This window comes from Corythoichthys intestinalis, chromosome 12 (genome assembly GCF_030265065.1).
Source record: "Corythoichthys intestinalis isolate RoL2023-P3 chromosome 12, ASM3026506v1, whole genome shotgun sequence".
NCBI lineage: Eukaryota > Metazoa > Chordata > Actinopteri > Syngnathiformes > Syngnathidae > Corythoichthys > Corythoichthys intestinalis.
Window position 1 is genome coordinate 22,734,024 of NC_080406.1, and position 122,758 is coordinate 22,856,781.

Consider the following 122,758-nt stretch of genomic DNA (forward strand, 5'->3'; position numbering starts at 1 on the left):
GGCAAAAAGTGTACATGCAGGTTGTCCTGTTATATCGTCCCTACCAATGTAAAGACCAAACCTACGCCCTTGCATTTGACCATAAACAACTTGAAGCCTCTTTTTGAATTGTTCATTCTCTGCTTAACAGCTACTTGTTGTCAAGTGAGTTGAGTTCACTAGCCTAACCCTTTGCTCACAAGTTAATGAAAAAAAGATGCTTTCTTAAGACTAATATATTTCTTCTAAATGATGTAAAATATTGTGTATAGTGTTTTTATTCTTCAATAAGTAAAAATAAACATCTTTGATGGGAAAGATGTGATAGAATGTATAATGTAAAAACGTGTAGAACATAAAAAGTAATGTCAGTTACTTTGCTGAGTAACTAAGTACTCTTATAGTGAGGTAACTGAATTACTAATTCAATTACTTTTTGGGAGAGGTCATTTGTAACTAACTACCGTATTTTCTGCACTATAAGGCGTATTGGAGTATAAGGGGCGCCTTCAATGAATAGCCTATTTTAAAACTGCATTCATATATAGGGCTCAGTAGTAGTAGTAGTAATAGCAGTAGTAGTAGTAGTAGTAGTAGTCGTGGTTGGGGTTGCGTCATGCATCCACTATATGGTGCTGCGCGAAAGGGAATGTCCTTCCATGATTAACCAATATTGATCCAAATAAATCACATCAGATTATAAGGCGCACTGTGCGCTTTTGAGAAAATTGAAGGCTTTTAGGTGCGCCTTATAGTGCGTAAAATACAGTAATTACTTTTTTAAAGTAAGATTGCCAACACTGCTATTAAGTACTAGTTTCCATCTTAGACCTACAGTGTATCACAAAAGTGAGTACACCACTCGCATTTCTGCAGATATTAACTATATTTTTTCATGGGGCAACACTAACAAAATTATACTTTGACACAATGAAAAGTAGTCTGTGTGCAGCTTATTTAATAGAGTTATTTTATTTTCCCCTCAAAATAACTTAAAATATAGCCATTAATATCCAAACCTCTGGCAACAAAAATGAGTACACCCCTTAGTAAATGCGTACATCCCTAAATGTCCAAATTAAGTACTGCTTGTCATTTTCCCTCCAAAATGTCATGTGACTCGTTACAGGAGTGCTGTCAACATTGCTGCAGAGATTGAAGAGGTGGGGGGTCAGCCTATTAGTGCTCAGACCATACGCTACACTCTAAATCAAATTGTTGTGCATGGCTGTCACCCCAGGAGGAAGCCTCTTCTGAAGACGGTACATAGGAAAGCCCGCCCATCTCATCAGACCATCGGACATTGTTGCCGTAATCCATGTGCTTTGTTGACATGTCTTCAGTAAACTGTTTGCGGGCTTTCTTATGTACCGTCTTCAGAAGAGGCTTCCTCCTGGGGTGACAGCCATGCACAACAATTTGATTTAGAGTGTAGCGTATGGTCTGAGCACCAATAGGCTGACCCCCCACCTCTTCAATCTCTGCAGCAATGCTGACAGCACTCCTGTAACGAGTCACAGGAATGTTCGTATTTACTAAGGGGTGTACTCACTTTTGTTGCCAGGGGTTTAGATATTAATGGCTATATTTTGAGTTATTTTAAGGGAAAAATAAATTGACTCTATTATATTAGCTGCACACAGACTACTTTTCATTGTGTCAAAGTGTCATTTTGTCAATTTTGTCCCATGAAAAGATATTGTTAAATATCTGCAGAAATGCAAGGGGTGTACTCACTTTTATGATACACTGTACTGAATTGATAAATTGCATTTATATTTACACAATCCTAAATGTATTTTGAATGGAGCAGGTTTGTGACAAATCAAAGAAAGCAGGAGTCAATGGGTTAAACTCAAATCACATGTTTATTTGCATTTAAGTGTTTTTTTCCCCTACAAAAAAGCTCATTACTGTACATTTTTAAGGCTCTGTGTTTACATCCATTTCTATTCTTCAGTTCCTTGATTTAATTTTCTTTTTATGCTTTCATTTACTGTTTATAGAATAGCCACATTTTGCATACTTCTCCTTTATATAATTGCTCGCTTCAATGCCTCTGTTGTTTGCTAGGAAGATGTCACTGTACGTATTCTACTGTTTTATGCTGCTTTTTTCCCCCTAAAACCTATACAATTATAAAACAAAATATTGAATACAAAGTGTGACCTGTTCCTTTGAATACAATTCTTCACATAAATTATGCACATGTATTTAATTATGTGGCGGCTGAATGTGTGCCTTTAGTTTGAGCCCATATTGGGTATTAACAATAATAAATTAAAAAACAACAACTACAAAAAGATGAAATGTAGTTAGGCTGTAATAGCCTTCTCAAGTTTTTGTTCGGCTCAGTTCTTACCGGATCCGCATTAAATATGAGCATTCATCACTCTCTGTCTCAAACAGTTATTTCACAAGCCGCACAGTCTAGCTCTAATTGAGCCACTTTACATTCTAATAAGGCATCAACATGCACGGGATCAGGCCAGACTCGCTTCCCTTATGTATTAGGAAAATAGGGCTGCGGATTTGAAAAAAAGTGTGTGTGTGTGGGGGGGGGGGGGGGGATACCGAGACTCCACAGAGACTTGAACGCTCATGATTGATTATCAAAACTAGATATTGCAAAGCAGCATCCATTATTTGATGAGTGGATATGTTGTTCATATCATTAACAATGTGGTGTGTTCCCATTACAAGCAATTCAAAGGCCTCTTCGAAAAATATATCAAGGTTTCAAGACAGGCAGTTTATAGAGCAAGAACTGTCTGGGCAATTATCGGAGACATAATAAATCTGCCTGGCTCACAGTGTAAGAGCCCTTGCGCACCTCGTGCACTGTCTAAGTGTTTATGATTAAGAGAACGCTGAACATTTACACATTTAAAACAGAATCTAACCCAGATATTTCATAATGGGGGAAAAAAATCCTCTGAATAATAGTTCTTCCCCCGTATGCTTTTCTTGATGAGTTAAGTTGAAAAAGACCCATAATGTAGTTGTAAAAATATACACAATGCAATCATCCCTCAGCCTTCATTCATGAATTAATGACACTGTAGGACACTGTTTTAATAGCAAGGAGAAGACAGTTGGTGTGTGCATGACCTTATAGTGACCACAGCGATAATCTCTTTAAACACACATGATTGTTTAGCCAATATCTATAAAAACCCAATGGCCATAATTGGCAAATAAAAAGCACTTTAACCGTACAATATCGGCACTAGTAGTAATAATCCCATCTATTTTCCTTGCAGTCGGAAGCTCAGGAGAATATGGTGTGCTACTGTAGTCCTTGCATTTTGCAAAGAGTCATGGCATTTGGTGAAGTCCATCTTAGGTCTAAACAGAGGTCATTACTTGGAATCTGTGGATCGTTTTACTAGTCTGAAGCATTTTTGATTAGTCTAGTCTCTCAGTGCTTTGTGAATAAAATGGCAAACTTTAAAAACTATTTTAAAATGAAGGTTTTCCTTTAAAACTAAATATCAGTCGACAAAAAAAAGAAAGGCTAAATGCATGACTTACAAACCTTGTTTGCTTGTAATGTCATTTACTCAAAAATCAATTAGATTTTCCGCCTTTTCTCCCGGTTTAAACGCCATCTGAAGCACTGACCTACATTTACAAATCGAAATTCTAATACAAAGGTGTCCAAACTACAGCCCGCGGCCCACAGCATATTGTTAAAAATATCCTTTGTATAGCCTCCACTCTGTTTGCCTGGCACGGCCAGACTGTTCTCCCTGTATTTTTCAAACACTGAGAGAAAAGTCTGGGAACCAGCCCATTAACGGCCTCTCGAGCAGGTACAAAATCAATCAACAAATCAGATTCGTTTATTTGCGTGACGTGTTCTTAACGAGCAACGTCACTCTTGCGTGTCGAAAGTTGTCTCCACAACAACACAGATGGTGAACAGGAGAGCCGAGAATATGTTCCAATCCACGGTAAGTTTTAAATTACCAAAAACACATCGACACGAGTCATTGACAACAGTCTGTCTCGCGCTCGCCATGTTGAATAAACTCCGCTCTCCTCGTATGTTTACTTCTGCGCGCAAGTCCCTCGTCCTGCCCTCGTCGTTTTACTAACGTCACGTCTGCCCGTCGCTGATTGGTCCACTCCGCTGTCTGTTTGCTGTGGCTTGCTCCGCCCTGGAAATTGTATCTGCTGAATGGTGGCCAGATTCAATAGCTGGAACAGCGGTGAGTCTGGTGTACCAGGCAACCATTCTGTAGCACCTCCCAGTTTCAATACTACATAGAGCTAGTCACCTAAACAATGTCTCTTTATTTACAATGTTGGGAATAACGGCGTAATAAATAACGCCGTTACATAACGGCATAACATACATTAACGGGGTAATCTAACTAATTATTTTTTTCCGCCGTTACAATGCCGTTACCGTTACTGACGGTCAAAAGTGGTGCGTTACTTACTCTGAATAAATTAAAGAAACTACCAACCGTGGCGAGTCTACTCTGCTCTGTTTATTTGTCATCCAAGACTTAGGGTGCGTTCAGGTTTGAGAATAGCGCACGTGTTTTGTTTTGTGCTTTTTCATAGTAAAGATATACCTCACAGGACGTGCTGGCACTTTGTTTCTTTAATAGCACATATAAACTCAACATTAACACAAACGTATGGCTCTCGGCAGGCCGTGTCTCTAACTCACACCCGCATCATGTGAGCAAAACAATATTGGCGCCGTGTGCACTTTAGAGTGCCTCAGATAATTCTGTATCAGAATATTACAGCACGTACTTCTTATAACTCCAGGCTGTTTGTCCCTGCTCATTCAATTAGACAATGCTTTCCAAAGCTTGCTAACGTTTCTGTGTTTGCTACACCTGAATGCTAGCCTCGTTCCCATCCCCCACTGTCAGCCAGCAAGAATGCTGCTTCCATCTTGAGGACGGCAGACGCTTTGAGGGTGACAAGGCTACCTGAATGCACCCCTTGGATAGATGCGATGCAAGTGATTATGATTGGCTGAGGGTTTGAGTCACGTGTCATGGTAAGCCAATCAGAGCCGGTGTTTTCACACACAAACCGGAACACCGCATGCGGCAAACACACGCACGCAAAACAGATGCAGAGTTATATGATGGCAGAGCATTCAGAGGAAAATTAGTCCTTTACGAGGTGGAGATATAAACACTATTTCAAGTCAAAATACTTGAAGTACAGTAGGCTTTGTCTTCTTGACAAGTTGTCTCAGGTTGTAAGAGTTAGATTCAATTGATTAAACTCACTTTATATTGTTTACTGCTGATTGTTATTTCATTATATTGTTTACTTTTATTTTTGTTGCACTTCAAGTGTAAGATAAATCTATTGCTGGTGAAGCGTGATAAATATTACAAGGTTCTATAATACAACTACCTGTCTGTTCTTCTCTATTCAACTGACTCGAATACTGCTCAGAAAATTTCAAATTCTTTGACATACAACAACTTCTTTTTAAAGTACGGAAATAGTTACTTTCCTTGGTAACTAGTTACTTTTACCATAGAGTAATTCAGTTACTAACTCAGTTACTTTTTAGAAGTAGTGAGTAACTATAACTAATGACTTTTTTAAAGTAGCGTGCCCAACACTGTTTATTTAGCTGCTAGGACAAAGCTTCGACGGCAAAAAAGCGACAAAGAGATTTCTTATGCTCTTCATTTTGTCTCTCTGACAGTAGAGCCGAGGTGAGGCTTCTACAAGTGTTGTTTTCGTCAACAATGACGATAACGAAAATATTTCGTTGACGAACAACTTTTTCTTGATGATTACGTTATGATGACGATCTAAAAACGTGCCTTGGGAGACTAGAACACAACGAGACAAGTGACAGTTTTCGTTTAAGAGACGACTATGAGACGAAAATGCGACACGTATTTTCTTTCATGTGTTCACAATGCATATTTTCATATTGTACGTGAAGTACGTCAGCTTGCATCGTAGCAGTGTTTGATTCGTGTCACTCATGTGAGATGTGCTGAATCTCCATAAGCGGAGATTAAGGGGGGGGCTGGGGGTAAGCATAGCCCTCCCTGGTGGCATAAAATGTCATTGCATATAATGGACTTTCCAATATATGAATTTAAAATTGAGACTTTGCCGGTCAAATTTTGTCTATAAAAGTTGCAAATCAATAAAACAAACAACAAAATTAATGAAATGAACAAAACAAAATTACTTTTATAATGGGTCCAAAAAAAAATTTCAAACAGATCATGTGACTAGCACCTTAGAGACAGTCATTTGCTTTGCCTAGCCCCCCCAAAACAACACCTGAGGACAGAAGAGGCAAGATGGATATACGTAATCTTTTCAAACTTAAGCTTTCAAAAGCAACAACAACTACTGAGAGAGATCCAAGGATTGAAGATGTGGACCATGAAACGCCGGAGAGCACTGCCAAAATGGTCAGCGGAGTTTCAGTTTGCTCCACCAAAGACGTTAACCCTAAAAAAATGATGGGATACAAAAAAACTAGGGCTGTCAAATGATTAAAATTTTTAATCGAGTTAATTACAGCTTAAAAATTAATTAATCGTAATTAATCGCAATTCAAACCATCTATAAAATATGCCATATTTTCCTGTAAATTATTGTTGGAATGGAAAGATAAGACACAAGATGGATATATACATTCAACATACGGCACATAAGGACTGTATTTGTTTATTATAACAATAAATCAACAAGATGGCATTAACATTATTAACATTCTGTTAAAGCGATCCATGGATAGAAAGACTTGTAGTTCTTAAAAGAAAAATGTTAGTACAAGTTATAGAAGTTTTATATTAAAACCCCTCTTAATGTTTTCGTTTTTAATAAAATTTGTAAAATTTTCAATCAAAAAATAAACTAGTTGCCCGCCATTGTTGATGTCAATAATTACTTACACAATGCTCATGGGTGCTGAAGCCTATAAAATCAGTCGCACCCAAGCGCCAGCAGAGGGCGGCAAAACTCCATAAAACACAACAAGTGAGCGTTTCACTGTACTGTCATTTAAACCTGTCTGAGCGGGGCATCTGCGTTAATTGCGTCAAATATTATAACGTGATTAATTTAAAAAATTCATTAACGCCCGTTAACGCGATAATTTTGACAGCCCTAAAAAAACGCTCATGTTCAACGTATTTTAATACAGCAAATGTTCCTGGCTGGAATATTCAGTCAAAACGGATTCGATGTCTTCTTCTCCACTAGGTAAGACATAAAAACGCGCGCCTTCACACACGCACACACACACATAGAGCTGAGATGCCTGTATGTACGAGCATGGGCTGAGCTACCATCCGAGCGTACATCTTGTAAGTTAATTTTATTGCAGACACTGCGTGTTGGAGTCATCAACATTTTTGCCCCCCCTGCCACAAAAGTCAAACTCCGCCTATGCGCGCCTCTCCCTCAAACTCCTCACCGGACTTTAGAATGAGTCTAGCGCTAGGCTGCGCTCCAGCTTGTTTGTTTGGAAACACGGTAAAATGTGTTTTCTTATCTTGGCAAGAGAGAATATGCAATGTTTTTATCGTCTTTAAAGGTCTGTGCTAAGTGAACATCAGAGGCTAAATGTAACTTCTAGTGTTAGCGTAGCATTCGCATTAGCATTAGCTTCAGATTGGTGAGCGTCCTCTTAAAACACTGGTCAGTCTAAAACAGAGCCACTTGGCTTTTCTGGTCAGTAAGTGTTGAGGAGAGCCATTGGCGAAATAGTATTTAGCTAATAGCCCACTTCAGCTGTTTTGTTTAGTAAATGAGCGATTACTGGGAAATGCTGATTGCTTGCAACTTCTGACTAGACTCAAAAAAATAGCTCAAAGACGTTTAGTCTAAAAATAAGACAATATTTCTTGCTCATACTTTACTTTTTAAGTACTTTTTAAGAGTGATTAGATGTTGTTTACTAGAATATAGACAAATATTCTTGCTAAGAGTTTGAGTTTTTGCAACTGTGGCTTCTCTCAAGAGAAGTCAAGGTGTGAGCAGGCGGCCGTGAGAGAATTTCAAGTTGGTCCTTGCATCCTTCGAGTTTTCCGAAAGCAACCATCGGAAGAAAATTTTTGGACACCCCTGTTGAAATGTATTCTTAAACACTTAATTTCATTGTTTCTCTGTACTGCTTCCAGTACGGTATGTGTAGGTGGGTACTACAGGCAGCCTTGTATGAGGTGCCTAAAAGAGATGCTTGAGTAAAAGGATAAGCAACCTAACTGAAAAAGAACTTAAAATCATCGAAAGTCACATGACTATATGGTCTGAAACGTCTTCTTTTTATTTTATTTTGAAGTAACAAGTGACTGAGATGGTCAGGGGAATTAATGCATTGGAGTAATAATATACTGGTCCCTCTAAAAAAATTAGCATATTGTGATGAAGTTATTTTCTGTAATGTACTGATAAACATTAGACCTTTATATATTTTAAATTCATTACACACAATTGAAGTAGTTCAAGCCTTTTATTGTTTTAATATTGAAGATTTTGGCAAAAAAAAGTCAAGAAAAACTAAAAATCCCTATCTAAAAAGATTAGCATATCAAGAAAAGGTACTCTAAAGAAGCAACTAACCTAGTCATCTGAATCAACGAATTCACTCAAAACCCCTGCGAAAGATTTCTGAGGCCTGGTTCATTACTCAAAACCGCAATCATGGGCAAGACTGCCGACCTGACTGCTGTCCAGAAGGCCATCATTGACACCCTTAAGCAAGAGGCTAATACACAGAAAGACTTTCTGAGCGAATAGGCTGTTTCCAGAGTGCTCTATCAAGGCACCTCAGTGGGAAGTCGGTGGGAAGGAAAAAGTGTGGCAGGAAACGCTGCACAACCAGAAGAGGCGACCGCACCCTGAGAAAGATTATGGAGAAGGGCCGATTCCAGACCTTGGGGGACCTGCAGAAACAGTGGACTGAGTCTGGAGTAGAAACATCCAGAGCCACCGTGCACAGGCGTGTGCTGGAAATGGGCATTCCGCATCCGCATTCCCCAGGTCAAGCCACTTTTGAACCCAAAACAGCAGCAGACCTGGGCTACAGAGAAACAGTACTGGACTGTTGCTCAGTGGGCCAAAGTACTTTTTTTCAGATGAAAGCAAATTTTGCATATCATTCCGAAATCAAGGTGCCAGAGTTTGGAGGAAGACTGGGGAGAAGGAAATGCCAAAATGCCTGAAGTCCAGTGTCAAGAACCCACAGTCAATGATTGTCTGGGGTGCCATGTCAGCTGCTGGTGTTGGTCTACTGTGTTTTATCAAGGGCAGGGTCAATGCAGCTAGCTATCAGGAGATTTTGGAGCACTTCATGCTTCCATCTGCTGAAAAGCTTTATGGAGACGACCAGTACGACCTGGCACCTGCTCACAGTGCCAAAACCACTGGCAAATGGTTTACAGACCATGGCATTACTCTGCTCAATTGGCATGACATGAACCCCATAGAGAATCTGTGTGATATTGTGAAGAGGAAGTTGAGAGACACCAGACCCAACACTGTGGATGAGTTTAAGGCCGCTATCAAAACATCCTGGGCCCCCATAACACCTCAGCAGTGCAACAGGGCTGATTGCCTCCAAGCCACGCCACATTGAAGCAGTCATTTCTGCAAAAGGATTCCCGACCAAGTATTGAGTGCCTAGCTGATATAATTAATTGAATGTTGACTTTTTTTGTATTAAAAAACACTTTTTTGTATTGGTCGGCTGAAATATGCTAATTTTTTGAGATAGGGATTTTTGTTTGTCTTGACTTTTTTGCCAAAATGTACATTATATTCAGAAACAAAAGCAGCAGTGAAAGTTGATATAAATTAGAACAGGAGTGACTTGTGATTCTGATGAGCCCACTTCCAGGTTGAATTAGGGTGGCCATACAGTGTGTCCTGCATTATCTATGACAATCCTGAATTTTTAAATGCCCCACCCCTTATCCTGCGAAGCCTTAAGTAGAAGACATATTTTAGTTGTTGGTGCGAGACTCTTTTATCTTATGGAAAAAAATGTAAATACTGAGTAATATTTTTCTGCTCAATAAAATAAATATATAAATAAAACAAAATAAACTAAAGTATTGGGTCCCAACAGAGTTATTTTGTGTTTTAAACCTTTTCTGTTTTTCATATGCAACGGTTACATGCTGTTTATCTTATATGCCAGGATAACTGTTTACACAAAAGTTCTATTAAGAACAGGGATTTTTGTTATTGTATTTATTTAAGTTTATACAAAGTCAGCTTGCGGGCAGCACAGTAGAAGAGTGGTTAGCACTTCACACACCTCTGAGACAGGGCCGGCCCAGGCCATTTGGGGGCCCTAAGCAAAATAATGCAAAGGGGCCCATATTTTTGGCCCAGCATTTCGTCACAGTGTACTGTGAAACCCATACATGCAATCCAACCCATATGTCCATATTTTGTATATTAATCAGATTTTGTTGCACTGCATACTTCAAACTTCTCACCCCAAATGATTGTCAGTACTTACAGTAAATAGTGCCAAACCTTTTTCTAAAAGAGGAAAGAAAGAAGTTAAGGAAGAACTTTTATTTTTTTAAGCTTGTAATCAAGTATCAAAGTCACAAAAGTCAAATAAAGCAAGCTGTAGTAAACAAAATAGAATATGAATTAAAATGTGCCAGATTGGGGGCCTCTTAGTGGTCAGGGGCCCTAAGCAGCTGCATAGTCTGCGTATTGGCTGGGCCGGCCCTGCTCGGAGATCAAGGGCTCAATCCCAGGTTCTGGGCCTGTTGTGTGGAGTTTGCATCTTCTCCCCGTGCCTGTGTGGGTTGTCTCCAGGTACTCCGGTTTCCTCCCACATCCCAAAAGCACGCATGGTAGGCTGACACCCTAAATCGGTCCTAGGTATTAGTGTGTGTTGACTGTGAATGTTTTTTTGTCTCCTTGTACGCCGCGATTAGCTGGGAGCCGATTCAGGGTGTACCCCACCTACTGCTTGGGTTGCCAACTACCTGGAAAAAAAAAAATAATAATAATAAGGGACACCTCATTGGTAGTCCTGGCCGGCTAATTTTGTATGTGAAAAGTGTTTTTGTTTTTAAATAAATAATTATAACATTATAATAATTTTACTCTAACCTGAATTAATTAGCTACACACTTAGTTGATATAAACACACGGAAAAACAAAAATTATCAACAATGTATTTTTAATACAAAACACTCGAATAAAAACATCTGTCCTGCTAATTTCAAAACTGCATAATTTAACCCTGAAGGTCCTGAGCCTTTTTTTATGCGTGTCTGTTGTTGTTGTTTTTTTTTGGGGGGGGGGGGGGGCTGTTTTTTTTTTTTTTTTTTTAACATACTTTTTTTTTTTTTTTTTTTAAGTGAAAACAAACTCTAGAGGTACAGGTTGCTTTTTGTTTGTTTGTTTTAAACAGCTTAGGTGCGTTCGAAGTCCCCTCAGCAATAACATTTTCGCAAATTATCACTCTAAATATAGTGTGGAAATACAAATGAAATTGACAGAACACAAAAATATAATACAATTAATGAAAATAAAGTACACAGAGAAGAACAACAAAACAAATGATTATCATTTTGAACATGCTTTGTACTCAAGCTTCACCAAACCTCATATCTCCCATACGCTCATGTTGTCTTCCTGTATCATCATGACAATCACAGTACCTTGACCAATGAGATGAGCAGGATTGTTATTGTTCTGTCAACTCATTGGTCAAATAGCAGGAGAGGCGGGGGAATGCATTTCCCTCCATATTCTTGTAAAGCACCATACCAGTATTCGTTCGTTCTACAAATAGGACACTATTTTCGAGATTCATCATAATACAGGAAAAAGCACATCCCGCGAAAGCTAAATACAGGACGTATAATTTTGTTTCTGAATACAGGACGATTCTGTTTTTCAAGGGACAGTTGGCAGTCTTACCTATTGCACATAGTTAGCATGGATATGCTCCAGCTCCCCCGCAACCCTAGGATAATGAATAAGCCTCACAGCAAATGAATAAATTAATTAACAAATTAAGTTTGCATATTTAAAGCCATATATGGTCTGCATTTTAGCACCTGGCAAGAGGGATGAATTGGCAAATAAAAAATACTGTTAACAAATACAACCCACCTTCTCCAAACAATGTTTTCCTATGCTGTTACACATAGACCTCAATCGTGATACGGTATATCATAGATAAATTGTCTTGTGATGAACAACTTCTTTTAGAATCACTGTATTGTCATCACGTATGTGACTGGCGACGATTTCTGAGTGTAGGCAGTCTTTTGCCTGATGTCTGCAGGGATAGGCTCCAGCACCATATGACCCTTGTGAAGATAAGTTAAAAAAAAATGAATGAATTGCATTCTTCTGAAGAGTACATCTGAATTCGAAGTTGTGGTTTTTCTTTCCTCGCTAAATGCCACAAAGAATCGTCCTTTTTGGTGTCTATCTTAGGGTGACCATACTTTGATTTCCAAAAAAGAGGACACTCGGCCAGGCCTCGATATGCTTGAGTTCAAGATTCACTGCCTATATCAATTTAATATATTTAAAGTGTTCTTCCTCCGTCTGGATAGAAAAATTCAGATTTATAATATATATATGGCAGAAAACACTCAGATGACTTAAAGTTCCGCTCTGAGACCCCAATTTGGCCAAATTTCAAAATTGTCCTATATGCATGTGTGATACATCATTGGAAAGCTTAAAATCTCAATTTTCTGAGGGAAGAATAATTTTGGACAGGAGGGCCTTTAAAAAAAAAATTTAAACAGCAAAATCTTATCTGGAGGTGAGAGCACGAGAGAGCAGAATTATAGACGCCATGACTTTAACGAGATATTATTGCGCACTTACCTTGTTTCGATCCAAAAACTCCACGTTGCATGTATCACTGAGTGTCAAGACACAGCTGTGAGTGGCCATTAGCCATTGGAGTTGATTTAAACAAATTCCATACAGTTTGTCAGTTATTTGTTAGTTTTAGGGCTCCGGAATGGCAAAGCTAGGGCAAGTCAATGGTGGTTGAAATCAACTCCATCGACTAATTAAACCCCCGCTAACTCAAAGATTAAGCCTTATGTAAAAAACTCAATTACACGTGATGACATTTTTCTGTTATTTTTATGTTGAGGCAGCAAAAGGAGAAAAATTGGTAAAAAGTAACTGATAAGTTAAAGTAACTTAGTTACTTTGATAATAAAGTAATCAGTAAAGTAACTAGATTACTTTTTTGAGGTGTAATCAGTAATTAAATTACTTTTTTAAGTAATCCGTGACAACACTGCCTATCTCGCACCAAACATGTGGTTCACTGTTAAACTAAACACAACGAGAGAGAACTACACATTGTTTTTGTAAAACAACCACCTACTAGTTTCACCTTAACTGCTAGCGCCATGCTAGTAAACAATGCAAAACAGCACAGACGGGCTATCTGATGGTATCAGTGTTCTGATATCTGTACTGTAGCCTTTCCTGCTACTGTATGTTGTTGTTTAGTGCCCCGCTAATTATTTTCATTGAAAAACTGGTGGTTAAATTGACACTTTTGTTAGAGTGCATGTGGAATACAAGCCGCAGAGTGGTGTGAAGTGCAAAGAGTGCTGTTGGTTGTCCGTGAGGGGCAAGAAAGAGCAGAAAGAGAAAGGGATTGAGAAAGAAGGCTGTCCTAGCTGGAAGAAATGCGGTGTCCACAGGCCGTCGGTGCTGGATGAATTCATTAAAGGAAGCGCATTCTCTCCCAGCTGCCATTTCTCCCCCTGCAGCCAGGCGCCGATCAATGGCAGGAATACATCCAAAACAACATTTAGCACAAGACCTAAGTAGCAGGGGTACATTTAAGACTTGTGTGTTTGTGCACGTCTCCCCTGGATGTGAGCACTCCCTTTCAAAAAAAGAAGAAAACCTGCTTTTGAAGTGGAGCAGGAGAGGCGTCGGGGCAGTGCATTTATATCACAACAAAGAAGCTTGTTTAACACGGATGGTTCCAGACGAGACATTTTGCCCGTTTGCTGTTTGCGCAGGGAATCATTTGCAGGGTTTACTCGGAGTAAAATCATACATAAGTGAAAGCATGACTCATTGCTTGCACTTGTAATAATTGTACGCATCCTGAGAGAAAGGGAATATACAAAAGGCCTTTTAAGGCTCGATAAAGTCAATATGACCTAATCTAACTAGGGCTAATACAGAGTCAGAAAATTTCAAACAAATGTCTTTTTTTAATGCTATCATATGTCATTTCTGAGAAGTATTTATTCTGCTCTCTGGTGATAACTTAAAAGTGTGGCTTATTTTATCAGGAATTTAGTATGATAATGTGCACTGCCGACATTATTTCATCTTTTGTGAAATTAACTTCAATTTCAATTGATTGTTTGACTTCTTACATCAAAACTGGAACAGAGCCAACAAAATGAATTTACTACCATCTACTGGTCATGAGATGACCTGCACCCTCGATGCCGCTGCACACATTAATGTACAGTACAACAGTATAAAGTGCTTACAGAATATATTAAATCACATTTGGCAATACTGGGTTAATGTGTAGCGTTCATATGCAATATAGAGCAACTAAATTTAACTACAAGGGCAAGACGTTAAATAATAAACCATTTTCACTGTGAATAAGTGAACAAATAAGCAAGCGTGTCAGGTGAAGGTAAAGATATACTAGGAGGAAGCTCATTATTTTCGAGAAAGTAAATATGCAACTCAGTTCCACAGGAGAGCCTGAAATTACTTTCAAATAAAATCAGGTTGTATATGATCTATTGGAGGTTTTTTCTTGTTCTTTTTTTACACTTTAAAGAACATGAGAATCCATCGAGAACATACTGAGATGGCCAATTCCTACACAATTTCAGTATTAAAAATAATGAATGTTAACTAATGTTCCAATTTCTTGAAATGCTACATTTTTTGGTACTCTTAAGGTTGAGCTATCAAAATATTATTATTGTTGTTTTATTTAATTTCAAGCTGACCATTAAATATCAATAGATAATGCAAGGTTACCTTTTTGAATGGGACAAATATGAATTCAGATTTCACAACATTGTAGTTTATTAATTTCCCCCTATATATTTATTTGTGTATTTTATTTACATGCATTCATATTGAATACATATTTGCTATTGGTATTTTGAACCACAATTGTTCACATTTACAGCCAATATATTGCTCTATAATAATAATAATAATAATATCGCACTGTGTATTTCTAACTACACTATTTGTGGGGTTTTTTCTGCCTCTGAGTGAGGTATTTTGTCCAATAAGCAAATGTGCTTCCTCGCCCATTTGCTGGCCACAATAGAGCTGGAAGATGACAATTCATACCTTGCGCCACTGACAACATATTAAAGAAAAAATATTAGAAAATGTTTTAGCAGGCAATGACATTTACTTTTTAATTATTCATTATTAGACAAAAAATGAGTGAAGGACAACAATGGATCGTTTAAAATATTTTATGTATATATTTGTCTTTTTATAAAGTTGTATTAATCCATAGACTTAGAACATATAAAACAAAGAGGATTTTTAAAAAATCCCAAACATTGCAAAGTGAATACCTGAATAATTCAAAAATATTAAAAATAATTTGGTGTGATACAGTGAGAGCTCCTGACGCACCTTGCAAGCGATAGCATCATTTTGCTTCCGTGCACAAAATCACTGTAGGTGAACGCTCAGAAAAGTGGCCTTTGAGAGGAGGTGCCTGCGAGGGTTTGACGGCGCTGATCCCGGTTGTCACAGGGTGATCCCGGTACAGTGTTGTTTGAGTTTGCAGGGCAGCACTCCACGATTCAGCTGGTAAAAGTCCACCAGTTGAATCAAATCTGAGAAGCGTGTGTGACCGTCATCGAGGGTGTAGGACAATTCCCCTGCGTCGTCCACCTGCCGGCGGGGGGGGCCAAGGAGGATGGATGAGGAATTACTGACAATGCGTCTTGCATTTAGAAAATAATTGAGATGAAAACTTCATGATTATAAGAACTACTTATGATTCTGTGAGTCTGTGTACATACAGAGGGGCAAATACTGTAAGTATTTAGTCAACCACTAATTGTGCAAGTTCTCCCACTTGAAAATATTAGAGAGGTCTGTAATTGTTAACATGGGTAAACCTCAACCATGAGAGACAGAATGTGGGGAGAAAACAGAAAATCATTTTGTTTGATTTTTAAAGAATTTATTTGCAAATCATGGTGGGAAATAAGTATTAGGCTCGAGCGTTTACGTCACAGCAACAAGCGATCATGCGAGATTTGCGACAACGCAGCTATATTGGAAGCACTTCTGCATCACGGGACATTTAAACTTAAAACGGCAAATACAATTCAACTACGAGTGCCAAAGATGGAAAAAAGTAAGGAAAACTTGCCAGGTCGATATAGAGACAAACTTGTTACCACTGCGAAGGACAGATATGTGAGCAAACTTAAGGATGTGAACAATGTTGACCCTTACGAGCAAGCCGAACACAAATGGAATAAAGATGTCGACAAGCTTCCACCACTACGCGAAATGGACATCGTGCTGTATTTAGTGTTTGGTGTAAGTTACTACACTCATCAGCAATTCCGAAACTACAAATCGCTACAAAGCTACGAACAGTTTTGCTGCGGATGCGTGCAGGACCTGCGCATTATGACCGTAGCAAACGGCAACACCATCGTTCTTGCAAAGGTAGGCAATGTGTGTTTACATTTTCATTGTCATGAACATCTGAATTTGTGCTGTGCTAAGCTGTGTGATAGTTAAGTGACAAATCAATGCTGTGTTTTAGAAAACAGATTTACCTTGCTCAGTGTTCCCATACCATTCTTCAATGTTTGGTAACTTCAGATATGACCTTTCCCTTGCCTTTTCTCCATGTAGGGATCCGGAAGAAACTCAATGGGGTTCCGTCGAGCTGTACATTCTCCTTTCTATTCGATCGGTTGTTGCAATTCTTTACCGAACAATAATTTCCAACCATTTTTAAAGAGCGACCTGTGTCGAAATGCCTCACTGTTTATGTTTCCCCGAGTTCTGACACCGGACTTTCTGCTTCCAACATGGCGGTAGGGGCGGAAACATCGCGAGTGCCACGTCGTACGCTCAAGCCTAATTTGGGCAACACCAAAAATTCATCTCAATACTTTGTTATGTACCCTTTGTTGGCAATAACGGAGGCCAAACGTTTTATGTAACTCTTCACAAGCTTTTCAAACACTGCTGTTGGTATTTTGGCCCATTCCTCCATGCAGATCTCCTCTAGAGCAGTGATGTTTTGGGGCTGTTTGGGCAACACGGACTTTCAACTCCCTCCACATATTTTCTATGGGGTTGAGATCTGGAGACTGGCTAGGCCACTCCAGGACCTTGAAATGCTTCTCACGAAGCCACTCCTTTGTTGCCCTGGCTGTGTGTTTGGGATCATTGTCCTGCTGAAAGACCCAGACACGTCTCATCTTCAGTGCCCTTGCTGATGGAAGGAGCTTTTCACTCAAAATCTCTCGATATATGGCCCCATTCATTCTTTCCTTTACATAGATCAGTCGTCCTGGTCCCTTTGCTGAAAAACAGCCCCAAAGCATGATGTTTCCACCCCCATGCTTCACAGTGGGTATGGTGCCATTGAGTATTCTTTCTCCTCCAAACACAAGAACCTGTGTTTCTACCAAAAAGTTCTATTTTGGTTTCATCTGACCATAACACATTCTCCCAGTCCTCTTCTGGATCATCCAAATGCTCTCTAGCAAACCGCAGACAGGCCTGGACATGTACTGGCTTCAGCAGGGGGACACGTCTGGCAGTGCAGGATTTGAGTCCCTGGCGGCGCATTGTGTTACTGATAGTAGCCTTTGTTACTGTGGTTCCAGCTCTCTGTAGGTCATTCACTTGCTCCTCCTGTGTGGTTCTGGGATTTTTGCTCACCGTTCTTGTTATCATTTTGACGCCACAGGGTGAGATCTTGCATGGATTCCCAGATCGAGGGAGATTATCAGTGGTCTTGTATGTCTTCCATTTTCTAATAATTGCGCCCACAGTTGATTTCTTAACACCAAGCATTTTACCTATTGCAGATTCAGTCTTCCCAGCCTGGTGCAGGTCTACAATTTTGTCTCTGGTGTCCTTCAACAGCTCTTTGGTCTTGGCCATAGTGAGGTTTGGAGTGTGACTGACTGAGGTTGTGGACAGGTGTCTTTTATACCGATAATGAGTTAAAACAGGTGCCATTAATACAGGTAACGACTGGAGCCTCGTTAGACCTCGTTAGAAGAAATTAGACCTCTTTGACAGCCAGAAATCTTGCTTGTTTGTAAGTGACCAAATACTTATTTTCCACCCTAATTTGGAAATAAATTCTTTAAAAATCAAACAATGTGATTTTCTGTTTTTTCCCACATTCTGTTTCTCATGGTTGAGGTTTACATATGTTGACAATTACAGGCCTCTCTAATCTTTTCAAGTATCAGAACTTGCACAATTGGTGGTTGACTAAATACTTATTTGGCCCAATGTAATTGTAACTTAAAAAGTCACCCTCAATGACTCATCAAAGGAGAATTAATATTACTCACAGGTAAGATCTGGAAGTGTTTGACTTTTTGCATGTGGCACAGTGACAGCACAAATGTCTTGGGGTTGCTCTGACTGTCCCTCAAAAGGAATAACCTGAAAGCAAAATTATTATTATTGTTTTTTTTTTTTAACCAAGTTCTTGTGTTGGACATCAATAGGTTGTGCAGGTGTTGTGGGCAGTGATGTTCGTGCCAAACAGAGCTTGTTACCCATCAATAGGACCCTGCTGAATGATCAGACGCTGAGCTTCATCCCGTGATAGCTTGCCATGGAACCAGGGCTGGGCTGAATGGAGAGCTGAAATACATTCTTCAGGTTACTTTAGGTCCTTTTGTATGTAGTGTTTGTGTCGATTTTTAACCAAGACTTAAAATAAACCCAACCTATATTGAGTGAACTTTGGGATGCAGATGGGCTTCCATGTGCACTCAGACGGTGACAGCTTTTCCTCTGAAGGACAAAAAAAAAAAAAAAACAGAAAAAGATTCCGTGAGCAAAATTCAGACTGAATAGCTCCTATTGTCTCTGTTCACATTTGAATAGTTTTGAACAACAGTTCTTGTTCTGCTGTAACTCACCCTCCATGCCAGGCCTTCTTGCACGGCCACAGAGAGAACCTCCGAAGGGTTTTCAATCACCCGACTCTTCTGGCCAGAGAAGTCCATTGCCACTAAGGAGTTCTCAGAAATGCTCCGCTGAAATTATGGTTATTATTTGATTTAAATGTACTTGTTATATAAAAGTAAACTGAATGTTGCAACAGGTGCTGTCTCTTTTTAAGGTTTGCACTACATGTATTTACACATGGCGTGTAATGGGGTTACAACTGTACAACCATTTTATATCATTGGTTTCTCTTAATATAACTTGAAAAACTGTTATACTGATAAGTGAACTGCGTTTGAAATGGCTCTTTACAAGCCGGAGTTCCACAAAAGGATTTTACTTCTCTTCTTTCAAGTAAAATGATGACATATAGTTGCTGTGTGGGTCTGTTGTACGTACATGCACATACATTATATACAGTCATGTGAAAAAATTAGGACACCCCATTAATCTTTATTAAGAAATGTTCACATATCAATGTCCGATCTTGTTTTTCTTTTTATTTCTGGAAAAGAAAGTGACTTAATAGCAGGTAAACAACAAAAATTAGCATTGTTTTACTCATTAAACCAAATTTATCAGCAAAAATGCAAATTCTAACTGAGGACACCCGACCATCTAAAAGCTAGTTTTACCCCCTGCGGCTGAAATAAATTCAGTGTTTGATATCGGTCTGGAGAAAGTTTGCGCCACTCGTTAACGCAGAATACCTTCAATAGTGACTGACTGTTGAAGTGAATGAAAACACCATGGTGAGATTAAAGGAGCTGTCTGAGGCTTTCTGCCTTCAGAAAGAAGATTGTGGACGCTTATGAGTCTGGTAAGGGATTTCAAAAGATCTCAAAAGAATATAAATTCAGCCATTCCACTGTCCGGAAAATAGTCTACAAGTTGAGGGCATTCAAAACAACTGCCAAAATGCTCAGGTCTGGCCGTCCAAGCAAGTTCACCCCAAGAGTAGAGCATAAGCTGCTAAAAGAAGTCTCCAAAAATCCTAAAATGTCATCAAAAGACCTACAGCAGGCTCTTGTTACTGTTGATGTGAATGTGCATGCCTCTTCAATCAGAAAGAGACTTCACAAGTTTAACCTTCATGGGAGGTGTGCAAGGAGGAAACCTTTGCTCTCTAAGAAGAACATGAAGGGCAGACTGAAGTTTGTCAGAGTGAATGAAGACAAAGACCAGGACTTCTGGAATAATTTTGTTTGGACAGATGAATCTAAAATTAAATTATTCGGACACCAGAGCAGAGGACATGTTTGGCGTAAACCCAATACAGCATTCCAGGAAAAGAACCTCATACCAACTGTGAGGCATGGAGGAGGAAGTGTGATGGTTTGGGGATGCTTTGCTACAGCAGGACTTGGCCAGCTAACCATCATAAAATCCACCATGAATTCTAGAATGTATCAGAGGATGCTTGAGGAACATGTGAGATCATCTGTGAAAAAAATTAAAGCTGAAGCAAAACTGGACCCTGCAACATGACAATGACCCAAAACATACCGGTAAATCCACCAAGGACTGGCTGTAAAGGAAGAAATGAGTCCTGGAATGGCCGAGTCAAACCCCAGATTTTAATCCCACTGAGATGCCATGGGGTGACTTGAAACGGGCTGTACATGCAAGAAACCCCTCAAACCTCTCACAGCCAAAAGTATTCTGGGTTAAAGAGTGGGGCCAAATTTCTTCAGACCGATGTCAAAGACTGGTAGATGGCTAAAAAAAAGCATCTCAGTTACTGTATCTTAGTTATCTCAGTTGTTTCAGCCAAAGGGGGTAAAACTAGCTATTTGGTGGTAGGGTGTCCTAACTTTTTCCTCAGTTAGAATATTCATTTTTCTTGATAAATTTGGTTTAATGAGTAAAACAATGTTAATTTTTGTTGCTTACCTGCTATTAAATCACGTTCTTTTCCAGAGATAAAGAAAAACAAGATCCGATATTGATATGTGAACATTTGTTAATAAAGAACTGAATATTTAACGGGGTCTCCTAATGTTTTCATATGACTGTAATTATAATTACACTTTCCTGAAAATACACAAGAAATAGAATTCCAATGAGTGCCTTTCAACAGAGTAAACTATTGTTACTCTTTGGTTGGATCCTCTTGCTTTGGGTAAGACTGTTGGTCACATAATGCAAGCATCCCAGTTGAAAGGAGAAGTGATGAGCTGTCTAATCTGAGAGCATCTGATAGTGTTATTTTTAGAAGACAAAGAGTTCATGAACATGTCTATATGCCATAAATAGGTTGAGTTCACCCCCGCCTGCTGGGTTTCGGGCTACTCTGGGACACCATTAACCGAAGGTGCCTCATTTGTCCGAACTATTTATACAACAACTACTACACTGCTTTTCTTATTTGTGCATCCAAGCAAACTCACATGATTTTTTTCAAATGAAACAAGTGAAACTATATTGTTTCTTGCTCAACCAGCTTACCATTGGAGAAGCTTTTTGTTTCTGGTGTGGCTGCATGAAGTTTTGGTACAGTTGCATCCCAAACTGAAACAGAAAAGTACCACGAAAATGTATTTGTTCGGTATCCTGAAGCCATTCCTACACTCCACGTATTATATGTGGTTCATTTAATTGCATTATGAAGAGCTTTAAGAAACAATTGGGTAATAGTTAATGTGTTATATTGGCCTCACTTAATGATCATGACACAAATCTTTCTAGAACATGCTATATGGTATGGATTTGTCATGACGGTCATCTTAAAATACAACTACAGTGGTACCTCTACATACGAAGTTAATTCGTTCTAGTACCTTGTTTGTAAGTCAAAAGGGTCGTTATGTTAAGCATGATTTTCCCATAACAATACACTATAATTAGGGCTGTCAAACGATTAAAATTTTTAATCGAGTTAATCACTATTTAAAAATTAATTAATCGTAATTAATCGCAATTAATCGCAATTCAAACCATCTCTAAAATATGCCATATTTTTCTGTAAATTATTGTTGGAATGGAAAGATAAGACACAAGATCGATATATAAATTCAACATACGGTACATAACGACTGTATTTGTTTATTATAACAAAAAATCAACAACATGGCATTAACATTATTAACATTCTGTTAAAGCGATCCATGGATAGAAAGACTTGTAGTTCTTAAAAGATAAATGTTAGTACAAGTTATAGGAATTTTATATTAAAACCCCTCTTAATGTTTTCGTTTTAATAAAATTTGTAAAATTTTCAATCAAAAAATAAACTAGTAGCCCGCCATTGTTGATGTCAGTAATTACTTACACAATGCTCATGGGTGCTGAAGCCTATAAAATCAGTCGCACCCAAGCGCCAGCAGATGGCAGCAAAACTCCACAAAACACAACTAACATGTGGGCGTTTCACTGAACTGTCATTTAAATCTGTCTGAGCGGGGCATGTGTGTTAATTGCGTAAAATATTTTAACGTGATTAATTTTAAAAATTAATTACCGCCCGTTAACGCGATAATTTTGACAGCCCTAATTATAATTCCATTAATTCGTTCCAAAGCTCGAAAACCTACAATAAATCCTTAATAAATACTGCTGGTACTATTGCAAATAGCGATTACACAGAGCAAAACAAATAAATTGTAAATAAAAATCGGAATGATAATAATAGTAATGTAATAATAATATCTGTAATAATGTAACGAATCAGGTTCGAATGTGGCGGATGTGTTTTGCGTGGTATACCTGAACGTACCCCGTGGCTGACATGACAGTAAGATAGGTACGGTAGAGATTTGAGTTTCTCTTTTAATGTTCTGTTGTTATTAGTGTCAACTGCGGCAGACAGAAGGCGTGTTGTGTTGCTTAAGTTCTGAAATAAATGATTAAAAAACTGACAAAGCTGGCGATTTTTTGGGCGATGTTACAATAGTAATAATTGTACCCTTAACTTTCTGTCTGTGTTTGAGACTTTTCTTCTGTCAGTTTGACGCACATTTGGTATTTGTGGAAGTGTGGTGCATAATTTACGACCCATGAGTAACTCAGCAGGGGGCGCTCCACACTCCAGTGGTGCTGATCTGTAACTCAATAAAGTAAGGTGAGGATCACGATTATCCATGTTTTTCAGCTCCAGCATCTTTATAAAAAGGGGACGTTTACATGGTGACTCTCCGAGAATATGAAAAATTTCAAATTTGCATTCATATGGGCCTCTCTCCATTCAAACAATGTCGCAATTCCGCATGAAAACGATGTAGTATTCATGCCAGGGCCGAGGGGGCAGTGCAGATTTACAAGGCAACAGTAAATGATGCACTTTGACCCCACCAAAGTTCCTCAGCCCGGAAAAAAATATGCCCGCCCACTGGAAGCAATGGCATTTTTTTTTTGCTCAAAAAGGCACAAAAATTGAAACATTCAACATATTTAATTTAAAAATATAATTAAAACAGGAAATTAAAGCCGACATTCCGCAAAATGTGCTTTTTATAATGTGTAGTAGCACCGTTGCGCACGCCCAATGTGACGTGTACGAGTGGTGACGTTATCAGCGCGGTCTCGCGCCGCGGGAGCCTTTGATATGCATGCAGAGCCAGCCCCCCTCAATCCCCCGCAATTGAATTCTTCCACTTTGGAGGCAGGATTCAGAATTTTTCGTCTTCGCCGACACCATATGCACGCGAGGCCACTCCGCAACACATTCATTGCGTGTTCGTGTCACAGAGTTGCCATGTAAACTGCCCCTAACTCTCTGTAGCCTTATGAGCTTTTAACAGGCTCCTCCGATTTCTCCTCAATCTGTGGCCATCCTCTGTCTCAACAATGAAAGATCTTGGACTGATTTCACGGAGCACAGTAGCTTTTCTGTCCCAAGAATCCGTTCCTTCGATCCTAACATTGTCATTCACGAAGAGAGGGTCCAAGCGTCTGGTTCAGGGTTCACTAAATCCGGACCTCGGTGCCACTTTTCCTGTCGTGTTTTCCACGTCTCTCTCCCCTAACACACCTGAATCAAATGATTTTGTAATCAGCAACCTCTCCAGAAGCCTGATAACAATCCTGATTATTTTGATTCAGGTGTGTTGGAGGAGGGAGACATGAAAAACACGACAGGAAAAGTGGCACCAAGGTCCGGATTTAGTGAACCCTTGTTAGTTGTTTTATCATATGCCGTTTCTTATAAAGACTGGCGAAAGGAAGTCATAGGAGGATTGTCGTGATCATAGACATTCTACGGCCGTATCGTCAAGCCAGTTCACGGACGCGCACAGCACGCTCATATTTTCTATCATTTCCATTTTCATTTCAGTGGTAAGCGTCACCTTTCTCCTTTTTTCATCGCCTGCACCAACATTCTTGGGACCCATGTTGATTTCTCTCACAAGAAAATCCCCCGTGAGTCCATTTTTCTGGAAAACAAAAAACCTGGGGCAGTGGCATAAATCGTCGTATTTCGAGCATGTCGTCGGATGTAGAAACAAATGTCAAGCCAATTTTCACATGTGATGTCGAAAAGATCGTGTGTCGAAGCGATCGTATGTCGAGGTACCACCGTACATGTTTTCACTTACATGTTCCATTACCAGGCATTTCAAATATGGCGTGCCTCTCTCTGAATGTTAGAGGGCACAATGTAAAAAGAAAATACTGTAATACATACAAGCGCAAGGAAAAAACTGAACTATTTTCCAGTGTGCACATTGTCATCCAATTACCAATATTATTTTAAGTCTCCACAGATTTCCCAGCTTTATTTATTAGCATATTGACAACTTAAATCTAGTGCAAGCACAACATTTAGAAAAAAATAACTATAATTTCAGAGTACATAAGAGCACCCATACAGTACATCTTAAAACCTTCTCTTAATTGCTGCTTGCTATGCAGGATAAGATTTTATAAGACAATGTATCTCTTGGATGGTTAGTTTGGGCAAGTCCTGCAAACAATGTATTAGGAGTAACATTTCTTTTTAGACTGTAAAAGAATGAGCAATAATGAGTATGTGCAAATCGTTGTTCATTATTCATATGTTACATGTTAGGCTGGTAAAGTGTCATAATTGTGTTAGATCAGATTAGTTTGATTTTTTATTTCAATATTTGCGTCCGAGTGTGGACCAATACTTGTATCGACACATCCCTAGTAACATTGAACTGTAGACTTCATAATGATATTGATGGGTCAGATTCGACCTTCAGTGCGCCACGCCTTCAAATAGGAGGCCATCCCACAATCCGCTTCAGTTATCCGCAGTCGGTCGCAGCGACACATGCAGCGATCCAACACGGGATTTATGTAGAAAAAGTACGAAAGCTGTACCGCATTCAAACAGGAAGGATTGTCTCAGGATTGAATTGTTCGAGGATTCAAGGTAATTATTATATTTTTCGTACCATCCATGCATTTTAAAACGTTGTGAAAAAAATCAGTGGGAGAAATTAGTACCTACAGCATTGACATTATACTATATTGACATTAAATAAATGCTACCTGCACTTTTTTTTTTTTTTTTGGATGTTGTTGTTTTTTTTTGCTTTTAACCAAGAATCGAGACTCTTTTACGTCCATATCTATAAAGAATTCAGGGATTTAAGCATTTATTCACAAGAATTTTCACCGGAAAAGCTCTGTTTACATATGGCGGCCATTACATAGACTGACAGACTAGCATCGTACTTCGACATATTTACGTAAAATAAATGCTAACTGCACTTTTTTTTTTTTTTTTTTGCTTTTAACCAAGAATCGAGACTGTTTTACGTCCATATCTGGAATGAATTCAGGGATTTAAGCATTTATTCACAAGAATTTTCAACGAAAAAAGCTCTTTGTCTGTGATTCCACTCCGTCAGCTTTGACGCCCACCCCAACAATGCAGGCCCCCTATTAATCGGCCCTGCGCCCCGTGTCGTGTCAATATGATTATGAAGTCTATGCATTGAACCTTAAAATAAATCATTTTGGATTTATTAACAAAAAAAAAATGGAACGAAAGCAATTGTTAACAATCAGTTTTATGTTTGATAAAAATTCAAGTCAACCTTGAATAATCGCACAGCTGCAATCCAACACATCCTCGTCTGCTCGTCATCAGCACACAGCAGCTTCATATCCCGGGATGAAGTGCAATTTAAGGACTGCAAACAATTAAACATTGAAAAATATGATTCAAAGGGGGAAAAAAATCATTTCAGTTGCGCTAAAACAGCGAGTAAAAACAATACCTTGACACAGAAGGCAAAGTCGGTGGGAGCCCCGTGTGTTTTTTTGGCTGACAGCAATGTGTAGACATTTGAGTCCGTGAAGTCAGTGATAAATTGAAGATGCCAAGGGTCCTGTAATTAGCATTATAAGGAGAAACACTATCATCTTAAATTTAAGCCACAATTAATAATTACTATAGTAAATAATCTGCCAGTACAGTTTAAACGATTAGTATTATCATTTGGAGTGGTTGTCTATAACACATGAGTACAGTACTTCCCCTTTCAAATGGTTTCACCTAAAACCAACTTTGCCTCTAATATGGAGTATGTCCCCTTTCGAGAATATCCCGAAATAACAGTTATAAAGCAGTTGTTTGTTTATATTCAAAATATAGTTGCGTGTAAGAAATTGTGAGATTTTCTTTTCTTCCTCTTCTAACCACAAATTCATACACCTTGAAACCACCTACATGTCAATGTCAGAATAGCTGGCCAGCTGTTAGGACAGCTTGGACTATATATATTAGGACTGTCAAAATTATCGCTTTAAAAGGCAGTAATTATTTTTTTTTATTAATCACGTTTAAATATTTGATGCAATTAACGCACATGCCCCGCTCAAACAGATTAAAATGACAGCACAGTGTCATGTCAACTTGTTACTTGTGTTTTTGGTTGTTTTGTCGCCCTCTGCTGGCGCTTGGGTGCGACTGATTTTTATGGGTTTCAGCACAATAAGCATTGTGTAATTATTGACATCAACAATGGCGAGCTACTAGTTTATTTTCTGATTGAAAATTTTACAAATTTTGTTAAAATGAAAACATTAACATTTTAATATAAAATATCTATAACTTGTACAAACATTTATCTTTTAAGAACTACAAGTCTTTCTATCCATGGCTCACTTTAACAGAATGTTAATGTTAATGCCATCTTGTTGATTTATTGTTATAATAAACAAATACAATACTTATATACAGTATGTTGAATATATATATCCGTCTTGTGTCTTATCTTTCCATTCCAAAAATTTACAGAAAAATATGGCATATTTAATAGATGGTTTGAATCGCGAATAATTATGATTAGAGCTGAAACGAATACTCGAGTAACTCGAGTTTAAAAACTGATCTGAGTAATTTTATTCACCTTGAGGAATCGTTTAATTTTGCCAGCTGTAAGCATCCTGTTTTGCCCAAAATACTTTTAATGCGGGACATCGCGCTGACGTCACGTGCGTAGAGGAAGAAGCAATTAAAAAAAAAAAAAAAAAAAAACTTATTGCAGCTGACAGCCGCTACAAACAACGCCGACGTTGCTAAAAACTACGCCCGCATGATGGTACGGTGATATCAGTTAGCGTCTGATGCGTCTCATAGATATCACATGTATGTAGAACTAGATGCGATATGACAGGCTCGTTAGTCTGACAGACGCGTTAGTAAACAGCCGCCATCTTACAGCAGTAGACTTTCAGCGCTAATAAATAAGATTAACGACTGTCACTCGATCACGTAACGTTAGCCCTGTGGGGGGCTAGGTTTCTATTAATTATGACCCCTGTCGATGTGTGGCTAACGTGTCTTACATACAGGCTTTATTTAATCTGTGAAAACATAGCGCTGATAGAGATGGTATAAAATAAAAATGTAATAACGCTAACTGTCAATTTTAGCTCAGTAGTCATTGCTGGATAAAACAAGTAGCACTGGTCCCTAATGTGCTCCAATAAAGCAGGTATCATACATATATTTTGAACACTGCAAAAACTCAGAATCCTATCAGGACTTACAGTTTAGACTAATGTAAAACTTAACTAGAACTTAAAAATAGCTTGACACGAATGGAAATTCAATTGAAACGTGGGAAAAACACCTAACTTTTAAGTGATGCGTGTTATCAAGCGTAATGACATTATTAGGTAAGAAATATATATATACCGTATGTATATATATTTTATCAGATCTAGAAGTTGTTGTTTTTTAATGAAATCAGTGAATTAGCCTTTTTTTTAACTTCTAGTCACATTTGAGATGCAATTGTTGGCTGTTTTCAACAATGTACATTGAACATAAAGACATTGATTGACTGAAAATGGTTCAATATTGGATGAAATGTCTTGTTTTCTCATGTATATTTATAATTCACCTAAAAAAATATTTTTTATCCGATTACTCGATTAATCGATAGAATTTTCAGTCGATTACTCGATTACTAAATATTCGATAGCTGCAGCCCTAATTACGATTAATTAATTTTTAAGCTGTGATAAACTCGATTAAAAATTTTAATCGTTTGACAGCCCTGATATGTATATGTTTTCTTAATTCTTGGATTCAGCTGAATCCAAGAATATCTGTTATACAGTAATTAATATGTAGTGAATACTTCGCTGCAGCACTAAATCTAAAAAGACTCAACAACGGCCAACAGTTCCAAAGATAAATCTCTCCAGAAAAAAAGCTCACTCACAAAGACTACCATTGTTCAGCTTTCATGTGACACATTCATGTGTCTCGCTCCCTCCCTTTTCAAGTAATAGCGCAGCATTTTAGTGTTTGCGCTCACACAAGAGCGATAACGCGCCACTGACAACAGCAATTGACAACAAAGGTGCACTGTAGCAGGTTAAAAGATTTGTAGGCATTTTTTTAATGACCTCATCATGACCTACTGCAAAATTCTTAATGCTAGTTCCTTTTATGAACACTCCAAGGTCACATGATTACACATAAGCAGTTCTATAACATTAGGTTCACACATGTGCATAGAAATAAGAGCGAATACAAGACTTGCATCAACAATTCTGCCTTTACAATGCTAAGATTCAAACGTCAGAGAGGAATGTAATATATTAATATATATTTATTATGTATAGTCACATATCAGTTATATCATTTTTGAATAATTCTATGTGTGAAAATGTTTGGTTATTTTACCACCAATCACAGTCTTGATTTAAGATTCCCTAGATCTTGCTTTAGGACTACTTTTCGTGTTTCAGGAGCATAAAATAAGCCTGCCGAGAAGTCCTCATCAGCAGCCCATTCTTAATGCCTTTAGGCTGCTGCGAGGCAAATCAAGTTCAGCCCGTTCCACTACTCCCTTGAAACATGACCGAGATAGAACACCAGATGAACCGCTGACCTTTTGTGTCGACAAACTAGAACAACTAGAACAAATCTACCCAGATAAAATGAAGATGTTTTTGTTTCTATTCCTGTCTCAATGTTTGGTCTATGAGCATCTGCTGAAGTGCAAACTCTTCTATACAAGTGCTTGAATGATAATTATGCCTGGTTGTGAGAGGCTCTCAATTGAAAAATGTATTTTGGCATCCTTGTGTTGAAATATGAATGAACCAAAATATTAACAGATTTCAGGATGATGCTACAACCACAACTACTGTAATCAACATATTACATAGTCAGCGTTATCTCTTGCATACTCTCGAGCCATTTCACGTTGGCTCACTGACCTTAGAAGTTCCCTTACTGGAGACATAAAGCCCTGACCTCCGCAAGATAAAGTACAACTTCTTCCAGGACTTCCTGCTTGGCTCTTTGGTATGAAGATGTCCGTGAATTTCTGGGCAGGTGCTGGAGCTGAGAAAGATCTGTTGGTTTGTTTTGACATTTGAATCAATAGTTAGAAGAGAGGTGCACAGTATATCTCGAATTAGATTTTAATGGCAAAAATACATGCAATCCCCAAATTCACTACGCTAAGGTTTTTTTTTTTGTTATTCTTTCCCTTTTGCCAGTGGTGAGGTACTCACTTATTTGATTTATTTAAAACTAAAGATGTCCCGATCGATCGGGTCCGATCATTTTCAAAGTAGCGGAATCGGCAAAAAAATATCGGACATGCCTTTTTTTAATATATATATTTTTTAATTAAATCGTTTTCTAATTGTATTTAACGTAACAGACAAAATGTCTTACACTCATCCAGAGTATTTAGTTTTGGCTTAAAGTAAGGCTATCAAATTTATCGCGTTAACGGCAGTAATTATTTTTTTTTAATTAATCACGTTTAACACAATTAACGCATGCGCTGCACGAGCCACTCACGCATAACGTGTTCAATCTATAAAGGCACCGTTTTACCCGTATATAGAGCTAAAAGGCAGCGTAAAATGAATAGAATGAATTTTGGTAGCCTTTGGAGCCTTGTTTTAATTGGCTAAAGCCTTACAATCCCTCTCTCAACAATTAGAAATATCGTGAGAAGCAATGTGGGGAAGAAAGGTAGTAATTGATCTTTTTCATAACACCCAATGTTATTTCCCAACGCAGAGAAGATATATCAATTAGTGCCACTACGCACAGTCATGGTTGCACTTCCCATCATGCATTTGGACAGAACAGTTAAATGGCTACAGTATCATTTACTGAAAGCTCAACAAATACACTAGATGGCAATATTTAGTCACAATATACAAAGTCACATTTATCCTTTAAGAATTACAAGTCTTTCTATGCGTGGATCCCTCTCACAGAAAGAATGTTAATAATGTAAATGCCATCTTGAGGATTTATTGTCATAATAAACAAATACAGTACTTATGTACTGTAAGTTGAATGTATATATTCGTCCGAGTTTTATTCATTTTTTTCTTAATGCATTGCCAAAATGTATATGATTGGGAAAAATTATCAGGAATGATTGGAATTGAATCCGGAGCAAAAAACAAAAAACAAACAAACAAACAAAAAAAAAGCAATCGAATCGGGAAATATCGGGATCGGCAGATACTCAAACTAAAACAATCGGGATTGCATCAGGAGCAAAAAAACATGATCGGAACAACCCTAATTAAAACCACAGATACAGGGTAATGAAAAGTACTTAAGTACAAGTATCGTAATTTCTGGACTATTAGGTGCACCTGATTATAAGCCACCACCCACCAAATTTCACAGGAAAACGGCATTTATTCATAGATAAGCCGCACGCACTGGACTATAAGCCGCAGCGGTCCTCACTGTTTTGTGGGATATTTACACTAAAAGATGTTAACCGGGAACACTTTATTCGACAGCGGCATCATAACACTGTCATAAGACCAACTGAACCACCATCATTGCTTCAAGAAGCTTCATTTAGCCATCACTGCTTCCTTGGGGGAGACAGTCAACCTCTGCTGCCACATGCTGTCAACACTGTTGTCGTCCAACATGCCTCCTAGCATGCATTGCAGCGCTACAGATGTAAATACCAATCAAAATTAATGTTCTTAGCTAATTATTGCTTCAGTTACTGTTCTAGTTGTTTCATTAATTGCTAGTTATGGTATTTTGGGAACATATTTGACAGTGGCCCCATAAGACTGTCATTAGACCATCATAATTACAACATGACATTGCCATGAGCATTAATGAATGCTTATGACAGATGTCATTTTGTTTCATTCGGTAAATTATCTCACTTTTGAATGGATGTAAAAGATCCGAGCTGGACTTAAATGGAGTTAGTGACCTAATTTGCTGGATGAGACTTAATGACATCTGCCATATGCATTCATTAATGTCCATAATAGTGGTAGAAAGAAATAAGTGAAAAAGTAAATAAGTTGTAGCCTTATGATAGTCTTATGATGCTGCTGTCAAATATAGTGTTACCTATTAACACACAAAAAAAATCAACAAATAAGCCGTACTGGACTATAAGCCGCAGGATTCAAAATGATGGAAAAAAGTAGCGGCTTATAGTCCGAAAATTACTGTATCTAAGAAAAAAAATAGTCAAGCAAAAGTACAAAAGTGCTTGCTTTAAAATTTACCTTACAAGTAAAAAGTAAAAGTATTTTCTCCCGATGTAAACGTGTTATACTGGATAAAGTATATATAAACAAAGATCTGAGTCAATATAAGAAAGAACCTGAAAATTCATTGACTGCTCAATTTCATTTAAAACTGTGCAGAATGAAAAAAAAACAAGCAATAAAATTGACTTCACTGTAAACAGAAGATTAACAAACTCAAAAACTCCAAAACTAGACAGAATAATATCTCAAGGGAAAATGATTAACAGACCGGACCTTTCTTCAGATGATTACCAGTATTTATGATTCTTCGTTTTCTTTAGCTCAATGGCGGATTGCAAGCAGCTTTCACGTGCACACCCCCACCAACCGTACAAGCGTGTGCAACACCCATCTGAAGGCACACTGCTCTCACTGTTGGTTTTTATTGGTCAATATCTTGTTCACCTGCCTAATCTCGCATGTTCTCGTGTTGCTCCCTCTAGTGCTGAATTATGGTGTAGTTGCACTGGGCTTATTAATTGCACCTGAGGCATTGAAACTATCAATTCACATTGAGGAAAAAAAAACAAAAAAAACAAAAGTAACGTGTAACGCTGGCAACAATTTGAAAAGTAGTGGAATAAAAAGTACATATACCTGCTTTAAAATGTATTGAAGGAAAAATACCACTTATACCAAAGTACTTTTACTTTGTTACATTCCACCACTGCCTTTTGCAAGGCTTGCCACTTGACATAGGAGCGGTGGTGCAAAACTGACACCTAGCAGAAAGCTTTTCTATCCCCAGGTTGGGCCCAAGTTAGCATGATTTAACGCATAGTACAATATATGGGGGGAGACAACACCTCTAATCATGTGCATCCAAGTAAAGAAAAATAAATAAAAGCAAGCATTTCAAGGAAGTGACCCTTGTAAGCTAGTATCGGTTATCAATGACACTACTATTTTAGCCATGCAAATGTGAGTATTCCAGATTACCCTCATGGCAATTCACAATTTGCATACTTGAATACTTTGAGGGAATCATCTTTCACATGAAAGTCGTTTTTACAAGGGCTTGTCTGTCTCTTTAAGGAACGGCATGTTTTTCGAACAGCATCGTTCTTTATTTAAAAAAAAAAAAAAAAAAAAAAAAAAAAAAAAAAAAAAAAAGGGGGAAACGTTGCTTTCACTACCACTGACTTAGAGAAACAAACAAACAAAAAAAACACCAAAATTATATTGCCACAGGAAACTAAGCATCAACAAAAGCTTAAGCCACAGATGCTTCGAATACAGATAAAACTGTCAATTGCTGACGGCATACATCAATTCTAACCTTTAGAGAGGGAGTGTACTGTAACTTTTGCGACACTCTGCCCTTTTATTCGAATCAGTAAGATTGGCCCTAAACAGATTATGTACACATGGAATATAAACAGTACACAACGAATAAGTAAAGAGTTGACACCTGTACAAGTTGAGAGTGATCAACCACCCCATTGGATTCACTGGATATGGACACCATGTGGTCAGGGAAGAAGTCCTAGAAGAATTTCAAAGAAATTTCAAATTATCACATTGCAGCATGTTAATGCAACTGCGTTGAAATGTCATGATTTCAATATTTTTTTTCCTATCACAAACTCACCGAGGGTTTCCTGAAAAACTCATATTTGGCATAATTCTTTCTAAGATTAAGCCTGTTGTCAGCATCCATTCCCCAACTGGATATCACCTCCATAATAGACTCATGGTCTTCAATAGTTCTCTCTAGATAAGGACAAGAGAGATTAACTTTCACCATCGTTTTTGTTTTCCTTATTTGTGTTGAGACATTAGAACTTGAAATCATTACACTTTCATTTGTTAAAGGGTCGGAATCGGAAAAGAAAAAAGGAAAAAAATAAAAATAAAGACGGTATTTGTTTATTATAACAATAAATCAATAAGATGGCATTAACATTATTAACATTCTGTTAAAGTGATCCATGGATAGAAAGACTTGTAGTTCTTAAAAGATAAATGTTAGTACAAGTCATAGAAATTTTATATTAAAACCCCTCTTAATGTTTTCGCTTTAATAAAATTTGTAAAATTTTCAATCAAAAAATAAACTAGTAGCCCGCCATTGTTGATGTCAATAATTACTTACACAATGCTCATGGGTGCTGAAGCCTATAAAATCAGTCGCACCCAAGCGCCAGCAGAGGGCGGCAAAACTCCATAAAACAATTAACAAGTGGGCATTTCACTCTACCGTCATTTAAATCTGTCTGAGCGGGACATGTGCGTTAATTGCGTCAAATATTTTAACGTGATTAATTTAAAAAATTAATTACCGCCCGTTAACGCGATAATTTTGACAGCCCTAATATATATATATATATATCTTTCCAATGCTAAATCTGAATAAATACCGTATTGGCAAGAATGTAAAACGGCCCTGATTATAAGACGACCCCCTCTTTTTCAAGACTCATGTTTAGAAAAAGACTTTTTGAACCCCAAATTAATTTTTATACAGAAAATAATTACAGTACATCTGAAACAAATGATTATAACAATATATTTGAGAAAAAAAGCATATTATTTTGCCTCATTCAAATCTTAATATATGAAAATTTGAATATTGTGGCGTCATGCGGGGGCAAGTAGTTGAGGGCCGTTACATTCTTCAGCCAGAGATGAAGAATCCAGCCAAAATGGCCGCCAGCCGAAAGACTACACCTCCCAACATGCCGCACAACTCCTCCAGGTGTAGCTGCTTAGGCCACTTAATCGCAGCTGGCCTGGAGGACTATATAAGAGACGACCAGATGAAGCGAAGTGGGAGACTGAAGGAGATTGACAGAAAGACTTGGAAGAAAGTATTTTGATGAAAACAGACCTAAGTTGCCATGTTTAGACATTTCTGTATTTTGAGGAGAACAGACCTAAGTTGCCATTTATGAGACATTTTACTTGATGGTTTGCTTTGCTACTTCTTGTGCCACATTTCAGCCTTTTTCTTTTGGGGAAACCCGCTGTTTTTTCTGAATAAAGAACTGTTTGGTTAGACACCTTGGCGTCTCATGCTCCTTCCTGGCCTGGCCTACCTCGTGTGCGGTCACAATATGTAAACTAAAGTGCAATCACATTCGTAAATGGAATGGCTTCTGGTTTTTGAAATGTAAATAAACCAATCTATTGTGATAAAACAACAAAATGGCAATAATTGCATTAACCATCAAAGTGAGGTCTAACTGTAACTGTAGTCTTGAAACAAATCTGAATAAGGAAAAACATTGCAATAAAATAATGCAAACTGGTTAAACATGAGAGTAGCTGAGATCTATCATGACAGAACATTACTCCTCAAGTTCAGCATCCGCTTCAATAATATCTGGCGCCGTGAATGGGTATAACGTCTAGACCCCGAATATAAGACGACTCCCACTTTTTCAGTCTTACTTCAATGCAAAAAACACCGCCTGATATCCGGGCCAATACGGTAATAAATAAATTACACAAATTTAGGGGGCGGGGGCGTTACTTCGTGGTTTTTCCATTTATAACAGCGGGTTCTGGTCCTCTGGTCCCCATTAACCGCAAAAAAAAAAAAACAGGGATCACTGTATACTGTTTATTTATGTAAACCAAAATAGTGAAATTCTACAGTTTCCTATGTTGATTCCTGTATGACTGGGTTTGAACTACTGAGCAAATGGAAATGCACTGTTCAGGTGACTAGCTCCATCTAGGGTTAAAACCGAGAAGAAGAAAAAGAGAGATTAGGCTGAACACAATCTTCTTGTGCGGCCCATTGTCAGTGAAACTTTCATAACTTGCTCTGGGCCAATGAAAAACTGGGGCCGGTCTGTAGTTTGGACACCACTGCGTTAAAATTAACAATTTCAGATATCATTCAAATCAAATAACTAAATTGTGATCTTTGCTAAGATTTTTAAAAAATTATGATTAACCTTGGCATAGACGCCACAAAAGCTTCACCGTCAATCAAGAAACTCTGCAAGGCGTATTTTATCATTCAGCTATTCCAAAAATTTGATTGCTATGTTATTTCTTTCGTTTTTGTGGTCACACGTCCATGCTTCATGTTGTTTTCAAGTAATTATGATGTCTCACATAACATTGACATTGAAGATCTGCCGCCTGTTCAAATATATTATGAATAGATTTATTCTGTTTTTATATAAAAGTTTTATTTAGGGGTATTTATCCGAAATGCAATTGCATAATACACAACTACAGCGGATGAATTGTCGAAAATCAGCATACCTGTATAAAATAGAAAAACAATTTTATAAAAATATGTCTGATTGGTTGTTGACCAAGATTTACATGCAGTCGCTGTTCTGCATGAGTGAGGGCCAGCCCTAGTGAGCATTGTGTGTACAATTAGTTGCCATTAAGCCAAGTGTTACCTATTCCCAGATGGGAGAGGTGCTCGTAAAGAGTCAAGCTGTGTTCGTCGATGCAGTGGCTCTTCAAGGCAAACAGCTGACATATGTCCCGGGCAACGATGTCACTAGGGACCTCCACCGCTCTGCTGGTGTTATCTTCATTATAAATCTTAATTACCTACAAGCACAAGCAGTGGATGCAAATCAAAACATTTATTTATTTTACTGCAAATGAACTTTTTGATACAGTTCTTGTATTGGATTAGATATACAGTGCGGCAAATAAGTATTTAGTCAACCACCAATTGTGCAAGTTCTCCTACTTGAAAAGATTAGAGAGGCCTGTAATTGTCAACATGGGTAAACCTCAACCATGAGAGACAGAATGTGGAAAAAAAAACCTGAAAATCACATTGTTTGATTTTTAAAGAATTTATTTCCAAATTAGGGTGGAAAATAAGTATTTGGTCACTTACAAACAAGCAAGATTTCTGGCTGTCAAAGAGGTCTAATTTCTTCTAACGAGGTCTAACGAGGCTCCAGTCGTTACCTGTATTAATGGCACCTGTTTTAACTCATTATCGGTATAAAAGACACCTGTCCACAACCTCAGTCAGTCACACTCCAAACCTTACTATGGCCAAGACCAAAGAGCTGTCAAAGGACACCAGAGACAAAATTGTAGACCTGCCCCAGGCTGGGAAGACTGAATCTGCAATAGGTAAAATGCTTGGTGTAAAGAAATCAACTGTGGGAGCAATTATTAGAAAATAGAAGACATACAAGACCACTGATAATCTCCCTCGATCTGGGGCTCCTTGCAAGATCTCACCCCGTGGCGTCAAAATGATAACAAGAACAGTGAGCAAAAATCCCAGAACCACATGGGGGGACCTAGTGAATGACCTACAGAGAGCTGTGACCACAGTGACATAGGCTACTATCAGTAACACAATGTGCCCCCAGGGACACAAATCCTGCACTGCCAGATGTGTCCCCCAGCTGAGAATTACATGTCCAGGCCCGTCTGCGGTTCGCTAGAGAGTATTTGGATGATCCATAAGAGGACTGGAAGCATGTGTTATGGTCAGATGAAACCAAAATAGAACTTTTTGGTAGACACACAGGCTCTCGTGTTTGGAGGAGAAAGAATACTGAATTGCATCTGAAGAACATCATACCCACTGTAAAGCATGGGGGTGGAAACATCATGCTTTAGGCCTGTTTTTCTGCAAAGGGACCAGGACGACTGATCTGTGTAAAGGAAAGAATGAATGGGGCCATGTATCGAGAGATTTTGAGTGAAAATCTCCTTCCATCAGCAAGGGCATTGAAGATGAGACGTGGCTGGGTCTTTCAGCATGATAATGATCCCAAACACACAGCCAGGGCAACAAAGGAGTGGCTTCGTAAGAAGCATTTTAAGGTCCTGGAGTGGCCTAGCCAGCCTCCAGATCTCAAACCCATAGAAAATCTGCGGAGGGAGTTGAAAGTCCGTGTTGCCCAACGACAGCCCCTAAACATCACTGCTCCAGATGAGATCTGCATGCAGGAATGGGCCAAAATACCAGCAACAGTGTGTGAAAAGCTTGTGAAGAGTTACAGAAAATGTTTGGCCTCCGTTATTGCCAACAAAGGGTACATAACAAAGTATTGAGATGAACTTTTGGTATTGACCAAATACTTATTTTCCACCATGATTTGCAAATAAATTCTTTAAAAATCAAACAATGTGATTTTGTTTTTTGTTTTTTTTCACATTCTCTCTCTCATGGTTGAGGTTTAGCCATGTTGACAATTACAGGCCTCTCTAATTTTTTCAAGTAGGAGAACTTGCACAATTGGTGGTTGACTATATACTTATTTGCCCCACTGTACAAGTTTAACATCTATAATATAATCTAATTTTTAAATTTCTGTGTGACTCATGAGGCTCTCAGGCTTCAGGACAGCTGCAGAGTAAAGGACAGTGGAGGTGATTAGTACTGTGTACTATGTTGGGAAAAAAAAAAAGACAGGAACAAGGACAAGTAGCATCACCCAATACACATGTCATAAATGAGATGCACAAATATACAGTATAGCAAAACATTTGGATGGGAAGACACTTGAGGCGAGGCAAAAAGTGGTGAAATAAAATTAACAATTTCCCGCGGCGGCCTTTGCTTGAATAGACAGTTAATTATTTGTTTATGCGGGTCATCTACTTGAAATGAACGCTACTCCTCCAATACTCAGCGTAAAGTTTTTTCCCCCACTGCCAGGAGGTATGGCATCTGTAAAGCAGTCATTGTATTGAGAGGAGTTCAAAAATAAAGTGAACATTTCCAGAACAAAAGTTGCCTCACTTGAGTTTTACAAGTGGGGTTACGTCACATAGCATGAACATAACTTCGTAGCGTCCGGAAAAATTATATGAACGAACACTACGAAAACTGTTGGGCTGTGGTACTTCTAATTTGAAAAAATTAATCTCTTTTGGAATTTTGTATGCACGTTTTTATTCAATAATGCCATGAAATACAGTACAAGCATACATTCAGTACCCCAAAGAGAAGATTGTTGTTAGCAATGCTGATGCTACCCATTCGTTCATCATTATACAAACAGTGTTAATCCAAATTTGGCATGGAGAGTTGTTAAAATTCCAACTGCGTGGCGCAATACAGTCAGTACGGCGTAAATCTACACATTGCTAGCGTGCACGGCAGAATGGTCTTGTTGACCTTATTTCAAGGATGGGACAGCGTGAGCCACTTGGCCAATTAGACTCGTCTGCTTTAACCTTGAACCGCACCCCCACAGCTGCAGCTCTATCTGAGTGATGGTGAGGAGGTGGCCTCCAGCTTTGTCTAGCTGCACAAGCGGCTCGGAGCGAGTCGCCGCAAAGACGCAGGGAAAGCAAATAACCTTTTGCTTAACTGCCCCTTTTCACTTTAATGTCTCCTTTTTTATTGTCGCCATCAGTCAACTGCAGCTAAGTTGCACACCTGACATTCAAGTGAATTACATGGAAATCCGCATACGGTGGTGCCTTGAGAAATGAGTTTCACTTGTAACTAACCACAATTGTATTTCCAAACATCTTTACTCATTGAAATGAATGAAAATTGCTTTAATTGCTTGATTTTTTTTGTTTGTTTAAACTTTCAGTTAAGCTGCAGTGTATCCAAAGTTGGCTCACAGAGCAAATTTTAGCTTGAAGCATGAATCCAAAATATGAATACATTGACCATGACACAGCTTGTAACTTAAAAAACACATAAATTACGGATGTCATGAATCAAGGTGGCACTGTTATTGGATGAAAAGTTTTTTTTTTTCAAAGGAGCTTCCAGTTTTGAAATGTCCCAGCATTTTGCAAACTAATTTATTATCTTACTTATAGTTACATATTTCATTTCTTAATTGACAATTCGACACAAAGTTTTATTTTTCAAAATATGCAAGTCAGGGGGTATGTCAGGATGACTAAGAATGCTTGAATTTATCAATATATAGTTTAATCTAAAAAAAAAAAATAATAATAATAGAGAACACATGTGTTCAGTTCCTACCCGCTTCTGCAGACAAAGAGGTGTGATGGCAGGCAAGGTTACTCTTCTTGCACGGAAGTTCATGCTGCAATCTTCAACAAATAGTCAAAACGTCCATACATAGTCACCCTTTAGCCAAATACGTACACACAGGAAGTACAATACTGTTACAGATTAACATAAGTGTCTCAACATTTACTGTAAGTGGGAGTGAAATCTGTTGCTCTATAAGTGTGAGAAACGAGTAATGTTTCCACCCCAGAACACAAACTCCTCCTTTGTCCTTGGTAAAGCAAAAGCTTCCCGTTCTTCCCCATTTTTTCTTTCTGGAAAGCCTGCAGCAAACATGTTTTTATTTTCATTTTTATTTAAACATACAAGGTCATGTGGGGCAAGGGAAATTCAAGTATTTCTATATACCTGCTCGTGATTATACATGTACACTATTTACTCAGCAGTTCGCATTGTAGTTGCACAACGGCTGCTTCGTTTTTGTTGTCAAACAAGCTCTTGTCAAAACTGTCTGATCATATACTCACTGGCCATATCATTTAGTACCCAATGTCATAAAATCTTACACAAGCGATGTAAAATAAAATTCACAAAGCTAACCTTGACAATGAAGGGATCATATCACAGCAAACCGAGCTTACCTGTGATAAGAAGTGTAAAGATATAGTGAACAAAACCTTAATCAACCTTTTCAAGCAAATCTATATCACACCATTAATTTTATAAATATAATAGGGCATAATATAGGATTCACCAACAGAATATAATTAGTTTTAACTAAAGGGCTTTTTCAAAAATGTACAAAAAATAAGAAATAAAACTTAAAACCCTTCATTGGCTGCTAATGACGGAGATCGACCCCCCCGGGTCAAAATGAATTCAGCCCCATCAATGGCATTTTCACAGCTAATCGTCAAATTTTAAATTAATTGGACATCTATTGTTATGACATGCAATGGGTTAAATACAATGGGGAAAAAAAAAATAAAATAAATGTTAGAGTGATATTTGGGTCTATAACCAGATTTTATTTATGTTTTTATTCTTTTAATTTGATCAATTTTCTTTTTATCAACAATTCACAAGTATATAATGTTATGTATTCTCATAGAGTCCACTATCAGTTGACAAGACAGCTCTTACTGACACGCCTTCCCGTAGGGGCACGATCCAGGCGGACATTGAGTTGGCTTTCACTGTGATAAACTCTAACACACGCTGCGTTCTAACGCTGGATTTAGGTGGAAATAGGACGAAGGTTTTACTGCAAACAAGCAGGCAGGAGTGTCTCAAAAGTGATTTGGTCGAGGATCTAAGATAATTATTATATTAAATAGCACAATGCATGCACTTTGAAACGTTGTGGGGAAAAAAATCAGTGGATAAAATTAGTGAACTTTGGCCTGAAATATTTACGAAAAATGAATGATAACTGCCCGTTTTTTGCTTTTAACCAAGAATTTAGACTGTTTTACGTTCATATCCATAGAAATACAGCAATTTAAACATTTATTTACAAGAATTTTAAACTAAAAAAGCTTTTTGTTTCGTGACAGCCGCCACGTCGGACAACACAATACCGTAACATTTGCTTCATATATTTACGTAAAATGAACAATAACTGCCCGTTTTTTTTTGTTTTTGTTTTTTTTGCTTCCAATTAAGAATCTACTGTAGACTGTTTTACGTTCACAACTTTAGAAATTCCGCGAATAAAGCATTTATTTATAAGATTTTTCAACTTAAAAAGCTCTTTGTTCTGTGACGGCCGCGATGTTGGATTTTGTGTCTCTACACAATAGCCGAATTAAAGCTAAATAATTTGTGATTGTGTATGGGAAGAGGCAAATTTGGCTTTTGTTGAATAAAATTAAGATGATTCTGCATGTTTTCCTCAAGTATTAAGTTTCTGATTTGAAAATTGAGTGATTTATCAGCTGTTGAAAACTCGCACTAAATAAAAAAAAATGTAAGTTGCTATTTTTGGCAAAAACTTATTGTTAAATATTGCTATTTATCCTGAAACTATAGGTGATTATGTCTGCATTTGGTGATTTTCGTGCATCTAGTGTAAAATCTGAGAATTTTATAGCCATTTTAAATTTTGTTATATAAAAAATAATTAATCGGAATTTTATTAGAGAACGACTGAATTTTTTTTATGTTGCTGCTCATGGAGACTCATATATGCCTAAGAGAGGTGCTTGTTTTGGTTTAAGGTCGCGAGGGGCTTTGCTTTTAAAAATATTGGAATTTCAAGTTTTTGAAAATAGGCCTCCAACGGATCGGCCTCGAGCCTCGTGTCCTGTCAACTGATAGTGAAGTCTATGGTATTCCTTAAAAGATGAAGTAAAAATATTATTGCATGTAATAATTAAACATGGAAAATATTATGTTTGACCTGGCATCCATATTGATTGACATCACATTTTGAGTCATGTATGCCACATTACCAAATGTTAATATTCTGGTCTACATGACCCAAAATGTGTTGTCCACATATATGGACAGCAGTTCTTTATGTTTTTTTGTTTGTTTGTTCTTTATTTTCTAAAAACAGTCCCTTTCACAATAAAAAGAATTAAACCGATACTATTTCATCTAAAAGTAAGATTCTGTATATGCAAAGCACAGTTGCAACTTGACCTGATTTGTTGAGTTACCAATCATCACTTAATAATTTTTCTGTCCAAATTATAAGTTATGAACAAGCTTCCCATTAACCATCAATTGAGCAAAGTTCCCAAAATGCTACAATAGTCTACTAATAGTCTATTTTTGTTGCACGTGTTGTATATTGAACATCACAACAGAACATGGCGGTTTGGCACCAATCATGGTCCACTCTGGCCACTCATAAGAGTTGAAAGCAGCAGCAGGAGAAGCAGGAGCACCCTTCCCATACCTTTATCTCCCAACGCAGCAGCCGGACTGGTGAGAGTTAGAGTCCAGACAGTCAGACGCGGGTACTTATCACATAGCTAAAATGAATTGGAATTAATGGAGCCCAGAAGATAACAAAGTCTCCAGTACTCCCATAACAGAGGCCGCTCTAGACACATTGTCCTTGACCGGGCTTGATCCAATCAAGATCACTGAGAAATGTCAATTAGCATAACCATAAATGTATACACCGCATGCAAGTATATAGTATGAACAACACTCACATCAAGATGTCATTATTTGGTTTCTTATGATTTAGAATTTCAAGCACACAAAAGTTTTTCTTCTAGTCCATTTCTCTCCCATGTTTGCAGAGGATTGCAATTTACTATAAATAGTCTCCTAAAAATAGTTGTTCTTGAACTACAATTTAAGCTGTCACAGCAGTACCGCTTGAGTTCAACTAGAAAGTGCAGAAGAATGTCATGTTTATTTACTTGCACCACTCACAGTATATGTTTATTTGAATTGATGCTTTGAAATGTCAAGTTGCCTCCAGTTTAAGACTACCGTACAACAATTCCTTAATTATCCTTTGGTAACAGTATACGGCTGTCAACTTATGGGTACGCTTGTGGTTGGTGCAAACTGCTTCTGGAGACACGCTTTTACATCTATCGTGTTATCAATATCATTGTTATTGCTGCCAATATTAGATAAACTTTATCAAAGGTGTATTTTCTTTAATGAATAATTTGAAACATTTTTTGTAAGCCCCTTACTGGCAGTTTCTTTTTTAAAGCATAGCGACAAGTGGCAGTGGTCTCCAAACACCATTCCATGGCCTGGTAATGATCGGTCAGGCATTTGGAAAGAATAAGCAATGTGTATAATTTCTGTTATAATTATTAGTCCAAAAATGTACTGTATTGGCCCGAATATAAAACGGTGTTTTTTTGCATTGAAATAAGGAAAACAGGGGGGTCGTCTTATATTCACGGTCTAGACATTATACCCATTCACGACGCTAGATGGCGCCAGATATCATTGAAGCGATGTTCTGTTATGACAGATCTCAGCTTATCTCAAGTTTAACCAGTTTGCAATATTTTATTGCAACGTTTTTCCTTATTCAGATTTGTTTCAAGAGTACATTTACAGTTAGACTTCACTTTGATGGTTAATGCAGTTATTGCAATTTTGTTGTATTATCACTATAGATAGGTTTATTTATATTTCAAAAACCAGAAGCCATTCATTTACGAATGTGATTGCACTTTAGTTTACATATTTAAATGTTCAGATATTAAGATTTGAATGAGGCAAAATAACATGCTTTTTCTCTAAAATATATAGTTATAATCATTTGTTTTGGATGTAATGTAATTATTTTCTTTATAAGAATTAATTTGGTGTTCAAAAAGTCTCTTCCCAAACTTGAGTCTTGAAAAAGAGAGGGTCGTCTTATAATCAGGGCCGTCTTATATATGGGCCAATACGGTATTTGATTGAGAACTAACAACCAGATTTTCTGCGAAACAACAATGGCTTGTGCTGACTAGGGTTGGGCATCGAGCATCGATGGGATCAGGGATTAACACTCAGATGCTCACTTAACCGTTCTAATTTTTAATTTTCGATTCCATGATTCAGTGCCCTGACCGCTGATAGGAAAAAATTAGCTACTGAACACCACGAAGACGAAGCCACATGAAGCGTGTGTTTGTGCATTGCAACTTGATTTCAACCATGGACACGGAGCGGCAGCGCTTAAAAGTTTGGCTCAAATTCACAAAGACAAATGACCAGTCAGCTCAGTGCAATATATGCAACACAGCTATATCATGCAAAGGTGGCTGCACGACATAGGCGAAGTTTGACTTTCGGGATGGGGGGGCACAATATGTTGATGACCCCGAAACGCAGTTTCAGCAATAAAATTAACTTCCAAGAATATTTATAATAATAAATTGAAAATGAGATTTTTTTGTTTCCGATCATTCTTGATGGGAATTCTAAAATCAAGCTGCTTAGGCTATACTTTTTGCCAAGATCGTCATCCTTTGAATATGGTACGCCCACCGGTGTCGTGCCAATGTAGTTACCCAAGTCTGGATGGAGCCACGACACTACACTGATTTGCTTGATTTCCGTGTTTGGTTAATATAGTTATCTACGAGGTTTTAAAACATGACACATCCATCAAAAAAAAAAAACTTTTTTTTTCTGTCGTATACCGTAGCATACGTACTGCACGTTAAAAAAGGCAAAATTTCAATATTCTACTCGTAGGATGACCTATAACTGTTCTTACTGTAATTCAAGTCCTGTATGGAAGTTCTCCAGTTTAATAAACGTTGTTGTCCAAAATATATAACTGTGGTTCTTTTCTGGCTTCAATTAATTGTTTAAATTGACAACCTTCATAACTAATATGTGTGTGCGCGCTCCCGCTACCAGGGGACACAATTTTTGTCGGGGGTAACTACATTGGCAAGACACCGGTGGTGGCGCTGTTGTGCAATTAACGTCTTTAGTGGGGCAAATTGAAACTCCGCTCACCATTTTGACGGTGGTCTCTACCGTTTCATGGTCCACATTTTCAATCCTTGGTTCTTGCTCAGTAGTTGTCGCTTTTGAAAGCTTAGGTTTGAAAAATATTACGTATACCCATCTTGCCTTTTCGGTCCTCGAGTGGTTTTGGCTAAGCAAACCAAATAACCGTCTAAGGTGCTAGTCACGTAATCTGTTCGAAAAATAATTTCGACCCATTATAAAAATATCATTTTTTGTTCATTTCATTCATTGTTTTATTGCTTGTCAACTTCTATAGACAATATTTTACTAGAAAATTCTTAATTTTAAAATCATATACTGTATAGGAAAGTCAATTACGTGCAATGACACTTTTCGGCCACAAGGGGGGGCCTGGCCCCCTCTGAAAATCCGCTTGTGCTGCACGGCCAATATGTTTTAACACCTCCGGCTTCATGGAATACAGCTGCCAAGTGCATAGATGAGTGCCGCGTATTTGACACGCTGCGCCGGTCCTCTAACCAGTCAGTACCAGGTAAGTAAAACAATAACTTACATCTGTCTTCTGCTGCCCCCGCGACCCGACACCGGATTAAGTAGTAAATGATGGATGGATGGAATAGTACGAGAATAAGACGTATTATTATATCGGGCTAATGTAGCTTTATAAGCAGCTACGTACTTTAGATAGCACTTTGCCGCCTCCGTTATAATCAACAGTATTAAAAGCATCTTTTGTTTTAGAATCTGTTGTGTTGCTTGTTTAGAAAGAAGTAGCCATATGAAGCATTCGATTACTTTTTTAATGAGCTCGTACCAGTGAGCACATGCAGACATCACACAGCATCTTAGCCCGACTCTTTCATCTCTTCTTCTACGCATAATACGTACATACTCGTACAGCGCCACTCACTGGCTTAACTGGTATTGTCACAACATAAACATCGTATGTGTCTGTAAACACAACAGAATCGGTTTTACAAAAAAGGAAACTTTATTATTTTGCCTCATCTACATCAAATTATATTCAACAGAAGAATTTATACTAATGCTTCGTCGTAGCTCCCAGCTAAGGTATATATATGGAAACTGCGTAGCTACTCAAAGTTACCTTACCCCGACGTAATACTTGCGACCTTTTCTCGCTTTCTCATATTTATGCATTCAAGCTTCATTTACACCCAGTGAACGTGTGTTCTCCGCTGCAGGAGGAGAACACTCACGTTTACTGCCTGAGAAGGCAGATATGATACGATTTTCCTCAACAAAAACTGTTTCTGATTTATACAGTACCCGCTGCTAATCTGGACTGGGTTTTAGAAGTTGTTTTGTTTGTTTGTTTGTTTGTTTGTTTGTTTGTTTGTTTCATATTTTGCACCAGGTTAGCCCATTGGTGGGAGTTCAATAACATGTAAAAATGCCTGCAGCACTCTAAAACATAGGCAAAAAGATATTTGTAAATGTTTTCTCCGTGAGCTTTTGGAAAAATAAACATCTGTGTGAAACTGCACTCCTGTGGAAGGAAACTTCCTCATATTCAAGTTCAAAGACTGATATTTATATACAAGTTAAAAATAGCCCCGTGAGAACTAGTTAATGAAAGTTCACATAATTTTAAAAAATAATCGAGAAGTTAAGAAAATAATATTGACTTTGCAATTGTTTTGACCATGCCTATTAAAAGAATCAGAATCGAGAATCTTTTGGAACAGGAATCGAAACGTGGAATCTGAATCGGAACAGTTCATATTCAGACAATGCCCAACCCTAGTTCTGATACGTCTCGGTCATGTTAGCCCAAAAAATAAGTCCACATATCAGCAAACATGAGTTTCTTTGCAAAAGAAAGAAACAATTAATGAGGGCCATTACATCAACAAATGAAAGTAGGTGCTACTTGCAGCTCGCAACACCACCCGGTGTATTTTGGACATTGTGACGCAGTTTTGGGAGACGAACAAAAAGTCACCATTGTTCACAAATGAACATATTTTGATGACATGGTTGCAAAAAAATTTCCACTGATCCAGCATTAGAGTAAGTTATTTTTTAACGTATTGAACTTTTGTTCCAATGTCAGTCGTTTAATTTGATTTTTGCCGTATTTTTTACTGCCATACCTTGACATACAACTAATCTGCACAAAAGTTTGGGAATCCCTGATCTAGTAGATAGTATATCTACCATGTCGTGGAAATGATGTGGTTTCAAATCTCATCGCCTTCAGCGTGGAGCAATCAGTGTTTTCTCCAGATTCCACCCACATTCTAAAAACATACATGTAAGGGTGATTGAAGACTTGACATCTGATTGACGAATGTATGTATAGTAACTCCCAAATTAGACTACATTTTGAATGGAATCGGCATCTTAATTGCAGTTCATGTGATGTAGTGTGACAGATTTAGGGTTTAGTCCACATTTATAACCCTGGGAAATGACAAATGCAGTTTTTTGTTTCCTATGACAAAAGTGAGCAGCATTTAAGCTGTCAGTGAGAAAGACAGCAAGCGTCCGGTTATGAATTCTGGCATACTATTGGTGTATTTCTTTTATTTTTATTTTTCTGCAATGTAATTACTTCTGACATACTTTTCCAAATTGCTGATCATTTAGTTAGTATACAAGTGGTTAAAGGTGCTTGTGTCATTGCATTGTATTTAACTTGGCCTCAAAAACCAAAGTACAGAACGTCACACTAGAATAGCATGTTTTTAGCAGTATTTAGTGGGAGCTCAGTTGAAAAACACATTAGAGTGATTTTAAAGTTTATGAAATGAAAAAGCATTTAAGTGCTCTGCCTAGAGGGGAAATTGTTCAATTACAGTAATGTTTAGCATTTAATTGACAAAAAGTCAATAATAGCATACACAAAATGCTGACAACCACGTATTCAAAAATTTCAATCTAAATTACATACATTCATTTGCTTACTCCATTTTCTGAAATAGTGAGAGAGCTGTAAAAGATTCTCCACATTTTTTTAATCAAAATGTTGGGGGGAAAGAACTGTGAATATGGAAAACAATTTCCATTATCACTGCATAACACAACTCCTTACGGTCTTTTAATAATTTTCAGATAACACATTGAAACAATTTAGATTCCCTTTGACTGGGTTTTATCTTAACTGTCAGCACCTTGATGAAAAACCCACAGGAAAATAAACATGAAAATTTACATGAGTTGTCCCTTCTGTGGTCCAGGTCAAAGATGTTTTTGTTTGTTCTTGTCCAGTAGGGAGATTTATAACAGGGGATGCCGTCACCGATTGCATCCATTGCTTCTATATTTTAGATTTTAATTAATAATATTTACTTATTTAATTTCATCCAAAAAATGTTGAACATTTTAATGTCAACTGTTGTTTGTCTGTGAAGTCCATTGGGTTCTTTTGATTATACATATACACATACAGTATATATATATATATATATATATATATATATATATATATATATATATATATATATATATATATATATATATACACACACACACTAAGGCTGTCAAACGTTTAAAATGTTTAATCGAGTTAATCACAGTTTAAAAATTAATTAATCATAATTAATCGCAATTCAAACCATCTCTAAAATATGCCATATTTTTCTGTAAATTATTATTGGAATGGAAAGATGAGACGGATATATATATTCAACATACTGTACATAAGTACTGTATTTGTTTATTATAACAATAAATCCACAAGATGGCATTAACATTATTAACATTCTGTCTGTGAAAGGGATCCACGGATAGAAAGACTTGTAACTCTTAAAGGATAAATGTGAGTTTGTATATTGTGACTAAATATTGCCATCTAGTGTATTTGTTGAGCTTTCAGTAAATGATACTGTAGCGACTTAACTGTTCTGCCCAAATGCATGATGGGAAGTGGTGCAACCATGACTGTGTGTGGTGGCTACAAATGCTATATCTTCTTTGGGTTGGGTGCAATACATGGTGTTAAGAAAAAGATCAACTCCTGTCATTCTTCCCTACGTTGCTTTCCCACAATATTTATAGTAGATGTGGGGAAGATGTTGAAGCCTTTGCCAATTAAATGCACGGCCCAAATGAGTGCTTGTATCAAGACCACTCACTTGACGCTGCCTCTTAGCTCTGTCAATAAGTAAAACGCCGCCATTGTAGGCTGTTAGCGGCAATGCATGAGTTAGTCGAGCCACGCATGTGTTAATTGCGTTAAATATTTTGTGATTAATTTAAAAAATTAATTACTGCCCGTTAACGCAATAAATTTGACAGCCCTAATACATACATACTGTATATACACCAGGGGTCGCGTTAACCGAATATTTTCCGTCGTTGACCGGTTTTTTAAAACGGTGACGGAAAAAACTGAAGTCCATCCGTCATTTTGACAGGTTGCAATTCACACCCCAGACCACAGGGTGGCGGCGAGTGAGCATAATAATTAGCTATTGTCTCTCTTGATGCATTACGTCGTGGCCTTACTCGGAAAAATGTCAAGGCAACTGAGTGTTTGCCTAGCACGGCCAGACTGTTCTCCCTGTATTTTTCAAACACTGAGAGACAAGTCTGGGACACAGCCTCTCGAGTAGGTACAAAATCAATCGACAAATCAGATTTATTTATTTGCGTGACGTGTACTTCACGAGCAACGTCACTCTTGCGCGTCGAAAGTCGTCTCTAGAACAACACGGATGGCGAACCGGAGAGCCGAGAATATGTTTCAATCCGCGGTAAATTCAGTTTTAAATGAGCTAAAACACATCGACACGAATCATTGACAACAGTCTGTCTCGCGCTAGCCATGTTGAATAAACTCCGTTCTCCTCGTATGTTTACTTCCGCGCGCAAGTCCCTCGTCCTGCCCTCGTCGCTTTGGCTAACGGCACGTCTGCCCGTCGCTGATTGGTGCACTCCGCTGTCTGTTTGCCTCTTGCTAAGCTTGTTCGGACAGAATATTAATTAAAAATGAATGAAAACTAAATACTATTGAATATGTAATTATTATCATTTTAAAATTGTAAGTGACGGGTAAAAATAGATTATGACCGGATTTTTATGACACTGTCAGTCAAAATGACAGACAACGAAAAAGTCTAGCGCAACCTCTGATATACACATACTAGTAATAACTACTAATATTTATATTATGTAGACATAGATACGTATACTGGACTGTCTCAGAAAATTAGAATACACAATATTCTAATTTTCTGAGACAGTCCTGTACATTAATCCACCATTTAAAGCAGGGGTGTCCAAACTTTTTGCAAAGGGGACCAGATTTGGCGTGGTAAAAATGTGGGGGGCCGACCTTGGCTGACGTCCTTTACATAGAACAATATACAGGACTGTCTCAGAAAATTAGAATATTGTGTATTCTAATTTTCTGAGACAGTCCAGTATACATACGAGCAAATATGTTATATATAAATCAATATAAATATACTGATTCGGTAAGAGGAATGACAATAATTCCAATGAGATACAATTACGTTTCCCTGAGACTGACCTTTAAAACTGTCCAGAATTGATTAAAAAAATGAATAAATAAAAATGGCCTATCATGGGGCACATACAATAGAGAGACAAACAACCATTAACATTACCACCTAGGCACATACTATCAGTGAGTCACTTCAATGAATTTAACATTAGAATTTGGGAGGACGCAAGAGCACCAACAGAAAACAAAATAATTAACGTATTTTTTGGAGTTTTTTTTTAGGCGGCCCGGATTATAAAGCGCACAATCAATGAACGGGTCTATTTTCATACCTAAGGCGCTCCCGATTATTAGACGTATTAGTCAGTGACGCAACTACACGTTCTGCACCGAATGCGCTGCATATGGGCTCAAGTCGACTGGGGGCCCCGTCACAAGGAATCCCCCCCGATCACTCCCGGTCCCACTCCTTTTTTTTTTTTTTTAACTTACAACTTTAAATTGTTCATTAGGAAAAGTCAGTTGATTGTTGCCAACAAAATTCTTTTTATGTTTTATACTCAGAGCAGAACCTCTACAGACCCTACTCACCTACGTCACAAAATGACGTGTCGCTGTATCCGGCCGCCATATTGTCCGTATTTTTTAGGCCTATTCTCATTGTTTTCAATTAGTCGTGCAAGTTATAGAGCAATTCATGGAAGCCCCGGTGTTATCTGACGCTGTAAACTCATTGGATGCGTTGCATAAAAGGCGTTATGTGGAAATGCTTCAGTTTATCCATTCGCCAGATCCATATTTGATGCCTAAATCGATGTTTTTCGACCCGCTGTCTTCGCTGTCTTTGCCTGACATCTGCTACCCGTGATATTTACAACTATCTTGTCCACACAAAATCAGCCTATTCTCACGAAAGTTTGAAAAACTTTAAGAGCTTGGAGGCTTATAAATACTTCGTTGCTGGTTGGGTGAAACAGGTCCTCGTCCACGAAAATTCGGCAGGAATCTATCTTGTGCTCGGGATGGTGAGTTACGAAATTTTCAATTCAAAATTTTTTGTTCTTGCTAACATCCACTGTCAAGTCTAATGTATTTCATGTCATTTGTCAATGGAGCTAGGGCTTTTAATGTTTATATGGTTTAGCGATAGCACTCTCACTACATACATATATAATATGTAATAAATATGAAGTGCGATAGCACTACTCCAGATTGTCCCTAGTTGAATTTATTTTTTGGCTTTTGACCTCAATAGTGAAATTGTAAATTAATTGTATGACAACCGTCTTATTATCCCCTTATAATTATATATTTTCAGGTAGTTCATTCACAACGTCTGAGTGTATGTTGTCGGCGATTAGCCTAGCAATGATCTTAATTGTGGTTGTCAGCCCAAAACCCTCTAAATATATATTAAATGCATCTTACCAGATATAAAATGAATACTACATAATCTGTGGTAGTCGTTTGGAGCCCAGTTTTCTCGTTGAATTGCAGCAGTCAATCTCGGTCTCCTCTCCGGGTCTCTCGGAATACGGTAAAACTTCAAGTCTCTCCATCTATCTTCTCTGTTTTTGCAACCGACCGCCACACACGACTTCACCATTTTGATTATTAATGTTAACGAGCAGAAAAACACGCCATAATAGGAGGAATTTACGAAGCGCTAATGCATTAACATGACGAGTAGACGAACAACATGGCGCGGGGCCGTGGCTGTGACGTCACGTGAGTAGGTTCTATTGAAAACTAAGTTTTATGTACTTAAAACAATACAGTTATAGACTACAGATAAGCCAGAAAGCTGCAATAAGATATTATATTTTAAGGAGATAGACATCCATTTTGTCTTCATTGTTACTTCCAACATGCCTAAAACAATTTCAAGTGAATTTGTGAAGGTAATGGGAAAAATGACATTTTTCTGATAAATTGTCCAATTAATTGATTATTATAATAATTGTTAGTTGCACCCCTATCAGTAACATACTAAAAATCAGCAAAGATGCCACCAAAAAAAAAGTTTTCATTTCGCATACCCTACCAAAAATATGGTATACTTACACTTACTTTGATCTTCATCTATTATTGTTGTAATTACATTTATTTTTATGAATATACTGAAGATTTGTTTGATTGTTTTTTCAGGGGTTTGTCAAATGACTGTGTGTCTTGAGCACTATAGTACAGTTATGCTCCAGCAAAATAAGTTTGAGGTCATTAAAACGTGCTATGAAATACTACAGCAAGTGACTTTAAAATGACAGCAGACTATTTACTGGACATAAATCCATCCAAAAAAAAGGGACAGAAAAGCCTTAATAATGAAATTAGACCGTTTGAGTCTTCCTTTGTCAGATGTCTTGGCCTCAGGCAATTAAAAAAAAAAACTCAGAACAGAAGATGGTGTTAGGGTCATTTTTTTTTTAGTGTGCCATTTGTGTACACAGTATTAGTTATATTTTCACGATAACTGGACGAATACACATTGAACTTATTTTTTGGTGTATTATCAATTGCTGTCTATAATATATTCAACGGTACCATTTAAGGGCTCCTAAATTATATTTTTTTAATTTATATTTACTACTAGTAAAAGGTTGTTATGGACTTTTGCTACAGTATGTCCCCGGTGTGTTCCATTCAAATTGAGTCTATAAAATAATTAACTAGAGAAAATTCCCAAATATTTTTTATAATTTTATTGCCCTGGTTCAACTATCTTTAATCATGTGTTGTTTTAGAATTTGAATATATTTTACTTTAAAATAAAAAAATAAAAATAAACTAAAAAAATAAAATTAAAAAAAAAAAGGTTTTCTGTTCACCCCCAGTGTCACTGTCTAGTCTGTTAAATTGTATTATTATTATTATTATTATTGTTGTTAAAATTCCCCATTATTTAAGGACATCCCTCTTCTACAATAAAATCACACCAATGGCGGGAAACTCAACGGCAGTAAGCCATTTCATTTACCAGAAAATAAAATAAAAAATCAAATTTTGTAGTTTTATAATGTACCTTCAGTGTGGCTGATCATAACAAGTTCACGCTGTTAAATCTAATATCAAAGAAATTAACTGAATTGAATAATTTCAAAAAGGATTTTTTTTTGTAAAATTATAGATTTCTCAAGTATCCAAAGTCATGTTAGCTATTATGCTAGCAAAGCTAGGCTGAGGACTAACTTTAGCACCAAATTTCACCTCTGTTAGTGTCCACTGTTACATCCAAATGGCACCCTATAATTTAATTAAAAAAAAAAAAAAAAACTCGAAATGAGCTGTACTAGCTTGTGCACCACCGAAAAGCTAGACATGATCATCAATTTTGGTTGTGATGTCACAAACAAAATTATTGAAAAAAAGTGGGAATATCAGATGCATTGTTTTGGGTGGAACAACTACAAAATGGTAAAAAAAAAAAAAAAAAAAAAAAGCAAGATTTGAGTGCCAAATTCGTACTTTTTTTATTGCAAAAATACATTATTGCAGTCATTATTTGACATGGTCACCAGCCACAATTCATACATAGCCTACTAAGATGCAGTCTCAATTTTTGGGGAAAATAAAGCTTTTTAAGTGCGATCCGCAAAATATGAGAAACTCATTCATAAACTCAAAATAAAATTACTGTGCTTACCTGAGTTGCACTTGATTTGTTCCAAGGTAATGAAGAGTCAGTGGTGGAGTGTGAATGCGTTGGCGCAACAACTTCAGGAAAATAAGGTGAACAAGGTGAAACTTCTCTGGCTTCTTCTTTTAATCTGGTGAACACAACCACACTCTTAAAACAAGCAAAGCAAAGTACATCACGCCAGCATAGAACAAGCAACAAAATATAAGACATTTGCAATCTAACACACGTAACTAACCTAAAAACTGTCAAAAGTATTATGTGTCCATGAAAATTTAGTATATACTTTGGTGAGTTTGAATTTTGGATACAGATTTTGCATTGGACACTATTAAAATGCACACTCTAATGTGTAATCCGTCTGGTAAAACAAACATTTACACTTATTGCCAGTAAATTCCCATGTAAAGTATCCAACTGTTAAAAAAAAAAAAAATCTTGTTAAAAGTAGCTGAATTCCTGAGAACTGAAGAATGCTTGTGTGTAGCTTTTATAATTTTCCCCTAGTCAACCTTTCAAATCTAATTCTTAAATAATTTGTTGTAAATTGGCCAATTGATTTATTGTAAGTTGAGAAATGAACAATCATTGTTCGTCATTATGTTGCTAAATACTTGATTAGTTTAATGAAATGAAATTAATTGGAAATAATGGTTTAAATTGATAATTATGTATATTTTTCTATTATTATAATGACTAGTATAAAATTTTTAATAACCTCATCTATAAATGTCATGGACCATGGTCTATTCATTTTATCTAAATAAACCATAATTTTAAAATCCACATTTCTTTCACTTTTAATTGTTAAATGGATTTTTTTTTTTTTAATGTAAAAATTACATTTTTTTATTGTAAGTTTTAAAAAATTGTTTACTGTATTGCATATGGCCAATTCCTTATCAATGAAATACTGCAAACAGAATATAAAAACAGAGTTCCTTTTTATTTTTTGTCTTTTTTTTCACTTCACACTCCTGTCTGTTTAAAATACAACTTTTCTTACTTTTTTTTTTTTTTTTTTTTTTTTTTTAATACTAAAACTATTTAACATTGAGTTTACATCATGCAGGCAATGAATCATTAACAGTCAGTCCTCCCATTTGAAATTGGAAAGCTGGCAGTGAACGATTCACTGCCAATAATCTCAGTTCAGATGCATTGCACGTCTATTGCCATCAATACAGCCAAAAAGTACACCATTTTATTGTTAAAACAAACAAATACCATATTTTTCGGATTATGCATCGCACCAGCAAAAAAATGCACAATGAAAAGAATAAAAAAACATACATAAGTCGCACCGGAGTATAAGTCGCATTTTTGGGGGGGAATTTATTTGATAGAATCCAGCACCAACAACAGACATGTCATCTTAAAAGGCAATTTAAAATACAATAGAGAACAACAGGCTTAATAGGTGTACGGTATGCTAACATTACATGACACTAGAAGTTAGATTGGGCCTATAAAATCCCACCTGACCTGACCGGCCCGCGGGTATTAAAGCCCGACGCAGCCCGAGCCCGATCAATTACCGTATTGGCCCGAATATAAAACGGCCCTGATTATAAGACGACCCACTCTTTTTCAAGACTCAAGTTTGAAAAAAAGACTTTTTGAACACCAAATTAATTTTTATACAGAAAATAATTACAGTACATCTACAAACAAATGATTATAACAATATATTTGAGAGAAAAAGCATGTTATTTTGCATCATTCAAATCTTAATATCTGAAAATTTGAACATGCTAACTAAAGTGCAATCACATTCATAAATGAATGGCTTCTGATTTTTGAAATGTTAAATAACCAATCTATTGTGATAAAACAACAAAATTGAAAAACTGCATTAACCATCAAAGTGAAGTCTAACTGTAACTGTAGTCTTGACACAAATATGAATAAGGAAAAACATTGCAATTAAATAATGCAAACTGGTTAAACTTGACAGTAGCTGAGATCTGTCATGACAGAACATCGCTTCAATGATATCTGGCGCCATCTAGCGTCGTGAATGGGTATAACGTCTAGACGAATATAAGACGACCCCCACTTTTTCAGTCTTATTTCAATGCAAAAAACCATATATTATACTATTATATTACTTATATTCGGGCCAATACAGTAACTTGATTTGCTTTCCCGAGCCCAAAAAAAACTGAAATTTTATGTTTTATTTGTAGGCACGAGCCCGAAAAAAAAAAGAAATTTTATGTTTTATTTGTGAGGACTCAGGAAAAGGAGGAAATGCGGGGATGCAATGAGTGGTTGCGTTTTATGTGATCACGTTTGTGACGATGCCGGTGCACATATGCATAATGATAACAAATTAAAGCCTGTCTTTTGTAACAAATTCCCCCAGTTAAACATGAATGTAAGATGGATATTCAATAAACATTTATATCTTTTATATTTGTGTGTCTGTTCTAACAGACAGATAGTGAATTTGACATTTATTTTAATCTCCTCGAGTTGGCAGAAGAAAAAAAAAGTTTTCTCAAGATTTAAACATTTACACAACGAAATAACGCTGGAAAAGTTTGTTAAATATATTTCTCGTATGAGACCAAAGCGCCACATTAGTTTACATTCGGCGAAGCCGACACAAGTTTCCGTATAGAACCTTCAACAATCAATTTGAATCCTTTCCATATCACACTCCTACCGCAGTTGTTTGCTTTTCAATTCCCCTGTCTTTAGTTTGTTTTTCACTACTATAGCTGCTCCATATCGAAAAGGAAATACCAGGATGCTTGCGGAGGGTGCCGCAAGGCGCAGGAAGGGAAGATTGAAAAGAGAGCCACTACGTTCACGTGCGCAGGCATGCACAGCGCCTTCTCTGTTTTATCCAATTTTTTAATTTTTTTTAAATTTAACATCCATACATTGTTTTAGTATAAATATATGAATATATATTTATTTTTTAAAAAGTTAGCGAGAGAGAAGTAGGCCCGACCCGACCGTAAATAATCACACATAAGTCGCCCCAGAGTATAAGACCCCCCCTCTGCCAAACTATGAAAAAAACTGCGACCTATAGTCCGAAAAATGCAGTAATAACAATCTTGGGTGTTAAAAGTTATTTAGTTTATTTATAGTTTAGAATTAAATTTAGAATACTCCTTCTTACATTTAAGACCATTAATGGGTTGGGGCCATCTTATCTCACCGATGCTCTGGTTCCATACCGCCCCAACAGAACACTCCGATCTCAGAATGCAGGTCTACTGGTAGTTCCCAGGGTTTATAAAAGTACTGTCGGAGCGAGAGCCTTTAGCCACCAAGCCCCTGTTTTATGGAATCAGCTTCCAGCTAGTATTAAAGAAGCCGAGACAGTCTGTACATTTAAGATTAGATTAAAAACGTTTCTATTCGACAAAGCTTATGGTTAGGCTAGTTGAAGTCGGAGTAGACTCACAGTTTAGTCTAAGCTGCACTAGAAGCTATAATGCTGGGGGCAGTACAGCCGCTGAGTTCTATCTCCTTTTCTTACTCTACCTACCACTTGTCTTACTTTATTTCTATTTTCCAATGTTAATATCTAGTTGTCTAGTCTCTTCATCACTAGTCACCCGGTGTCCCCTTTCCCCCCTCCCCTCTGGGGAGGGGCTATTTTTCAGCTGCAGCCTCCTGACTGTCCGGACCCCTGGCTGGATAGACGTCCTCGCTGCTACCCCAATCTCATCTGACTAGAGGGACCTCTTCTTGCTCCTTTACTCCTCTGTATTTTTACGGACTATAACTTCGCTTGCTAATTCCCATTAGCAGTTCTGGGGTTCCTGTCTATCCGTCCTGGGAGTGGATCTCTCCTGACTGTGGTACTCCCCAAGGTTTCTCATTTTTCTCCCAATTGACTCTGGAGTTTTTGGAGTTTTTCCTTGCCGGCATGGAGGGTCTTAAGGATAGGGGATACCCAGGACTTGAACTGTATCTATTCATCTTTGTTGCTTCATTTCTAATTGTGTATCATATTGCCTCTGTAAAGCCCTTTGAGACTTCTGTTGTGATTGAGGGCTATACAAATAAATTGAATTAATTAAATAGTTGTAAATTGGTTAAATATGAACCGATAATTTTATTTAAATATAATTTTTAACTGCGAATGTACAAATGAGCAATGTTGTTAATAACGGCGTTAGAGTATAATGGTGTTTCTAACAGCGTTGTTTTTTCAGTAGTGATTAATCTTATAAATTACTTTTCCCATTTTTGCAACGCTGATACCTTTACTGAGGATGTGAAGGGGCAAGTTACTACAATTTGGTTGAATGAAGCGCAAGTTGTCACACATCAGCCTGCCTGCTTGGGGGGGGTGACGCCCTTGCAAAAGAGATGATGATTGGCTAGATGGATGAATCATGCTCTGCTTCACTGCATGCTCTGGCATACACAAGACGGCGATAATGGCAACGAGCCAGGAAATTTCATAGGTAGAGTCCTCAAACCTGAATTATTTTCAATACTTAATATTGTTACATTAGGGATTTTTTAAGGTGAGTTCTGCTTATTGTGCAGTAGGCCTAACATACAGTTTCAGAGATTTGCATTGGTTAATGGTCAGTTTACATTTGTGTTTTCTTAAGAAACTTATATATTTGATCCGAACAAATACCAAATGTTTTTAAATACTGTTGTGTTTTTATTCTTCAGTCAGTTAATATAAACCTCTTTGATGCCAAACATGTCATAGAATGTGTAATGTAATAACATGTAGTACATGAAAAGTAACGTCAATTACTTTGCTGAGTAACTAATTACTCTTACGAGGAGGTAACTGAGTTACTAACTCAATTACTTTTTGAGAGAAGTAAACTGTAACTAATAACCTTTTTAAAATAAGATTAACACCACTGCAAATGACCTAACACATACTGTCATTTAAATGTCAGTCAAATGTGGCTCTGCAAGACAAAAGTTTGTGCATCCATGAGCCCGTCTGGCATTTGATTTGACTTTTTTTTGCAGCTGGTCTTAGAGTAATATTTAAATAAATCTAATTCAATTGGTTTCCTAATGTAAGGCTCTTCTCTCCTGACTTTCTGCACCACTCAGCAAACAGCAGTTACTGAGTTACTTATTATCTCGCACAAAGCAACAGGTGCCAGATTTATTCCAACATGTTCAACTTTTGCCATTTCAATCATTCCTACATCGGTGTGGGCAAGAAAAAAAACAAAAAACAAAACCAGATGTCATGATGTCATCATACCTGTTGCCTCTGCAGGGTGAAGTCCTTTTGACATTTGGTGTGAGTAGAGGCTCTTCTGAGATGTGAGGTGCACTCCCATTCCTCTGGCCACTCTCGTAAATATCCGCTTTGATTCCAGGGCTTTCAGATAAGTCCTCCAGTGGGTTATTCATATCACCACTCTTAAATCCAAGGCATCATCATCTGCAACGACGGGTCAGAATAGAACATTAGCGTAGACTGAGTGGAAGAGTGAACTGTCATGTGCGGGTGCTCCTCCACTTGCACATACTGTATACATGAGTCATCTAGCTCATCTGCTGCCACACAAGGCTGCCTCAGTAGGGCAAGCTGACTGACCCCTCCCACACAAATGTGGTCCATCCATCACAATAAATATATTTTAGCCAGTGTCCCCTACGGTAACAAAGCAACCAGTGGTGAGTCCTTATACCATTATACATTAAAAGTTCATTTGAGTCCTTTTATTTTTATTCATATACAGATCATTAGTCATAAGAATGGTGTACGCACACATGTCAAATTATTCTTAGTTCTCCTTTGGAAAATATTCAATGAGCTGTGCAGGTTATAAGACGTAATGTTCTTGCATTTTAAGAGGGGTGTATAAACTTTATATTTTCACTAACAAACGAACAAGCCTCTCCTTATGACATTGCAGGTATGAGGTACTACAGAAAACAAAAAACAGCTCAGCAGACTGCCTTTGTTGTGGGGGCTGGTATTAAGTTGGCATCAGGACATCTTCACATAAGGTAATGTTTTACAGGACTGGCTGCTGCCCTTAACAGGCAAAGATCACTTAATGTTAAAGGATTTTTGTGTGTGTGGTTAAAAAAGGTAACATGCAGATCGGAGTTGTCTAATGATTAATCGGTCTGGATCGATAATTAAATAAACTGTAATCAGCTCATGTGTTGATTCAGCGGTAAGTGGCACAGGAAAATGGCTTTGCATTACAAGCTTCATGATCACCAGTTAATCATTAAATTAAACAGTAATACAGACATTAATACACACATCTAAAAATAAAATAATAACAGCTACGGTTCTGTGCAGCTATTATTTTTGTCCACTTGAGGTCACTAAATTCACGTTTTACTATACTGTGTAGAAAATAGAACGACAAATGGAAGGTTAAATTTATAGTGAGAAAACATAAACGAACTTTCAACGTGGATACAAAGAAAAATATTTCGTGAACTCAATGAATACTTGTCTGAAAATTTTACTTTTAAATTAGTTTGTTGGCTAGATTTACGCCCCCTCCAACCTCAATTCTCTGTAGCTGAGGAAAGGACTCGAAACTAAATTCATTACTCACAAGCCTATGGAAATGATAAAAAATACAAATGAAAAAAAAAAAAAAAAAAAAAAAAAAAAAAAAATCGAGTAAATACTAGTACAATGGTGCACTGCTGGCCAAAAGTATTGGCACCCCTGCAATTCTGTCAGATAATGCTCGATTCCTCCCAGAAAATGATTGCAATCACAAATGATTTGGTTGTAATATCTTCATTTATTTTGCTTGCGATTAAAAAACACAAAAGAGAATTTGGGTGGGGGGGGGGGGGGTTAAATCATCATCATTTCACACAAAACTCCAAAAATGGGCCGGACAAAAGTATTGGCACGCTCAGCTTAATACTTGGAAGTACAACCATTAGATTAGACGAAATAACCGCAAACAACCGTTTCCGGTATCCATCAATGAGTTTCTTACAATGCCCTGCTGGAATTTTAGACCATTCTTCTTTGGCCAACTGCTCCAGGTCTCTGAGATTTGAAAGGTGCCTTCTCCAAACTGCCATGTTCAGATCTCTCCACTGGTGTTCTATGGGATTCAGGTCTGGACTCATTGCTGGCCACCTTAGAAATCTCCAGTGCTTTCTCCCAAACATTTTTCTAGTGCTTTTTAAAGTGTGTTTTGAGTCATTGTCCTGCTGGAAGACCCATGACCTCTGAGGGAGACCCAGCTTTCTCACACTGGGCCCTACATTATGCTGCAAAATTTGTTGGTCTTGCACAGTCCAGTGCCAGAGGGAGCAAAACAACCCCAAAACATCAGGGAACCTCTGTCATGTTTGACTGTGGGGACCGTGTTTTCTTTGAAGGCCTCGTTTTTTCCCCCTGTAAAGTCTATGTTGATGCCTTTTCCCCAATAGCTCTACTTTTGTCTCATCTGACCCGAGAACGTTCTTCCAAAACGTTTTTAGCTTTCTCAGGTAAGTTTTGGCAAACTCCAGCCTGGCTTTTTTATGTCTCTGGGTCAGAAGTGGGGTCTTCCTGGGTATCTTACCATTGAGTCCCTTTTCATTCAGACACCAACGGATAGTACGGGTTGACACTGTCGTACCCTCGGACTGCAGGACAGCTTGAACTTGTTTGGATGTTAGTCGAGGTTCTTTATCCACCATCCACACAATCTTTCATTGAAATATCTCATCAATTTTTCTCTTCAGTCCACATCTAGGGAGGTTTGCCACAGTGCCATGTGCTTTACATTTATTGATGACACTGCGCACAGTAGACACAGAAACATTCAGGTCTTTGGAGATTGACTTATAGCGCTGAGATTGCCCATGCTTCCTCACAATTTTGCTTCTGAAGTCCTCAGACAGTTCTTTGGTCTCCTTTCTTTTCTCCATGCTCAATGTAGTACACACAAGGACACAGGACAGAGGTTGAGTCAACTTTAATCCTTTTTAACTGGCTGCAAGTGTGATTTAGTTATTGCCGCCAGCTGTTATGTGCCACAGGTAAGTAACGGGTGCTTATATCATGCAGCTGCAATCATTTTCTGGAAGAAATTGAGCAGAATTGCAGGGGTGCTGCCAATACTTTTGGCCAGCAGTGTTAGTTCGTTGGTCATTCATTCTTTAAAAACAGTTTTCTCAAATCACATTTCTTAATGACATGAAGAGACACCATTAAATGGAATGTGTTGATCAAGAGGAAAAATAACACTCTAAAAGATAGTGATTAGTCGGCTCAAACTCCCTTTTCCTCAAAAAAGAAAGTTTTTAAACCGGTTTTTAATGAAGAAAATATCATGCTCTATTATTGTACTTTATAAAACTACATGATAAATTACAATTAAAGATTGTAATAAAATTTAATGTAAATGTGCTATAAAATGCATTTCCCACTATTAGCATTAAACTAGCATGGGCAAACTATAATGCAAATTGTAATTCCATGTAGGGCTGCAACTAACGATTATTCTCATAATCGATTATCAGACAATGAATTAAACGATTTATCAGATAAACGTCACCGCTTTCAATTACCTTCCCAATTTACCTTGAAGTTGTTTTCGGCATGTACACAAAATGGATGACTATTTCCTTCAACTGTATCGGATATCAAAATTTGCTGGCAACTAATTTATTAATCGATTTAATCAGATAGTTGTTGCACTTATTAAGAACCTAGTTTAGACAGTTAAATGTCTAAAAATTTGCAAAAATGTGAATTGTTGATTTCCAAAGTAAAATATTCTTGTTCATGTGCTTTGACTTAAAATATAATAAATCTGATCATATTTACAACTGAGAAGTGATATAATTTCAAGAATTTAGACAAGTTTACTGTGACGAAGGTCCTAAACGATTAATCGGTTATCAAAATAGTTCATTTGCTAATAGATTAGTTGTCCGTTAACTGTTGCACCTCTAATTCCATGTTGTGTGTTTAAATTGACTCTAAACAAATTGGAAGGGGCATTTAACAACTGTCTCTTGAAGATTACTTTACTATCCCTGCTTGCGGTACAGTTACCATTACTTTGTTTTTACAAGTGCCAATTAACCCGACACAAGATAAGAGGACAACGCTAGGTACTGTTGTCAGACTATGCATGCTCATAGGTTACACAGGTGGAGAACAAATATAAGTACTGTGTTTTTATGCAATGCTATTGAGAGCGTTGGAGAAAAAAAATACTCTCAAGACATCAGTTCACTTCTTTTGATCATAAATGTCATGTATTGCTATACTTTCTCTATTAGACTTCAGGTATCATTTCCAGTCCATTTCAGTTCCTTGGAGCGCATCCTCCCCCCTGAAAAAGAAAGGTTACATACCTTGCTGCTTCTTCAGTGGTGCTTCCTGTGAAAATCCAAGAGCTCACATCACCGCGTCGATGGAGGAGAGCAACACAGAGCGGCTTGAAATGTGTCACACTTCTTGCTGAGTGTACACTCAACTGTTTGCAGTGTCCAATTTCAGCGGTTTGTGCAGGAAAAACCAGTCACGTTGTACACAAGCACCAATGACTTCCATGGGAGCTTTTGAAACGATAAAGGGTTTATTGCTTACAACACTCTTTGACTACAGTGACGTGTGAAGTTTATTTATTAAGTTCATTCAACATTATTTGCACATCGCTTTATGAAAACTCATATTTAAATATAAACAATGCAAACGAGGGGTATTTAGTACCACAAGTCAAACACGGTCTTTCCAAACTCAAAATTCAATGTTCAGAAATGTTTGTGAATAAACAATAATAAACTAACATTATTACAACTCCAAAATTTATCTTTATAATTTATAGAATAGCTCTTATTTAACATCCTGGTCCAGGCAAAACACTGCATTTAATGCAAGACAGCACATGTACAAAAAAAAAAAAAAAAAAAAAGATAAATTATTTACCGAAGCTGTTAATGAAATGTGAGCAAATAAACCAAAATACAGCAATTATTAAAGATTAAATATTAAATCGATGACACTGCCATTCAAAAGAGGTAAAACAAAAGACTGTTCGTCTCGTGCCAAAATAAGGTTTCAGGAAACAAAAGCAGGATGTGCTCCTCCTGAAAGAATAATTGTAATTAAGGAACGTGATGCATAACATTTACAGTAAATCTTCATGAAGTTCCTTACAGTAGCTCATGTACGTCATTGAGCACTGCTATATGGTTGACTCTCTCCTCCCATCCATCTGCACAAGCTCACTCGGTACAACTGGCTGTTCTTTGTCATCTGGTGGAGAACTTTTGCCATTCGCCACCTCAACATTCTCATTAACCTGCGTGGATAAAAAGAAACATGGGAATTTGGATAGTAAAAGATTTGTTCAATTATTCATAAAATGTGATTTTAACACAGTATATGGTGATTAAAAATAATAGACTCAGCCAAGGAAGACGGAAGCTACTCGTTGCAGTGCGTTTAATTCCAACTACATTTTTATATTACAAACATTATTTCCTAATACAGATCGGGGAAAGAAAATGTTCTCGCCTGATAGTTGCCAATATTTCCACATATACTGTAGTTTATTGGGTGTTGGATCGGCAACTTCATTTTCATATTTTGGTGAACATAACAAAATTATATAAGTGGAAAAAATGTGTGGGCACCCCAAATGAAAGACGATATTTTGTAGATCCTCCTTCAGCCAAAAGTAATAATTTAAAAAAACATAAATAAGTCAATTTTTCCCCCATCAAAACCTCAATAAAAGATATTGGTAAAACAATGCCAATCAAAAGATTTTTTTTTCCTTCTCACTACACGGTCATAGAACCATGCAATTTCTTTCATCTAATTAGGAAAATAACGCAAGTTCAAGTAAAATCTCAAAATACAATGCTATACTTTTCCGGGGGCATTTCTTTCCCCCGAAAAAAAGTGCAATAGCACGCAGACTCTTTACAGGAAAGATGGGAACACAATAGCTCAATAGCAATTACAAAACTATCATAAAATTAGCTTAAAAGCAGGATAAGAGTAAATAAAAGTTTAAGAGGTCAGGATAAAACAGAGATAAGGATCGTGGTGGGTAAGAAAGCGTAAACAGGTGTGTTTTTTATTATTATTACATAGACAATTATGCCATTCCCCTGAAACGTTAACACTGTATATGACCACAGATGCCACAAGGTGGCAGAAAATACTAAGCCTACTTTAATTTACATTCTTTAGTTGTTAGGCACCAAGATCCCAATAGATATCAGCAAACAATTACTTGTGTCTAAATCCCTGCTTCACCTCCTAAAAATGTCAATACTGTACATGCCCATGGATGCCACAAGGTGGCAGAAAATACTAAACCTACTTTATAGGCACCAAGATCCCAATAGATAACAGCAATGTCTAAATCTCTATCTTAATTTTTATTTGGGACCAAGACACCATGAGATAGAATTACAGTGCTTGTAAATTTGGTGAGTTTAGGCACAAGGCACTGTGAGACATACTGCATGGCCAATGTAATGCTGTAAGTGGCTACCTTTTGAGTCATGCGGGTGGAAAAACAATACAAATGTGCACAGCGAAGACTTGAATGTAAAATGAGGCATGTCCCAAACAGAGGGGGTTTTGCTACTTCCTGAACCTTTAGTTGAATATAAAGAATATTTTATTTCTTCCTAGTCAGCTGTTCTAAGCAATAGGAAAACAGAACCCAGCAACTAGGTAAATAAGGAAGTTTCAAACGGCAAATATGCAAGAAAGCACAATTTTACTGAGTACCCATTTCAGATGTCCTTAACACAATCTCTGGTGATGGTATATTTAAGTATGAATGATGCAGGGCCATTACTCACCTTGAACTTCAATACTGTGTTTTGCTCAATGGCTGAAAAGCGATTTGCAGATGGAGAACAGGGTGTCACCGGAGAGCTGGGTGATTTGGGGCTGTGGGGCAGCGATCGGCTCCTCTTGACGGCCGAGGACACCGCTTGGGCGAACCGAGATGGTGTGGAAGGGGAATAAGGCCTGGGGGCCGCAAAGCTCCTCAGCTTCTCTAAGCTTAACCCGAAGCTTGGCTCTTTGGCTGTCTTACTGCTCTGCCTAGTCATACGTGTGTCTTGTATATAGTCCTTTTTAGGGCTTGGGCTAACTTCAGTGGCTTCAATGTTGCCCTGCATTGGAGGAGTAGGAGGTGGGGGTGGTAACATCTCTCGGTCTACCTGGTCGACCTTGTGGCCAGAAGGGGTATTGGCGACAGGACTTTTTTCTGCAGCTGAAGTCACATAATACCCAGGCGTCTTTTTGTGCTTTGACAAGCGGAAGGATCCTGGTTTTGGTCTAATTGCAGGTGGAATTTTAGTCTCCTTAACCTCTCCTGGTGCAACTGCTTGAGAGGAGAAGAACCTGTCAGCAGCTTTAGTAGAGCTGCTTGGCGATGAGGCGTGAGTGGCTTCAGCTTGGCATCCATTGACAGTGTTTGCTGCAGTGGTAGTAGTAGTATTAGTTGTGCTCAGTATTTCTTCCCTGGGTGTATCTTCTGCTGCAACGGGGGGCGTCTCCAGTGTCAGTGCGACTTCAAAATACCTCAGCTTCTCACTTGATTTTGGAGGCACGATAGTGTACGTAGTCATCCCTATCTTAGGGATGTAGTCCCTGGTTAACTCGTTGGAGGGCTTCGGCTTTGGCTCGGGCTGCGAGGTGGAGCTCGACGCAACTTTCGGGGCAACAATTGGTGTCGACGTTTGGCACGGGGGCGTGTCTAATGTTTGGCTAGATTTGAAGTCCACTGATAGCGGCTCATCTGTTGCAGTGGCTATGTCCTTCTTTACATTGTTCGCTGATTCCAAACCAGACTCCAAGGGAGAGGGCACAACTTGCTCTGTCTGTTCTTGATGTTCTGGTAGTGGCTCCGGGGAAGCTGTTAAATCTGTTTGCACCTGAGCGTCCTCTCCAGCGGGGCAGGACGTGCCAATAATTTCTGACCTCTGCGAGCTGACCAACTGCTCCTGGGGGGCGGGGGCGTTTTCCTCAACCGAAGCAACCTGGGAGTCTTCTGCAACTAGCTGGAGGTCACTTGTTACATCCCCGCGGTCAAATTTTATACTCTCATGCACAGGTTCGTCACAAATGGACTGACTGGGTTCACTTTCAACTTGTGAGACACTTTCTGTATGGAAAAACAAGCGTTTACCATGTGAGAGTTCAGTTCAGTTGTTCCTTTGACTAAATGGGGTTTTTGACTTCTAGTCTACTGTAGGCTGATCATTACCTAAAATATTTTTACCAATTATTGCGCAGCTGCTATTAACACTATTATTATGAAAAATAATTGTATTCAGTTTTTTTTTAAATTCAGAAGTTTTCCATTCAGTGCTAATCCAATGTCAAAATGTTGAGCATTTAACTATTATCACATTCTGCAAATGCTATTTTAAAAATATGTACTGTATATATATCCAAGTGATGGAGAAACATTTCAGCATTATTGCACTTTCTAGTTCATGAAAGCGTAAACTGTATTTTCAACATTCGTTCAAGTCATCTGTTCCACTATAGTGTATAAACATATTGATTGGTCAGTTATGCTGAAGAAAGCCATACCCGCCGCTTGAGATGGGTCAGTCGGGATTCTTTCATCGATCTGAAATGCTGAATCATCCGTAGTGCTCTGTGGCTGGCTGCCAAAATCAAGCAAAATATGGGAATTAAAAGTATTCCTAAGAATTATTTGAAAAGAGTTCTAATTTGAGAGCTATTAGAGTTCGTACTTGCCATCTGAGGATAGATCACGAGACTGATCTTCCCCACTGCCCTTGTCAGAGTCTTGCTGATGGACCTCTTTTGCAGCTGCTGATGTCTCCTCAGTGATTTCTTCCAGTGTTTTAACGCCTACAGGGTCTATAAGAAAAAGCATTGTGATTCCGACCCATAAACTGTGATTACATTAAATCCACATTTAAGTATTTGTATTGAGGTATTTGCAGATTGCTGTCACAACATCAAATTTCCAAAGGTAATTTCAACATAACCAGTGTGTTATCTTGTCCTTTGTTAAGCAGCCAAAGATGCTCATAGACATCAGAAAAGGAGACCCTAGTGAGGACAAATTGAGGAATGCCGTTTTACTGTAGTGAACTGTGAGGTCAAACTTCCTCTTGGTTAATTCAAGGTGGTGACGCAGTTTCTTCTGACGTAAACACACCAAGTTTGTTTTCAAAGATCCTGGCTCAAACGGTGAATAGTCTTATTGTTGCTTTAAATTGCTTTGTGCTCAGGTTGGGGTGGAACTTCCCCCACAGGACCATACAATAATGGTAAAACGTGTGTAGACAATTGCCGGAAAATGACTCCAAAGACGGCTAATTCCACCTAAACAAGGAAAGATACAAAAAGGTTTGAAAACACCTCGTCCTTTGAACTTCAAGGGCAAAAATGGGCACTCGGAAATTCCTCATTTATGAATGAATGAACAATCCAACTAGTAAATTTATTTGAGTAGTTTTTACCAACTCAATTATAATTTTCTGTCAGTTACATATTTAATGGCTTAACTTCATTAATATACCAAAAAGTGAATGACATAACTTTATAAATACAGCAAAAAGCGATGAACTCAAAAATTTTGCACCAGCGCATTTAAAGAATTATGATAAAATTCACACAAATGGACTATCTGAAGATGTTTAACTTGCCAAATATTAGCCACTAGGGGGAACTAGCATCCTATAAAGCAGTGGTTCCGAACCACTGGTCTACAGCGCGGTACTGGTCCATAAAGCATTTAATATCGGCCCGCATTGAAAGGAAAAAAACAAATTCTGACATAAAAGGGCTTTATCTTGAACAACCTGTTTTTTTTTTTTTTTTTAATAATATGCGTCTGACATAATACTGAGATTAGTGGAAGGGAAGCTCCTACTTATTCAGCATTACGGTGAGTGTAGGTTATTGAGCTATGGAACGAATTAATCGAATTATAATGTATTCTTCTGGGAAAATCCCGCTCGACATACGACCATTTCGATTCACAAAACCAGGTCCTGGAATGGATATAATTCGTATATATTATATTTTTTTGTCATAACCATAGACATCATCATTATTGACGGGTCAGCTCGGCCATGCACTGCACAACTCCTTCAACCAGGGGACCGCCCACATCAAGAGGAGCTATTCACATACACGCACGCAGTAAATTAACGGTGGATTTCATTTCAAAAAGTATGAAAGCTGTACCACATACAAACAGGAAGCATTGTCTTAGGAATGATTTTTTTCGAGGATTTAGGGTAATTATTATATTGTTAATACCACGCATTCATTTTGAAACGTTGCAACAAAAAAAAAAATAAATAGAGAAATTAGCAATATTTACGTAAAATAAATGCTACCTGCATGTTTTTTTTGTTTTTTTTTTTTTGCTTTTAACCAATAATCAAGACTGTTTTACATCCATATCTATTAAGAATTCAGGGATTTAGGCATTGGGCATTGTAACAATGTAGATAAGCGCTATATAAGTACTCTCCATTTATTCACAAGAAATCTTCATGTAAAAAGCTCTTTGTTGTGGTAAGGCGGCGCCACAGTGAATCTTAAAGACGAGACGCACATTCGACATATTTACGTTAAAAATTTTTACCTGCACGGTTTCTTTTGCTTTTAACCAAGAATAGAGTCTGTTTTACGTTCATATCTAACCCTAACCCTATAATTCAGGGATTTAAGCATTTTTTCAATTTCAACGTAAAAAGCTCTTTGTTGTGGACGTGTGGTAAGGCGGCGCCACAATGAACTTAAAGACGCGCCGCACATTTGACATATTTACGTAAAATAAATGCTACCTGCATGTTTTTTTTTTTTTTTTTTTTACTGTTAACCAATATTCGAGACTGTTTTACGTCCATATCTATAAAGAATTCAGGGATTTAAGCATTTATTCACAAAAATTTTCAACGATAAAAGCTCTTTGTCTGTGATTCCACTCGGTCAGCTTTGACGGCCTCGCCAACAACAATGCAGGTCCCCAATTAATCGGCACCGTGAATTACCATACATTATGGTCATAACAGTGCATAAAATAATGCCCAAAATAAAACTGGTTTGTGGGGGTGGGGTGGGGGGCAGCTTGTGGACGACTGCTACAAAAGATAACATTTAACAAGAATCCCATTGACGAACCCCATTAACCGGGTTTGGAGCAAATACTAAATGATCGAGCAAAATCAGAAAAGCTCTAATTAAAGCCCAAGACACTTGGAGAAAATGTTTAAATGCAAAAATAATACACAGTTTAAGGGCCTAGCCATTTTGTGATGTCAGTTATACCCATGCACATACATACTACTACTCGACTCGAGCACAGGTGATAATTATTAATGACATAACGAGGAAGGGCAGGTAATTTGGTATACATTTGATTGGCTAAATAGATTTGGGCAGGCATTTCAATATCATTGTGTTGCGGCCCAAGTTTTTTTTCCCCAATATATTTAACACAATTCTTTAAGATGGGATGTACATGATAAAAGCGTTGTTTTTCCCTTTGAGTAATGTGTATGTATCACCAAAACAAACCTTGCAGATTCTCTTGAGGAGGAACAGTTTCTGGTCCAGCACCAACTGGAGACATTGGTGGGGGAGGAGCCTTGCGTTTAGTCCTCCTAAGTGAAGATTCTGCTGAGGAGCCGCGACTGAAACCAGAAATCTAACCCATACACAGAAAAAAAATCATTAGTCCCAACATCATCTGTACCTGAAGCTTTTCAGAAGACAAACTGTCATTTGAACAAGTGTGAGAGATCGGGAAAGTATGTTGGGTAAATGGCTTAGATTATTACTTTAGTCTTCTTCTGACCATTGAAATCAAGATGTTATGTGAAATCAATTGCTTGTAGGGAAGCTGAAACCTGAGCTGCAATTTACATTTCAACAGGCGAGTTGATTAAAAAAACAGATTTATAAATTTAGATTTAGTTACCTGATTCTTGAGGGACTAGCTAATTAATGGGTTTTCATTTGCTTGGATTAATAGTAGTGATTATAGCCGGACGAGATACCGAAAATTTACAGTTACCGAAATTCTTCACGATGACTGACATAATTTTGACCATATCGGTAAATTCGGTAATTTAATCAAACATGAAAATACAGTCTTTACATCACACTTTGACTCTGTGTTGTTCGGTATGTTCATTCCCCTTTAAGAAAGCAGTCAGTTGCCACGTTTACATGGAGCCAAATATTCCAATTACAATCGGAATATTTGTTCAAACCGAATAAATGTGTTCCATATAAACACCTCATTCGGAATGAACAGGCCCAAACCGAATGGAATTTCATTCCGATTCACAGGGGTGGAATATTCCTTTTCCCAAACCGATTAGAAGTAAAATTATATCATGTAAACAGGGAAGCGGAATGGTGTCTGGTTGCGTTCTTTCTGCGCATGCTCCGTACTGACGTGGTGACGTCACTCGGTGACGTAAGTAACGTCACTTGCAACATGGCTTCCAAGCACACGCACAGCGCACCCACACAACTTTTTAAATGAACGGCGTATCATTCTGAAGTTTTGTTTGCACTCGAAAAGTTAAAACAGCAGCTGATCTGGCGATCGATCTCCATGTTTTGCAACGTGACGCTTTGTTTTGATTAATCTGCGCATGTCAGACGGCAGTTGTCAAACGTCCTTTCGGAATTAAGGCAGTCACATGTAAACGCTGGATCGGAATAGATGAAGTGACATGTAAACAGCTGATGTGAAATTTCCATTCGGAATGATTTGAATCGGTATGAATAAAAGTCAGCATGTAAACGTGGCTAGTGTGCTTACGTATGAAGTCACATGGTGATCAGGAAATCAAACAAACAGAAGCCCGGTAGGCTAACGCTAGCGGCTAACACTACAAGCAAACATGATGGAGCCGGTCTTAAGGGAGCTTCGCTAAAACTTTCACCCGGCATTAAATAGACTTTTGGCGGCCTCCAAACGGGCTTTCACCCGCTGTCTTCCCTGGTTCTCATGATTTCAGTAGAGATTGCATTTCAGTGCTTTTTACTGCCAGGCCACAGGCTAACTTTAGCGGCTAACGCTACAAATGAACGTGATGGGAGTCGGACAGCGGCTCTAACCTTGTCGAAACGGCTGAACTAAATGGGGGGATTGGGCACGGACTGCTTCTAGCAATCAGTATGTCGAGTTATTTTGTATCTCTGTGTGTGGTTTCTCTGATAGCTTGGATGATAGTAAAGCATTCAACATAAAGTATTATCCAACAGTGAAGTGAATTTTTCTGTATGTGCTTGCTCAATTCTGTGTCATTACTGCTATCATAAAATCATGTTTCATTGGCATAAGAGCAATATAGCTTTAATGTGGTTGTGTCGCCTTGTGGAGGGTGCATCTATTTTAAAAATCTATTTATAGAATGTTTTTTTTAAATTCATATTCTATTCTTTGCACAAAAGACGCTGCTAAAATTAAGACAGCATTGCACTATTTTCGTCATGTACATATTTCAGTCTGAGTAAGCTATAATTATGCACTTATTGCTCTAGAGCATATATTTTTTATTCATTTTACTTATCAAATACATATGTTTATATTCGAGTGACACATCCAATTTCGTTGTTCACAATGTTCTGTTGTTGACAATGACAAAGACCTATTCTATTCTAAAACGCTCCGGGGAAAAGAAAAACCTGAAACCTTGAAGTAAACACTTGTGTTGAATAATTATTTCACAGCAGCCATTAACAATAAGTTGTCTGTTTGAAATGTACTGTTCAAGCTATAAGTCATTTGTGTTACAATGACATGTTTGCACAGTCGTCGTATTGATTTTTATAAGGTACATTGTTCAAGTCATACAAGCTGTAAAATGCTCATACTTGATTTCCTATTGTTTACAAGAAATGTATATATACTGAATGTTTAGACTGCATGTATACTTGTTAAACTGAACGCTGGTAAATAAATCAACGAGAAAACGGTTCATTCGTATTTCATGCTTTGATTCAGATTTTCAAATTATATAACGGTCCGCTTGAGCGAATATATCGTCATTTAATGTTATCGAGATAAATCTGCTCAATTTACTGTGATACAAACTTAAGGTTATATCGCCCAGCCCTAGTAGGGACAGACAGAAATGGAAAAACTCTACTGTAGCACTGACTTCAGAAGTCACAACTATGACAAACACTATGAAATAGCCTATTGTGTATAGTTTTGTTGACCAACCTCACAGTCCACTGGGATAGCAGGTTCAGAGTAGAGCCTCTGGCGAGTGCTGAGGTCTGCGTGGCAGCTCTGAGACACAAGTATGGGGGGCTGAGGAGCCCGTCTCTTCTTGGGCACATCACCGACAGGCGATGTCGGCGACATTAGCGGATGTGAACAGGAGTTGGGCAAGGCCATGCTAAGCGGTCGAGGCTTGCTTACGAGCACCGGAGAAGCAGGGGCGCTAGCTGTAGTGGCCTTTAAAGAGCAAACATCCAATCAGGACATGACAAGACCTCTGCTCCCGGACGACATAGCACATGTTCGACCAATGGAAAAGTTAAGTCAACAAACCTCCCTCTGAATGTTTACATTTACCTGCTCATACTGAGGAATTGTAACCTATACCTCGCCTGTACACTATTTGATATTCAAAGCACTAATTGCTTACACTAATTTCCAAAAATTAATGTTTCACTTTTATAGATTAAATAGTGCCCACATATCTGCCACTACGTATTTTTCACATTCCTGATATTATTTCCCTTGGATCTAGCAACACAAACAAAAATAAGCAAATACTTTGAAGCACTGTCACTATGATGAAGTAAATACTAGGACATACTGTTTAACCCTTTATACGGCACTCATTTGAACTCATTGGCTGCAATTGACAGTGCTAAACCAATTGATGTCTGCTGTTGTGAATGGCAAGTAATGAGTTATTTACTTTAAAAAAATACAGGGTTTTATTGGGGGCTGTGACAAACGTGTACAAATAGTTGAGAATGGGCATTCGCATATATACTGTATCTTCATACACCAAAAGTTTGATTTTTTTTTTTATCTATATGGCCCAAAACCCCCATAAAGACATGTCTACAGAGTTATGATTTTTTAATCACTCCAAATATTCACTTGTCCTAAAACGTATCGGATTGGCCCGAATATAAGACGTTGTTTTTTGCATTGAAATAAGACTGAAAAAGTGGGGGTCGTCTTATATTCACGGTCTAGACATTATACCCATTCACAACGCTAGATGGCGCCAGATATCATTGAAGCGATGTTCTGTCATGACAAATCTCAGCTACTCTCAAGTTTAACCAGTTTGCATTATTTTATTGCAATGTTTTTCCTTATTCAGATTTGTTTCAAGACTACGGTTACAGTTAGACTTCATTTTGATGGTTAATGCAGTTATTGCAGTTTTGTTGTTTTATCACAATAGATTGGTTTATTTACATTTCAAAAACCAGAACCCATTCAGTTACGAATGTGATTGCACTTTAGTTTACATATTTAAATGTTCAGATATTAAGATTTGAATGAGGCTAAATAACATGCTTTTTCTCTCAAATATATTGTTATATTCATTTGTTTCAGATGTATTGTAATTATTTTCTGTATAAAAATTAATTTGGTGTTCAAAAAGTCTTTTTTTCCAAACTTGAGTCTTAAAAAAGGGGTCGTCTTATAATCAGGGCCGTCTTATATTTGGCCCAATACGTTAATATCTGAAAATGTTACCAAGCAGTGTAGTGTAAGGGTACACAGTAGTTGAGACCGTACCTGCTCAGATGTTTTCCTGCTTTTCCTAAATTTGCTGAAGAGGCCCTTGTTTTCTTTTTCTTTCTGATTTTTATCTTTTCCAGGTGTCACTGCTGCTGGAAAAACACATTTGAAATGTGGAAAGATTGCAAGAAGTGTGGGGGAGAGGTGTAAAAATTAATCAAATAGATTGCCCCCTACCTGTATGTGTTGGTGAGGCTGTGCACACAGTAGACTCAGAAAGTCCTGCGAGTGTTGATACATAAGGGTATTGTCAATAAACTAGTAGGAGTGCATAAATCCCCAAAAGTCATATGGCAAACTATGCAGCAGACTTCTAGTTTACCTCTTGTATCTCTTGCATAAACCTCTCTGATTGCATAATCATTTAGGGAGCAGGACAAGTCCAAAGGGGCCAGGGATTGCACATCTCTCAATAGAATTGTTGTCTCCAGTGCAAATTCGCATTTCTCACAGATTGCAGGAAGGAGTTCAGTCAGGGCAACTTGAGGATTGACTCTTAAGATAGCTTTCTGGGTCTTTTTGTAGTTTATCACCATCCGAACAGTGGCCTGAAGAATACAAAAGATTAGATAAAGTGAGGTTATGTAACACACAAAAAAAACAAATAGTTGTGTACGAGGACCCATTTGAATAGTAAATTGCACCTCAGGCTTTTGAGGACCCGTCTTCTTATTTTTATCATCCCCTTTAGGTTTAAGTAAGATCTTTTCCACATCCAGAGTGCCGATGAGAGCGCTGGGCTTGAGCTTGATGTTGTGCCGGCCCGCCGTGATGAGTTCCAAAGTGTAACTTGACGGGTTGAGGCGATACCTTCCGCAAAGCGTCACCAACAGATCCATGACAGGCTTACTGAAAGACACAGAAGACACAATATTTGCATGGTTGATTGGAAAGAGGAGTGGTGAAACCTGTACCAGTTATAAAACCAAGGCAAATGTGTATTACTGTATATTTTTTCCACACTTAAGGCCCGCCACAAAAAGGGCAACACAAGGGAACTGTCGCACAACACGCAGGATTCAGCAGTTACCATAATTTTCGGACTATAAGCACCGGACTATAAGCCGCCACCCACCGAATTTGACAAAAAAACACCATTCGTTCATAAACCACACTGGACTATAAGCTGCAGCTGTCCTCACTGCATTATGGGATATTTACACCAAAATATATATATTAACCAGGAAAACCTTATTTGACAGCGGCATCATAACACTGTCATAAGACCAAATGAACCACCATGAAGCTTTGAACTAATTAAAGCATTATTTATTCAAGAAGCTTCATTTTGCCATCACTGCTCCCTTGGAGGAGACAGTCAACCTCTGCTGCCACCTGCTGTCAACACTGTTGTTGTACAAAATGCCTCCAAGCATGCATTGCAGCGCTACAGATGTGAATAACAATCAAAATTCAAGTTCTGTGTTATTTCTTCAGGTACTGTTCCAGTTGTTTCGTTAATTGCTAGTTATGGTATTTTATAACACCTTATTTGAGAGTGTCGCCATAAGACTGTCATAAGATCATCATAATTATGACATGACACTGCCATGAGCTTTAATGAATGCTTATGAAAGATGTCATTTTGTGCCATCCAGTAAATAATGTCACTTTTGAATGGATGTAAAAGATCCGAGCTGGACATAAATGGAGTTAGTGACATAATTTGCTGGCTGAAACTTAATGACAACTGTCATAAGCATTCATTAGTGCCCATGATCGTGTCATGTCATAATTATGACAGTCTTATGACGCCGCTGTCAAATAAATTGTTACCTATTAACCGAATAAATCAACAAATAAACCACACTGGACTATAAATCGCAGGATTAAAACTGAGGGGAAAAAGTAGTGGCTTATAGTCCAAAAATTACGGTATCTTAGAAAAGCCGATCTTGAACAACTCATTTTGCTGCAATTTGAAATAAAAGAAATGACGGTGAAAAGTGCTGTAACGTTGCAGTTGTAACAGCCAATCGTGCTACGCTTTGTGGTTCTATTTAAACAACAACAACCAGGATGTCGGTAAATGTGCCGCACTCAGTCATTTGTCGAGTAAGCCTGAAGCTTCCCCCCTCCTCCTCAATGTTCCACTTCAGTGGAAGATCAATAGTCTAAGCTAACTGGTTAAACTTGATCTAAAATCAACAGAAGGTACTGTAGTTACAGTACACACTTGTTCAATGGTTTGTAACAGAATTCAAAACTGCTGTAAACCAAAAACCGCGTGGAAATCTATTCAGTTATATAATTATTCAGTGGTTAAACTCGACTCAATTTATCTGAAACCTAATTTGTCATCTCACCAAGACAGTTAAATTGGTCAAATGTATGCAACTCTGTTATGAACTAGAATTCAGATAAGATTGGGAAAAAAATTATGATTAATGGACTGAAATACCCACAACCACATTCCAAAATCTTGTAAAAAGTCTTCTTTGAAGAAGAGTGAAAATTATGTTGACAGCAACAAACCCTCCAACTCCAAACTCTCACACTTTGGTGGGTGCACCACCCAAACTAGCCAGGTGTCCAAAGTTTACGTAAAGCTTTTTCTTAACTGTTGCATCGCAAAAGAACACAACGCCTTTGAAGGTAATCCTCAAAATAAATCCACTAAACTGCTGAGAGGGAGACAAAATCAGCTTTTAGATAGAAAAAAGCAGGTGAAGAATTTGATGCGTAATCCTTTCTATCGGGATTGGTGCAATGTTTCTCAATCGGCAAGGGGAGTGATCTATCTTTGAAAGTTTATAAACAAAGTAAGAGAGTGAAACTCTTGTTGACAGAACGGTTGGGGGGAGTCATTTCTCTAAAATACTAAAGGTGTATTGGCACAGTAATGCTGGATGTACTATTAGCTCACAGCTAGATGATCAGGCCATCTTGTGTAAGGGAGAAACAAAACAAATCCAAGTGAATTGTGATTTTGTAATGTTTCTAACATTTTTTACAAGAAATGCACTTACCTGCCATGAACTGTGGTCATCTTTTCCACACCGTCCGGCAATACAACAACCAAAGAGAGGTCTTTATCAACAGGCTTCTCCTTGTGGTCCATGGTGACGGCAGCGTTTCCTGGATACCACTGGGAGAAATCCAAGGAATCCAGATTCTTCAGTTCTGGTGGGGATGGGGCTTTGCTTTTGGTTGACACTCTGGGGGAAAAAAATATATATATATATATATATATATATATACACACAGAGATGGGTAGTAACGCGTTACTCATGTAAATATAACGGACTAAATGTAATTTTTTAGAAAAATGTCCTTCAAATGTCCTTGAGTAGATTTGTGAAGAAGAAAAATTACTCTTACTCCGCTACTTTGGGTTACACTAGCCATTACATTTTTCCTCTTTATTCTACGCATTACATTTTTGGATTTTTTTTTTTCCTGCTAAAGATGCCAACCGTGGCTCAACCAGTTTCACCAATTAGACATCGCAACAATAATCACATGACTCCACTATACCAATCAGGCTCAAGCTTGCCGTTCAATGATCACGCCGGCCTGTTCAATCATGTGGCGTCTTTAGAGCACCGTAAAAAATGAAGTATTTGACATTGAGCTCCACCATCAATATGATTCGAAAGCGCAAATTTTAATCTCTCCCCCAGTTTTCATTTGGCACCGATTGATCACGGAAAACCGGGGATATGATAATTTTAATTTCATAATGAGAAATTGGTTTTCTCCACTAGAGGGCCCTCATGCTCTTAAGACGAATAATGCTTAGTTACCGAAAAAAAATTCTGCTGGAATTCAATGTTTTTGTTTTGTTCTTTTGGCTTAATCTGGTTTTGTAATATGAGTAATATTAATTTGACGTAACGTTACTCTTACTTGAGTCAAATTTTTGGCTACTCTACCCTCCTCTGAATATAATGTATATAATGTGTTTTTAATTTGATAGTTAAAATTATGTAGTATTGTGATAATTGTGTTGAGACTATCATCACAACAACATCTTTCGGGGGGAAAATAATCAGATCTCCTTATCCTAGATGCTGATCTTTGAAAAGAATGTAACTGGTTCTCCTTGGGGCTAAAGGCTCCATCACAAGACAAACCATGGGGGCTAACACTGCAAACAGGTCACAAGACTTTACGAGGACATATGTACGGCGTTAACTCATTAAGCCTGAAGTCATGTTAGCAAATGGGCACACACGAACGATGGTAAGAAGCACATCCATTTGGCTTCAGAGCATGGTATATCTGATGCAAGAAAGCATGCCATACTTTCGTGCAGCGTAGGGCTGCAGCTATCGAATGTTTTAGTAATCGAGTAATCAACTGAAAATTCTATCGATTAATCAAGTAATCGGATAAAACTTTTTTTTTTAGGTAAAGAGCAATTATAAATATGAGAAAACAAGACATTTCATCTAATAATGAACCATTTTCAGTCAATCAATGTTTTTATTTTCGATGTACATTGTTGAAAACAGCCAACAATTGAATCTCAGATGTACTCTCGGATCATAGAAGCACTGCCTCGCATCAGTCACCCGCCTTAGGTGCGCTATTTTCGGCTTGAACTCCTCGAGCAGAGTCCGATGGCTGGTTGGAGCCTTGGTGGCCATTATTTTTGCATCCATCATGCTTTTATGCCATTGACGTAATCACCTGTCACTCAAACATGTCGAAAGTAGCGGCAAAGTTGGATCTTTGTGTCAAAATGATTCAATCAAAACTTTTTCTATTTATAAAAAAGTTTGTTCAAAACTTTTAGTACTTCAAATAAAAAATGAGTTCAAAACTTTTTGCTCTCCAAAAAAAAAGTGACACTTCAATAAATATATATATATATATATATATATATATATATACAGTGCCTTGCAAAAGTATTCGGCCCCCTTGAATCTTGCAACCTTTCGCCACATTTCAGGCTTCAAACATAAAGATATGAAATTTAATTTTTTTGTCAAGAATCAACAACAAGTGGGACACAATCGTGAAGTGGAACAACATTTATTGGATAATTTAAACTTTTTTAACAAATAAAAAACTGAAAAGTGGGGCGTGCAATATTATTCGGCCCCTTTACTTTCAGTGCAGCAAACTCACTCCAGAAGTTCAGTGAGGATCTCTGAATGATCCAATGTTGTCCTAAATGACCGATGATGATAAATAGAATCCACCTGTGTGTAATCAAGTCTCCGTATAAATGCACCTGCTCTGTGATAGTCTCAGGGTTCTGTTTAAAGTGCAGAGAGCATTATGAAAACCAAGGAACACACCAGGCAGGTCCGAGATACTGTTGTGGAGAAGTTTAAAGCCGGATTTGGATACAAAAAGATGTCCCAAGCTTTAAACATCTCAAGGAGCACTGTGCAAGCCATCATATTGAAATGGAAGGAGCATCAGACCACTGCAAATCTACCAAGACCCGGCCGTCTTTCCAAACTTTCTTCTCAAACAAGGAGAAAACTGATCAGAGATGCAGCCAAGAGGCCCATGATCACTCTGGATGAACTGCAGAGATCTACAGCTGAGGTGGGAGAGTCTGTCCATACGACAACAATCAGTCGTACACTGCACAAATCTGGCTTTTATGGAAGAGTGGCAAGAAGAAAGCCATTTCTCAAAGATATCCATAAAAAGTCTCGTTTAAAGTTTGCCACAAGCCACCTGGGAGACACACCAAACATGTGGAAGAAGGTGCTCTGGTCAGATGAAACCAAAATTGAACTTTTTGGCCACAATGCAAAACGATATGTTTGGCGTAAAAGCAACAGCTCATCACCCTGAACACACCATCCCCACTGTCAAATATGGTGGTGGCAGCGTCATGGTTTGGGCCTGCTTTTCTTCAGCAGGGACAGGGAAGATGGTTAAAATTGACGGGAAGATGGATGCAGCCAAATACAGGAACATTCTGGAAGAAAACCTGTTGGTATCTGCACAAGACCTGAGACTGGGACGGAGATTTATCTTCCAACAGGACAATGATCCAAAACATAAAGCCAAATCTACAATGGAATGGTTCAAAAATAAACGTATCCAGGTGTTAGAATGGCCAAGTCAAAGTCCAGACCTGAATTCAATCGAGAATCTGTGGAAAGAGCGGAAGACTGCTGTTCACAAACACTCTCCATCCAACCTCACTGAGCTCGAGCTGTTTTGCAAGGAAGAATGGGCAAGAATGTCAGTCTCTCGATGTGCAAAACTGATAGAAACATACCCCAAGCGACTTGCAGCTGTAATTGGAGCAAAAGGTGGCGCTACAAAGTATTAACGCAAGGGGGCCGAATAATATTGCACGTCCCACTTTTCAGTTTTTTATTTGTTAAAAAAGTTTAAATTATCCAATAAATGTTGTTCCACTTCACGATTGTGTCCCACTTGTTGTTGATTCTTGACAAAAAATTAAAATTGTATATCTTTATGTTTGGAGCCTGAAATGTGGCGAAAGGTTGCAAGGTTCCAGGGGGCCAAATACTTTTGCAAGGCACTGTATATATATATATATTTTTTTTAATATATATATATACTATATATATATATATATATATATATATTTTTTTTTTTTTTAGGGAAGGGCAATTTTATTTTTTCAAATGATTTTTTTCTTTGATTGAAAATAATTTTTTTTAATTGGAGCAACTTTTTCTGGGATTGAATGATTCAGACACAAATGCCCTACCCATAATATGGCCCAAACAAAAAAGGATTGCTTCAAAGAAAACATTTTAAATGAAAAATTAAGTGTTCAAATTAGGGCTGTCCCAAACGACTAATTTTCTCCCGATTAGTCAACCGACTATTTTTACGATTAGTCGACTAATCTAATAATTAATTTTTTTTTTTTTTTTTACTAATTTAGCAATGAAATTTTTGTTGATGCTTATCAATTCACAAAAAACATATTGGAACACTCAAATTATTTATTAAAGTACAAATAAACACGTAAATAACAATAATAAATCACAAATAAACAATGAGTTCAAATGCTGATAGAACTAACTAGTGTAGCATCCCGATTGAAAAGATGGTCTCTTAAACTGATGGTTTACAACTTTTATTCCATCCTTGATGTAAACACACTGTAAGAGCTACGGTGCACACAAATAAAGCAACACAATTAGAAATTAACAAAAACTTTTCACCTTTTTCCTTTTAAACCTTATTTATATATCAATGAATTGCCTATATGAATTGCCTTTACCTTAATTTATTACCTTATCATTAACAATCTGTCCCTTGAGTGCAATCACTGTATATACTGTATATATTTATGACATTTTAACCTTATATAATTTTCTATACCATAAAATAAACCATAACATGAAATAAACCTTTCAATTAGCATTAAGAACAATACTAATAGCACTTATAAGGCCCATTGTCAATGAAACATTATTATTTAGTGAGGCGACAGCACCCTCTGGTGTTCAAAAAATGAAAAAAAAAAAAATTACAAACTGCGTGAAGGCGCTTGAGGTGTTTATTCACGGCCGACGTGCAGCCAAGCTTGGCATTGAAGAGACAGGACAGAAGACTGTACTCTCCTTTGTTTCTTTGAAATAAGGCAATGTTTTGGACACTCTGGTGCGCTTTTTTTGGCTTTGTGCCGCTTTCCCCGCTTGCAAACAGAGCATCCGACATTCTAACTTTCCACGCATATATTTTTTTAACCCTTCATTAACCGTCGACGGGATGTTGTGCTCGTCGACGGATTTACGTCATCGATGACGTCGACATCGATGACGTCGACTATGTCGACTAGTCGGGACAGCTCTAGTTCAAATGCAAATTTCTGAGTCTCAAATATTTTTTCACATTCAAAAACTTTACTATGATTGAATTGTTTTTATTTTTGATTGAAGTGTTTTTTCTTTTAAAAAATAGTGGCCCAAATGCAAAACTACATTACTTCAATCACAAAAAAAACTTGACTTCAATCAAAAGAAAATAATTCTAAGAAAAAGTTTTCAAGTGCATTTTTTGTTGTTTCAAATTTATTTTTGCATTCAAACACATTTTTTTTTGATTGAAGTGACTTTTTTTAATTGAAAATATATATTTTGATTGAAGCGACTTTTTTCTGGATTGAAGCAACCTTTTTTTTTTTTTTTTTTTGATTGAATAATAAAGACAAAAATCTACCTCCATAGAAACCTAGCCGTCCACAGGGCTAACGTTACGTGAGTGCATGCCTGAAAAGGATGTAAACAATAAACAACAACAGCAACAGCGAGCGACATGTTATTTATAAGCGCTGAGAAGTCTACTGCTTTAAGATGGCGGCTGGCTGTTTACTAATGCCGCCCAGTTTGTCATGTCGCATCTAGTTCTACATAGATGTGATATCTATCAGACGCTACCTGCTACTACCGTAGCATCATGCAGGCGTAGTTTTTAGCAACGTCGGAGGAGTAGCTGTCGGCTGCGATATGGTATTTTTTTTAATTGCTTCCTTCTCTACACACGTGACGTCAGTGCGTTGTCCCGCATTAAAAGTAGTCCGGGCAAAACGTGATGCTTAGAGCTGTCGAAATTAAACGATTCCGAGGTGAATAAAATTACTCGGACCAGTTTTTAAACTCGAGTTACTCGAGTATTCCTTTCAGCTCTAGCGCAGTGACTAAAACGTTTTACACCAAGAACTGACAAAAAATATATAGTGTTATGCACAACAATGGAGTAGCCAGAAAAGCGTTGTGGGCAGTTAAAAAAAAAGTCACATAATTGAATTTTAATTGACTTTTCTTCAGAATTATATTTCATGGATGATTTTTTTTAGGTGTTTGAGGTGCTGTTTTTTTGTTTACTTTTTTTTTTTTTTTTTAACTCCATGTCCACTTATCACGTTGCAGAGCAAATCAATCGGTTGCTATTGTAGGTACTTAAAATAGCTAAAAACCACTTAGTTATTTTTTTCATACCGCTAGAGGTACTCCTACCATGTATTGAGAATCACTGTTTTTGTAAAAACCACTTATATTGGAGGATGTATTTTTCCATAGTTCCTTCAAATAAAATAAATTGTGCCAAACCTTGTTATATGTCACTTACTTGTCACAAAACTATGGTCTTGCACCAATTTATTTGACTATATTGGTTACAAATTTTCTTATCAATCAGGTTAAATGGGGAAGTAATGATGAAACAACAGCAAACAATGAAAACAGATGTTCTTCAGGCTTTAACTCGTCATATTAAAATTAGTATTACCTGTACAGGACTACCTGAAGAAATATTACAATGATTGACATACAATAACTAGAATGTCAATATATTTCTAGGAATTTCTTCAACAGCACGGAGACACGTTTTGTGAGGATTTGAGGAAAAAAAATAAAAAAATAAAAAAAGTACAAACTTGAAACTGCCCCTATAAAACATACAATTTAATATTATTAGAGTATCCTATCATAGCGCCTGCGGTGGTAGGGTGAACAAGCGGAACCTGTTGTCAGTGCAACCAGAGATGAACCTGGTTTGTGCAGACCTCTTGCCCTAAATTATAGACTGTTCAAGTCTCATGTGGGGGTACGGAGGAATCCGAGCAATGCGAGGTCACAGGCTGTACTGAGGCATGGCTAGGAAGGGATTATTAGCCTTGCTATGGGGGGTGACAGTCCTTAAACACTATCATATTCATGAAAACCCTCACTGCACTTACTCACGAAGGGATGTTGATATCCCAGTGTGACAATTTTTTATTTGTTTCTCAGTTCAAATGAATACTTTGACTAAACCTTACAAAATGATGTACCAACTCTTCCACTGCCATTCACAGTGATGTCCAATGGAGCTAGAGTCACAATGATATTATTTTCCTCCATTAATGTACTACGTTACACGTGAAGCTGATGCGAACATGCAATTCTCCCGGGTGATACATATATACATGGCCAGTTGGCCACCCTCCTAAAAACAAAATTTTCGCTTTTTTTCACCGAACCTGTCCTGTTCAGTTGCTTAGACACTGAGAACAAGAATCTGAGTGTCCTTATGGTCTCAAGAGTTTTAATGTATAAAAAGGGGGTTTGATACACTCCCATTGTGTTTGTTCATTATGTTTTATTCCTTAAGAGAAAGCAGCAAACGGGAAGGGGTTATAAAAACAATATTTTCCAATACAATGAAGTCTTTCACATTGCTTCAGGGTAACGGAGCACAATCAGAACTGGGTGAAGCATGTGCCTCGTACAAATGCAGCTCCAAAACCCGCAAACTGTTAGCACACCAAGTATGTAAAAGTTTTTCTGGGGTAAAGTGGGAAAACTGGGTCTTGTGCAAATGTACACAAAGCATTGAAATGTTTCTTCATCATAGGCAATGAAGAAAAAGCTAACTAAATATTCTGGAGTGAATTGTCGTTACAACTCTTATTGAAGGATTAAGTTGTAATATTCTGAATAGCAATGGTAGTGCACAGCTTGTTGATTATTTTACCAAAAGTGACGAATTCAAAAAGGCCGCATGTTTTAATGATTCTTTACTTTACCTATAAAAACTAAATATATGGCTTGTATGCTACAAAAACATCTCATGCACCAACTACTCCTCAAAGAAAGCTTCATTAGCACCTCTGCACCAGTGGCGGATGCTGGCATTTCAAAGAGGGGAAGCTCAAAGTGTGTACATTGAGTGAGTGCTTTGTAACGGTGGAGGGGCTCAGTGGCACCCGCTGCTCGGTAGAGAAAGAAACTAGAGTGACAGAAGTCAGTCTCCAAACACATGCAGCAACAAAAGGAAAAGAAAAATAGAAGCTTGATTTTTTTACTAATCGTTTTCAACAAAGTGTTGCTAGGATGGAACAGGGAAGTCACCAGTTCAACTCAGAATGGCAGAATGAAAATTGAAAAATTCTTTCCATGGATGTTAAACAACAGAATTTCTGATTCGCTCATTTCACTGTCCATCAAAAAGGGATTCAGCCTCAGACAGATCATCCAATCATCATGGAACAAACCCAGCCTTGAGCCACGACTCGTTTCGCAGTAGTGGAACAATGCACTCTCAACTCTCTCTCTCTCTCATGATGCACAGTGTCCACACAGTTTAAAGGACTGAAGCAAATGAACGAAAAGTAAGCCGCGTCTTAACCAGTGACAAAGAAGCTAATTCTGAACAAAAGTTGAGCGGGTTGTAGCGCATATTTCGTCAATGATATGTACACACAACAGTATGCATTTGATCACTTTTATTGGCATTTTAGGGGAAGCTGAGCTTCCCTTGCAGTCTGAGAGCAATTGCCTCTGCTCTGCACACTCCATTGTTGATATACAGGAGACTTAACTGAATGGAGTCAACTCATTTTTATACACCACTTCAAGGGAGATGTCAATGCTTCAATGTGTATTTACGGGATCCATTCATTTCTTTTGTGGCACAGATTCCACAAGAAGAATAAAAATACACTAGGGTAGCCAAAGAAGAATGTGGTATCACTTCCCATTGACATTTGTGAAGAACGTTGACATTTTACCAACTGGTTTACTTTTTTTTTTTTTTTTTTTTTTTTTTTACAATTAGAATGTTTCACGAAGGCAAGTCCAGCATGAGATGTTCAACCTCAGAGATTTCACTGTATTGAAAATGTATTGGGATTCATTTTGAATGAAAATAAACATGATTAGCTGAAATCAACTATGCGATTAATTGTGAAATTACCATCAAGCCAATTAGATATTGTGGCTTAACTGTACCTATGTGGCTATATTTTCATTTGCTCACAAAAACTGGAACATTAAAACAAGTGCAGTGCAGTTGGGGAATTTCAAGATGTTGGGGAAGAATCAGTAAATATCAAAAGGAATGAAAGGAAATTGCAAAGGGAATAGACGGTCGGAAAACACACCAAATATTTCCCCTTTCAAAACACTATTAGTTGAGTGCAAAGTCCCGATTTCAAGGCCCTGCTTGTTTACATGGCATTGGAATTTATTTGCCGGGTGGTTAGCTTAGCTGCCTTCAACTTCTGAGTTTGCGGGTTTGAATCCAGGCTGCAAGCCATATGCGTGGATGTAGGTACCATATATCTGGGTTCTTCATCCCAAAAACATGCATGTCAGGTTCATTCAAGATAGCCAAAAAAAAAAAAAAAAAAAAAGGTATCAATGGATGTGGAGGTTAGTTGTCCTGCAATTGGCTGGCTGCTACATCAGCAGTGATGTTGACACCTTAAGAAGTTGGCAGCAGCTTAGACAAGGGTGTGAATAGTTTCATCCTCGAGTTTTTTTTGTTTTGTTTTTTTTTTTAATGAGAAAAAAATTGCAGGCGGGACATGCCGCAGCTTGACTACACTGATGCCTCTTTGACAAGGGCTTCCCATGCTCAAAGACAAGTCTGTTCAATTGCACACAAGAACCTGTACTTGACTATAGAGGACATACAGGAAGTAGCACGTCTTCTGTCATTGTGCTACCCTGCTACCTTTATCATTAGTAGAGCAAACAACATGAAAACAAACATGCTTGTCGACCAACCCAAAAAATACAAGTCATATGAGATAATGCTGCTACAAAGAAAACTGCTCTTAATGACTCGGCATGTATTTACGTATTCAATAACAGGCAGTTACAAAGTTGTTTTTTTTTTTTTTTTTTTTAAAGACGATCTCGAGAGTATCATTCATTTTAGAGGCTTTTGGCTGATTTTTATACTATGCATCATTCAGTAATAATCTGTAGACCTGGGATAATTTTGACAAATTTCATGTGGTACTCTTAAAAAAAAAATGGAGTAAATTAGCTTTTAGTAAAATCACTTATCAAGCAACAAAGGGCTTTTTAACCAATATTTATTGCTTTTGCTATACCTCAAATATCTAAAGGGAGGTTTCATTCTTAAAAAAATAAAAATAACATTAAAAATCAGCAACAATAAAAGAAAAACTGGGAATGGCTTTTGATGTAAAAATAAATGCGTATATTACAATAATAGAGACATCAAGAGTGATGTATACCTTAACATTATGCCACACCTAATTTTATTTTTTGGTGTTCCCATGGTGACAACAAGGTCTGTGATCAGATATACAAATTGTACTTATTAATATTACTCCTAACTATGACAGTACATCTATGAATATAAGTAATCTGAGTTTAAAATGCTTGGTTTTATATTCATGTAATGTGTGAAAGGGAGAAACATATGTTTAACCACTGATTTACACGATTAATCTAACATGAGTAGTTTACATTTATATTTGTTTCTAGATAATGAAATAAGCATGTTGAGAAGTGTATTGGTTAAGCACACATGAAAACTAAGCATGCGAAACGTAAGTTGGCCTACAACACTCGAATCAGTCACACTACTGATTAAAAAATAAAGATGAAAAGATAAATAAGAATAAACTTGTGATTTTACAACCACCCAGACAACACTTCTCCTCTTTCAAACAGGAGATCAAAATTGTACCAAAGCTGCTAAACTACACTGCACAGGCTCCAACATGCCACTGTCTAATACAACACACACTTGGGAGTCAAAACAAAATTCGACCTCTTTTGTGACTTGAGGAAAGGTTCCGTGACTGCTGAGCCACAGTATTTTAGACATGCCGCGCAAAAATGTAGAGAGCAGGTGTGACGGACCTGCTTTTCCCCCCTCACTTTGCCAACAATTCATTCCACTCGCTTACCTCACGCTGTCTCTGCTCGGATAACCTCCATGGTGTTGCTTATCTCCTGCGAGCTGTCAGATGGAGTGAAGGCTATCGAGTGAAGCCTCAAAAGGCCCACCTTAATACCACGCCTGAGCTGCAGTACCACAAATGGTGTCTCCTCCACCTAAATCCTGCTCGGTGGGCTTGGGAAAAGCTGCCGCACATGTATGTTGATAGCACTCCCCCGCGGTCATGACAAGAAAGGTGTAAGCAGCTTTGCTTCCCTGTGCAGACATGAACCTGTGGGTGGGGCCACAGGAGCAACAGGAGCACAGTACATTCCAAGCACGTGGCTTTAGATAAATATGTTAATTTCACCATGACACTGTTTTATAATCATGAATGACCTAATCTGCTATGAGATGATTACGTTAACAGAACAAAGTGGACTGAAGGTTTAAAATAACCATGGATATATCACCACTTGGATTTTTAATTGAATCAGTCTCCATTTTAAATTTGTTTTCACTGAGAAATAACAACTTTATAAAGCCACACCTTACCTCTCACCAGTGACTCACTCATAAATCATGTTTGGGGCTTGTCTGTTGTGTAAGAATTTCACAAAAATACTCAAAGTCAAAGCTGAAGCTTGCAAACTACAGTAAAAGCAAACTTGATGCAATGTAGTGTAAAAGATGTAGACATGTATGGCAAGAACAAAAAGAGTTACAGTTAGAGAGTTTAAATTTTCTGGAGAAGAGAACTACTACTACTACATTTCTCAAAGTCTTTCCTTTCTCGCATCTTCATGCCTTTTAAATTCTGGAACTGTGTGAATATGAGCCAAATGTGAGCTTTCACTAAACCGGTACTAGCTGACTGAATTCACCAATAGAAGACAGACTGATGCACCCTAGAGGCTAAAAAACAAATAGCATTCAATGACTATATCGAACTTTAATGCAAATGTCAGTCCATGAATCATTAACGTCGCTAAGAGAAATTAGAGTTGTAAAAATGACATTGGAATCAGAAAGTAAGAAAATACCAAATAAGTGCACTTACATACTACAGTATATGCTCATATTCATGACACCAAATGTCCACAACCTAATGCTAGCGGGCTAAGTACCGACTCTATGCGATCGCCAGACAAAGATAGGTTATATTTTTGGTACGGCTGTCAAAAATTTAAAATTTTTAATCGAGGTAATCACAGCTTAAAAATTAATTAATCGTAATTAATCGCAATTCAAACCATCTATAAAATATGCCATATTTTTCTGTAAATTATTGTTGGAATGGAAAGACACAAGACTGATATATACATTCAACTTACTGTACATAACTACTGTATTTGTTTATTATAACAATAAATCAACAAGATGGCATTAACATTAACATTCTGTTAAAGCGATCCATGGATAGAAAACTTGTAGTTCTTATAAGATAAATGTTAGTACAAGTTATAGAAATGTTATATTAAAACCCCTCTTAATGTTTTCGTTTTAATAAAATTTGTATAATTTTCAATCAAAAAATAAACTAGTAGCTCACCATTGTTGATGTCAATAATTACACAATTCTCATTGTGCTGAAACCCATAAAATGAGTCGCACCCAAGCGCCAGCAGAGGACGACAAGACTTCAAAAAACACAAGTAACAAGTGCACATGACACTGTGCTGTCATGTTAATCTGTTTGAGCGGGGCATGTGTGTTAATTGTGTCAAATATTTTAACGTGATAAAAAAATATATTAATTAACGCCCGTTAACGCGATAATTTTGACAGCCCTAATTTTTGGTGATCGATCGATCAGCCAAAATTCATGATCGACTATTCAATTAGTGAACCTTTACTTGGAATGCTTAAAGGTTACTGTGAATTTAGTCTAACAACAGATTGTTACCACACTTTGATTTGGCAGAGCATTTACTATTAGATATTATCAAATTGATAGAAACTGTTTTCGATTGTGCAGTGTGCTTATATACTTCAAACATTTATCCTGTTGTGACTTCTCCAATAATACAATATAGCCACCAGTTTATAGTCCAGTGTGGCTTATACATGAACACATTTCATTTTGTCAAATTTTTGGGGTCTGTTTTAGCATCAGGTGTGCCTTATAGTCCAAAAATTACAGGGTATATACATAGTTTATCGACAGAAAGGTATCCAATTTGAGCAAATTGGGGTTGTAGAGTCCACACATGCCTGTCCTTCCATTTTCCTCAAACTGTCCAATTTTATTCAACTATGTTGAGAATGATGTCAGACATGGATGATATTACCACAGGCTGTTTGATATGATGATTCAAGGGAAGATGACACCGAGAGACACTCTTCATAATCTTCAGACTTGACTTGTGACAGATGACTGTGTTTTGTTTCTGAGGAGTCAATGTGTGAGGCATAACAGAGTGGGGATAATATAATTCAATTTGGTTTAAAGATGGATTAAGTTGTCTTTAAGCGCAGCAAGAGGAGGACATCGGTATGCAAGCTCATATCTACAGGCATAACTGGGGGTCTGATTGCGACAGTACTATTTTATCAGAGGAAATCATTCCAGTTGCATCCAATTTTTTTTTTGTTTTACACTCAAAAGAAACAACCTAATTATCAACCCCTTAGGTTTTTTGTTGGGGCGGGTGGCATATCTGACCTTGTGACTTGAATGGAGTTCTTACAAAATGAAATTTAACTCAATTCAAAATTTTATTCGAAAGCCTTTTGTGAATAACCAAACACAGGCACGTAAAAGGAAGCAAAAGGCCTCCTTAGAGTTGACAGAGTGTGGGAGTGTGTCAAAGGGGTGGAGCCTAAGAGTCACTCACACTCACATACACTGGCAGAAGGTTGGTTGATCCCTGAGGAAAGACACAACACAGCGGGACCATGAGTCGCAGCTGGTAATTTGCTGAGAGGTCATTCAGAGTAAACAAGCTTTAAAAAAAAGAGATCTGGAAAGGCAATTATTTCATAAATTGTGTAAGACTGAAGAGGATTGGTGAAGTGGGGGAAAAAAAGGGGGGCCGTGCAACTCTGGAAGAACTCTTCCTGTGTCAATTGTTTATCAAGTCTATTGTTTTGTTTTTTTTGTTCCCAGATGAATCAGTGATACAAATAAAATTATGAGCACTGACCACTGGCCAACCCTGGATTAGAGTTAGTTTCACTCAAAGTCAACAACTTTAGCAAGACGATAGAGCTCAAATTCACATTTCTTTTATACAGCTTTCAACCACTACACCCTCTCTAAGGGCTTCACAGGCGCACAGTTGACAAAAATGACAACATCCCCTGATCAACCAGCATGCCGAGGACTTTATTGCCAATGAGAAGGCTCCCTCCGATAGTTGATCCCATTACAGAAGAACAGTTTAGGGCATTTTGTTTTTGTAGGCATTTTGACAGGTTTAAAGATTTAATTTTATCAAAGTGCCAACGCAAGCGACGCTGTTGACAAAAAAAAGCAACAGGAGGGAGGGTGAAAGGCTGTACGACCATAAATACTGTATATTTTTTTTATTAAATACCCGATCCTTTTCACCCGATTCCGATCCTATGAAAAATGGCCCGATCGGCCCGATTTCCGATCAAGTGATCGGATCGGTACATCTCTAATTTCATACTTTTTAACTAGGGCTGTCAAAATTATCGCGTTAACGGACAGTAATTAATTTTTTTTAATTAATCACGTTAAAATATTTGACGTAATTAACGCACATGCTCCGCTCAAACAGATTAAAATGACAGCACAATGTCATGTCCACTTGTTACTTGTGTTTTTTGGTATTTTGTAGCCCTCGCCGGCGCTTGGGTGCGACTGATTTTATGGGTTTCAGCACAATGAGCATTGTGTAATTATTGACATCAACAATGGCGAGCTACTAGTTTATTTTTTGATTGAAAATTTTACAAATTTTATTAAAACGAAAACATTAAGAGGGGTTTTAATATAAACATTTCTATAACTTGTTCTAACATTTACCTTTTAAGAACTACAAGTCTTTCTATCCATGGATCGCTTTAACAGAATGTTAATGTTAATGCCATCTTGTTGATTTATTGTTATAATAAACAAATACAGTACTTATGTACAGTATGTTGAATGTATATATCCGTCTTGTGTCTTACCTTTCCATTCCAACAATAATTTACAGAAAAATAAGGCATATTTTATAGATGGTTTGAATTGTGATTAATTACGATTAATTAATTTTTAAGTTGTGATTAACTCAATTAAAAAATTTAATTGTTTGACAGCCCTATTTTTAACAATTACCAGGAAAGAAGGCAAATACAGTAGATGAGCTCATGCTGAACTTGTTTTTCTCATGCATAGCAATGTTTGGTCAAGCATTGCACGAACCACTGAACAGTAATGCTAGTGGTAACACACTTGAGAGCAGTCCAGACTGGTCCACCAATATTATACACCATTAAAGTAGATGCTCCAAGGTTGCCATGGCAATGTTCTCTTTATTGTACGCCAATGTACAGCTGATAATTTATTTGCAGCTGTTTAAACCATTGTTCCTAGAAGGCACATTAGGCCATTAGAGTACAGTAAGGGAAAACAGGGATGTTTGATCTCACGGGTGCATTCTGCCTCACAGGATTTAAACAGACGACATGGCAACAGGCCAAAAGACTGGGAATAATGGGCCGTCTTTGTCACCACGCTGAAGCCAACGCATTGACCGTAAATACCAATGAATATTTAACGCCAAACAGTCACTCACATGATCAAAACGACTGCTTTTGCCTGTGAGCAAACGATTTCTTTTTCAACTGTGCATACCTGTGTGTTGATGAACAATACTCATACGTTGCCTGTGAGTCTTTCGACCTGCTGTGCAGATCGATGTTCAACACTGGCACAAGTTCTACTTTTGGAACAAATCTCTTCCAGGACGTGACAGTTAAATTCCTCCTACTCTCGGCCTGTGAAAAATGCAGCATGAATTAGCCCTTTGTGCACTGCTAATAGGAGCGTTCACTTATCTGCAATAACATTCCAGCATTTTACACAAGACATTTATCATAATTTATTTGACCTTCATTATCAGTGTTTAGACGAGATGTTTATGCAGATAAACAAGTCATTCATGGCCGACTGAGACCGAGTTCCGCGACAAGTTTTACTGTCATTGCCTTGACCTGACGCAGGTTGCCAAAAACAGTCAAATTCACAACTCTGCCATTGAATGGGATATAAATCTTTCCACTTAACATTCTTTGCTACACAGTCTGTTGTATGCAGACTCAATGGTCAAGTTTTCAGTAGCTTATTTTTCTTTTGCTGTACCTCCAAATCAATTGTCTTCTGCTCTTAACAATGCAAGTTAAGTAAATAAAACTTCTTAGCCAAACATTTACACTCAGAAACTTCTTTTTGAGGAGGTTTTTTTAATTCTTTTTTTTTTTTTTAAGGCAAACTGTATCGTGGGATTATTTCGAAGGAAAGGACATTCTAGAATATGAACAATACATGCCTTTTCTGCGGTCCAACTTTCAAATAGCTAAGCTTTGTCCCAATCACCAATAGCTAAATTATTAAGTAATCATAAATTTATCGGTGCACCTATCAACCGAACAGGTATCATGTGCAAGTCATGCAAAAAAACAAAAAACAAACAGTAAACCCATAAATAGGTTTTGCTAGTAGTTGAACTACTGTAGTTCAGCCCATATTGGTGGCAATGCACCTTTCTTAGTAAAGCAGCTTGAGAAAATACTAAAGATTTGAACACAGAGAGTCTTGATTGACACGTTGTCAAATATATGTGCAGTAATACAAATGAAGTACAAAAGGCTGTTGTATTATTAGTACACAACACATTGATTTAAAGTACTGTAATTACCGCACTATAGACTACAGCTGACTAATAAATTGTACCTCCCAAAATTTTCATAATTTAAAGAATGAATATGGCGGAAAACACGGGCAACACTGAAAAAGCAGTTTCTGCTCTTGCATTCCTCTTTATAAGAAACTGCTGTATTTTAAGCCAAAATAACTGTTGTGTTTGATAAAACAATATGTGTATATGCTGCCGTAGCAGATTCATGGCGCATGACGCCCCCGAATTATTTCTAATTTGTCCATTTTACCCTGGAAACCTCCGTTTAAAGACATCGTGCAACGGCTTTTGTTTCAACCTAGCCATAACACTAAGGTAATCAATTATATTTATTATTCAAAATGTCTGTCATTTTTAGCTTTGAATCATTAAATTGAGGTCGAATATTAAAAAAAAAAAAAAAAAAAAAAAAAAAAACGACATTAAAAAATTATTCACTTGCATATTTTAAACTTTTGAACAAATGACATAACAATGAAAATATGGCATCTGTAAAAAACTCACGGATATCTACCTCATAACTATCACTTAATTGTATTTTTTTTTTTGTTACTGTCGCATTTTCTCCGATATGTTAGATGATAATTACTCAATCCAAACAAAGAAAAACTGAAAAAAAAAAAAAAAAAACGTTTAAAAGGGTAAATATATGAAAAAGAAAATCTCAACCACTCCTCGGGGTCTGCCATTTCTGCATCGCGACCCTTGTTATATGACAATGTTTCACCCATAAAATCCAGACAAAAATCCAGCTGTGGCCATTCACAGCTGTGTCTTGACAGTCAGTGATACATGCTACATGGAGTTTTTGGATCGAAACAAGGTAAGTAGGTGATAATATCTCGTTAAAGTCATGGCGTCTGAAATTCTGCTCTCACGTGCTCTCACCTCCAGATAGGGTTGTGCTGTTTAAAAAAAAATTTTAAAAGGAAAATGATGACACATCATTGAAATTAAGAAAGAAATGATAGAAAATTATGAGCGTGGTGTGCCTGTGAGAACTGGCTAGACAACGCGGCTCACCGACCCCCCACCCCCGTCAAAAACAACAGAATATGAAAAGCAAAAGTAAAAAACACTCTTACGCACCTCTCTCTCGTCAGTCACACTGTTGAGTTCAGGAACAGCATGCAAAACACAACTGCCACATTCCACAATCCAATTCGTTACATTAACTTGTTATTATTATTACCTGTATTATACTATTATTATTGGCATCAGATCGGGACTGGTTCGACAGATTCTCAAAATTAGGTGACTCTGACTCAGGTGCAAAAATATGTGATCAGGACATCCCTAAATGAAATACAATAAAATAAAATATTTTGCCACCAATTATGTGAAACTGGATAATTTTCCACATGAGAATCATTATAGTAGTAAGTACTTTTATTTATCCCCACACCCCATATTTTTACAAAAATATATAAATATAATATAATGTGGAAGTGGAACTAAAAAAAATGTTCGATCATTTTTGCTGTGTACTGTACATACAGTACTTTAAATTTTACTTTACCTCTACTGATAATATTGTTTTCCACAGGCTGGAAGCCTGTCAAGTTGTTGCGAATGTTATTGTTGAGGGTGTGTATACCATCATTACAGGCTGAAGGCCTGTAAAGTCACCATTGAAGTAGTTGTTGTAATTGTTCTTCTTCTTGTGGACACTAACTTTGAAGTCAAAGTTGAATTTGTTCAGGCTTGGCTGTGATTCTCAGATGGGATTGTTTTATGCAGAAATGTTGGGTAAAGGGGAAAAAAATACCCTGCAGACCACTACAGTAGGCCTACTATTAATTCGTGTTGGGTCTTTTTCTGCAAGGTTATTTTGTGATTAGGCTACTTAATGTTTTATGTAAAACTACCCCACTTCTCTTTGTGAAACTAGTCCTGTCTGAATTAATAACAAGATAAATCAGAAAAAATCAAATTGCCCCCCTCCCAACCCCTAACCTTGCATTTTAAGTTTTATTTGAGAATTTGATAAATATTGTTTTGGATGTGTGCTATATGACAGTTTATTGATGTTTTATGTTGGTGCGCTGTTGTAAGCAGGTCCTCAGGTTGAGTAGCCCAGGACATTGGACCACAAGAGATTACTGTTTGATTTAAGTACTTCCAAGCGAAACGAAGTGGATGCCGATTGACTGGTTTGGTGTTTCGTGTCCTTTGTTTTAAAAGTGAGACTCAATAAGAGAATCGATAAAGAATCGAATCGTTAAACAGAATCGAAAATAGAATCGGAATCGGAAAAATCGTATCAATTCCCGTCCCTAGTTGGGAGTAAGCCAGTTGAGGTCAACAGCCACAGTCTTCAGCCTGTTGTACACACGTGCATGTTTTTAATCTATAAACCCCACTCACCAACATCACACAATGACGTGTCGCAGTATCCGGCCACCATATTGTCCGTCATTGTTTATCCGTATTCTCAATGGTTTCAATTTGTCGTGCAATTTATAGTGCAATTCATGGAAGCCCCGGTGCTTTCAGACGCTGTAAACTCATTGGATGCATTGCATAAAAGGCGTTATGTGGAAAAGCTTCAGTCTATCCATTCGCCAGATCCATATTTGATGCCTAAATCGATATTTTTCGACCCGCTGTCTTCGCCGTCTCTGCCTGACATCTGCTACCCTGATATCTACAACTATCTTGTCCACAGAAACAGCCTATTCTCACGAAACTTTGAAAAATTTTAAGAGCAGCACTCGATAAGCAACATTACCCCGTGTGACCCTATACTTCCAATTTTCTAAAATGGCAACAATCAATAAAAAAAAAAAAAAGTTGACTGCGATGGCCGACACTTCAAGGATAGGTGGATATTGGACGATTTCTTCAATAAAATACGCAACAACTGTGTCTGCCTCATTTGCAAAGAGACAGTCGCTGTTTTCAAAGAGTTCGATGTGACGCGATATTACCAAACAAGACACGCTGACATGTACGACAACATTACAGGGAAGATACGCAGCGAGAAATTAAAGCAACTTAAAGATAGTTTAATTTCACAGCAGCAGTATTTCGCAAGAGCCCGAGTGTCGAAAGAGAACGCCACAAAGGCGAAATTGTTGAAATTATGAATTTAAAAAAATAATAATAAAGCAAATGTGACACACAGAAGGGCTTGCTAAAATTTGTTTAAATATATTGTTCTACGTAAATCAGCCAAGGTAGCCCCACACATTTTTACCACACCAGATCTGGCCCCCTTTGCAAAAAGTTTGGACACCCCTGTTTAACTGATGATCCGTAGACGAGGCCAGCTTCTTTCACTTGGTACCAGCTAAATATTATTCAAAAATTAATGATGACGGAAGAAATAAACATCTTGAATTTGAAACTGTATGTTGTCGGCGATAAGCCTCGCAATGATCTTAATTGTGGTTGTCAGCCCAAAACCCTCTAAATATGTATTAAATGCATCTTACCAGATATAAAATGACAACTACATAATCTGGGGTGATCGTTTGGTGCCCAGTTTTCTCGTCGAATTGCAGCAGTCCATCTCGCTCTCCTCTCCGGGTCTCTCGGAATACAGTAGAACTTCAAGTCTCTCCGTCTATCTTCTCTGTTACTGCAACCAACCGCCACACACGCCTTCACCATTTTGATTATTAATGTTAACGAGCAGAAAAACACGCCATAATAGGAGGAATTTACGTAGCGGTAATGCGTAAACACGACGAGCTGACAGACAATATGGCGTGGAGGCGTGGTTGTGACGTAGTGTGAGTGGGGTCTATTTCTCCATTATCTGTGGATGGAAAATGAAAGTTGGTAGGTACTTTGTGCGTTCTAGGGACAGTATTTGTTGCCATTTTAAAAGACTGTTACCACTAGTTGGAGTCTAGTTCCATGATCAGAATATTCAAATTGCACAACAAATGAGAAAGAAGCAGCAATTCCCACACAGAGGATGTCAGAGGTGCATCTGCTGGTATAATCCTTTTGGGGCCAGTTACAATGTGAATATTTCATAGCGCTTCATGTCATGTAACCAACATCTCTATACTGATTTTGCCCAAGGAGAGAGGTTCTATTGTAATAAAGATGAAGGTGTATTTGAAATCTGATGATCAAAGCTACGCAGTAGTCACGACGATGTCCAGACAAATTGCTCTCAGTGGGACATTACACTCTGAGGACTGCAAGCAATATATTTTGGTCTCCGGAGTCACCACGACTGATCAATTGTGACGACGTCTCCACCAACAAGATAGGCTCTTTTCACGCATACAGCATTGGCCAGCACTACTTGATTCTGAAGGCCATGGGCAGATTAAATTAAATATTTCAGAACACAAGGCTGAAACCTGATTGGATTAAAAATAAATAGCATCAACATACATTCAAAAGAAACAATGCAGCCATGAGAAACATCGTAAAATGAGACAGTGTAGCATAAATACAGGTTCATGTGCCTACAGGACACAGCTGGTACAATGCAAGGGCAGGTAAGGAAATGATTAGCAGCACATCGTATGAAACTAATCACAGATAACAAGGAGGACCAAGCAGACAACAGAGAAAAGTAATTACCAACTGCAGACACCAGAGAAAAGTAATTACCAACTGTGGTAAATAAATAAGGTCCAAATGGAAAATTTGAAAGACCAATCGCTTCAATTTCACCATCTTTGTGTGACACGCGTCCAAGGATGCAAGAATACTCTGTTTTATATTGAACCGTACATACGCCCTCTTCGATTCAATACGCAAAAAAACATTCGATCCAAATGAAAAGCTCCCAAAATGTATTTTCCGAATTTATTTTTGTCGTCTTTCTCGCTAAAATGTCCAGTGCAGCTTTGCCTTGAAAAAACAAACTCTGCCACTAGCAGCCCCGCTCCTCCACTCCTCCCCCACACTGCCTGAAAGGTGGGAGGTGTGGCGCACGTGGATCATTGCTCGTGAAGACAGACAGAAACTTCAACTTTCAATGACGTACATATCCGTTGTTTAGCAGCATTTTAGCTGAGCTGATATGCAATCCCCACTCGTATATATTTAACAAAGACAGTCTTTACGGATATGTACAACAAAGTTTGCCAATATATTGTTGTCAACTTGGCTGCTACAAACAACCTTGCTTTGACAATAGACAGCTGGACAGCCCGGGACAACACTGAGGGCTATCTCAAGGTTACATGATGAACAATGAGTGGCAAATTAAGAGCGCTGTACTTTAAACTCGTCCTGTTTTTTCGAAAGGCGATTGTAGAATGCTGGTGTTGTGCAGTAATGAGCAGACGTGACTTCTGTGGCATTTGTTAACTTTTTTAATGCCCGAAAACACTCGCGTGCACACACTAGTTATCATACAATTGCAACCTAGATACACTACGTTAGATTCCCCCCAAGTCCCATGCCATTGGCTACGTGAGGCCAGAGTGATTATGGGACATGTAGTCCATATACTACATTGATGAATTAAAAACCGCCATGACTGAATGGAAGTTAAGCAGGCCAAATCAATCCATACCAGTGACTATAGATAATGCTGCAAATATTGTTAATTCAGAACGTAACACAGATGGACTCGGACCACTAATAGGATGTTTTGCTCATGTGGTAAACCTGCCTGCTAAGAGAGCAGTAGCAATTAACAGTGTGCCCTGCCTCACTTTACAAACAGTAAAGATTGTTCTCAGGACTTTTATACAAAATTTCTTCAGATCACAAAAACGTAAGCACATAAATATTATGTCCTATAATCAGGGGTGCACATATTTTTTTTGCTCAGGTTCTCAGAGGAGGACCTGGAGATGTGACTTGGTCCTCATTGAGCTTGAGAGCCGACCCGCCTGATGCGATAAAATTATGACAAGCTTTACTTAGAGCCAATTACCTTTAATTAATTATATTAACAATTAATGCTCGATTAACATCAACTGGCACAACAAAATTGCCATTACTTTGAAGTGAAATGTAAAGAAATAAACATAAAAGCACTAATTCAAAATAAAGGGCATTATGCGGCTCCCACATTAACTCCATACCTTTATAAAAGTGGGATGTCCCCCTCATAAGAGCTCATTTAACGTGCATGTTTAGCTTTGTGAAATGCGAGCAAAAACACGTTTGTCAGCGCATGGCGCTGTTCTTCATTAACTTTATTCCGCCACTTGTCCATAGGGCGAGTGGGGTGCTGTCTGACATCGATAGTTTGCTTAATTGCCACATGCTCTGTTTTTTTCGTGCTTTTCAAAGTTTGGATGGCTGAAATTCTTTGACCCTACTACATAAAATGCGCTGCTCTTATCAGCGACATTGGGATTCTCACGGCAAATTTTGTACCACATTTCTGTGCAAGCATCATTTGCTTCTAGCCATGGTACCTCCTGCAGCCACTTTTCAGCAAAAGTCCTTTTTTTCGGTAGCTCCGGTGACGTCTCTGTCATCTGTGTCTTTTGACGGGGGTGGGGAACACGAAAATAATTACCGGTACTCAGTGGGGCCTGCCTCTTTGACATTTTGAGAAGTGATTTTCTCGTGTCCGCCGCAAATACAGTGGTCAGCCATCGGTACGCAAAAGCGTATGGAAGCCGTTGAGGGCCAGCGCATTTGTCTACGTCCAGTACGCATGCGCGCATGCGGACCACTTATGTGCACCCCTGCCTATAATGCATGTTTATATGATGGCATTGCTACTTTTGTTTGTTAGCATGATCAAAAAACTAACCAAAAAAACAAAACAAAACAAAAGCACTCGTATTTTGTTTCAGAGCATTAAATGTATTGAATTGAATTGAAAATCATGTCCCTCGTATCGAAAATCGTAACGAACCGTAACTTAACTGTATCGTTGCATCCCTACTCTGCCCAACTCTTTTTGGTGTAACACACATGTCATGTGGGCAGCTGTACCGATGGACCGCCCGCAATTCTCAAAACAGCTGTGGATATTCGCAATACCTTAACTCATTCCACATTCTACCCTGAGGATTGCCAGCTCTAGTGTGTGAGATCATTCTTTCTATTAAGGTGTGTCCAATTAGCTGGTGCCAAGCCGTCAGCATTGAGACTGGTTGAGGAGTTGGAGTTTGTGTCTTGAAGGCATTCAGTCATGCTGTCACAGTTAATAAATAGTAAATACCACAAGCCTTATTAAACTGGCTGTAACACCGTCATCTTGAAATGAATATGTTCAACTCATTTTATCGCCCATTTCTGGACTGAACTGCTTTTTGTACATCATTATTATTTTTTTTTTTTTAATCCGGTCAGATTGTTGCATCTGTGTGTTGCTTTGTCATTTTAATCTGTCAGGGTCTTCAGAATTAATAATACTGGCCAATGTAATTTAAACTATGTGAGCATTGGGAGTCTTGGGACTGTTTTTTTTTTTTTTTTTTACAAATTAGACCTCCAAAGCTCAGTGAGCTGACCCTTGATGATGTGGCATTTTCCATCCCCTGACTGATTGGTCAGAGCAAACAGCCTCTCCACTTCACCCTCCAAACAACTCTTGAGTAAGATGTAAGCCTTTCCACGTTTGTTCCCGAATAAAATAAATAAATGAAGATTAATAATAAATATTCAAAACCCACTGAAAAAAATCCCCAATTGTTTACTTCACGAGCCCTGAAACACAACTATGTGGGGGTCCACTGTACTACTAATATTTGAGTATTGGCACATATAGTAGAACACTTACTAATGCAATTTATATCTTGAAAATGTGTTTCATATGAATCAAATGCTGTCAAAAAATATGGAGCATAAGTGTACCTCAAACACTTTTATGTTATTTGAACATATACTGCATGACTTTCTAACAATTTTGCCTCACATTTGTCTTCAATATCCCCTCCCCCACAAAATGAAAGCTTTGAAAAAGCAGTTTCTTCTCTTGCAGCCCTCTTTAAAATAAACTGCTGTATTATAAGCAAAAAAAACTGTTGTGTTTGAAAGAACAAAATGTCTATATGCTGCCATAGCAGATTCATGGCACCTAAAGCCCTCGAACTATTTTTAATTTGTCAGTTTTACCCTCAAAACCCCCGTTCACAGGCGCCGCGCAACTGCTTTTGTTGCAACCCAACCATAAAACGTAGGTAATTACCGGTAATTATATTTATTATTCAAAATGTCTGTCATTTTTAGGTTAGAATCATTAATTGATGTCTAATAATTTGTTTAAAAAAACGACTTCGAAAAATTATTCTTCGCATATTTTAAACTTTTAAACAAATTACGTCACAATGAAAAAAATGGTGTCTGTAAAAAAAGTCAGATATCTTACTCATAACAATCGCTTAATTGCATTTTTTTTTGTTACTATTACATTTTGATTGATCTTAGATGATAAATAATCGATCCAAACAAAGAAAAATTGAAAAACAACATTTAAAAGGGTAAATATACAGTATGAAAAAGAACATCTCGACCACTCCTTGATGTCGGCGATTTCTGCATCGCGACCCTTGTTATATTACCATATTCCACCCATAAAATTTCAAAAAATCCAGCTGTGGCCATTCACAGCTGTGTCTTGACACTCAGTGATACATGCTACATGGAGTTTTTGGATCGAAACAAGGTAAGTATGCGATAATATCTCGTTAAAGTCATGGCGTCTTTAATTCTGCTCTCACCTCCAGATAGGGTTTTACCGTTTAATTTTTTTTTTTTTTTTTTTTAAAGGCCCTCCTGTTCAAAATGTTTCTTCCCCCAGAAAATTGAGATTTTAAGCTTTCCAATGATGTATCGCACATGCATATCGGACAATTTTGAAAGTTGGCCAAATTGGGGGTCTGAGAGCGGAACTTCAAGTCACCTGAGTGTTTTCCGCCATATATAACATGCCATCATTCTCATCAGTGTCAAATTTTTTAAACTTTAGACCCATTCAAACTTCATTTGTATTGGTCCACCAAAAATAATCAACATAAATGGATCATAGAAGAGATCAGTTATCTAAAAGAAATAACTTAATTATAAATTAATAGATGTACCAAAAAAGAAAAATCAGTAGAAAGTCTCAGACCTGTTCTCAAAAAGAAATAATAATAAATATTTATAAATAAATATTTGTCCACAGAAAAATATTCAACATAATGTGTCCTCATTTGGGATGATATTTGGGATCATAGTAGAGATCTGTTCACAAAATAAATAATTAACTTTATTAAATAAAATCAGAAACTAAAAAAAAAAAAAAAAAAAAAAACATAAAATGTTCACCTTAAAATGTCTATTGACTTTAATAATTGAAAAGAAGATTGACACTGGACTGGACTGGTCTGGTCTGGCCTTCTTTTGCAATTGTGCCTCAGTTTTTCAGTTTTTCTTCAGAAGACTTACGCTCCAACCATGACTCCATTGTTTGCGTCTTCAAGTGATTGACAGGTAACGAAAGGTGGCATGTGACAAGTTGGGTCGAACCATTCAACTATGGAGGAGAATCTGGGTTTTTAAAATCATGAAATTGAACAACAGACTGAACATAACATTTGCTTTATGAACTTGTATTTTCCTGGAGCATTTAATTAAATCAATAATTATTTTTGAAGGATTTTTTGCATGTTTGTTTGTTTTATTTAAAGCCTCTTCTATTACCACCAGGGGTACGCTTACCCCCATTTGAGAACCACCTATTGACTTCATAGTTTCTTTAGTATTTAAATCAATATAGTATTAAGATGTATATTAAGTCAGATAGGTCCCCAGTCAGAGTCCAAGTATCAAAAACACAGCATGCCAGAAATCATAATATGTACAAGTGTGAGCGTGCTACATTTGAGCGCGTTCTGGAGCAGAGCCAACCCAGTGGTTTTGGCTTTGGTCACGATTTGGAAAACAAATGAAGAATACGTTAGTAGGACGCACGCAGTCTTCACTTGACAGCTGTCCACTAAACATTGCCTCCGAAGACCACAGAACATGTGCCATCCCGTTTATAGAAAAGGGTGGCTAACTTCGCTAAATAAACCACAGATTTGGATTCCCTGCCCATCTTTACCAAGCTGAACTGACTGTGCTAAAAGATATATTAAAATAAATTTAAAAAAGGCATGTGATGGTATGAGATTCTGACGGTATGATAACCTCAAGCCAAAATGTCACGGTTTCACGGTATTGCAATTACAGTTCTAAAATGTGTTACTTTGAGATATCTGGGTTTAAATTAAAAAAAAAAAAAAAAAAAAAAAAAACGTTAAATTTTTCAAAACATTAGCAAATTGGAACATACTGTAAGTATAATATTAGGTTAAATTACAGTTTGTTTGTTTTTTTAAATAAAACAATTTAAATATTCTAAATAAAATTTAAATAAATACAGTCCTTTAGGTGAGCCTAAACCCACAGCTCAACATTATTACCATCAGAACAAAATAATTGAATTATTTTCCATAAAAAGGATGTGTATATGACTCGTATCATGTTTACATGATACACACACTCTCTTTCTCAACAGACAGTTGCCAGAGAGAAAAAATACCAAATGTTTTACCACTGCTACACACACTAAACACACTGGAGTTAACTCTAGTAACTAGCGGGGACCGTTCATGACAGTGTTTACTAACATTTCATTTTGTATAAATGCGTTATCATACTGGAGGTATTGCCTCCTCAGTAGCCACCCTCCGCAAACATGTTTTACATGTCGGTTGGCCCTCATCCTCTAAGCCGCGGACGTCTGTAATTTTCCTGGAGCCTAAGTATTCCCAGACCAGCGACTGTTTTGTTCGACGGGGGAAAAACTTCAGGAATTTCCCCTCCTCCAGCCATCGTGTAGCACAGCTGACTCACTGACACTGAGAAACAACTGGTGGGGGAGAATTGAGCTTTGCAGCTGCAAGCGAGGGATTTCTCCCTGCATTTTTGGGACATAAAAATAGCTAATAACTTAGGGACGGTATGCCGGAAAATTTGTGTGGTTTTGAAACCGTGACGTTTTCATACCACGGTATACCTTGAAACCAGTAATTGGCACATGTTTACCGAGAAATTATTATTTTTATAACTGTAAATTTCTAAAGTTGAATAACGTCACAGTATTTGAGGTTTTGCTTTCTTCCCTAGCTTTATTGAAACTTATTTTGTGGTCATGTGAACTCAGTACACATTTCATGTGTGGGGGGACAATGACAGTGAATTGAATGACAATTCAAAAAAATGCCTAAAAGTGATGGTGACAGCGTGACCCTGGAACAAATTATGTTTTTCCCCCCGATTATTTCCTGTGGGGAAAAGTGTTATTAATTCCGAAGGAATTGGACGTCAACTATCTTCACAGAATCTATTGCGTTCCTTAGAGGTTCCTCTCTGATGCACTCAAATGGAAGATCCTGTACTCTTAGCAATGGAAAGTTTGCATCAGTCAAAACCTCCTCCTCTTCCTCTCACCTTCAATTTAAACACCCCCTCAAAAAAAGTGGGGATGTCTCCAAGTTGCCAAAAGAACAAGTAACAAGCTCTGGAAACTCACTCCTCCTTTTTTAATGATTTCAACCGCTGGAATACAGGCGACTGACATCATCTCCCTGAACCAGAACGAATAAGAAATTCCATCGTGCCCTCTGCTAAAACTATTGCATGTGACAATTTGGGATTTTGTTGAAGGATACACAAGTAAGCAGATAATGTATACAAGCAAGGACGTTGGAGGGGTAGGGGGATCATCCGGTTCATCTCAGCGACAGAGGAGGCAAGAGTGTCGTGCCTGCTAAATATTTCCCATGACCTCAACATATGGTCAAGACAAATTCTCACTAAAACTGGGAGAGCAGGAAATGGGGGGTGGTGGTGCGAGGGAAAGGGTTGTTCAAAGATTGTTGAAAACATCTACAACAACTGTGATTTCACCAATATGCGCTCTGTGAAAGGAATGTTAGTCGTGTCAGCGACCTTTTACTCACAAAGGTTGCATTGTGAAGACGCGCGCTGCCGAGGATGGCTCAGTAGGGGTTTGCTGGGACACACCTATGCATGCTCATTTAGTCATAAATAAAAGGGCCGTAACAGCTCACGATAGGAATAACCAATCCTACAATGACGAATGCTTTCTTACCTCTTAGAAGAGTTGTGTGGATGAGGCTGTGATAAATGATCATCCATGACTAAACTCATCGGCCTGACCAAATTTACTGGACTGTGGAGCGAGAACATAAGAATGAGTCATGCTTCTTTATCCTCCTGAATATTACTAAAAAACACACTTTTTCCATGATAGACAGGTCATGATAATGTAAGGTGGGTAGGAGTGCGAGGAAAGCAATAGCAAAAGACAGCGATAGGAAAAAAATGGGCAATAGATGTAAAGTCATTTACTAGAGATAGTGAGCAATGAAGGAGATACGTTTGCAGAAAGAAAGCAATTGTGTGGGGGGGGAACTTACCATGAATGCAGATGTTTTTCGTGGCGGCGTTCAACATCCATTAGTCTTCACAGGGATGCAAGATCACGGAAACCCGCCACCAACATGAGTTAGTTTGTTGGGGGAAAGGAGAGCCTCATTCGTCCTGGTTAGGCATTTTTCGCCTCTTTAAACAGCCCATTCCTCCATGTTTTTTCTTTTTTCAATCCGCGACGGTAGATATTGGGATATTCAACTAGTACTGTACTCAACTGTGGCAACTTTTCCCCTGCAACTTACATCCCGTAGACGCTGCCACACCGCAGTAACGTCAAGCTGTAAAAGCGGGGCGTCCCTCGTTGCGGTTTGTGTCTGTCCCGGCGGGACGTTTCAATCAAATTGTTGGCAACGAGACAACAAGCAAAAAGAAGTGGACGTACCGTACAAAATGTCAACGCGAAGGCCCAAAAGAGAAGTTAAATGCAACTCTAAATAAACACACGGACAAGATTTCTTCTTTGCTGGTTTCCTTTTAATGATTGCATTAGTGTGTCAACAGTGACTCCGTGTGGCAAGTCATGGAAACGAGCAACCATCCCCATCAGTTTTCAATCATTTTCAACCTTGAAAAAATGGGCCAACTGCTTTCATGATGGACCTGTTTACCACCACAAACTCTATTGCTAAACCTAATTTGACCCCTCTTAACTTTTTATTGCACGCGTCCAATTATTCAAGGCTTTTTGCACAACCTACTAACAAGGGGCTGAAGCTGAACAAAGGGTTTTTCATCTTTTAATTACCCAATGATTTTCACATTTTTAGATAAGGAGCAAGACAACACATATTCCCTGTCTTTAGAGGAAAGTGGTCACTTAGCAATGGTTCTCAAACTACCACTTTCTAGCTATCCAGGTATCCCCTGAATGATTGGGAAAGAGCAGTGCACATCACAAACAAGGCAGAGGTTCTCTCAGTATTCTTGTAATATTAGGCACAATTTAAAGAGTATAACTGCCCTTAAATTTATTCAATAAATGATTCAATTTGAAAATATTGCACTTTAAATTTGAATAAAAACAGTACCTGAATACATGTTAGAAAACAATTATCGTAATTTTCGCACTATAAGGCGCATCAGACTATAAGCCGGCACCCACCAAATTTGACACAAAGACGGCATTTGTTCATAGATAAACCGCACTGGACTATAACGCGCAGCTGTCCTCAATGTATTATGAGATATTTACACCAAAAGATATTATCCGGTTTATTATCCACTTTATTTGACAGCGGCATCATAAGACTGTCATATGACCAAATGAACCACCATGAAGCTTTGAACCAATTGGCTTTAAATCTTCATTGCTTCAAGAAGCTTCAATTTGGCCATCACTGTTCTCTTGGGGGAGACAGTCAAACTCTGATGCCAACTACCGTCAACACTGTTGTCGTCCAACATGCCTCCTAGCATGTATTACAGTGCTACAGATGTAAATAACAAATCAAAATTCATGTTCTGTGCTAATTATTTCTTCAGTTACTGTTCTAGTTGTTTCATTCATCGCTAGTTATGGAATTTGGTAACACTTTATTTGACAGTGGCGCCATAAGACTGTCATAAGACCATCATAATTATGACGTGACACAGCCATGAGCATTAACGAATGCTTATGACTGATTTCACTTTGGCTAGGTTCATACTACAGGTCTTAATGCACGAATCCGATTTTTCGTGTTTTTCCGACTCGAGTCAGGCATTAACTTGACGGTCTGAACGGGACATTTCGCATAGAAGTCAAATCCGATCTAAGTCACTTTCCTATGTGGTTCAAATTCGATCTGGGCCACATTTTTTCAGAACGCGACTGGCAGTCTTAACTATCAAACTCCCAAATCGGAATTCGTGCAGCAATTACGTCAGCAAAAAACAAGAGGCACTGAGGACGGCAGCCATGTAGGCATTAGCACCTAGCTTGAACTCTGCTTTTAAGCACGAAGCGGGCTTGACCACAGTCATTAAAAAATTAAACGAAGGAAAGAATAAGTCTTACAATTTTCGATTTTCATTCTGTGCGCCGAATGAGCAATATTTCATTATTGCACACACGGCCGAGTCGGGGCAAACTGACGCACCCACGTCATTTTACGCACACATGTCAAGGCTCATGTTTGTGCGTGTATGCGTTCTATCAGTCCATAGAAACTTTGAATATAAGACTAAACAGGGATAATTAATGTCTGTTATTTGTGTCCTCTTTTTGGAAATCAAAATATGATCACTCTGGAATGACATACAGCTAGCATGTGTAATTTGTTTTGATGCTTCTGCTCATGCGGGTCTCTTTGCTGAGCGCATCTCGGACTGCGAATTAGTGCGCATGCGTGATACTTGAACGGTCTCAATGGACAAAGGCAGTCTGAATCGGCACGCCAAAACAACAGATATGGCAAAAAATCGGATTTGTGCATTAAGACCTGTAGTATGAACCTAGCCATCGTGTCATCCGGCAAATTATCTCCCTTTTGAACGGATGTAAAAGATCCAAGCTGGACATAAATGGAGTTAGTGACATAAATTGCCGGATGGCACTTAATGACATCTGTCATACACATTCATTAATGCCCATGATAATGTCATGTCATAATTATGACGGCCTTATGGCAGTCTTATGACGCCGTTGACAAATTAAGTGTTACCTATTAACCGAAATAAATCAACAAATAAGCTTCACTAGACTATAGGCCGCAGGATTCAAAATGAGGTAAAAAAAAGTAGCGGCTTATCGTCCGAAAATTACGGTATTTATAAAATATGACATTCAAAAGTATTGTTCTTAAAAGTTAAATAAAACTTGAACTACACTTCGAACATTTATAATTCAGTGATTCTTCCAAATACCACAAAGGAACCTCGGTATCACTTGTGGTATTTGTAATATTTTACTATGAAAAATGCTACTAATGTATCCTAATTTGCATTACAAAGTGATGAGTGTCCTCAGTAGTTGCAGTCATACAGGTGGTGCAGTAGTAGAAACATTGGCATCCGCACAGTAGAACAACTCCATTCCATGTGAGCAGTCTTGAGGGTTGAGGCCTGTCATGGTCAAGCCAGTGATCATGACCAACACTCCGAGGACAATCAAGAAGGTGGGCATCAAGTTTTCACGGTGGTACCAGCGTCCGGAGGAGAGTTTGAGGAAGCATGCAGCTGGGAGGATGAATATAAGAGGGGTGGCGCTCAGAACACCCTGGTTGGTGGAGCAGAACACTATTAAAACAAATTTAAGAAATAAAGGTTTTAGAAAAAAAGTTGACTCACATTCAACTCCAAAACAATTCCCAGACAGTCATAAGCCAAGGATATCGCTGTACAAACTCCAACTATGATCGTAGTTATAAACATGTGCTCCAGTTTGGAAAGTTCCCGACCGCAAATGGAATTCGAAATCACCTGAGAAGAAGAGAATTGTGAAGTCACATGAATAGCAAGGAGATAAGTTTAAGGCTGATGAAAAAAGAGAAAGTTTTGGACTCTGAAAAAAAGTACTAGTGTCAAAAACTAGGCTCACCATGTCACTTTGTGTCCCACTAAATTTCTGAATTTACGCAGCATTTTTTTCTTCACATTAACTTAACTGTCTCAATATTATTTTTAAATGTTAAATCTAAAAGGGAACCTCAGACTTAAAGACTTGAAGTAACTTGTGGTGCATGTAATAAGCCACAATTGTTCTCTTTTACTAAAATATGTTATTAGAAACACATATATTATTGCCATTGATTTAAAAATCTATAATATCTCGTATATGTTTTGACCAATGGAAGGCGCCATGTTTTACATGCGCAATCTACGCTGGGGTGATGACGCGGTTGGCCTGAACTGGAAGAATAGCTGTGGTAGTTAGCAAGCTAGGCTAGTATGACAACTGCCATGATTTTGTCATATTCTGCTGCTGGTCTGATTGTGTTGTTACAGAGCTCTGGGATGAGTTCCCAACGGCGTACCTTCGTCCAATTCCAGCTCATTACCAGTGTTTGTAATCTTACTTTAAAAAAGTCATGAATTAAAGTTACAAATTACTTCTCCCAAAAAGTAATTGAGTTAGTAACTCAGTTACCTGATTGTAAGAGTAATTAGTTACTTGTCAAATTAACTGGTGTTACTTTTCATGTTTTTTTTTTAATTCCCCCAAAAAACCATAGGTCACACTATGTGAAGTTCAAAAGTTTTTTTGCACAATTAGACTTAGCCCAGTTCTTTACCCTAAGCTTTACTAGACTCAGGGGTATTGCGGACATTGCTAGATAGTAACCTTTGCTATGTTTGGAAGTCATTTAATGTTGTGAATCAACCGTTAAAGTTGTTAAAATTGCTCCCGTTATTGCATTAGTTCCCTTCTGTCTACTTTGGACATGTGAAAGTTTTGAAACTGTTTCATCTTTTAAAGATAGATTCAAGTCAAGATTTTGCCGATTTAGGAGTATTTTAGATGAAAAGTTACTTAGGTCCGCTAGGAAGGTTCTCTACAACAGAGCTTTCTTGAGAAGTGTACTGCTTTAAGATGGCAGCTGTTTACTAACGCCGGCGAGTCTATCATTTCGCATCTAGTTCTCTATACATGTGATATCTACCGTAGCATCATGTGGGCATAGTTTGTAGGCTATCGGCTTTGTCAGGTATTACTGGAGCCACCTTGCATCGCGTTTGCAGCGGCGTCATAACTCCCTTTCCCACTCCCGCTCTGCTTTCTCCGTGAGTCCGTGTCTCTCACTTTTCTCATGTCATTCAAACAATGTAGTAACGCATAGATGAGAAAAGTAATTAATTAGCTAACTAGCTAATTAGCTATTAGTTAACTCGCTACTGAAAAAAATAACGCCGTTAGTAACGCCATTATACTCTAACGCCGTTAGTAACAACACTGCTCATTACCAGTGTCTTTAAACCGATCCTAGACTGCTTGCCGAGATATTGACTTGCTACCATCTGAGAGTTTGTATATCCCTTCATTGCTAGTTGCATCATTGCCTTGTTTTCTTTTCATTTGTCTGCCTCTAACAGCGGTTTTCCCTCTTTTTTTCATTGACCCCGACCTAATGTCACAGACCCTTTTGGTGTCTCCCTTTTTTTTTGTTGTTTCCTTTGTATGTTCAATAAACCCTTTTATGAAATACCTATGTTATTGTTGTCTGCTTGCTGACTGAAGTGAGCCGCGTTTTCTAATTCCATGGTCAAGCCAGCCGCACTTTCTTTTCAGTTGCATTTACCTTTCAGGTTTTACCGCACAGAGACAGACAACACATGTGGGTCGTGATTGGTTTATAAAGAAAATCAGGACTCCAACGTCACGCGGAAGTATAGTCCTGTTGTGTACATGCTCGTCTGTCGCATGTGAAACATGGGTTGGAATCCCGCTGCACATCACCTTTCCGCTCGGGTTCAAATTTGAAGGGCAGAATCGATGACATGTTCAAGTAGCTAAAAAGTGACAACTGTTTTTTTGTTTTGTTTTGTTTTTGTTTTGACACTGTAGTAGCCCGGCAGCACCGCCCAGCGACGTCTCCACCCAGATGGCATTGCGTCGTCACAATCAAGGGTGTAGGTTTGGGCTCAACATCGGTAGAGATGATATAACAGCATAACATGCATGTACACTTTTTGCTGGGGACGGGACATTAATAAGACCAAACAGATTGGGTAAACGGGGGTCAGGGCTACATTTCTTACGAATATGAACCCAGTTGATTGATAGGCTAACTGATCATTGCAAAATAAATGTGTATTGAGTTATACCAGTCCTTTTCAATTATTTTCTGTTACGCCCCTCATAGGAAGACACTATCCGCTCATGCACTGGTCCTCATGGGAAACACAGTCTTTAAAAAACTACCGCTTTTGTCCACCAGCGTCGCTAAAATCGACCAAAACTGAAAAGTCTCAGTTCACTACATTTTTCACAGTTTAATTTAAGTTAACAGAAGAAAATACATACAAAAGTGGAGGACACTTCTCCCTAAGCAGCTTCCTACTCATGTTTTGCAGGTTAGCAAATTCACACAGTTTAATGTTATGCAAACTCTGATGCAGGTTGTAGCAAAATTTCAGCAGCAAAATTAGTGGTGTGTTCCCCACCTCCATAACATTGCCGTCTTTTTACATTACTTAAAGTGGCTGCTGCTGGCTGAAAAAAAAAAACTAATATCCCTCCCTCTATGTTGCATTTTCGTCGGGTCAGTGCGCGCGTGTGTGTGGGGGGGTCAAGTCATCAGCCAATCAAACGTGAGTTTGAGGGGGAAAAAATGAACTTGCACATTCAGCAAGTGAAAAAGGGGTAAATAAGTCTGAACATCAGGGGTGAAAGTGGGCAGGAACGGTCAGGAACGCAGTTCCGGTATAAGATTCAGGGCCAGAACGCAGTTCTGGTATAAGATTCAGGGCCGCAACGCTGTTCTGGAATACGGTGCTTTGATTCCGAAAATATGACGGCAACTTTCAAAACGCTATGTAAAAAAAAAAAAAATAAATACAAAGCTGCCGCACATGCATTTCATCTCCAAGAAGAAAACAATCTACCAACATCAGATTTACACACACAAGTGTTAATAACAAGCATAATAAAGCGCTTGAGTAGCGTAATACTTTTCCACCGATATTTATTATTGATTTTATTCCACAGACGGCATGGAGGTTTCCCCAGCTGCTGCAGTTATCGGAGTCTGACGATGACGAGTCACGTCAATGTGCGAATGCACGCAGGAAAGCAAAACGCCTGGACTCATTTATCTGTTCAATTGGCTGACATGCTCACATGTGATCACCAGAGATAGTTAGTTCTGATTGGTTCAAATGTGCATGTTTTCTGAAACAGCAAATAAAAAAAATACAAAAATTGGAAAAAAAAAAAAAAAAGGGCAATGCAACAGAAAACGGATCAAATCTTTAAGAGCAAGGAAAGAGTTAAGCTGGCTTATTCATCATATTTAGTTTTATTTGCTCTGATGGAGAGGTTCAGAACATCTTTCTGTCAATGTGCACTTTGGACTTATATTTGTTCATTTATGTTAGGCTACTTATTCATTCCCTTATTATTTAAAAAAGTCAATGTTTGCGCAATCTTCAAAATATATTCCATTTCACTCTGCACAATAAAAGTCATTTTTACTTATTTTTCCTGAATGTATGTTACTTATATCTTTATCATTGAAACAACACAACAAAAAGTAAATGCTTACATTATCTTCAATTCTAATATACATCCTTTGTTCTTAAGTAGTTCAAATTGAGATTTGGCATTTAGTAGGTGAGGAAATGAGGGGAAAATAAAAATTAGGAGCATAATGTTGGGGCTATAGCTGTTTTTGTTAACTTTTATTTTGCAAATCATTGAAAAAATACAATTTTGAATGAAAATCTGTTTTTGTATGCATTAAAGAAATAACTTACCAAAACAGTTTTCTTTCTTCTTCTTTGCATTTCAGTAGTTTTGACACCCACCCCCCACCCCCAAATATAAAAAAATGAAATAAAAAAAAATAAGGTTGCTTAAAAGTTGGTGGGGACAATTTGAGCATCCTGAAAAGTTGGTAGCGTTATGTCCCTACCGTCCCTATGCAAACCTACGCCCTTGGTCATCATCAACAATGACGACCTACTAGTTAAACTAATTTTACAAATTAAGACATTAAGAGGGATTTTAAGATCAAATAATCTAAATGTTTAAAAATAACGAAAGAGACTACGAATTCCTATGGAATATAGTATTTGTAAACTTTATATTAGTATTAGAAAAAGTGGATCTTACCTCTCGAGTGACAAAACACTCTAGTGGAAAAGTTGTTATGATGCTGAGGCCAAAACAGAAGCGAGCAAATGTTGCCAAATTATCATCTTTGCAGTAATTCTCAAATATGTCTCCTGGCCAAATGGAGACACAATTGTCTTTCAGTGTGTGATTGTGACAACAATAAAATTCACAAATGCTGATATTCATTCATACCTTGAGTGTATCCCGTAAAGGTGACATAGCCTGCCAACGCAAACACGGCGCTGATTATTAGCGCTGAGCCAACAGAGATGTGAGTGACCCGCGTCCAGTTGGTGAGTGTGGGTTGCTCCAGAGAGCCGTAGATCAGAAAGCTGTTGTGGTGGCAAATAAAGGCTGAGGAGAAACAGAGGAGCAGAACATCAGAACTATGTTAAGAAAAGTGAGGGTAATTTTGAGAACATTTTATTTCTCAATTTAGTCTTCACATTTTTACATGAATGTGCAGGCAGTTCATGCACATTTATGTAGTAAACGCGTCCCCCGATTTTGCGTTCATGTTGACCCGACTTAGCTTTTGCAATGTCCTGAATCAGTCTTACAGAACTGTGATACATACTTGCTGAAGTCTTTCGGGGATCATGCAAACAACGTTTGACATCTCATGTCTCGTTGATATTTTAATAATTATCTTACAAAGCATGCATTTCCTAAATGCAGACCTTGTGGTCTTCCAAAGAAAACCATTCCTGTGTCTGACCTCTTTGCAAAGACTTGTTTATTTGTTTCCCACATTTGATGTTTTACTATCAATCCATTTGTTTCATGAAAAGAATTTCTCCCGAGGCCCAAGTAATGATAACATACTTTACAATTTGAACAATTTGAATTTGAAAGAAATGCTTTGTAAGAAATGAACAGCTTTTTGTTATAATATTGTATTTTATAATCATTGACAAACCTCAACTTCAATGTAGCTTTAGGGTTGTAGGGTTTTTTATTTAATTTTTATTCAGACTTAGAAATCAGCCCTTACTTGGGGAAGGAAGGAAAATAAAACCATCAAATAAATCATTTCTCCCAGCCTAGTCAAGTGATAAAGAAAGTTATTAGGAAATATGTACTCAAATAAACAGACAGTATTCTAATGGACGGTTTCAGTCATTTCAAATTAACTTCTAATGTTTCATTCATGTACATTTTCAGCATTGTCCGCCAAACTCACCAAAAGACATGACACCGACTGCCTGAGCCGCATTCCACTTTGCAAAAAGCCAAGCGTCCTCCGTCGGGGAACTAGAAAAGAACTCAAATTTTTGTTGATTATTCCAACAAACCTGTATACAAGGTAGTGTTCAATTAAAATGAAAATACAAATTAAAGCCACTAATACATACATTTCAGGTCCTAAAGTTGCTGCTCTGATGATTACAATAACAAGAATGACAACAGTCAGTACTATTGACATGACTGAAACCTGGGGAAAGACATGGATGTTTTACAGGCAAAAATGACACTTGGATTCTGCCATAATGACACTCACCTTGCCAAGTTTCTCTATATTTCGATAAAGTGAGAGAGGCAACGTGCATAAGACTGTAGATATCACGATGACAAAATGGCGGTTGGCAACTATGTGATCTGGTCCAACTGCAGGAAGAAACCATTTTCAGCACTTTACATGTCGTGCCCTGGTTTGATATGGATAAACATGACTGAATATTGTAAGTTTACCTCCAGGAATTCTCTGAAACACTTTGGTCAGTGTGTCACCTGTTGTAATGTTGTAGCTGATCATAGCTTGGGATGAAAGCAGAACTTAAATAGGAGGTGCAACAAAATGGTGCCTACATGGTCTCACCTAAGTTATTCAGTCGTAAATCTTTTGTGTACGTATCACAGTGGTGCTCATACCAAACTTTAAGAATCAAAAATGATTGTTCTAAACTGTACTGTACTGTCACTGTATTTATTTATTTATTTATTTCCAAAAAAAAAAAAAAAAAAAGGTTGCTGTGGCAACTCATTGTGTGTAAGTGAGCAGCTTGAGCGGATTTGAGTGGACTCGCTCAATGAACCATTTAACCCTTTCTTGCCAAATGTATCACATTTGATACACTTAGAATTTCATGATTTTGAGACTAATTCAGAACTTTGAAATATCTTTCCTCAAAAAAAAAAAAATAATGGATGCAAGTCAACTCATGCATCTGCGGGTTCCATGAGAAAAAAAAAAAACAGGATTTAGCAAGGGTTATAGATAATAGAGCGCTTATTACACATTTTAATTTTTTTTTTCTTTTTTACAAATTTGGAAAAAAAAAAGGTTTCTTTAAGACCTTATTTTTCGAATTTTGTGATTTTCTGACAATTTCTTCATATTGCAGGCATTAGTTAATAAAGACAAGCATTTTTGTACTTTATTCTTGTTCAAAAATAATTCGGTGGGACAGTAACATGTTTAAAACATAGTTATTACACTTGAAGTGCTTAAAAACCATTTATTAAAACATGTTTGCAGATTTTTTTTTAACCATATTTTGGGGAAAAAAGTGAAAAAAACATGTCTTATATGTATTTCTTTCCAATGCTAAATCTGAATAAATACATTGAACACACAAAAGACTACATCGCGGTTTTTCACTGGCAGCGGGTTTTGGTCCCCATTAACCGTGAAAAACGAGGGATCACTGTATTATTATAAATACTCAAGACACACAGGTGTTCTGCCATTATTTGCTACGCGGCGAGACGTCCACATATGCTCAATGCGCTTGTGCAAGCATCCGCATGCATGCGCACATCGATTACAAGCCGCTGGTACTCGCTATTTTTGCTTTTATTGAGTTTTTTATTGCCTTTGAATTGCCTCAAAATACTTTTTGCATGTATTTCCCTCTCATACTTTTATCCATTGTGTTTTCTTGCGGTAGCTGTGTTGATGTGTTGGCCACATTAGTCACGTAGCGTATTTAAACCACCCTTATTTGATATAATTACATTTAAGTATTTTCTTAAGGGGTTTTTCAGTACGTTCTGCCTGTATACATGTAAACAAAACAAGTTGAAAGCGTACGGTAGTACTTTGGGTGTCAAATTGGCCTCGTGTTGACGTTTCGCCGATGTAGCACATTTTGGCAGAACACCGTGTCACATTGTGCCAATTCAGGCTTCTGTCACCATGACAACCGGTGGCAAATCTCAGATTTTGTTGGTGCTTAGCCTATGTTAAGTAGCTTTTAATTTTTTAAAGTGATGACAAACCAGTCCAGCAATATTTTGTGGACACTTGAGCAGACTGTGAAACTCTAATGAAAAATGAAAAAGCACTCAAAGCAATCCCTGGATAACGTAAACCAAAAAGTGTTTGACTCTAGCTTCCATTCGATAAGGAATATTTTGGCAGAACATCATATAAATATTGATATCACTTACCAATGAACGGATAGAGGAACTGCAGTGCTGATAAAATGAGTAATCCTGGAAATCCAAAGGTGTTTTGGACTAGCGCCTGATAGCTGTTGGCCCCTGACAGATTGCCTCCTTTGATGAGTAAGATGATTGTATAGTCTTCCATGACAAACAGAAGGACACTATCAGTCAAGGGCGCAGGTTTGCATAGGGATGGTAGGGACATAACACTACCAACTTTTAGATGCTCAAATGGTCCCCACCAACTTTTCAGCAAACTTATATGGATTATATAATGGGTTCAGTTACGTACAGTGCTGCTCGAAAGTTTGTGAACCCCACAGCGATGGTCAGATTTTTTGTAAAAAAAACTAAAATAACCTTATTAAATGTTAAGTTATACCCAAATCCACAATACTGACATTCCAAATAATGGACTGAAACAAAAGAAATAGTTATATTGTCATTCTTTATTTAACAAAAGTGGTTGATTTAAGAAAAACTCAGATATCATGTGTGCAAAAGTATGTGAACCCCTTCAGTTAATAGGATATTGCGCCTCCTTTTGCAGAGATTACCTCAACCAAACGGTTTCTGTAGTGACTAATCAGCCTCTCACATCTACTTTGGGGGATTTTTGCCCATTCTTCCTTGCAGAACGCAGTCAGTTGAGAGAGGTTTGATGGGCGTCTGGCATGAACTGCTCGCTTCAGGTCCCGTCACAGCATTTCAATGGGATTTAGGTCAGGACTTTGACTGGGCCAGTCCAGAACACGAATCTTCTTCTTTTTCAGCCATTCCTTGGTTGTATTGCTGGAATGCTTTGGATCATTATCATGTTGCATGATCCACCTTCTGCCAAGCTTTAACTTCAAAACAGATGGCGTCAGGTTATGTTCTAGGATTTGACAATATTCCTCAGAATTCATGATTCCCTGGACTATGTGGAGTTGTCCAGGTCCTGAGGATGAAAAGCAAGCCCAGATCTTGACATTCCCACCTCCATGCTTCACTGTTGGGAGAAGGTTCTTTTGGTGGTATGCAGTGTTGACTTTTCGCCAGACATGGCGGTTTTGGTTGTGACCAAACAGTTCAATTTTGCACCTACATCAGTTGATGAAAACTCTTTTTAATTTAGTCTCGACAACACAACGGTTAAAAAAACAAAAAAAAACTACTGAATTGATTGATTAGGAAATCAGGTTGAAATAATAGAAAATTCCAAAATGTTGAGGGGGTTCACAAACTTTTGAGCAGCACTGTATATAGGTAGTTTAGATTGTCTTCCCATATGTTGCAAGAAAGGTATTGACCCTACCATTATTAAGTGAATTATTTTCATTATGTTAAAACTTACATTTACCCCATTTCACTTGTTGAATGCGCCGGTCCATTTTTTTCCCCATCAAACACACGTTTGATTGGCTGATGACTTCACCCGCCCCTGACACACAGGCACGCTCGTACTCGAAAAGCCCCTATGTCGACAACATGCCGCCTCCTACGCCCCCTTCGAAGAGGAGGACAATTAGAAGTTTTTTTTTTTCGGCCAGCAGCAGCCACTGTAAGTAATTTCAAAAGATGCCAATGTTGTGGAGGTGGGAAAACACACCACTCTGTGCTACTGAAAGTCCAACCTGCATCAGAGTTGGCATTACATTAAACTGTGTGAACTTGCTAACCTGCAAAACTCAAGTAGGAAGCTGCTTAGAGAGAAGTGTCTTTCTGTCTGTGTTTTCTACTGTTAACGTTAATTAAACTGTGTGAAATGTAGCGAACTCTGTTGGAGACTGAAAAAAACAGATAAATGTGAGCAAGAAGCTGTTTAGAGAGGGAGGGGTGCTGCATAAACTCATAAGTTGCTCACACAACAATCATAATTAACTATGAACATTTAAAAAAAAAAAAATCTTGGGATGCTGCGAGCTACCCACTCTAGCGTTGCGCTCGACTGGTCGATTGTTATCGATGTAATGAGCACCCCTGATTAAGCCTATCAATTAATTAGGTTCATATTCGTGACAAATGTGGCCCTGACCCCCATTCACCCAATCTGTTTGGTCTTATTTATGTCCCTTGCTGAGCAAAAAGTGTACATGCAGGTTATGCTGTTACATTGTCCGTACAAATGTTGAGACAAAACCTACACCCTTGCTATCAATGTACCGTGAAACTTAAGAAAACTGTTACAATCACTCATTCTCGAAAATTTTACCTGATTCACAAATGAATGTTTCCAGCAGTAACACACTTGTAAGCAAACCTATTGAGATCAATTTATAGCCCCATTTTTTAAATAACTTGTTGCACTTTGTAAATATATGCATTAGCCACATAAAAAGAAAAATTAAGTTTCTTTTTTTAAAGTTTTTTTTCCTTTAATGTAGACATGTGCATTAAGAACTGAACATCTTGTACTGTAGAATCCCAACCAAATATGTAGGCTAACAATCTACTGTCATTTTAAAGTCGGCTCATAGACTTCATAACCTACGTAATGAAGTCTATGGTCAGCCACAGTGAAAAAAATCCATAAATTCAGTTAACCTCATATTTCTGATCACATTTGACAACTAAATAATGATTAATTCAAATTGAGCTAAGGCTCAATTCCACGCCTTCGGTCGAAAGACAAACTTTTTACTACCTGAGCATTGCCACACCTACTGTATTTTGAGTTATTTGTACTCAAATTGATCTTTTTAATAGTTTAACTGTTTGAGTTACTGTATTTTTTGGTTTTCTCTCACCATTTAACAGTGAGGACTGATAAATCTTATGTAAAGATTTAAATGAAAATGAATCCTCACCTGTGATATATGCCACAAAGATCAGGAGCAAAAGACCACAAGGGAGCCCTGCTTCATTTAATGCATACGGTAAACCTAAAAAAAAAAAAAAAAAAAGATGAAATCAATTAAACTGAGCTGAAAAAATAATTAGCAATCAAATAATATCATATAATATTAATCATATTTTGTTCTTCTTTTCTTTTGATTACTGTCACCGATTATTGGTACCTATGTATTGAATATTCAAAATAAACATGTTCAATAAACATGTTCAATCAATAATAACATCAACATGACAAGAAATTTAATCTTACAATACAAACAAGCCTCTGCAGCGCAGTTTTATTAATTGTTCTGTGGTTCTCGGGCTAATTTCAGTTTAAAAGTTTGTAACTACTTTGAAAAAGTGGGGCAAATCACCTTTGCTTTAGTCAAGTTCTTTAAAATTTTAACCACAAAGGCACATTACCAGAATGTGTGCAAACATCAAATCCCAGTCAGCCCTGAACTAGGGTCAAAAAGGTCGTGTGACCCAATCGTGTTTCAGGGCATTTTGGCTCTGAAAGAGTTAAGGTTGCCCAAAAAGGAGCTGGTCATATGATCAAGAGCTGTTACCGCTGCATAGCAAAACACTAAATGCTTCGCAAACTTTTATTTTCCACTATATTTATATGCTATTATAAAAACATACAGAGAAAACATTTTAGAAATCACACCAAACAGAAATGTACTTTAGTGGGAAAGTTTAGAAATAAAATTTTAAGCTTACCTATAACACCAGATCCAATGATAGAATTGACAAAATTGAAGCAGGCAGATATCATGGAAAATCTTGCTTCCTCTCTGGGTTTTTGTGTGGAAATTAAAGAGATTTCTTGTTCATCGCTTACCTGGAAGGTAAGGATAAAAAAGCCGTGGTTAAAGCAGAACTAAATTGACCATCTTGCGTTGTATTCAAGCCTACCTCTTGAGCCATTAGGAACACCTGCTAGTCCGTGATGATGCTTTGTTTCTTGTCTGAATAAAATGTCACGCTCATTCTGAGAAAACTTCCCTTTTAACGACACTCCAGTTTTATAACTGCTCAACAACGCCCTCAGCAGGTTGCCAGAGGAGGCCAAGTATTAAAGGGGGCAACAGGATGTCACCTCCCAGGCGTCGCATTTAGTGACCTTTTACCGCTTGCATGGAAATCTGGCATTAAATGATTAATAAGGTAAGAATAATGTAGATTTGACAAGCGCCTGTTCAAGCTCAGAAAAGGGAAATAATTGGATCAATGAAAGGACCAATTAGACAAAGGGCAAGTGTTTTCTGCTGAGAAAATTATGTGAATGCTGAGAGGATCAAGCATTCATATTAACATTATTCTGCAAATAAAAATGCAAAATACAATAACAGCATAGTTGAAGATTTGCAAAGATAATCTCTTGCATATACATCCCTGTTAAGAAATACAACATACAGTATGCTGTTACCAACAACGAATTACGAATCGGCTGGATTTGTTGTGTTTTGGTAATGCTTTGCTGCTCCAGAAACCAGCATATGATGCAGGGATAAGAAGCATTGACATTAAACATTTTGCGTTGACTTGAAAGCAGAAAATTCAGTTTAGGAGTTCGTGCATCAACACATACTCACAGGCATTTATTCTTTATTCTGTATGTAAAACCAATTCATTTTGCTGCACTTGATTGTTTTCATTAATATCACACACACCATTCAATGTCATATTTCATAATAAAATTGGAGATTTTATAATACAGGGTTAGTAAGTGG

The 122,758-nt window shown here is 37.8% G+C and overlaps 3 protein-coding genes across 10 annotated transcripts; all 3 read right to left on the minus strand.

Moving 5' to 3' along the window:
• Positions 1-9,529: 9,529 nt before the first annotated feature.
• On the minus strand, positions 9,530-63,940 carry grb14 (growth factor receptor-bound protein 14). Of its 5 annotated transcripts, XR_009066433.1 has the most exons (16): positions 63,823-63,940; positions 59,738-59,920; positions 54,529-54,652; positions 36,504-36,660; positions 33,728-33,849; positions 33,548-33,622; positions 29,806-29,943; positions 26,343-26,453; positions 26,160-26,255; positions 21,601-21,663; positions 19,125-19,241; positions 18,930-18,996; positions 18,756-18,843; positions 18,546-18,639; positions 15,610-15,873; positions 9,530-10,952 (listed from the first exon to the last, which is right to left on the minus strand). XR_009066433.1 is itself a non-coding variant. In XM_057853310.1 (15 exons), exons 2-15 carry the CDS (start codon positions 59,887-59,889, stop codon positions 15,727-15,729), a joined length of 1,551 nt encoding a protein of 516 aa, XP_057709293.1. In that variant the 5' UTR covers positions 59,890-59,920; positions 63,823-63,940; the 3' UTR covers positions 12,310-15,726. The 5 variants fall into 5 exon arrangements, 4 of the variants coding, with proteins under 4 accessions (XP_057709295.1, XP_057709293.1, XP_057709294.1 ...); XM_057853310.1 differs by lacking the exon at positions 9,530-10,952 and having other exon boundaries at positions 12,310-15,873; XM_057853312.1 differs by lacking the exons at positions 9,530-10,952; positions 21,601-21,663 and having other exon boundaries at positions 12,308-15,873.
• Positions 63,941-64,077: 137 nt separating this feature from the next.
• cobll1b (cordon-bleu WH2 repeat protein-like 1b) lies at positions 64,078-110,017 on the minus strand. Of its 4 annotated transcripts, none has more exons than XM_057853306.1 (14): positions 107,047-110,017; positions 106,719-106,799; positions 78,209-78,397; positions 75,884-76,088; positions 75,562-75,787; positions 75,417-75,461; positions 75,237-75,331; positions 73,686-73,922; positions 71,018-71,147; positions 68,209-68,338; positions 68,042-68,118; positions 66,295-67,607; positions 64,628-64,772; positions 64,078-64,557 (listed from the first exon to the last, which is right to left on the minus strand). In XM_057853306.1, the coding sequence occupies exons 1-13, from the start codon at positions 107,085-107,087 to the stop codon at positions 64,656-64,658; spliced, it is 2,886 nt and encodes a 961-aa protein (XP_057709289.1). In that variant the 5' UTR covers positions 107,088-110,017; the 3' UTR covers positions 64,078-64,557; positions 64,628-64,655. The 4 variants fall into 4 exon arrangements, with proteins under 4 accessions (XP_057709289.1, XP_057709290.1, XP_057709292.1 ...); XM_057853307.1 differs by having other exon boundaries at positions 75,237-75,328; positions 107,047-110,016; XM_057853309.1 differs by lacking the exon at positions 107,047-110,017 and adding an exon at positions 93,628-93,770 and having other exon boundaries at positions 106,719-106,757.
• Position 110,018: 1 nt separating this feature from the next.
• slc38a11 (solute carrier family 38 member 11) lies at positions 110,019-118,350 on the minus strand. Its single transcript, XM_057851717.1, has 7 exons — positions 118,209-118,350; positions 116,508-116,573; positions 116,317-116,423; positions 116,171-116,250; positions 115,999-116,069; positions 115,008-115,169; positions 110,019-110,278 (listed from the first exon to the last, which is right to left on the minus strand). Exons 1-7 carry the CDS (start codon positions 118,348-118,350, stop codon positions 110,019-110,021), a joined length of 888 nt encoding a protein of 295 aa, XP_057707700.1.
• Positions 118,351-122,758: the final 4,408 nt, after the last annotated feature.

What these genes read in the sequence shown, in the direction of transcription:
- grb14 (XM_057853310.1), bottom strand. Translation starts at nt 59,889, where the DNA reads ATGAATAACCCACTGGAGGACTTATCTGAAAGCCCTGGAATCAAAGCG. An exon ending in ACTTTGCCTTCTGTGTCAAG is followed by an intron (nt 26,256 to 26,342) that starts GTATTGTTTTTA and finishes AATTGTTTGCAG; the next exon opens with TCCTTAAATTGCACTTCATC. An exon ending in CAGCTGTGCGATTATTCAAG is followed by an intron (nt 21,664 to 26,159) that starts GTTGACTTGAAT and finishes TTTCTGTTTCAG; the next exon opens with TTTGGGATGCAACTGTACCA.
- cobll1b (XM_057853306.1), bottom strand. Translation starts at nt 107,087, where the DNA reads ATGGATGTTGAACGCCGCCACGAAAAACATCTGCATTCATG. An exon ending in CTATCCCAGTGGACTGTGAG is followed by an intron (nt 71,148 to 73,685) that starts GTTGGTCAACAA and finishes TGTATGGGTTAG; the next exon opens with ATTTCTGGTTTCAGTCGCGG. An exon ending in TGACCCATCTCAAGCGGCGG is followed by an intron (nt 67,608 to 68,041) that starts GTATGGCTTTCT and finishes TTTTCCATACAG; the next exon opens with AAAGTGTCTCACAAGTTGAA.
- slc38a11 (XM_057851717.1), bottom strand. Translation starts at nt 118,350, where the DNA reads ATGGAAGACTATACAATCATCTTACTCATCAAAGGAGGCAATCTGTCA. An exon ending in AGTCGGTGTCATGTCTTTTG is followed by an intron (nt 115,170 to 115,998) that starts GTGAGTTTGGCG and finishes GTTTCTCCTCAG; the next exon opens with CCTTTATTTGCCACCACAAC. An exon ending in CTTTACGGGATACACTCAAG is followed by an intron (nt 110,279 to 115,007) that starts GTATGAATGAAT and finishes TTGTTTTAATAG; the next exon opens with TGTTCTGCTCCACCAACCAG.